Source organism: Epargyreus clarus, unplaced genomic scaffold, assembly GCF_041222505.1.
Source record: "Epargyreus clarus isolate Ecla_fem2 unplaced genomic scaffold, WU_Ecla_fem_2.2 ptg000002l, whole genome shotgun sequence".
NCBI lineage: Eukaryota > Metazoa > Arthropoda > Insecta > Lepidoptera > Hesperiidae > Epargyreus > Epargyreus clarus.
The window spans coordinates 8,755,700-8,899,878 of NW_027332210.1; the positions used below are offsets into that span (position 1 = coordinate 8,755,700).

General features: G+C 35.4%; 6 protein-coding genes across 9 annotated transcripts; 3 read left to right on the plus strand and 3 right to left on the minus strand.

The window, feature by feature from the left end:
* Nucleotides 1-503: 503 nt before the first annotated feature.
* CKIalpha (casein kinase I alpha) lies at nucleotides 504-36,962 on the minus strand. 4 transcript variants are annotated; one of them, XM_073079788.1, is made up of 9 exons: nucleotides 29,211-29,561; nucleotides 25,055-25,161; nucleotides 14,694-14,815; nucleotides 10,231-10,425; nucleotides 9,037-9,136; nucleotides 5,880-5,982; nucleotides 5,239-5,325; nucleotides 4,718-4,897; nucleotides 504-2,641 (listed from the first exon to the last, which is right to left on the minus strand). In XM_073079788.1, the coding sequence occupies exons 1-9, from the start codon at nucleotides 29,340-29,342 to the stop codon at nucleotides 2,639-2,641; spliced, it is 1,029 nt and encodes a 342-aa protein (XP_072935889.1). In that variant the 5' UTR covers nucleotides 29,343-29,561; the 3' UTR covers nucleotides 504-2,638. The 4 variants fall into 4 exon arrangements, with proteins under 4 accessions (XP_072935889.1, XP_072935880.1, XP_072935872.1 ...); XM_073079779.1 differs by lacking the exons at nucleotides 504-2,641; nucleotides 29,211-29,561 and adding exons at nucleotides 3,003-3,711; nucleotides 32,783-33,054; XM_073079771.1 differs by lacking the exons at nucleotides 504-2,641; nucleotides 29,211-29,561 and adding exons at nucleotides 3,008-3,711; nucleotides 36,617-36,962.
* Nucleotides 36,963-40,764: 3,802 nt separating this feature from the next.
* LOC140747374 (succinyl-CoA:acetate/propanoyl-CoA:succinate CoA transferase) lies at nucleotides 40,765-72,007 on the minus strand. Its single transcript, XM_073079800.1, has 10 exons — nucleotides 71,606-72,007; nucleotides 56,449-56,611; nucleotides 48,557-48,695; nucleotides 47,075-47,165; nucleotides 46,420-46,611; nucleotides 45,675-45,801; nucleotides 44,338-44,426; nucleotides 42,753-42,872; nucleotides 41,732-41,878; nucleotides 40,765-41,492 (listed from the first exon to the last, which is right to left on the minus strand). Exons 1-10 carry the CDS (start codon nucleotides 71,778-71,780, stop codon nucleotides 41,308-41,310), a joined length of 1,428 nt encoding a protein of 475 aa, XP_072935901.1. The 5' UTR covers nucleotides 71,781-72,007; the 3' UTR covers nucleotides 40,765-41,307.
* A 5,832-nt stretch (nucleotides 72,008-77,839) lies between these two features.
* LOC140745139 (cytosolic beta-glucosidase-like) lies at nucleotides 77,840-81,583 on the plus strand. The gene is made up of 5 exons (XM_073076913.1): nucleotides 77,840-77,964; nucleotides 78,255-78,925; nucleotides 79,157-79,465; nucleotides 79,872-80,116; nucleotides 81,354-81,583. Exons 1-5 carry the CDS (start codon nucleotides 77,880-77,882, stop codon nucleotides 81,568-81,570), a joined length of 1,527 nt encoding a protein of 508 aa, XP_072933014.1. The 5' UTR covers nucleotides 77,840-77,879; the 3' UTR covers nucleotides 81,571-81,583.
* Nucleotides 81,584-83,194: 1,611 nt separating this feature from the next.
* On the plus strand, nucleotides 83,195-93,575 carry Vha55 (V-type proton ATPase subunit Vha55). The gene is made up of 11 exons (XM_073079813.1): nucleotides 83,195-83,370; nucleotides 84,925-85,043; nucleotides 85,778-85,907; nucleotides 86,488-86,619; nucleotides 87,280-87,404; nucleotides 88,142-88,372; nucleotides 88,815-88,917; nucleotides 90,112-90,266; nucleotides 91,318-91,455; nucleotides 92,269-92,397; nucleotides 93,121-93,575. Exons 1-11 carry the CDS (start codon nucleotides 83,286-83,288, stop codon nucleotides 93,256-93,258), a joined length of 1,485 nt encoding a protein of 494 aa, XP_072935914.1. The 5' UTR covers nucleotides 83,195-83,285; the 3' UTR covers nucleotides 93,259-93,575.
* Nucleotides 93,576-95,124: 1,549 nt separating this feature from the next.
* Nucleotides 95,125-102,685, minus strand: LOC140747390 (serine/threonine-protein phosphatase PP2A 65 kDa regulatory subunit). The gene is made up of 6 exons (XM_073079824.1): nucleotides 102,300-102,685; nucleotides 100,117-100,351; nucleotides 98,592-98,778; nucleotides 97,508-97,662; nucleotides 96,522-96,639; nucleotides 95,125-96,172 (listed from the first exon to the last, which is right to left on the minus strand). Exons 1-6 carry the CDS (start codon nucleotides 102,523-102,525, stop codon nucleotides 95,321-95,323), a joined length of 1,773 nt encoding a protein of 590 aa, XP_072935925.1. The 5' UTR covers nucleotides 102,526-102,685; the 3' UTR covers nucleotides 95,125-95,320.
* A 360-nt stretch (nucleotides 102,686-103,045) lies between these two features.
* Nucleotides 103,046-104,837, plus strand: LOC140745147 (uncharacterized). Its single transcript, XM_073076919.1, has 2 exons — nucleotides 103,046-103,301; nucleotides 104,413-104,837. The coding sequence occupies exons 1-2, from the start codon at nucleotides 103,139-103,141 to the stop codon at nucleotides 104,805-104,807; spliced, it is 558 nt and encodes a 185-aa protein (XP_072933020.1). The 5' UTR covers nucleotides 103,046-103,138; the 3' UTR covers nucleotides 104,808-104,837.
* The last annotated feature ends 39,342 nt before the right edge of the window (nucleotides 104,838-144,179 follow it).

Below are 144,179 nucleotides of genomic sequence, written 5' to 3' on the forward strand. Positions count from 1 at the left end.
TGCAAATTGGCCATTCTGCGCCTAAACGATTTCTTAGTAGCTCTGTATGTTTCCACCTAATATTACATTTTATACAGTCTCGTTGGTAGATCTCAGTGTTACTTCACACATTACCTGTTAAATGTTAAGTCGATGTTTTTCCATGATTAGTATTAGGTGTTCATTCCTGTATGCCCGGCTCCGGGTTGTTATACACTATAATATAATTGTTAATTACTGTAAGTTATATGACGATGATGTTAAATAAAGATAAAAATGTAAAACGGTTCGTTTTTCTATCCAACCGCTACCAATAGTCACCATTTCCAGTAGAAACTAATGAGACTAAACAAACTTTTAAAGAATTAAATTTTGTAGTAAATGTAGGTTTTTTACCATTTTCGATCCAAAAATTAGACATCTTCTGACTAAAAACTCAAGCAAGACTAAAGCATAAAATATTGTTATTATGCCTTTTGAAACCTGGATTATTTATGATAACGAAAAGAAAAACAAAGTGCATCCTCGTTTATTTTTATTTATTAATTTATAGTTAAGTGCAGTACATTGAACATACTCAGTTGGAGACAAAATAACAATGGTCTATTACTCAACAACACATCACGGAAACTATACCGGATTCACATATTTCACTAATAAATTGTTTTAACATGAGGAATATTGAGATCCATATTATCACAAGACGATAAAAAAATCTTGGTCGCAAATTCCAGTCACCTAGGTGTATATTGTGAACTATGCCTTTTGTCCCCACTTGACTCAATCTCACTCGCAATCATACAAGATCTATTACATCATATTACATGTACAATTCCACTTATCATATGCTCTAAGAGTTCTGCGCCGGTGTGTGGCACTCGCCTCTGATGCTCGCACGCATCGTTTTCGTCAACTGTTCAATACGCTTTCCTTTTTTAATATAAAAATATCACCTTCCTCATTACCTCACAGAAACAGTTGGCTTGGAGGGCGGTACTCAAATTTGTGTAGATGGCGCCACTGTATATGCCAACTGCTATACCGAGCAGTTCCAAATAACGTGAATACGAACTGTGCATCAATTCATCATTACGAATTTTTATCCCTAAAACGAGATATAATAACGCAAAAATTTAAACGCATTTCTTGAATCGATGTTTATACAATTACAATAATATATTACAGTTTTCCAATAATCGCGAAATTACGCCTCAAGAACAGTTTTTTTGACTACTTACATTTAAATTAACATCTTATCAATCTTCACCAACTTTTGCCTATCCGATTGCAAAGTTCAAAATTTGATCATTACTGTCTAGAAAAATTGACAAATTTTTAACTTCGGCAGACAAAAACATATCAAGGTTGATTATTACTAACGTTCGTTAGTCGATATTAGTCCACACGACAAATCGACCACGTGGCACATACAAGTCAACGCCCTCTAGCGACTAATTAGCAACCGCCCCCTCCAATCAAACGAGTGTCACACCCCGCCACAATCCTTACAGGAAAACGAACATATTAGCGTGTTCTTAAAAAAATAACAGTTAAAATGAACACTGTCTCGTATTTACAATTATTATTCCTGTTGTATTTTAAAATATACGATACATATGTACCGATTTCCTCTGAAACGCGCCGCCCGTTATAAATTTATGTACAATTTGTGGGTCGAAAACGTCGTTAGGCGAGAAAAAAATTAAATTATTCACTAAACAGTGGAGCCTATGTCCTATGGGGGTCGGTCGGCGCGTATCAGAGGAACGGAATCAAGTTTCTCTTACAATCTAAGCGATATTTTTTTGCGATTTTTTTCTTTACATTTTTTTCATTCAATACAGAAACCTATTTATATTAGTAATCAGTAGATTTTAATGAACATTTTAGCCAATATTCGCAACGAGATTTATGTCGAAAACATTTCAGCCGGGGTACAAAGTATTTTGACATTCACATGAATCAATACGTTGTATGTATACGGTCGTATATCCCGCAGGTCCGTCAAGCAATTTATCGTACACAAAAAGCTGAAACACCCCAGACATATCACTAATCAATAAATTTAATAAACACTAGGTAATTAGGAAAAACTAACATCGAAACTAATTAAATGTGAGAGCGATCTTACTGGACTCAACTCAACGGTTAATCCCGACACGAGCGTCGCATGTTAAACATACAATGAATTACGTTTAAATTCTGAATAGAAAATGCATTTCCAACTATCCGTGGACCCTAATCAATACAATATTCATCTCATAACCCGACACGAAACGAACAGTACCAAAAAAAAATATATAATACAATTAAAAAAAAAAAACAATATAGTATCTTCTTACATCTGCGTACACAGAAAAGTTAGTCACCGAGGTTTCCGTACACTCGTTGGATGCGCACGACGCGGTCGTCGTCACGTTAATTCACTACGCCGACATTGTTAACTTAAAGGCCTCTGCACTAGAAAGAGAAAGCATGTCCATCGTCTCGCTCTGGGCGGCCGAGCGGGGCCGAGCGCGGCCGAGCCCGGCCGAGCGCCAACGCCGGCAGCGCAGTCCGCGCACACACACGCACCCACACACGCACACGCACACACGCCACGCTATCGCTGTTTCTTTACTATCGGACTGCTCGAGTCTGCCGAACGTCGTAATCTCTTTCACTGGAAAAAGAAAAAAAACATTCATTAGTTGTGAAAAAACAAAATGGTTCATTTTCTATATAGCTAAACATAATAATTGTATCATTAGTTGTGAAAAAATAAAATAGTTAATTTTCTATATAGCTTAGTTAAACATAATAATTCTAACAGATACATCTAATTAACTCTAATAAAACTTATATGGCTCTGTAAATGACAGGTGTGGATTATGTATGGATGTAAAAATCAACTCCAAAAAATATTACTAATTAATCGTTATACAGGTCAAGTTACAGACAACTACAATATAGAAAAATAATCTACCACTGATAAAATAAAATTGCAAAATTACCATTGAATAAGAGAACGGCACAATCAATGTATTAAAAAAGTAATTTATAATTCATAGGTTTTATTTATAATCAATTTTTACAAAATTCACATCTCAAACTCGACACATTACCGTGTTTTTATATCTAACCTACAACAACACAAACACATTTTATAATTTATTCAGTTTTTTGTAATTAAATATTTATCCTCGGTCGTCTTAGGTTAGTGAAGGATAGAATATTACAATAACATTAATAAAAACCTTTTAAACCTTATTATATAAAAATTTACATAAAAGATCGCTATCATATACACAACTCATATCTCTCGTATTAACCTATTAAAATAATGTATAATTCGAGTGGAAATTTTTGCTATCAAATATTCCAATATCGAAAGAAATGTATACTGATATATTTTAAATATTATTTAACATTAGTATTGTCTAATAATGAAATTTAATTGTGGTAAAATTATTTTGATTTCCAAACTTATTTTGATAATAGTTTTGACTATACCCACCCGCATATAAAAAAAAAACTAAGTAACAAAATTCTAAAATTTATCACCATTTTTCAAGTCGAAATATTATATCCCTCATAGCAATTAATATAATAGGGCATTCCCATTAAACATGTGATATAGGGAAAAGGTTAGGATATGGCGGTTAGTTTCTTTTTCAGCTGGCTACCGGACTGGTGTGCCTTGACTGTTTGCTTGTTCGCTTGCGTGTCTGCGGGCGCGTGGACAGACTTCACCTAGAAGATAAAGGGTAGTAGGGCGGGGAAAGGAAGTAGGTTTAATCTACACTAATATTATAAAGAGGAAAACTTTGTTTGTTAGTTTGGTTGTAATGAATAGGCTCAAAAACTACTAGACCGATTTTAAAAATTCTTGCACCATTCGAAAGCTACTTTATCCACGATCAACATAGGCTATATTTTATATGAAGTATATTTGATAAATAGATTTTAAGACGGTACAAAGTTGGCCGGATCAGCTAGTGGGTTATATAGATTATCTATTAAAATGGAAGGCAGATTTATTAAAATTAAAAATATTGTTAAGAAAAAGGATGCAAATATTAATGTATAAAAATATGCAAACGCATGTACGACGGCAATACCTGTAGCACGTTGTGGAGGAGAAAGTCTTCTTTAGGGACGTATTTTGCGACGGCAGTGTGAAGATGGCGTGGTGTATATACTATGTGTAGGGTCTCACTTTGTTGGGCAGCGGGTGTAGGAAAGTGTAGTCGTGTACGGTATATACAGTGTCTGTTTATACGCGTTTTTTGCGATTATTAACCGCACCAAATTTTGCCTAATAACAGCAGTGTTAAACGCTGTGTTCTGGTTTGAAGGGTGTGGTAAGGGAGACATACTTTTCTGAGGCATTCCAGCGTAGCGTATTCTCAGAGATAGCGGCGCATCTATGGCAGACCTCAGATAAGAATCTAATCTATGGCAATTATGGTAATTTTATCTATCGTTTGTTACAGATGTCCATAAGCGGCAGTAGCCATTAAAAATGTGATATGGTGTGTGTGAGAGTGCGTTTTCGGTACGTGTATATTTGTGATGTATGTGTATGAGGGTGCGTGTACGGTGTTTATAGGTGCGTCCTGTATATCTGTTGTAAAAAGGAGTTACCTCGTTATTCGGCGAATGTGGCGGGGCTGGGTGGTGAATACACTACGCGTGGGTATGTTATGTGTGGTGTGTATGGTGTGTGTATGTAGTGTGTGTGTGTGAGGTCACCCACCTCGTTGTTGGGCGGCGGCTGGGGCGGCTGCTGCGCGGCGCGGCGCTGCACGGAGGGCGAGCGGCGGTCGGGCTGGGCGCCGCCGGCCTCCATGTTGTGCTGCTTGCGCTGCCGCAGGATCGTCCAGTCGAACGTGTAGTCGTACTGGTAGTTCATCGTGCGGAACAGGATGCGGAACAGCTGACAACGAAACATATTGTTATGTTCATATTTGCACATGTAGAGCCAATTTTGGGAGGCTTATAATGTCTCGCAGCGGATCTTACAAAGGCTGATTAAGGGCTTGTTGTAAGTGAACTTGAAAGGTAGTAGAGCCAGGGATGGGGCCAAAGAACACGCTACATCTTTTTCTAGCATTCACGAGTGACAACTCATCTATAATCTGCTTTAAATAAAAATAATTCTACATGAAGCAATCCATCAAGTGGGCCGCATGTCGTTTGTAACTTCAATATTATAAGAAAATTTGACATAATTTTTGCTACTTCAATTTAAAAAACAATTCAATAAAAAAAACATACCTGTCTAAGATACATATAATCTGGTCCCTCGTCGAACGTCAGACCGCGGCAGTAATTTAAATACATCGCAAACTCAGCTGGGAATCCCTACGAAAAGAAAAAACAAAGCAAACATTAACAATTTGTCTCTGTAAACGCCATCAAATTAATGCAAAGTGTTGATTTATATATTGACCTTGTATTCAGACATCTGTGACGTCACACACGCAATCTGTGGCCGTCTCATGTGGGATGAAAAGTTACTAGTCGGATATTTCTAGCCTACAATAAATTCATTCATAGAAAACAAATATATACAAATAGTAATTAATTTCAACATAGATTCAATGGGAATATATGCCCTTTTAGGAAGTGTTTCAAATGTTTTCGTACAGTGAGCAACTACTAAAATTTTTATATCAATCTTATAAAACCGAACAATTTAAAACTTTAAACCGGAAATTTTCGAATGTGTCGCTTTTGTAAAGGTACAGAAACTGCACACGAAATATTTATTCTACGATATTTTTGTGACAATGCGCCTAACGCAAACAACTAACTAACGCAAACCCTCACCTTTTTTCCGTAACGGAATCAGCGATAAGAGTAACAGAGTGACATATAAAAGATAGTGAGGATGCGATTGTGTTCACAATACTTACCTTGCACAGCACTTCGACCGGAGTGGACATCTTCTTCTCGCTGATTCTCTCGTACTTCTGTTTCTTTGTGATCGCCTTCAATCCCTGCCAGGGCAGTGATCCTCTATAAACAATATAAAACGTATTTATTTTTATTTATTTATGCACACATAGGCATCAATACAAAAGAAAGCTTACATTTAGTATTAAGTACAAAGTACATAAGAAATTAATAAAAGCACATCACAAACAGGTATTTTAAGAATGAATTATTCGGCGAACGGATCGTTTTAAAAATCGGTCATTTGGCTAAATGGTCTTTTTATGTATGGGTTCTTCGGTCAATGAGTTTTTTAGTTTCAGTGTTTTGCAAATAGGTTGAAATGTCAACTAAGCCATCTCAAAATGGAACAGGGGCCCCTATCCTAGATTGATCACATGATAATCACATGGCAATATAAATAACTAGAAATTTAAATATGATGCATAACAGCATCTCTGCCATACTACACCACTGTTGTAAGACAGAAATAGATGGCAATGGTGTTGCAAATTACGACTTTTACAACTTAGACCAAACAAAATGTACTAATGAAGGGCTGTTGTAATGAAGAGCCCACATTCATGGACACAAACATCCAGACCCATTACACACAGCTAAACTAATAATTCCGAGAATCGAACCCGGATCCCTGCGCGGCAGACCGGCACACTATTCTTCATGACACTAATTTCTGAGTCATTGTCATTGCCGGCAACAATTGCACCGGTTTGCGCAAAAAATATGAGCGCACAGAGATAGTTCTCACATCGCACGTATATAGCTATCAACTCATTGTTTATTTCCTAACATCAGTGGCGTCAGAGCACATACTAATATAATGCGGTGATTCATAAATTTCCGTGAGTCACACATACTACTATCTACCTACAACGACCTGTTTAATTCAACTTCGCGCTATATTCATATTACTTGTATGTTCGTCGATTGAAAACTTGCGAATAGATGTCTGTAGTAATATAAATAGTATTGAACGTAGTATTGAAGTTTATAATGTTGAAACAGGTCATATTCTTAGCTGAGACAAACAGTTTAAATGATATGAGAACTGATCAAAATTTGATTTAAAAACATACATTCGTTTGTTGTACAGAATTTTAGAATAAAAATACTTTTATGGGAAATTTCATAGGAATACAGAGAACCATTCTAGAGAAAACATAACGAGTTTTAAGCTATCAAAGAGAGGAAAGCCAAAAAAGAAGTTTTTAACTAAAATAATTCTTGTAAAATGATGTATTCGACAGAAATCTGTGCCTAATCAACGAGGGTTCGAAATTATCAAGATAAAAAATGTCCCTTGATAATTATCATAGTAATTTATCAGATGTTTATCCGATAATGATGAAACAGATCAATATCCAATCCACGTGTAACTACTATTTCCTATCATTTTTTATATTTGTCGCTATTATAGGGCACAGATAAATGTTACTCAAATATCTTATAATTTGGCTTTGGGCTTTGGCTTTTGGCTTTCATACAGTTTAATCACTAAGTACCCTAAGAAAGTGATACATCAACATATTTTTCTATTACGCATGTAGGTAGCAAACACTCATATAATTAGCCTAATCTTTAGTGGACATATCAAGTCATAAATTACCGTCGTTTTGATAGTGGGCATTTCCGACAATATAACTAAATTAGCACAACCCATACAATTATCCTGTCTTTACCGAGAATATACAAATTTACGAAGATAATTAGGTGTTTAATATGAATTCGTCACACGGATTAAGTCCAATATACATATTAATGTATTAATTATCGAACAGTTGAGGGTGATCTGTTTTGAACCAGTTCCAGCCGAAATATTCTGTATCATCAGATCGGCTCAATGAATCTATAAAATTACTCTGTCACAATTTCACACGGACAGCATCGTAGCTAGAAGCGGCCATTTGAGTGCCATTGAAATAATTTGAATATTGCTAAGGACACAATTTCAAATCCTCCCAGGATTACAAAATTTTAAGTCTTGTCATAACGCCTTCGATGCCTTTTTTATAATATAGGAGTAACATGCATTCCACCTGATGGTAAGTGGCTATTACCGCCCATAGACATCTGTAATCAACCCCAGATAGGATTATATATTCCTACCTGAGGTCGGCTACAGATGCGCCGCTACCCCTGAGGACTAAGCTGGAACGCCTCGGAAAAGTATGTCCCCCTTACCACACCCTTCAAACCGGAACACAGCAGCGCTTAACATTGCTGTTATGATGCAGAAATTGGTGTGGCGGTGGTTGAAAATGTTGCCAGGGGCACTATTTCAAATCTTGACAGGGATGAAAAAATTTAAGTCTTGTCATAACCCTAGCGAGCGATTTTATTCGAAATGCTCTCCACAATTTCACTATCTCTCCAAACGTGATCGAACTGCCAAATTCTCGAACCAACTCATTAACGCACCAACCGATACGGAATCGACAAAAAAGAAACTACCACTAACCGACATTTAACGGGGTCAATGACGTGAGGTCGGGCGGTGCAAGTTCGAACATGTTATAACCAGCTGTCTTCTAATGGGTCAATATTGCATATGATACAAATAAAAATAAATGAGCATTTGCCTCTGATTTTAAAATAACCGTTTAAGTTCGTTAGGTAGCGTATTTGAACGATACCAAAACCAAAAACCTGTTTCTTAGTATTCCATATGAATTATTCACTATGTATATTTAAAATGTTTGACCGTTGATATGCATGGGTCGATCTTATATGGTTGTAGCTATTTCAAGGAAAGGTTTTGATATCTTTATCACGAACGCTCAAAACTGATCGAAAACGGTGTTTGTATGAGCTATATTCATGTTATGTTAGACGAAATGGGTAGAGGTATGATCATGGATGGTCCATCATATTAAATTGTAAAGGAGTTCCATTTAAGTAACTGACCTGCTTAACCTACTAATCTAGATAGTAGCCTATTTAACTAATCTATTAGGAGTATTGGTGAAGATACATTCTTAAGAGCTGCTTAAAGTCATGACTCCCCTACTTTCAACCCCCTTTTACACCCGAATAACAAAATTTCATAACAATAAATTCTATTGCGACTAGAACTACAGACGTTTCGTAAATCTTACTGATAATTCTTTATATACTGACCTGTTGAAATACATAAGTACGTATCCGAGAGACTCGAGGTCGTCCCGCCGCGACTGCTCGATGCCGAGGTGGGCGTTGATCGACGCGTAGCGAGCGGTGCCTGCGGACAAACATATATTTAAACACCTTTCTTATACATATCTCTTATAAAATTGCAGTGGGTAGTGAGTAAAGAGTACACCTCGAGGGGTCACTGCTGTTAATAGACATCTGTAATTAACTGCAAATAAGATTTAAGTGGTACCTGAGGTCGGTCACAGTTGTGTTAGTACTTCAGGGCTAAATTAGAAATTATTAATTAGCATTACCATACTTATTTAACCACTGCAGCGCTTAACACTGTTGTAAGGCAGTAATAGGTATAGTAATGGTATTTTAGTGGAACCATATAGGGTTCTACCACCTTCAGAAGAATAATCAGAATATTCTGAATTATGTACATTTGTACTTATAGGTCGTTTACATTTTTATCTGAAAGGGACCCAGTCCTGAACACTGTTCTCCTTTCGGAAGGACAATAATCCACCACGCTGGCCGTGTGGGCGGATCAGTGGATTCCAAATCTGAAAGGTTAAAATCAAACAAACTTCATAATAAAAAAATCAAAGCAATCAATGGAATTGTTGCTATTATCTACTTTTGATTCACTGTGCATATCTGCAATTGTATACTATTATTTTAGGGAAGGATGGGGAGGGGGGGAGTTCTTATGGTACATACACAAGACTACCCCAATCTCAGTATATCATATATCCCGCGGACTAGATTACAGTATTACACAATATGTTAAAGCTTTGCAGCAAGACAAATATGCTGGCAATATTGCTGTGGTAGTTTATAGCAACATTTTCAGCAAGATACAATGTATATAGCCTTCTTACAAGCCTCGTAATGTCCTTTACTAATAATCAATCTATCCAACGTTATGCCTACCAAAGACATTAGACGATTATTTCATACTAGAAATTATCAAATTTCAATATCTTGAAGACAACATTTGAATAGAATGAGCATTAACAATCAATCTATCCAATGTTTTGCCTACCAAAAGATCGACATTACACAATTACTTCTTACTATAATAGAAATTGTCAAAATTAGAATTTCCATAATTTGGATAAATTGAGTATTAATCAGACTTATAGCGGACAAATTGAGGCATATAGGGTTGATCATTAACAGGTGTTGTTTTACCGGTGAGGTTCTTGTCCTCGCGGTAGATGATGTGCGCTCTGGTGCGTAGATCGCGGAACTTCTTCGCGAGGCCGAAGTCGATCATGTAGAGCTTGTTGCAGTGGCGGCCGATGCCCATCAGGAAGTTGTCCGGCTTTATGTCGCGGTGGATGAAGCACTTGCAGTGGAGGAACTCCACGCGGCCCAGCATTTGATCTGTACAAACAAATTTCTATTCATATAAAAAATAAAAAAATATATATTTATTGCAGTGTACAAAATGAGTTATAGAACAGTGATCCACCCTTTAAGAGTTTTATTGCGTGAATTGGGTTCCTGCGCTCACGTAGACCTCTTTTTACCACGCTTTTATTAGCTTGGGTTGTATGTATGTATGTATGTAACTATGTAACGGAATCTTTGAACTCGATTTTTACCCACTTTGATTAATTTCAAATTTTGAACAATTATCAAGAATCGATGACAATACACGGTTTTATTAATTTTATCTCATTCTCCTCATCAGGATCGTCAGGAATCAGGATTAACGATTTTCCTTGGGCGATTTTAGCGTGGTTTTTAGTTTTTAAACTATAATTGTTATTTAAAGTTAACAATCTACCACTGCTTGAAAGATGTTTCGCTATGAAGAAGAGGAGCATTTTTTTTTTATAATATAGTAGTAGCAGACGAGCATGCAGTCCACCTATTTGTAAGTGACTACTGCCGCCAATGGATATTTGTAATCAAACCCAGATAAGATTCCTACTATTTCCTACCCAGATATAAATTTCTACCTGAACTCGTCCACAAATGCCCCGCTACCCCTGAGGACTAAACTGGAATATCTCGGAAAAGAATATCTCCATTTGTGATGATTAGATTTTTCTCCTCAAAGGGGCAAAAAAGAAAGCTGTAATCAACCCAATAAAAGTGGGGTCCTAATAAAAGTATAATTTGGCATTGGAAACTGGTGGTCTAAATTACTTTTACCACAATTTTTATTAACTTGTTTGTAAACATGTTTGCACAAATGTTGCAATGTGTCTTTGTTTACTTTAAATAAATATCATAAGTCAATAATTTAATATATAAATTACCTTGATTGTCCAAAATTAGTAGCAGGAAAAGACAACACAAAGAATGAGTAAAACATATCAAGCAGGTAGGTATAACATGATCTATAACATCCTCATAGATTTAGTGTTTGTAAACTGCAACTTTACATGCACTTTTTCAAAACAGACAGCAATGAAAAGTAACATCAAAAATCTCAAATAAAATCTTTTTTATGTTTATTTTAATTACAAATTTTAAAAGAAAAAATTTCAGTGATTTCATAATAACTTCATTTTTGTCTAAGAATTTTTAAGGATATGTACTTATTACAAATACAAAAAGTCTAGATCTAGACTAGACTCTAGATAGTCTGTATTGATTACTCATTCAGACAAAATTCTGACACTTTTGATCAACAATAGGGTTTCGTAAAGAAAATACTAAAAATATTTAAAAAAAATCAGCTGATTAGTATAATATCACATAAGTCTTCGATCACTAATAAGAACTAGATACACAATCCCATACAAAAATGAACTTAAAAAGTGGCGTCAAATTGACGCTAAAAAAAAAGAAAAAAGAAATTGACGACCGTGGTTTGTCACTTGGACAAGGAATTAGTGGAGACGAACTGTCATTACTTTTAATATTTTTATTAGGTCGAAGTAATTAATTTTAATGAACATAATAATAATTTATCAATGAAAGTAAATAATATGCAGTCACAATTTATTATAATAAAAATATAATAAGTTTAAAATTAAAATATAACCAAATACAAGTAATTTAATTAAAAAATCAACAAGCTGTTTACGCCGTTATCCAACGAAATATATTGCCCACGACTAAATAAATATGTAGTAAACCAACATTTATTTCAATTATTTTTACCTGACTGCCAAGGAAGTATGTTTGTCTTTATTTATTTGATCGGATCTAACAAACGGCTGGATGAATGTCGACAATTAAGGTGTCATTATATTCGTCTCAATGACCCGAGTGTCCTTAGATAGGTGTTAGAAAAAAAAAATCAAGATGGCGGATTTTTGGCGCGAAATAGTAATATTTCAAAAAAAGTTAACCGAACCTATCGAGTATGATATCAAATGAAAGGAAATTAAACGGAGATTATAAAAACATATAATTTGTATATATATAAAATAGCAAGGTGACTGACTGATTGACTGACTAAATGATTTTTTCATTTTTCAGAAATCAACGTACAGCCAAAACCGCTTAATTTAGAGTTCTGAAATTTTGCACATGGGTTCGCTATATAGCGTAAATAAGTACTAAGAAAGGCCTTTTGGAAATTCTACCCCTAAGAGGGTAAAACGGGGGATGATAGTTTTTTTCAAATCCTTTAATTTTGAAGCAACTACTGTAAAATTTAGTATTTGGCTTTCTGGATAGGAATAAAGACACACCTATTTATCCCTTTCCGAAAAATCAACCCCGTAGAGGGCAAAATAAGGGTTAAAAGTTAATTTGAACAACCGTCAATTTTGACGCAAACACTATGAAATTTTGTATCTGGCTTGTTGGATAAAAATAATGAAATTCTACCCCTAACGATATAAAATAATTACTAGAACTTTGAATTACTGAAGTTAGATATTCTATAAATCGTAAATGGTGGATGTTTTTCCGAAATAGTAACACGTTTTAAAAAAAGTTAACCAAAACTATGGAGTGGGGTATCAAAATAAAGGAAATTAAAAGGTGATTACACACATATTATATGATATATACATGTGTATAACACATCGAGGTGACTGTCTGACTAAATGCGTAAGTTGCTGCGCCAGACACCAACGTAAAGGGAAACCGCGGATCTTTAGCGTGCTGGAATTTTACACATAGGTTCTTTATATAGCGTAAATGAGCCCTACGAAGATAAAATAGGATAATATTGTTTGAACATCTTTTGTTTTTGAAGCAGATACGTATTATAAAACTTTTTTTTTGGCTTTCTTGCTAAAAAATGATGAAACGCCTATTTCACTGTTTTTGAAAATTCTACTTCAGCCTTTATAGTGCAGTCGGGTTTTTGATTATTTTAATTAAATTACTTGCTTACTTTGTAGTGACAGAAATCCGTTGTATATTTCTTCTTAAATTTAGAGTTTTTTCCAACACCTATCTAAGGACATTTGGATATTTGAGACGAATATAATGACACCTTAACTGTCGAAATTCACCCAGCCGTATGTTAGATCCGAGGGAATAAAATGCAGTGCAGCTAAAGTCCGCTTATAAAGATACATACAAGATACGTGCAAAAAACAACACCCTTCCTTGGCAGTCGAGTAAAAATAAAAATATGGAATCAACAAGATGCCATTAATTCCCTTGAATAAAGTGAGTTTATTGGAAAACAGTCTTTTCGATGGATTTTTATTTTTTTTCCGTATCTTTTTTGGCTATGTTAAGCAATCTTATTTTAGTGTATCTTTCGACAATAGACTTTATTATAATAATTCTATGACTATTGTCGCGGCAGTTGGATGAAAAGACATCATAAAATATATTAAATAATAATTTACTTAATAATTTAATTTCACTCATTTACTATTTACTCATTGCATATGTTTAATTATTATACAAAACAAATATTTTTATATAACAAAAAAAAAGAAAAAAAAATAATTAAATTAAAGAAAAAAATATAAAACAATAGCGTCTCCATTCAAGTTAGAACAGAGTCACCATGTAACCCGAACAAATCAAGTGGGCTTGCAATAGTAAGAATTGTACGTTTAGTAACAGACTTTACAATTTAAATGGTTTATACATTCTGTTGATTTTTGTTGATAATTTTTAAAACTTAAAAATAAATTATTTACGAACGAAATAGCAGTATTTATAATTGAGTGATAGCAATTACCTACTTATAATAATAATACTTACCGAAAATACGATATTCAATCATTTGTTAGCGTACTAGACGTGTGATTTTTGCAGTTTTGAACGAGCACTGAGGCATGTTTATTCTCCGAACGTTCAAACACTACTAACCTAAAAGCGCACCCAAATGTCTATTTGGGTGCTCTTTTCGTCGCGCCATTTTTTTGTCGCTGATTGTGTATCTAGTTCTTATTAGTGATCGAAGACATAAGTCTTAAAAATTAAAATAAAGAACGATATAAATATTGAATAAAAGTTTCTTTACACATTTTTTTTTTTTTATGGGAGGGTTTCGTAAAGAAAATACTAAAAATATTTAAAAAAAAATCAGCTGATTAGTATAATATCACATAAGTATTAAAAATTAAAATAAAGAACGATATAAATATTGAATAAAAGTTTCTTTACACAATATTTTTTTTATGGGTTTATGTTTTTCATTATGTTTATGTATTTCGCCAAATATAATTTTTCCTTCTTTCTTCCTATCTTTCATCAATAGTAAACCAGATACTGACCGGCTAACATGAGAACAGTCTTGATGGTGAACTGGCGCGAACAGAAGTTGAACAGGTCCTCGAGCGATGGACCGAGCAGGTCCATCACGAGGATGTTGTGGTCCTTCTCGTAGCCGTACCATCTGCAACAAACAAACGTACAGTTATACACTAATTCAAAATCTTATCCTATCTGGGGTTGATTAATGATGTCCATGGGCGGCAGTAGCCACTTACCATCAGGTGGACTGCATGCTCGTCTGCTACTCAAATTATAAATTATAAAAAAAGAAAAAAAAATCTCGTGTCACAATGTCAGTTACCGTACTCCTCCGAAACGGCTTTAAAATTTTCTCCAAATTTTATATGTATATTCAGTAGGTCTAAGAATAGACTACTATCTATTTTTCATACCCCTAAGTCATTAGGGTTGTTCACCCTTAACATTTTATTTATATGGCAACACAACGTTTACCGGGTCAGCTAGTAATATAATATAATAATTATTAATAATCAAAAGCGGAAAATATGATTTTTTATATATAAAATTCTGCTTCCTAATGTTTCTTTCCTTAAACCTCGATAATATTCATTTTTTTCCACAATGTTAGATTGTGATATGAGAATATCTGTTTATACATATTTCCCTAAAATCTCAAGGGAATTCAAAACTGGTTTAGACCATAGCGAAGCCAGATTCGGCTAGTATGATATTTATACATAATATACACAGCAATACAATCATGTTTGTAATAAAAGTGTTAAAAATTGGAGTGCAAATATTTTTTGGCAAGTGTAACGGAAGTGACGTCAGTTAACCAATCAGAGCGTAGCCTCCATATTGACGGGCCCATGCCGCCGAGTAAAAGTGTATGCGCCAATAAAACCATACTCATACATTTTGAATGAACCCTATTTATATTTAAAATATTTATTTATTTATGATTTGAAATCTGTTGTCGCATGAACGCTATTTTATTTTTTACCTCTGCACAGATATTAATTGTTTGTTTAAAGTAAATCATTATGAATCGATTTCAACATCTTAAATAGGCCTAAGGCAGGCCTATATACTCAGATAAGTAGAGACAGAGAGTGAAACAAATATTTGGCAAAACGTTATTTTTTTTTTTAATTAATTTAAATGTGCAAGTAAAGAGTATTATCTAAAAAAAACGGATTTTACAAAAAATGAAAATCATCACTTCAATTGGGTCTAAATTTGCATTAGTTATGGTGCTATAGAAGTAGAGAGCCTAAGACAAAAAAAACATGTAAATAATGAAGTTTCACGATCACGAATAATTACAAGAGTCGCTTATGAAATCCATCCAAGTCGGTAGAATGATGAAATCTATCCGCAGCGCTGATACGGCTTCCCGGGGTTTATGAGGTTTATTTTCAGCGAAAAATTTGCGTTGTCATACTTGTGATTCTCCGTAATGCTTGGGGAAAAATCATAATCGACATTTTCACTCGTATTTTTTTTTTTTGCGAAACTGTGTTTAAAATAATACACGAAGAAGGTTTATTTTGTCGTATTAGAACGAAGAGGATCCAACCTGTGGCATAACAAGTATATTTTTAATAGAATTTGAAATTTCTATACATATCTCATAACTAAACAATATTTGTGTAGGCTGGCTCCTTTTCATTTAACTACGTCCAATTTAGAAAGTGATTCAGAGTTTGTTAAATAGTAACATTCGTCATTCGTAGTTAGAATCTCTAATTAGTATACAATTTAAATAAATTCTTCTTTTTCTCATATAAGTATATGTAAATGTAAAGGCTATGGTTAATTATAAATAAAAATATAGTTTAAAAACTAAAAACCACGCTATAATCGCACAAGGAAAATGATTAATCCTGATTCCTGACGATCCTGGTGAGGAGAATGGGATAAAATTATTAAAATCGTGTATCGTCGTCGGTTCTTGATAATTGTTCATAATTTAAAATTAATCGGACGGTTCAAAGACGGTAAAAATCGAGTTTAAAGATTCCTTTACATACATACATAAATAAATAGTCAAGCTAATAAAAGCGTGGTAAGAAGTGAAATAAGACTCTCTGTAGCTAATCGCAATGCGATTTGCGACTCCTGAGTACTCGGACGTTCGCTTCATATGTAAGTCACCCGCTTTCCACACCCTTCCACTGAATGTCAGAACTTCACGCTAGAACCAGGTGTGGCGATGGAACCCTGATGGAACCCGATTTATACCGGTTCAACATTACAAACTTCCTTTTCGCGTACGTACATATCACACGTTGCATGTCAAACAACATTTTGCGCGGACAATCAATAAAATGATGATGGAGAGCGCATGGGGTTTCCGTGGACGTAACGTACCGTTATGTCACGTTATCATGAACACAGCTAAACACAGAAGGTACTATATTCCGTGAAGCGATGCCGCAGCTGAACTATAAAAAAAATCTCTCGTTTTTAAGCGTTACTTTTAATAGACTTAGTAAACCAGCATTAAAAGATTGTAGACCCGTTGTTATTTCGAGTCCAGAGTTCATATAACTCACTGATTTCTGCTCTATAGCGGCAAGGTAACTCTGCTGTGTTCTACATTAAATGGTCGGCATATACTTTTATTGAGCCGATAGATCAAACTTTACTAGGATCAGTTAGAAGGTGCTAGCGTCATATAATAAACAACATTAGGTTTAATTGGAGATGAAGATGATACATCGTCAGAATGTATTGGTTTATTGCCAGAAAAGAAAATTAAATTAATAAACTCCAATTCACATTTTCTTCATCTCCAATACTGATCTATAATCAACGAATCAAACTCATCAGTGCCTCCTACCAGAAAGGAATAACGACGTGCTTGTTCAAATAATACAAGTGTATCGTAAAGTGAAATAACGCTGAAGTCTGAAGTGCCTTTCGACGGAAAGTTGGCGTCGAGACAAATTGATGCTTCGCCATCCACTGATAAAATGAACAGAGCGCAAATTCTAAATACCGAAGGTTAATTACTCACTTCCCTAGCATGTATTATCGGAATTCATTAGCGACCACTCGAATAATAAACGACAATTAGTAAAAGCTCTTTCAATTAATTGATTTCAATTTATTTTTTAATTTAATTCATTTTGGCCTTAGAGCCACGTAAATTGAAGACATTTTACGGAACGATAGTTTGGTCAGGCCCTTAATCACTATGAGAATCAGCCGATATCAACACATTGTAATTTACGAAGTTACTACTTATATTCTTCATCATACTGAGTAAACAGCTGATGAAACTATCGATCAATAGAAAAAATAATAAGTCTTTAGTTTACGAGGCCCTTAAACTGATATTTAGAGTATCGAAGAGCGAGACACTCTTTGGATTTACTTTATAAAAAAAATTTAATTAGAAATTCCATAGAATTTTCCATGTTTCCTCAAAATTTGCATACACCAGCATGGAAACAGTGTTCAGATGGTGTACACGAGCTGCTTTCTATATGTCGCGTGCAATGATTTACATTTGCATGTGCGCGATGCACGCGATCCGGAAACTTGGGCTCTAGAAATTATCAAATTCTGTTACATAATGTAATATCTTAATCGCTAACTTACGGCCGATTTCCAAAGTAGCGCGAAGTATTCCGAAGTTCTGAATACGCATGCTCGCGACGCTAGCGCTATATGATCCCTTAATTAAAGTGTTATTGCGTACCAATCTTAGGCTGGCCACAAATCCCATAAACCAGCCTACTATTTTTTTTTACTAAAGTATCAAACGAACATGTAGTCCACATGACGGTAAGTGGCCAGTGCCGTCAATGTAGATCTTTAATTAACCCTACGTTGAAGCCGAACTGAGCTCAGCCGCAAATATGGTGCTACACCCAGGAATAGGTTGGGATACTTCGTTAAACGTATCTCCCTATAAATTAACTAACCCACGTCAATTTTGAATAAATTCTTGTTACTCATCAGCCTATAAGTTTTGCACCGAAGATTATAGGTTTTGCAGGAACTAGTCAGCAGTTTTTACTGCGATAGGCGGAACTAGGGCAGAGCCCTTTTCTTTAGCGGAAACCTATAGCCGGGAGCGGTATTCAAAGGGCTCATGGAAGAATATCCCTCCGACCATCAGGAGGCCGACCGTCCGCTCGGTAACGACGCATAAGTACCGAATCACCCACTCAACAGGGGGATGATATATTTTTTATATTTTTTCATTATTCTATAATGTTTTAATAACATTGTATTATTATGAATAAATATCGAAAATCCGGGGGATATTTACCACCTGAGAATCTGCCCGGGCAAAGAGGGTATCCTCGAGACCCGAAAATCCATGTCCACCGCCCTTATGTTAACACTGCCTTAGCATACGAGTCCCGGAGGGTATGACGCTTGATGATGATGGAAGAATATTCAAACGTTATAGACTTAATATGATATATCCATGAATATATCCATGTATGTTGGTACAAAATTATGAGATACAGGCACAAACGCAAGCCAACTCCGCTATTTAAGAATAAAAAATCTAGCGTTCTCCGTTGAAATTACACGCCATGTTATATTCAGTGAAGCGTTACAACGATGAGCGAAAGAAGCACCGACATCAATCCTATTGTATGTACTATAGCGTTTAGAATAACATCCGAGGTGTTTAAGATAAGCCTATAGGATGCCTAAGAATCGATACTGTAATAATTCCGTGCCGTATTTTTTTATAATAGACTGCATGCTCGTCTACGAACATGGATTCATTTTCTACCTGAGGTCGGCCGCAGATACGCTGCAACCCCTGAGGACTAAGCTGGAACGCCTCGGAAAAGTATCTTACCACACCCTTCATCAAACCATAACACAGCACCGCTTAACACTGCTACTATTAGGTACAAATAGGTGTGGCGATAGTGCCGCCGGAGTCGAACCACAAAGGGTGCTACCACTTTTGCACCTTTAAATCTAATCGTATGGATCAAGTTTCTATAGAAAAATCGGATATGGCACTTATAAGTGGTATATGTTTGATCTATATCTATTTATAATAGAAGCAGTGGTTCCAGCTGCCCACGGACATCTGTCGTTATATCGGAGAACCGGTTGTGTTTGTCGCAAATGTGTTAACCCCGCTAAATTAGAACACCTCATATATCGCGTCTTGATGTACGAGTTTCTCGTACGATGTGATTGTTTCTCGTACACTGAAACCTTGCGGTAAGGTGGTAGAGCTAGTGTGGTTTTAACGTAAAGCAGTTCTGCGGTTCGAATGCTTCGGAACGGTGTGGATGCAGACTGATTCACTTATGAGGTGATCATCTTCGTCCTCTGGGCATCGCATATGTGATCGTCTTTATGCAGAAAATGTTCTATATAGAGTTAGTTGTAATGTTAAAAAAAATCTGGTGCTCTAAGAAAGAAATAGGTTTGAGTGAGATTTAAAGATGTTTCAAAAGTTCTTTCTTTGCATATGTCCTCCTTTTTTCACATCACTATAAAACTCTTTGTAACGTGATTTTAAATATAAAACAACAAAGAAAGCTGTTCCGTTCAAACCCAACTGAAGTCTGTCCTAGAATCATCTAAAACACTATTTTTGTTAATTAATAAACAGTGTTTTTGTTAATAAAACTACCTTAGTTAGTCGTAATTTTTTTAAACGAGTCATTTTGTTCCGGTGCGAAAAGGTGTCAATGATCCTTGAGAATAAAAACGTTTATTACTGTAATATACTATAACTTCATTCAATAAGGATTGTTATCCAAAGTAGCGGCTTTTGTATACGTTTCTCGCTCCCACGTTGTATATAGTGAGTGAGAGGGACATCAAGTGCTGCAATTACGAGTTACAATCACGATGACACATTACTGTCCCACTACTGGACACGGATCTTCTCTCAAAAAGAGAAGGATTAGGCCGTTATCCACCACACTGGCCAAGTGCGAATTGGTATTCTTCAGGGGGGTTACTGCCCTCTCTCTTAAAACAATATTATTTTAATCATACTTTTACTTTTTTTGCAGGAAATTTAACTTTTTAAGCAAAATATGACAATTTCAGTTGGTTTTATACAATGGATAAGCGAAAAATCAATAAGGGTTTAAGTTTGTTCAACTGTGTATGACGGAATATTTTACTGTTTTAAGGAGGAAATAAAACTTTCCTGAAGTATGATGTTTTTTAAATGGTGGTGGTAGGCCCCCAGGACTTTACATACCTTTGAGAACTTATAAAGATCTCTCAGATATGTAAATAGTTTCCCTATGACATTTTCCATCACCTTTCAAGCGAGTGATAATTAATATCTAACAGTCACAAACTTCGAAAAATCAGCAGTGCGTACCTGGGCATCGAACCCTGGACCCCAGCATAAAAGGACGAAATTCACAATACTAGAATATCACTGCTTACAATTTTCATTTTATACAATCCTTATTGAAACAAATTATTAATTTGTATGCATTCCGGAAGTCGCCAGTATTAAACATTAATTAAAAACTATTCAACATTTAATACCCAGCTTAACCTTAAAGCCTGTATTAGTATGATAATTAAAAGGTTATTAACGAAAATTATCAAAACACATCTGCCCACTACAATAGAATGTATGCTCGTAAGTAACCTTCATTGCATTTTGTGTAGGAACAATAGTCTCTTGAGCGCTCTCAGATCATACATAGTATGTAAAATAAATAAACTTGATAAACGTCTGCCTGCGACAAGCATTTTCAAGCTCTAAAACTGATAGACAGACAGGTTAACCTGGTGGGGTTATAACAGATTCACAAAACTTGGAGGCATCTATGACAGAGGGTTCGAAATTGATCCAAACAGTATTGGAGGGGCGTCGAAGTTCTAATATACCTAATTAGATTCCGTCGACATAATTGAGTGACAGATTGTGATTGTTAAAGGATTTGCTAAGAACGTCAAAAAGTAATTTATACTTTCCGCAAAATTGTAGATTTTGAAATTTATTATTTCGACAAAATAAATTTAAGAACATTTCATCTTGAAACAAAATATTACACAGGAATTCCTTATATAACGTAGGTGAGCACTAGGAAACAATCTTTGAATATTCATGACCCAAGGGGAGGGAAGTAAGGGTGTCCCAGTGTCGTGGGAGTTAAACCGGGATTTTAGTTTTTTTTTTTTTATAATATAAGAGTAGCAGACGAGCATGCAGTCCTCCTAATGGTAAGTGGCTACTGCCGCCCATGGACATCTGTAATAAACCCCAGATAGGATTAGATATTCCTACCTGAGGTCGGCCACAGATGCGCCGCTGCCCCTGAGGACTAAGCTGGAATGCCTCGGAAAAGTCTTTCTCCCTTACCACACCCTTCAAACCGGAACACAGCAGCACCTAACACTGCAGTTATTAGGTAGAAATAGGTGTGGCGGTGGTGCCGCCGGAGTCGAACCACAAAGGGTTCTACCACCTTCGAATCCTAGTTACGACAAGCCTAGTTACGACAGGCAGAGGATACCAAAGCTGTATTATGGATCCCATATTACAGGGACACCTTATATTAGTTCCTTTTAGTTCACACATTCACACGGACGAAACCACGAGCGGAAACCGTGAACGACAAACACCAACATGCAATTTCAAACAAACCTGTGCTGACATCTACTGATGTAAATAATAATTATCGCCATTGTTAAGCCAGACGAGCAGAGAGCATGGTCACATCAAACCAAAAACCTTGTAATACTTGCTAAAAACGTATTAAGGTCGGTTTTCTATTTACATAACGCTTGTGAAAGTCCTTCGCGGTGGTGCTCGATGCTAATTAGAATGGTTTTTTATAAGATCTACGGATCCGCGTGTTTCGGCCTGTAGGCATTTTGATCAAATACCGTCTGCTATTGTATTAATTCAATGGGTCTTATGTTGGCCACACCTACGAATATTCTTGGTTTCACTATGACACGCTCAACCCAGTTAGCAGATGGAACTAATTAGTGTGCAATCTGGATCTCGTTTCATCATTTTAGCCATACATAAAGTATGCAATTTTGAACAAAAGCATCATGCTGTTCACCGAGCATATCGTGGCGAGCCCAGAAAAAGAAATACCTACTAACGTACTAAAGAGACTCCTCTGGAGCTAAATAAAATAACATTTAGGGCTGCTTTTATTTCTATAAAGCTGGTTACACAGAGTACTTTAACGCGATATTGCTTTATACAACTGAAATTAAAGATTGTTTTACAAATGATGCATGTATGTATTGTATACCTCACCTCAAGCTTCAACTTCACATACACTTCAAAATCCAGAGTAAGATAAACAAAAGCCAACTCGTGAGGTTAGAAACGTGGGTGATATCGCCAGACCCGACCAGACATGGAGGCAGACGAATATTCAGGTCAACAGCGCACCGACGTGTTTTGAAACTGGAGAACCTAACCGAATGCCAGATAATACCTAACCTACTACTAACTGAGAATGAAGTGAATGCAGTCAACCATTTTATATGTTTTCGAAAATCAATATTTTATTTTGTTTAAATATTTTCGATATTTAGGAAACGAGCTAGTAGTTCACCTCACCATCCATGGATAAATGTGACCGATCGCAGATGATTTGCGACAACTGAGGACTAAGATGATCGCTAAGATGATCATAATATGTAAGGGAGCCAGCATGTAGGCCCTACGCTACGCCAAGAAATGGGCGTGGCGGTGATACCTCCACGGCCAAAACGTAAAGGGAATAAACGTAGGTCATGTTACTCCCTGTTAAGTAAGTAGTTTTCCATCGAAAGTTACTCCTATACGAACCAGTTCTGTGACATCAAAACTATTCCAAATATAAACAGACAAAATAACTAATTTAACTCTAAATTTTATTTAGTTATAGATTGTATAGATATCGCAAAATACGTAATCATTATTATTTTGATATCTAAATACAGCAATTAAGACTTTATTATTTAGCGATAAGAAGAGGACAGTCCTAATTAAACCTTATATAGAATAACGAAAATTCAAACCTACACGGCAAAGGAAACCACTTTTTGAAAGTCAATTAAAAATAATTACATTAAGGAAACAAACAAACACTACACATAAAAAAACAACGCTTTCTACACTACTAGCACTGAACGAAAACTATATTGATCATAGATATCTGTTTGGCCGGTGATCGAACCTGGAACCCACTGGGTGTCAGATCGCTATGACTGCCCCGCCAGGTGCCGTCAAATACAACTATAATAGCGTTATATAGATTGTTTGTAATAATTTGATTCAATAATTCGATTGTCAATAAGACCTAAATACGTCTAACATCATCGATGATAAGATATCAGTGTGGTGAAAGTGGTCCAAACAATTAAAATGTAAACAAACATTTGTGCCAACTCTGTAGTTTTCTATACATATATGATAGAATATTCAACTAAATTAACATATAGATTAGCCTAAATGGTGCCAAACGTTATTAAAACGGTAGGTTTAATTACGCATAGAATATTAATAATCACGAGAATCTATTTGTGACACCAAAATTCTAGATTTGAATCTCGGAAATCATGAAATAATTGTAACTTAATCTTTCACAGAAAATAATTTTCACAAGGAACGTCATATCCTGCAAAAAATTACGTAAAAAATGCAATATTTTATTAATGTAAATGCTCTAAATTTTTGCACAGATGATCAATAGAAAGTCGTGCAAGCTAAAAGGACTTAAAATATATCACCGTTGTACAAAACGTGATTTATTACGTGATCATAGCAGATACATTTGACAGAAAAAAACCTAGTGTATAGATTCTACGATGAAACTTCATCACGTTTGCTTTGCTCTTGCCCTTGTAAGGAGACTACGCGACAGCCTCTACTATTTTGCTGTCTACATCCTCATTTTGCTACTTCTAGACATAACTATAGCCTGGCCTGACATGAGCACATCTTGGACATTATAATCTGTATAAAAATGAGTGGTCAAAAAGAGGTCGTCAAGATTTTCAAATATGATAGATTGAAATAATTCTCTAAAAAAAACATTGAGCTTGGGACTGGCGCAAAATTCAAATCTGGTCAGAAATAGTCATAAGCCTCATGTATCATGAGCCATTTGTGAAATGCATATCCACAGTAAACTTGAAAATAAGACATACGGCCAAGTCGTTTTTACGATAAAATTCCTTATTTCTAACAGAGATATATATCCAGCAGTATAACCAGTACCCTATCTGACCGCCTACAGTCATTACCACGAGGGTAAAAATATAAATGAGAGAAAATCACTATATATGTGTTAAGGAATTCTAGGTCTGCTAATTGTACCAGCCGATTGATTAATCCCATCAAAATCACTACGAAAACAATCTCCTTCTCATTTTAACTCAAGAATGGCTCAAAAAATTTATCATCAGAAACACTCACCTTATATGTGGTATGCCAATGCCCCCTTGGAGCATTTTATACACTCTGCTCTCATATAGAAGCTGCGGGTGCCGCGCCTTCGTCGATTCTACCTTCACTGCTACCTCCTGCAAACAAATTATAATGTTTATAACTCCATCATCACACCTCTCCAGGAATCACAACAATGGCCAAATGCATCAGTGATCTAGTTTTAGTTCTATAAAGTATAAATAATCTACAAATCCCAGTTCAAATCAGTAATATGTTGGTACACAATCATTTCATTAATATCTCCATAACCACACCTATATAATATGTGTCAGAGGAATTGCGGGTAACAGAATTGAGTCTAGTTTCAGCCTCTGGAAACTGGAACTGGAAATCTCAGCTCAGATATAAATCATGTGCATATCCTATAATAATAATTAATCATCATTCGCTTTGACACTGACGTAATGTATTTAGGATTTATGCAATAGGGCTGCTGCCAAAAATGATGATGGATGATGTACGGGCCAGCCAAACTAAGCTCAAAATTTGGAGCATCAGACCAGTCTGTGGTGAGCATCGCACACACAAAGAATCTTACTGATAATGTAAATGAATGGTGAATGAATACATTAGAAAACCTTAGGACTTAATCATAAGTTTTCCACAATATTATCATAGTATTGTGGAGCCTTCTTGTCTTTCTTATATTCTTAAATAAGCACCAAATTAAAGATATAGGTTTTTTATATGCCGCTGGTATTCTACTAAATATTCTGAGGGATAAGTTGTCTATTATATTTTGGTTGGTTGATATATTGCATTTACAAATCAAATCAAATCAAATACATCTTTATTTGCCAAATAAGGTACAAAACTCTGGTTAAATCTGTCCTAAGATACAAAAATCCTCTTATTTTACCATTTCGGCGTGCAAATTTGGTTATAAACTTAATTTTATGTTAACTTACTTTGTTTTGATCGTATAACACAATTAGTCACATTGGCGTAATTACACAATAATATCACATGTCAGTAAAAAATCAAAATAATAATAATACAAGTGATCATCCAAAGTAATTAATGAACATATATCTTTCATTGTCAGCAATGCTATTTTCTTTTATAACATTGTGTATTCACACACAGATATGTGTGTATGTAGTTATCAGAGAATTAGATGGAATCAGAAATTGGGGCTACAAGAGTTTTGATAATAATTATAACAGACTTTAGTATATACATTTTTGCTGTGTTCTTTCTTTCAATCAACTAAATTTGTTCGGTACATGATAAAATTACCATTCCGAAAATGAATACCATACACCCTTTGTTAATTTTACGGTTCAACTTCCCCTACATCTGACATGTGGCTATTAATAAACAAAGTATATTTAGAAACCCATCTACTGCAACCAACCCATATAGGTATTTTCAACCAGGGTAATGTAATTAAATTTACTGTTTTGTTTTTGCTCTATACAGCAAATTGCCATGATATTATACGCTTACATTGTATAATAGTTACTAGCTGACCCGACAAACGTTGTGTTGCCATATAAAAAAAAAATTTAGGGTTGTACTACCCCTAACATTTAGGGGGATGAAAAATAGATGTTGGCCGATTCTCATAGATACCGGATAAGCTCAAAAAATTTCATCAAAATCGGTCAAGCCGTTTCGGAGGAGTATGGCAACGAAAACTGTGACACGAGAATTTTATATATTAGATATAACATTATAGTGGATTGTAATGTATCTAATGTATTGTATGTATTAAGTATCAACATACAATTCTATTGATATTCAATGTAAATTATAACTATAGTCATATTGAATTCTTCTTAGTACATACATATATTAATATGTAACCCAGTACTCAAAATTTAACTGGAAAACATGAATTAGCATTTATCAAAAATCATCATAAAAACAAAGCCCATCAATAACTATCAAACAATAACTCACAAACAAAAGCAGTTGACAAAAAGAAAGGAAAAAACTAAACTATCATGTTATTGCTTATATAAACTATTTCAAGTTACATTTTATATGGTGACAAGGTTAATTTAAACCAATTATGTTATTAATTATAATTGCATCAATTATAAAGTGTTGTTATGTAAATAACTTAATTAATGTGTAACAAGCTATTATATCTGTGTCAAAGTATTTATCAATATATTTTTTATTTTATTTTCCAATTATTTTAACTGTAGTCTCCTGATATGAATTAAGAATGGGCTCCCAGAATGTCATCATACACATATTGATAATCAATTTATCATATAAATATTTACACACCAAAAATCAAAATTTGACCATTTCTGACTACTAGAAATTGACAAAATTAGATAATTGGTAGGCAAAAATTGGATAGATTGTTGTTTGTTAATAATGGACATAATTATAATAAAATTACAAAACATACATACATATGAATGTATAATACAAATATGGCAAGCATGATCATAAAATGGAAAATATGCTACATAATTTACTAATGGCTAAACTGTAAATAGTGCTTTTACTGTAATGAAAGCAGCAAATGACCATGTAGTCCACCTGATGATATATGGTCATTGCCATGTACCACAAGACATTTTGCATAACACCTCATGCACACAAGATCGTCATCATCATCAACCCATTAGTGTACCAGCTGGGCATGGGTTTGCGCACATACATAGCAATAAATCTTAGGACTTCATTGAACACAATATTGAACACTAATTTGAACTTAAAACTCAATGAGAAGTGTATAGAAAAAAAATTGTAATATACAAGAAACAAACTACCAGACTATTTTACATACTACAAAACAAAGCAGAGTATAATTCTATTGTTCTCTTATTATCAATAAACAAACAGTTAAATTTATTAATAGTATGAATGATTTACCTATATCATATAATTAATGATGTTACGCAAACATTGTTATGTAAATAAATGTATTTTTGAATCCCTTTGTTTCAGTGAGATTAATACTGATTTACATCAGCTGATACTCAATTAATTTCTTTTAAAAGCTGTCTGGTGTTATGTGTGGTGAGAGTTAGAAGAGCATTACAGTAAGAGTATAAGGTACAATCCTTAGATAATGCGACTAAATAAATGCTTTTTGTGATGTATTTGTGACTGAATTAGCAAACAAGCATTCAGTCCATCTGATGGTAAGGGATCACTGATGCTCATGGACATCTGTAACCAACATCATAAAAATCAAGCATCCTACCATAAGCTGATCACAAATGTGCCACTTAGAAGGACTTAGATGATTGGCTGATATATAAATCACTTGACATCTAAATTTCATCTGAAATGTAGGAACTACTTTGTGCCAGAAATAGGTGTGGCACTATTACCTCCAGTCAGATCATACTGGATCTACTACCACAAAAATTATAATATTTGAAACATATTATACATTTCCAATACATAAAAAAAGAAGTATTCAAAAGTATGTAGAGTCCACCAAGACGCACTTGGCCAGCACTGTGGTCTATGCCCTAATCCTTCTCATTCTGAGAGGACACCGATACCCAGCAGTGGAACAATAATGGATTGATGACATTTCCAATAGTTTTCTTGACACTAGACGTCCTGCATGTCACTTAGTTACACCAAATACAAACAAAAAGCTAATATTTATTGAAGTGTATAAAAGTATTTCGAATATTTATCATTGTGTTAATTGTTGTTTGTTATAGTCAACTGCACTAAAATTGGATATATTTTTAAAAATAGAGCGTACAACAAAAAACTTATCATGGATCAGCTGTGGGAATAGTTTACATGTTTGGTTCCTATGTTGGTTTTTTGCCACTGATAACATTTGTACACTTGTGATAAAAATAAATTCACTACGCATTTCATTTGCGCAATTACATCTAATTATTTAGAATTGAACTTCTTACGAATAAAGATTAACTTGATGAAGATTAAAAATAAAGTTTCTTTTACTGCGAAATATATTAAAAAAATATTATCGATAATTGGTATTGAGACAAAGCAATGGTATTAGGATTACACATCGATTGGAATTATTCAGTTATTTCGTGTGAATACGCCCAGACCGCCATTTTCAAGCTCAAAAAACCCGAAATACCCAGACGAGTCGACACAAGACAACGTTATTGTTACCGATGATTTCTAAATAAAAACTAATTTATCATACAGTATTTACCTCTCCATCGTTAATATTTATGGCTAAAAAGATGTCCCCGAAGCTTCCACCGCCGATTTTACGGACAATGTTGTATCTATCAGATATAATTATGTGTTTCCTGGCTATCAACATGCGTTCGAAGGTAGCCATTTTCTTTTGCCTTCATCACTCGCTGTCACTAAAATTATATAGAGACCATCGCTCCGAGTAAAACTAACACAACACGTTTACAATTTAACGTCTATAAATGTTTAAAAACACAATGTGTCGTAGAAACACTACGAAAAACCACGGAAATTCATTTTATTGCGAAGTCTGGAAAGATGTCGTCAGCTTATTTTACGTGACGTCACAGTGGCAGTGATGCCAACATCAAACTGCAAGAATATACCATATTCCGCGACGGATTTCTACCATTTGGTAGAAAATTTAAAGCAAAAAAAAAAATAGAAACTTAAAAACTGTTGTTTATTTAGTAAAATTATTTTTTCGTATTATAGACATTAATTTCATACATTCCAAAAATGGTTACGTAGTAGAGTTCACGTATGGGGGAAAAAATAAAATTATATACTTGGCTTATACCACAGTATAGTACTGCGATCTAAAATGATTACATTGGTAAACCTGTGCGAATTTATGAAGTGCACCGAGGCCTATAAGGCTTAGGGGGCCGGGCATTTTTTTTACACTGTGCTGACAAGATTTTTGTAAAATATTTTGTTTTTGCAACTTTTAGCGCACATTGTTCACGGAGTCTTTTTTACCCGACTGCAAACAGATTGCCAAAGAAGGGTTATTTACTTAACAACTGTTTTTATAAATATCTGGCTGTGTTTTTCGGAATTACGTATTAAAATATTATCGTGTTGATAAATTAAGTAATTATACATTTTTTCCGTCAAGTTTATGGAAAATCGTCGTCAAGCCACCTCTCGAGCTAGCCGAGTGCGTATTGGTAGACTACACATCCCTCTGAGATTTTTTTAAAGATTATTTTTAAGTTACAGCAAGTAATTTTTAATTTCTATTACACACGTCATTACTGAATAGAAAATCGGAGGCAGATGGCTGGGTTTCGAATATCGGACTCTTTGAACGAAAGGCTGAATTTCTACCACTTAGCCATCACAGCTGTTTCTGGGTAATCTGGCTGTAAATCACATATAAGTAAAACGGATTCATGATAATCACTCGAAAAAAAAAGTGATCTCAGTGAATGAGTAAGAATTGAATATAATTCTATTGAATCTGGGAACACCTAAGATACGCAAATCATTAATTACCTTGAATAATTTATTTTCTTAGTATTAATATAGATGACATTCTGTGTTGCCATTAACTAATTAACCCATCTCTGCATGTAAAAAATAACTATTTATGGCTAGCCCTTTATATTACAAAATGTGCTGTACCTTTACTTACTTTATATATTTATACCTTATTTTATATTATATATTTTATATTATATCTTTTATTAATTTATTTTTATTTGACCCATGTCACATGCCCTTCTTTTACATTAATAAGGGAATTACTTTATGTGAATATCCAGTTACTATTACCATATACAACTACCAGACAGAATTACATAAATAAATATGATTATAACTGATCCAGAAACAAACCAAGAGGACGAGAAGACCCTTCCGCATATTTCAAGCCTCGCCAGCAATCACAAGCGATCTTGCCTTCTATTACCAATTAAAAAAAATAAACAGCATAGTTAAATAGCTCTTATTATTTATAGTATTATGTAATTGGAAAGATAATATTTAGCTGTCTGATTTTCTATATAACAAGATTTTTTTTTTATATAATACTAAGGTGTGCCACAATCAAGCCATTCCTGGCCCCAATGCTGGGCAGGGGTCTCTTCTCAGAATGCGGGTATAAGCCCATTGTCAACCATGCTGGCCATATACGAATTGGTAGATTTTATACATCCCTTAAAATTAAATAAATGATAATTAATTTCTAATAAACACATATATCTGAAAAATCAGAGATGCTTATATAAATAACCAATCAATTTTTGATTTTTCATATTATGATACAATTATCAATTATAGGGCAATATAGGAAAATTAATCAACATTATTATTAAAGTGGGTTAGAGTTATTTCCTTATTTCTTGGAATCTCTCCATGTGCAATGTCCTGTTACTCTTATTTATGTCAATGTTCAAATTAAAAATATTATAATAAATGATATCTGTATATTCTGGGTAATTACATTATAATAAAATCATCACAATAGCTTAGTGAACTTAACATTTTTTTAAAATATACAATTACAAAACAAGCATGCACTCCACTTGATAGTAAGTGGTTACTGCCGCCTATGTACATCTAAAATCAACCCCAAATAACATTAAATTCCTGCCTGAGGTCAGTCAGATGCATGTTGCAATCTTTTGGCATTGAGTTCGAACATCTCCAATAGGTATATCTCCCATACCACACATAACTTATATTAGTTTCCTGTTTTAGTCTTGAATGGTAAGATAGACATAAATAATGCTTCTATTTAGACCTCTGAAAGCTCGAAATCTCTAATCAGCTACGAGCAGGACATCAGTTCCATTTGCAGATTGTGCATGTCAGATAGATACCAATTCAGAATATAATAATGATGACCAATAATTCCTTGAGAATACCATACCTAATGATATGAATTGACTGTTTTTTTAAAAGACTGATATAGAAAACCCTGAGGTATTGCCACTCCTGAGTGTCCTGAGGACTAACATTGTTGCATCCTATGTAAGCCAGCTGGCTTTCGCAGCCTTCCATGAATATTATTAGTTAGATGTATTTTCTGTAGACATTCATTACAATTTTTCCAGTTGTTAATTAAATTTTACACTTATTTACGTTACATTTAAAAGTAATCAAGAGTATTCCTTTAAAATGTTACTGTTTACAAGTGCAACATGGGTATTGACATTCAAAAAGTGCTCCGTAAAGAACCAATTTCGAATAAAAAAAAATGATTTGATTTGTTGCATACCATTAGGTGTCTGAATAAGTCGACCAAGTTAAACCCATCTACTCTTTTTATGCGGTTAATTTATTCACTTGTGTTCATCTTCAAATCACTTATCAAAGAATTGGTCAAAAAAGCAACAAGCAATGAACCAGAACAGTGTTTAGTAATTATAAATTATTCAATGAATAAGTATTAAACATTTAATTACTTAAAAAATGTATTGTTCACTTAATAGTACTTAATACTTAATACTCAAATGAGGAATCTCCTTCGATGATTAGAATCTTCTAAGTAACATCTGTTATAAAACCTGCTTGTGTACAAAAACTTGTGACATATTGACACATTAGCTGTAACCTACATGCCATATTATTATTTACATAAGTGAAAATAAATATTGCAATCGTGTTATCTTATTGTAGTACCACATGATTGAAGATAAAGCAGGTAAACCGACGAGGAACGAGTTACTTCGCGGAAATACGTCACAGATAACCATTCATCATGTTTTGATCTCTTCGTGAAATTTCAAGGACAACTTGTCGTGACCTCACAATATATTTACATGACCACTTGTGTATTACATACGACTAATTTACCTCTCCGGACATTATGTTGATCGCTAAATATATGTCTCCGAAGGACCCCGCACCAATTAATCTCAATATCTTGTATTTCCCCACGATTAACGTCTCCGCACCAGGCCGCAGAAACGTCGACATGATTGAGTTTTTCAACAACAAACACTACAATAAGTCAATAAGTCCCGCGCAACCCGCGAAATATCACAAGATTACGTGTTTTTTAATGAAAATTAATAAATGCACAAGTTTCACGACTACATTTTATGGACAACAACTGTCATAGCACAGGTGAGATAACAGATAATAAATATTGTCATTTGCGTTTAGTAAGACGCATGACTTCGAATCATTCATTTTGATGAATTCCATTTTAATAATGTTAATGGATATAGTAAAAATATCAAGTGGACCCAAAAATAATTAAAAACAACACATCATCGTTTAATTACTAGTTTCTAGCTATAAACTCATAGAAAATAATATGGAAGTTACGATGTAAATACCTATCTATAGTAGATTTATGTTTACTAAACGCTCGATACCTAGTGTTGCCAGGTTGCTGTTTGAATGAATTTCTACCATTTGGTAGTATTTCGTAGTAGAGTGTAAAAATGTAGTAAAACCAGTTTCACACCTGTTAAGTATTATGCTAATGCTGTAATACATTTTTTCCTGCGTATATGGGCAGTATTTATGAAATAATGATGACTTGCTTTAATGGGGACAGAAAACATAGAAAAAAGAAACCTACGTACCAGAGTTCCCCAAAACATTCTAATACTTATTTTTTTACTTTTTAATCTGACTTTGCGAGCCCAGCAATATGAGCAATAGGACAAGCTCTTGTTGATTATTATTTATGAATGAAATACGATAATCGTATTATTTGACAATACACACAACTAACTTATGCTTTAGGTAAATCATAAAATGCATAATTTGTGAATATTTTTGGTATTAATTATTTTTAAAGCACAACCATTGCACCAATTTCTAGTGTAAAGCAGTTTTTTGCTGATGGTGGAAAGATGTATACACTGAATTATACACAACAACACTATCTTAGTCCTCAGGAGTAGCATGCAAACCTTCTCCTGTGCCATCGACATCTAGTAAAAATCTGGATATTTCTTGGGCAAATACACTCAGCACTAAACATAAGTAATGCCCATTCCGCTAAAATCATTTAACCATTATTATAGTAAGCTATAAGGGTTAAGTATTATACAAATTTAATGTAAATGAAGCCAAAGCTGATAATCAGAGCTCATTAAATCTAAATATTTGGGGGATTGTACAATAAAAATGAAAAAGAAAAACAATAAATAACTAACATAACTTCTAATAAGAGAATGATTAAATGAATAAATATTTTTTTAAAACATCTTGAGAATGAAACATCCACGAATTATGTTAGGCATACATACATTAATTATATGAGGCATTTACAGGGCGGGAGATTGACTGAATTGTGAACTGACCTCTCGTGGAGGAAATAGGGGTCTCAACTTATATCACATATTTCTTCCTGCTAGAGTGTAAAATTGTGAGTAAACAAGGTAAAATATGTTTTAACACTTAATATGGTGAAATCCTACGCAATCAATTATGACTAATTTATTGTGGTTATTAGGTGAACGGTGAACATTAGGTTAGAAAGATTGCCTAAATCACCTCACATAATTAATGGACACTCCATACTGAATTTAATTTATATAGGCACAGTTATATCCATTATTTCAAATCATTCCGTCAAATGTTTTACAAACCAAAAGATCGACATTTGACAACTTCCACAGTGTTAAATTTACATCTTAGGTAGGCAAGAAAATCATAAATTGGTTATTTAATAACAGACAAGTTTATCTGAGCATAAAGAACAAAAATTGCACAAGTTGCAGTCTTGATATTATTAAGTTAAGATTAAAACTACTTCGCAACAATCTGCTACAAATATGTATGATATTTTAAAATATTGCAGTATTTAAAATAAAAAAATTCAAATTTAAAATAATATATGTACATATACCATCATACATATTTGTAGAGGATTGTTGCAAAGTAGTTTGAATCTTAACTTAATACCATGGATTTCTGCAAAGTAACGCCTGATACAATTAACTAGTCTTCATATTATTCTATTCAGGTTCCTAATATCTAAATCTAATATACATGAAAATATTGCTTTCTGTTAGCAAAATTAAACTTTATATTCAGCAAAAATATTAGCAACAATATCATATGTAGTGACTTACACTATCAACTTACATTTTTACCACATATGGTGAAACAGCGCACTTAAGGCATCTGATTACATACCAGGAACTCTTGAGTTTTATACATCGATATGTTAAAAGGTGTGTAATATAAATTTAAATGTATATGTGTGAATTACAAAATTGCAAAATGACTTACATATTCTGAACTAAATTTATATAATACCAATATTTATAAACTACTTTAAAAACAATTTTGTGTCATCCTGGAAAAGCTTAAACCAAATTTATTACAATTTTAAACCCAAATTTTAACTTTTACAGGGAATTACAGAGTATTTATATTATTATGTAAATTTAATTGGGGTAATATCATGGATATCATATCAATTACATCATATTTTTTAATAACCTGTCAAAATCATACACATCCAAAATTTTCAAGGCATTTTAATCATATACTATAATCATTGTTGACACTAATTATACATTGAACTAGCTTATAATTTCAAACCTGGTTTTACCTCAACACAAATATTACCTAACAAGCCTTATACACCTTACTCATAGTATAGATTAACACCAATAAACAATACTAGCATTCCTAGTTCAAAAGGTTATCTCATTCGTAGGGCAGTAGCACTCCTTACGAATAATCACTGATAGACTTTTTATGTGACAATATGACACAAATAAGTTATATTTTGCATCATGGGCGCACATAATATGTATTTTACACATAAAGAAGAATATTATGGGAATACCTCAGAGTCAGAATATTAGTAAGGAAAATCTAAATAGGAACATTTCAAAAATCTTTGTTAAATCTATGTTAAATTATATTCTTGACACAAGCACATGTAATAATCAAGCACTTAGCAATGTTTCAACAATATTATGAAACTAAGTTTTTGGTTTAATTTTATATACAACAATTATAGGTAAAAGTTCATGCAAAAGACAAGATAATCCTTTATGATATTCTATTCTATGATTGTCCTTTTGTAGTAGCATAACTGCTACTAGGGGTTATGGAATTAACAGATATTAAAGATAGATCACTTCAGGGATCACAGTATTAAAACGAAAAGCATGTTTTTATGTCATTAGGTCTGCATTTCTTAACAAATGAATAAATATGATTATTAAATGCTTCACAATTGTTTTTGTGATCATTGTTTTCACAAGGGAAACAGGTAGATTAGAGAGTCAGATGCTAATGCGATTATTTTAGAGTTCAAATATTTTCATTGATATATTTAAAAAAATTACATGAAATTTTTACGAACTGTACCGAAACATGATGCTGACGTGCTTTATTAATCTCCCAGATAGGTGAAGGGGAGCTATTTCTCTGAATAATAGCTTAATCATAAAAAGTGTGTGTAATCTCCCTTCTACGAATGCTATTTATAAACGAATTTATTACGCGAATATGACGCGAATCGCGCCTACAGAATAATATATGCGAAATGAACAAAGGATAAGTGATATCCTTGAGCAAATGCCTCCAAAACTATGTCGAAAAGTTTCACAATCCCATCTATGAAGCGACCTCTTTTCAAAGTCAAAATTCGTGTCAACATGACAATCCCTTGTTCCGTAGAATAACTCGTTTAGAATATCAACTTACCTCTCCATTGGCGATGTTTATCCCCAAATAAATGTCACCAAAGGAACCACCACCGATCCGCCTAATAATTCTATATTTGTCAGTAATAAGCAACTCTTTTCGATAACCGAGCATATGCTGGAACGATGACATTTTGGATTATTGTTTGTAAATTTTGATAAATGCACTAATTTGGTTACGATCGTCACAATATTAACGAACACTAAAACAAGCACTATTGACACGCTAACATTTCTATTATTTTAAAGTTGAGGTAATAACTTTTGAAACGGAAAGAAATAAAATGAAAGACTGAACTGATGGCCTAAGCTGCGTTCCAATTTGTGGCCTTTGTGGCCAGTCTGACCACAGATTCTATATAATATAGATGTTTGCTTACAAGAAACACTATAATGCCATCATCAAAAATATGTAATTAATTATAAGTATTATTTTTTGACTATGAAATTCTTGTTTAAATAATTATTCACCCAATAGTAATACGGTGACTGTTCTAATTAAGTAATGAATTTAGTTAAATCATTAGTGTCAAAACAATCCATACTACTGTAATAAATATATTGTTTTTATTGCATGTGATAATAATGTGCAATCAAGTACATATAGTAAGATATTATACAGGGTGAATCTCCATAATGTGCACATATTGAAACAGGTAAAATTAAACCGCATTTTGTCGACAAAAAAAATATAAAAAAAAATTAAAAATTTTTTTTTTGGGTTTTACGACCTTTTGAATTTTTTTTTTGGGAATTGTGCACCTGAAGTAAATAAATCGCTATAACTTTTAAACTAAGAGGGTTATCAGGTTCAAACAAAAATAACAATGATTGCCAATGATAGGCCGTACTGATCCATGAAAAAAAAATAACAAAAAAAAAATCATCTTCCCAGGAAAAAAATGTCAGATTAGTGCAAAAAAGCACTTTTTTTAGGTAAAATTTTCAGTAATCATCAATTTCCTCAAAATAATCTAGGCATTTTATTTTTATATTATTATTTAATGCAATTCTACGTCGTATTAGCTTTCAAACACTAAAAAAACCACGCCTCTTCCACGCCAGGAAATTCACGATTACTGAAATTTAACCTAAAAAAATTGCTTTCTTCACACTAATCTGACTATTTTTTTCTGGGAAGATAAACTTTTTTGGTTTTTTTTTTATGAATCAGTACGGCCTATAATTGGCATTCATTGTAATTTTTTGTTTGAACATGATAACTCTTTTAGTTCAAAAGTTATAGCGATTTATTTACTTTAGGTGCACAATTAAAAAAAAAACTTCAAAAGGTCGTAAAACCCAAAAAAAAAATTTTTTATTATTTTTTTTGTCGACAAAATGCGGTTTAATTTTACCTGTTTCAATATGTGCATTTTATGGAGATTCATCATATACAGGATATGTCAGTATTTAAACTTAATTGTAAAAAATCTCAAGTCCCTATATTTTCTTCGGTGAATCCCCTTTTCGTAAAATGTGTAAATGTGCGTACAATCGTTCGCCTTCACTTCACTCGATGATCATCCCAAGCGAACACGTTCACTCACTGTGTTCTTATTACTGGATAAATTTTAATAATGTGCGTGTGTGTACGGTGTGTGAGTGATCTGAATACTCACTGGCTCAATTGTTTGAAAAACAAAGTAAAAACGCTACACGAACTGACACGAAGAGCTAAATTCTGCACCATCTTGTCAATGTCGTTGTACACAGTACATTACATTACATTCTTGAAATGTTAGGGCATCTATTTACTGTGTGTTTTAAAAGAGACAAAAATAATATTACAAAATAAAATATGGTGGTGGTGTGTAGTAAAATTAATGTTCATTTTAGTTGTCTAAATTAAACAGCGATTGGCACATTCAAGATTCAACTAAGTGAAATATCTTTTACCTAACATGTTTTTATGTAGATTCTGCAGTCTATAAAATAAATAAAATATTTGATAGATGTAATATTAAACTGAATGAGGTAGAGAGGGAGAGAGATGTAATATTGAGGTGATGTCGATTTATTTGGCCACACAGCCTGAGTAATTGGTCCCAGCGTAGTAATTGGAATATAACTAAAACAATCGATCCGAGGTATATTGATTGGGAGCGACGAATTAAATTTCTACCCTTGACGACGCGACTGCCTACCCACGCTGCGCCACTTTTTCCTGCAGTCTTCTTTAGGCATTTTATCCAAATCAGGGCGAACATGCAATAAGTACGTGTATTATATATGTATGCTAAACATTCCTGGCCATGATGCGTTGGCAGCAGGTATATAATTTGTTAATTATAAAGACAAAATAATTAAACGAAGCTCCTGTACTCTTCTATCTAGACAATTCATTTCGCATACATACGTGTAGAAGACCTTGGTAATACAGTAATTATAGCATAATAGTTTTAATATATCATTGGTAATAGCAGTAACTTAAGTTTTATTAAAAATTAGATATACAATAAATGGTCATTAAAATTTATTTAATTCATTTAAGTAAGGAACGCTATTTCTTAAATAAGATTTTAAATTGATCGTTTTTAAGCATATTTTTTGTGGCCTTCAGTGTCCAATATGAGTTCAATCTCATGTTTAATTATAGTTTTAGTTATACTGATTGTTTTAGGACCAGCCATGTTCCAGCTTGACGACCATATTTTCGTATTATTTTATATATTTTATTTATGATCGTATTACTCTGATAGGTAATTAATTTATAAAAATGTAAAAAAACAACCCAAAATAAATACTATATTTTATTACATATTTTAAAATAAAATGTACTTACACAAAGAAAATATAACAAAGATTTTACAACGATTTCATTAAAATAAAACAAAAAAATCGAAAAGAAACACATTTATTCTTAATCTATTTATTGTTGCGTGTTTTAATAAATAATTATACATTTTAATTATTGGTAAAGTAGTTTAGTTTCATTTGATATCTATTAACAGGTTATTTGTAGATTTAACATATGATCCTAGAATCTATAGACATTTTATGTCACTGATAAAATGCAGTATGGAATCTCTTAAAACAAATAGAAATACACTAATACAAAAATCATTGATTTTATTTATTCTGTCTTCTCTATAATATGATTTAATATTATCTTTCGTTAAATATTCAACTATAAACCTACTAAAATGTGATGAAAAAGTCAAAACAGCTCGATTTGGCCAAAGGACTAGAACTTAGGCCGCGATACTGTAAAAAGGATACCTATTCCGCTATTCAACTTTATTGTTTTCGTTTAAAGGTAATATCATCATCCAGTCTTTGTCTGCTCACAATACCGTCATTTTTATATAATTGGCATTTGTAGCAATCGTGACTGTAAAGTCCGCGCCAAACAGCTAGTCCGCTCTGAAGTTATTGCGAGCAGGTGTAGCAATACAATTTGCTTTGGCGACGCGATTCATCTCTATATTCAGAGCGGACTAGCAGTTTTACGCGGACTATACCACCTGATGGTAAGTAAACATCCCCATCTACGAACATCTAGAACCATCGTCATATGAAATAGGTTCTACCTGAATCCAATCACAGATTCATTGCCAGTCCTGTGGGGGTAAATGATTGCCTCATATCTCAGCCGGCCTCCACACCTTTCCACCAAGAACCAGAACAGCTTCACGCTATAAATAGGAATGGCGGTGGTACCTTCCCGGTCGAAAAATACCGGCTCAATTACAACCATAAATAAATATTAAAATACTAACAATTACACATTTGTACTACTTGTGCACTACTTTCAATCTAATAAAACTCAAACGAGCCATCATTGCCTTCCGTTACCTAAATCCACTTTCATTATTTAAATAATTCAGTCATTGTAAACAAATACTTAGTAAACATTTGGTTCATAAAATAATTTTATAATTGACTTAAGGTTTTAGTTAAATGTGAACAGACAGAGACTAGACGACTTATCGAGAGATAAATACACGGTTTTACAACTAAGGTACCTTGGTCGGGTCGGCTGGTAGGATGTATACATTCATTGATATTACCACAATCTTAGTGGTCTAAAGAAAAGTATAAGATGGTAAGTCCAAAATCAACTTTTTGTATAGTGGTGTTCATTTGCAGTATTCCTTGGGTTTTATTAAAAGCGAAGTAATCAAATTTATTCTTAATGAGATAAATATAAGAAAAAGTAAAGCATCTCAAAATATTACATTATTGATCAAATTAATCTGTGCAAGCCTTTCAAGTCATCTTCCTTGTACTTGGAACAATGATAATCAATTGTTCTGAGTCCTTGTTTGTTTATATTATGACAGATAACTTACATTTATCTATACAGAAGTTGATTAATAACTGTTTTTATTCTTAAATCACACTATTAAAGGCTCGTTATTTGATTTGATTACATCGCCTTAAAATATATTATATTATATGCATATTCAGTAGGTTTGAGAATCGGCTACTATATATTTTTCGTACTATCTTTTTATTAAATATAAGACGCTTTATCGCCAAATGCGGCCCACCATTACCTCCTTTGGCTACACTACCATTCAACCAAAAAAGTTACCGACTACTATATTGTTTAACCAAGGTTATTGCAAAACCGTGTACTCACATCACCCGAATAATCTTACGACCGCACCAACATGGTCATACAACCACATCAACTTGGTCGTGTCCAGACCTTGGATACAGGTCTGCGTTCGCATCCAGAGTTTATTAGGGCGCCGGCATACACTTGAGGCGTTCGAAGGCTGCCTTCTCGAGGCTTTCGCGGTGGTCGGGATGAGCCACGCGGATCAGCTCGTAGGCGCGCTGCCGAAGGGTTTTCCCGAAGAGGTTCGCGATGCCCTGCTCGGTGACCACGTAGTTCACGTGGGCACGGGTGGTCACCACGCCGGCACCTGAACACGTAGCAATAAATCTATACTAATATTATAAAGAGGAACATTGTTTGCTTGTTTGATTGTAATGAATAGGCTCCAAAACTACTGGACCGATTTTAAAAATAATTTCACCATTCGAAAGCTACATTATCCACGAGTAACATAGGCTATATTTTATATGAAATAAATTTGATAAATGGATTTTGAGGCGGTACAAAGCTTGCCGGGTCAGCTAGTATAACAGTAAAATCACTAACCAGGTTTGAGTATAGGCACAATCTTGGACTCTCCCTTCTTAGTTTGCGAGACGATCGCGATGATGGGTTTCCCGCGGCCGTCCACAGACTCCGCTGCACCGCGGATGAAGTCCGTCTGACCACCGAAGCCGGAGTACATTCGTGTACCTGGACGAAAATAAGTTGTTCACTTGATCCTTAAGTTGATTACGATAATAAACTCTTTTTGTAATGTCAAATGAGTATGAATTCCACCTGATAGCAAGTAGTCACTGTCACCCACGAACATGTAACCAACACTAAACAGTACAGTAGCACTACCATGAGTTTACAAAAGTATTACTCGCTAGCGACTGCGTAAAATAAATGTATGAAAAATTGTACAGCGCCTCTGGTGGTTACTCGTAGAAGTAAAATCCATAGTGGCGTAACTCGATACGTAAAAAACCTATCGAAATCAAATCGCTAGCGAATGTCATTATGATCTATTGTCATACAAATTCGGCCCCATGAGTCATTAATTTGACAGACGTTGTCAAGAAATACCGTAACGATAGTAGTTATGTTATTCACTATCAAAATGACAATAGTTTTCTATTTACAATTTCTATTGTGGCGTTTCTATGCCAACTCATGGTAGTGCTACAGGGGTTCTACTGAAAGTCAAGTTTTCAAAATGAACTCGTTCGATTTCCGGTTAGGGAAAAAGATATTTTAAAAAACCAATGATGCAGTTTTAGTTTTTATCAAAATCGGCCTTGTAACTCCTTTCAGCATTTTTCGCTAATCCTGTTTGAATAATTCACCCTATATATATATTCGCCAAGTTCCACTTGTCAAGGCATGCAAATTCATAAGTTCCAATTACAAATAATTCATTATCATAATTATGTCATTAATTATAATTATTACCAATTGCCAGGATTTACATTCAAAATTAGTCACCATTATAATACTTGTATCTATTTTCTTCGTAATTCGTTAAGTACGAAAGTAAAGTAAGGGTAAAAGTGATTTAATTTAATATTTTAGTTATAGTTACCAATAGAGTCGGAGACAACTTGTCCAGTGAGGTCCACTTCCATGCAGGAGTTGATAGCGGTCATGCAGGGCAGCAAAGAGATGATGTGAGTGTTGTTCACGTAATCTACCTCCATCATTTCTGGAAAATAATTATTATATTTCTTTCAAATCAAAATCAAATCAAATAACTTTATTGTGGAACATAGGTTTAAAAACATGTGTACATTGGGTAATTAAACGCCATATTCCGGCCGGAATATACAATATTATAATAGAAAATTAAAACTACTATTAATATTGACATTAAACATTAACGGACTCACTCATTTCAAGTCATTTTTTTTTATTCAAAAATTCGTCAATTGTATAATAGCATTTTTCTATAAGAAACTTATAAAAGTGTATTTTTGAAAAAGTTTATACATATCAGTAATGGTACGTATCGATATGTGCAACCTATTGTATATGATTGGAGTTTTTCCGAAAGCGCTTTCTTTGTATTCTTGTGTTAACTTGTTTTTTATTGGCGGCAAAAATGGCGCTATGAGATACTGAATCGCGCTATCGAAGTTTTCTAAACATCTTATGTCCACATATCGATACCTTAATTCGCAAATCAGCCAACTTCACTTTGTCAAAATGTTCTTTTTATTTATTTATTATATAAATGGCGTTGAACGAAATCAAAAAAAATAAAAAAAAAAATACGTGTGGCACTCGAAGACTGACGCGGTAAAGCTATTGCATAGCATTTTTTATCAACTTATGCAATTACAATTATATATTTATTTTATTTATGCAGTATGCAAAAAGTCATTAACCCGTCAACTGGCATGTGCGCCCCGGGGCGCACAGATCGCTACTAAAAAGTATCACCGCTGTGCCGGTCGGAGTGGGGGGGTGTTAGGTTTTTTCGTTACGGAATTTCTGGATTCGGTCTCCACGCTCAAGGCCCGCGATAGAAGCTATGCAATAGCTTAAAAACGTTTTGACAAAAAGTGGAGTTGGCTGATTTGCGAATTAAGGTATCGATATGCAAGTTTCAAACTCAAACTAGACTAAGATAGCTCCTAAAGTATTACATAAGAATTTCGCTCGGAAGAATTTCATAGATTTGTATGTTAAAATTTACAAAATTTTATCCTAAAACCTTAATCCAATTCGCAGTGTAACAGTCAGATGAACGTATGTACAAAAAATCAAAAATGGTTACTTTTTCACAAAACGGTCCACAATATAGTCTTTTATGAAATGGCAAAACGACGTAACGCTATATTCAATATTTTTATTTCAACTACTGTATATATTATCTCTATTAATAATCTGGTAAAGTTTGAAGTGGCGAATTTTCACACTATTTTTGCTCTCCTGTAAAATTGACAAAATGCAGATATGTTCATCTGACTCTTACACCGCGAATTTATTATAACGTTTACCCGAAATTTCTTACGCAACCAAATTAAATCTATATCATAGATTTTTTAATACTAAATTTGAAAATGATACACTTCTTTAACTAAACTTTAGTATGGACACACTGGCTACTGTCATACAATGGAGATTTGTTTTAATATTCTAGTAGTTTATAACAAATGATGTCTTACCAACGAAGGGATTGTTGTCGAGGAAGTCATACAACTCCTTGTTGCCTACGACGAAACTCGCCACGATACGGCCTTTGTGAGTTTTCTTCCTGGAAACAAAATATTTTCTCATTGAATGACACTATAACGAATAATATAATACAATAATTTATTACGGTTGTAAGGAAGTGTGATAAAGGAAAAGGTGGTAGAATCTGCATAGTTCCCAGAGGAAGTACCACTGTTTTTTATATTTAACCTGATGAAAAGGCAGACGGGCTACCTGATGGAAAGCAGTCACCGTCGCCTATGGACATTTGCAACACCAGAGGAGTCGCCAATGCATCGCCGGCTTTGAAGGAGAGTTCTTTACACCCCTCTTGAAGAACCCCATGTCATAGTCCTGAGGGAATACCTCAGAAGGAAGTTCATTCCACATTTTGCACGTACGCGGCAAAAATGACCGTGCAAACCGAATCGTGGAGGACCGCCACGGGTCAAGCTGATGTGGATGGAACCTCATCGTTCGGCGAGTGGTGCGATGAAGGAAGGGTGACGTAGGCACTAGATCGAACAGTTCCTCAGAACACTCACCATTGTAAAGCCGGTAGAACACGCAGAGGGAACCTATGTCCCTCCGCAGACTTGAGGGTTCTAACCGATCAGAGATCGCTGGGTCATTGACTATTCGCACCGGGCGTTTCTGTACGGAGTCAAGTGGGTTAACCACTGTCACAACTATTTCTAGCGCTAAGTAGTTCTTGCGTTTGTTTCGCTCTAAGTTATGCTAAGTGGTAAGGTAAGGCTTTGTCATCATGACTGGCAAAACATTATGATCCGCTTCAGTTAGAACCTGCTTTATATGAACACAGACTATTGGGGAACAATGGTCACTTACCAACAAGGGAGTCCAACCACCAACAACCTACTTCACTACTATACAAAATATTTCACAAGGGAACACTGGTAGTGCCAAACTGCTTTTTTATAATATAGAAGTAGCTGACGAGCATGTAGTCCACCTGATGGTAAGTGGCTACTGCCGCCCATGGACATCTGTAATCAACCCCAGATAGGATTAGATATTCCTACCTGAGGTCGGCCACAGATGCGCCGCTACCCCTGAGGACTAAGCTGGAACGCCTCGGAAAAGTATGTCTCCCTTACCACACCCTTCAAACCGGAACACAGCAGCGCCTAACACTGCTGTTATTAGGTAGAAATAGGTGTGGCGGTGGTGCCGCCGGAGTCGAACCACAATGGATTCTACCACCTTCAATGGTTCAATGTGGCTGTGAGTATGACACAGTGGCGCCATCTACTTTAAACTCGGATCTACCTTTCATATCGTAACTTACATGTTATTAGTGACACAGCCACGTCGCACCAGATCGACAACTCCCACACTGAACATCTCCGAATGGATGCCGAGGTCCTTGTGGTTCTTCAAAGCCGACAACACCGCGTCGGGGATGCTACCAATACCTGGAAAGTAATTTGAGACATTATATTATTATTAGGAAAAATATTTTGTTTAAATTCTAACAAAATTGGATATTTTCTCTATAAATTCAAAGATATTAATGTAAAAGATGATATTTATTTGTCTTTTAAGCATAATTTTTGTAGTATTGTTTTGTAATTTTGTAACAATATAACAGATTGCATCAGTGTTACTTTATCCGTAATATTGCTTTGTAACACAATTATGATGACGTAATTTGGAATTAGATTACATAATTATCTGTTACGTAGAGTTAAATTTACAGAGTTATACCAATTTGCAGAGTAGCCCCATCCTCCACGACTTAATAGATGAACAAGTCATCCTTACCCATTTGCCTTAACAATTCAATGTGTTCCTGACCATTTGCAACATAGCGCAATCCTCAAGGACTTAACAGATGAACAATCATGTATTCCTTATCTATTTGCAAAGTAGCCCGATCCTCAACGATGTAACAGAAGAACAAAGTTGGAAGGATTTGATTCATTTGATTTGAAATTGAAAGCCTAACTCACCCATTTGCAAAGACCGCCATCCTCAATATAACGAGATAATATACCTCAATAAGACGAGGCACAATTCAGAATATTCCTTACCCATTTGCAGAGTAGCGCCGTCCTCGACCAAGTTGTCCCCGATGATCTGTCCGATCTTGGTCTCCTCCGGCGTCAAGGCCTTGCCGACTCCGTGTTCTGGCAGCGGCGTGTTGTCCTCTACCGCGTAGTCGATGTGCGACATGTGGATGATCGCATCGCCGAAGGTGCGAGGCATATGGGTGTTTACTTGAGCTGTAATGGAAATAGTAATAAAAAAATAAATAACGAGCCGTTTTTATAAGGGTAGCAGGCGAACATGCTGTCCAGCTGATGGTAAGAGGCAATAACCGCCCATGGAATCTATAGTCAACCCCAGATAAGATAGATTCCTATCTGCGTTCGCTCAAAGATGCCTCGCCTTGAGGACTAAGGTAGAATGCCTCGAAAATGTCTCTCTTTAAACCACTACACAGCAGTATTTAACACTACTGTTATTAGGCAGAAATGGGTGTGGCGGTAGTGCCGCCGGAGTCGAACCACTGAGACTTCTACTGCTTTTATTACAAGAATTTTCAGAAAAAACATATTTTTGGTACATGATACGATACGTAATATGTGTACACATATTGACATATACACTTTTGTATTTTTAATTAAATACGTCAAAGTATATCTTACGTGCGTACATAAGGACACACATACTTCTTTATCTTACCGATAATGGTCTTGCAGTTGACAATAGCTGCCCTGACGCAGTCCACTGACGTACCCAAGCTGCAGTAGCCATGCTGGTCGGGCGGGGATACCTGGAATTAATAATTACAATTATATTATTACATATTCAAGAAAAGAAAAGTTATATACAGGTTACTTATTGAAACAAATATAAATTCTGTCAACTTGTCTTTAGGTGGCGTTGATTTACGTGTCACCTTGTTTTATCTGTTCCATGCACACTTTCATATTGTTCTTTTCTTTTAACAAGAAAACATCTATTTTTACCATTTTAGTTGTATCTACGTATGTATGTAACGGAATCTTTGAACTCGATTTTTTTAATCTTAAATTAAAAGTTTGAACACTTATGAAGAACCGATGACAATACACGATTTTAATAATTTTATCCAATTCACCTCATTAGGATCGTCAGGAATGAGGATTAGGGATTTTCCTTGTGCAATTTTAGCGTGGTTTTTAGTTTTTAAACTACCATTCTTTGTTTAAAACATTGTAGTAAGCGCTTCAATGTTTTGATTCAATGGGTGTGATTACGGATTAAATTGGGAACGCGGCATTCTAACTTATTCTCAGGAGTAGCCAAGGATCTGTGAGCCAACTTCAATAAAGAGCTCAATCCTATCGTTGATTCTAAATGTTACAAGATTTCAAATGGCAGTGACCTACTAAAAGGTGGGCAGTATCTTGATTTTACTGAATGAAAACAATGTTTAGTGTATTGCATAACAAACAAATTCCTCGATATATTATTGGTATTGTACGTTTTTATTTATAGTAATCAATCCCGACCACTTAGTTATATTGACCTTAGGGTTATCATTATTTTTCTGTAGGAACTGGGTGTTTGAACTCGTTATAAATATATGTTTTAATCGCGGGTGTGGCTTCCACGATGAATTATTTATTGGTGTATTGTCTTATTCTGATTAATGTTTCTGATGTAATTTATGTATGACGTTGATAACAACTTGGAATGTACTATTAGCTAACTCTTAACTTTTTATTTTGGTATCACGTAAAGAATTTACAGGCCTTATGGTCGAATATTCGTAATAAGTATTATAGTATTGTGCGTTTGATATTTTTTCAATATTAAATGTGAAGCCAACGGTAGAACCTTTGTTGTTTGACTTTGAAGGCATTACGCCACAATTATTTTTGCAAATTAAGCAAACGATAAAACCTTTTGTGGTTTAAGACTCTAGAAGAACCACGCCCACACCAACTTCTACCTAATAACAGCAGTGTCTAGCGCTATCGTATTCTCTTTTGTCGGATGTGGCAAGAGAGACGTTTATCTAAGGCGTTTGGATTTAGTCCTACCAAAAGAGAATAAGAATTCATAGACCACAGGACAGACCTCAAGTGAGAATCAAATCTTATGGGGGGTTCCAGATATAGATGGGCGACAGTACCCACTTACCATCAGGTGGACTGCATGCTTGTTTGAATGCTATACCTGGATAACAGCAATGTCGGGCTTGATGATCTTCCTGTGGAACAGCTTGGGGATGTCCTGCAGGAAGATGGGGATGACGTCGGAGCGGCCCTCAGCCACGGACTTGCGTACGTTGGCTGCCATGAACAGCGAGCATGATCTGTAACAAACATCTTATATACAAAATTCTCGTGTCACAATGTTAGTTACCGTACTCCTCCGAAACGGTTTTGCCGATTTTCTTCAAATTTTATTTGCATATTCAGTAGGTCTGAGAATTGGCTACTATGTATTTATCTATAAAATTATATTCAATGTATATTTCTCACAGACTTCTAATTAACGTTTATAACCTCCCACTGCTTCGGAAGTCAAAAAGTGCTACTTGACACTTTTTGGGAAAGTGTTTTAACGAATTAGTATACGTATTATATATGCCTTTCATTGATCACTTTTTCGAAAAAAGGGCTATTCATTAATAAAAATCGAACTTTCTTTACGGTGAACGGAACGTCACGTTAAATCAGGCGGTCAAGTGTCATTTTGTGGCGGAACGTCATTACACTGTAAACAAACAACGCTTAGAAGAAAATTGAGAGTTATTTAGCTATTATAACTAAAATTTAAATAAATGACGAGTTATAAGACGTGTGCAGTGACGATGTGTACAAGTACGATCGTAACAAATTTGCTTATACACGTTCCTAAACCCAAATCTCATAAACGTTAAAGAACTTGCAGATTCTTATATGTTTAAATCCTCTGTTTGCAAGCAATGACATTTTATACTATCTATGTAAGAGAAGTATTATTGAAAAAAAGGAATAAATTTAGTAACTCTCGAGTGATTCGTCAATTCCAAATCATTGGAACGGGACGTAATCATATATTTAATATATTATAATACTGTAAATATAAATATAACCAATTAATAACCTTTAAACAGTTCACATAAGAATATAAGTATATTTAAAAAAAATCTTAATAATTACTTGAAGACAACCTTTCTTCTGTCTGAAGTCAGTTAAGAAATGTTTTAATTGTCCGATATGATTAAATGTAAATATAAAGAATGTTTTACTTACGTTGTTTATTTGATATTTCCATAGGTTATCTCACGGAAGTTTTTGTATCCATTTTGATTTATTGCACTGCATATATGGATCTTCTTTAAGCAGGTACACGCTATCAGCTTTAATATAGTATGGCTTCATTTCGGTTCACAACATAAATTCAACCAACTCTAACAGCAAACGATTTAATTATTATTTGTCTTGTTTGGTTTCGATGTAGTGACGTCACATGACATTTGAGGCAGCACTGTCGCCGTTTTGGGATTTAAAATCCACAGATAAAAAAATCGAAAATTTCTTTTTAAAAATTAAAATACTTAGAACGTATTAAAAAATAAACGAAATACTGCATAATTTATGTTTACTTATAAGCTATCATATCCAACATATTTCATATTTTATTGTTATGACTGTCAAGTACCCAATTTATAAAGAAGTTATATATTGCGTCGGAATGCAGCAGCCAGGATACAGAAAGACCGAATTACTTATATATACGTATTTAATCAAAACAGAATATTACATGTTTTGGATTAAATCTAACCTAAATTAAAACTAACTATCCTAAGTGGTGACTTGCTGGGGCAATGTTAGCGCCCAGAGTGAATTCCCACGTTCGGGACTATTCGATGGAAACGGAGCGGTGGTGCGGAGTCAGCGTTCCCACGGCACGGCGGCGGTGCAGGATCGGATGTCTTCTTAATAATTTTGATTAAGGCGAATGCCTTACTATGGTAGTTAAGGCCAATATATAACAAAGAAGCGAAAAAAATAAATATTTTTATTTTCGCTTCTTACAAATAAGGAAAAGAGGTTATACCTACACTTAACAAGAGTTACAAAAGCCACTTGAATTTTAACAAGGGACATTTTCCTTAAAACAAGTTTTAAGCAATTTCATATAAATGCAGGTCACTCTTCTCCATAAAACATCTACAAAGGTATACGCATCCCTTTCTCGCATACACCGATACATACATCCTTCTCTTTCTTACTGATCTGATCATACTTTAGTCTTCACATGTGCTATACACGTTCGAATAAGAATTCAGTTGGAACAGCTCCAATCTTTGACCTACGTCAACATTTAATTTGGGATTGTAAAAATACCTATACTTTGTATCTTATCCCTGGGCGTGGCACCGTAGTGGTGTGTCTCACAAAGTGTACCGGGTTCGATTCCCTGAGACAGATTTAAATGTACCTAATGTTTTTTTTGTAAGATTGGAGTAGCAAACGCGATTGCAGTAGACCTGATGGTAAGTGATCTTGCTGCCAATGGATTTGTGTGTCCAACTCTATATAGAACAGATTCTTTCTGAAGACGCACCGATGCGTTGCCTCCTAAGACTAAGCCTCCTTACTAACGGGTACCAAATTGAACTCTATATTATTCAATAAGCATGGTAAACATTGCTTTTAAACGCGAGTGAATCTGCGCCCATATCTACTATAAATATGTGTATTATTTTATATTTAAATAATAATAATTGATCCTGTTTTTTTATAACAATTTTGTACGCCAGTGATGACAAAATGCATAGTATTATATTGATAAAATATATATATGAAGCATTTTACAAAATAAATTTGATTTGATTTGATTTGTAACATGAACAAACAAAACAAAACCTAATGTCTATGTATACATGTCTTTATAGTGTGTAGGCAGACTGCTTCTGCCCTTGATGTATACATTACAGATATGTACTTTGAACTATTCATAGAGAAAATTATAAATCGAACATCGATAATATTATTTATCGACATGATCATCTAAATTACCGAAGAACTAAATATCTTATTATATTTACAGCAAAATATATTTCACTTGCTCACTTGCTAAAAGGTGAAGGAAAGCATCGTGAGGAAACCTGCATACCTGAGAGATTTATAAAAAAAAGTCTCGAAGGTATGTGAAATCTTGCAATACGCACTTGGCTAGCGCGGTGGACTATGGCCTAATCCTTCTCGTTATGAGAGGAGAGCCTTGCCCAGCAGTGGGACAGTAATGGGTTGTTGATGATGATGATGATGAATTTTATACAATGTATTTTCCGAAAACTATGTTTTAATTATTATATAGGAGTGCCAGCTGAGCATGCAGTTCATCTGATAAGTGGCTACTGCCATGGACATTTGCAATCAACCCTAGGTATGATTAGATTCCTACTTGAAGTCTGCTATGGATGAGTTGCTACCAATGAGGACTAAGTTGGAATGCCTCGGAAAATTATGTCTCCCTTACCAGACTCGTCTAACCAGAATACAACAGGCTTAAATGCTGTTATTAGGCAGAAATAATAATCCTGAAAATTCAGGCTTCAGCTTCAGCTTTATATACAACGAAGTTACAGGGGGTCACAAATGGGCCGATATGCTTCGAGAAAAGAATGGTACGGCCGTGCCGCTTTTTTTTGGCTCGACTTGGCGGAGGCACTGCCGTGCCTCCATATACGATTGCATTGCATCTACGATTGATTACGTTTACTTTGCTAAAGGATTGATTAAATTTACACAAATTAATAGTTACTCTCAACTGGTTATATTGACTTAGATCAAGAAATACCTTCAATACTACAATGTTATACCAGAAGCACATATAACAAGGTGCCGATAAGAATAATCAAGTTGTCTCTTAACATGATTGAGCGTTCCTTATCAATAATCCTATCGAAAGTTGTATGGAATGACTGTACAGATATAGATATATCTCTGGGATAATGATTAGGCAAATAAGTATTTTGGTAGTAGTTTCCGTAGCAAAAAAACGATACTGTTTATCTGTAATCTAGCTTACGATACTTTGTGTTCCCCAAAGTGTGAGGGAGGGTGTTGCGAGCAGGGGCGACCCTAGGGCGGTGCGACCGCACAGTTATACGAGGGGCGCCGAATACACCCGAGCATCACTATTTAGTAAAGAGGCTAGGCTGTTAATTAAACGGCTACTTAAGTTACTTGGCTGCAACATACATTTTCTGTGGCGTAACTATAGGGTGCCAGCTACAAAAAAAAATGCGATTTTGCGGGGCGCCACCATGAGATGGCGCACCACCTATTTTTGATCTGTTCCACTGTTGGGCATACAATCATTCAAAAACTCTGAAAAGGGTATTTGTAGATGCCGGCTGATTTATTCACATGAAACGACCATCTTAATCTTAATCGATCGGCCTTAGACAGAAGCCTTGTTCTATACGGAGTTGAATGTTATCCATGGGCGGCAGTGACCACTTACCATCATATATAAAAAGGACACCTAGACCACCACGCCATCTTTGATAATTTTTATTTTCCTGAACTATTCGGCATGTCGGTTTCATCGCGTTATGTCTAAACGTTATTAAATAGATAATTTATTGATACGTACACTTAAAAAATCTGTGTGCCTCTAATTTGAAACCCAGCCCGTTTTTAAACAACGTTTTGTGTGTAAGAAGAATTTATCACCATCTGTATGGGGAATAAATCGTCCATTCGTTTCGTATTCGTTTCCGAATGGGGTGTGGCGAACAGAGCCGTCTTTAACGCCTCTAAGACTCAAGCATGTCTCTTCACCAACAAACGGATCCCCTTTAACTTGGCCCCAAGTTTAAGAAATCAGGCTATACCGATCTCTGATCATCTCGAGATGTTAGGTATGGATTTCTCTCCCACTCTCAATTTCGGTCACTTCATTGAGTCCCGAGTCAAAACAGCTGCTCGAAAACTTAGCATCTTAAACAAAGTGAAGCACTTCCTTACACCTATGCAAATGCTTACGCTGTACCAGGCGCAAGTCCGTTCGTGTATGGAGTACTGCTGTCACCTATGGGATGGTACAGCTAAGCATCACTTAGAGGCACTGGACTCGGTTGAGGAACGGGCCAAGAGACTCATTGGGGATGAGTCGCTAATTAAAGCCAGGCTCCAAAACCTACAACACCGTCGGCGTGTGGCTCGTCTTGCGGTTTTCTACCGAATTCATTTTGGGGAGTGTGCGCAACAGGTTCACGATCTAGTTCCCCCTGCCCCATTCTATCTTCGGACGTCCAGACGCACGGCAGGCTACCACCCCTATCAAGTCGACCTTCCTTTGGTTCGTACGAAGCGTTTTGCCTCGTCTTTTCTAATACGAACCGCCAAGGAGTGGAATGCCCTGCCGGCTTCTGTGTTTCCCGACACATATAATCTAGGAGTCTTCAAGTCAAGAGTGAATAGGCTACTTCTAGGCAAGCGTGGCACATCTTAGGCCTCATCGAAGCTTACCATCAGGCGAGACCGAGGCCAAGCGCATGCCTATCAACTAATAAAAAAAAAAAAAAAAAAAAATACAAGAAATAAATGGGCAATTCGTTATCTTAACAAGAGTTAAGTAATTGTAGTTAACTCACTTTGTATTGTATGTACTGTACAATGCTAGAGTCATAAGCTAAGCTTTACTGCATGAATGATCGCCCGTAGATTTAAAAAGCAGTATGAACCGGTTTAAACCATATGTGGGACGGCGCCTTAAGTCTTTAACACTATCAGTGTGAATTGACACATGCAGAGCTCCCCTTTCACGTCGCAGCCAGTGGTCAGTGACCCTTATACCCTAAGTGGAAAATTTTATAAATAACTTCCTTGGCGGTCGGGTAAAAATAAGTCTGTCTCACACCTTTCTTAACAAGCAAGCAGCAAGAGGGGTCTGAGGATCAAAACCTAGGCACCACTGATTTTTCAAAGTAATTTACGTATTAGAAATTAATTATCATTCGCTTTAACGGTGAAAGAAAACAACATGAAGAAACCTGCATACCTGAGATTTATAAAAAAATCTCAAAAGTATGTGTAGATGGTGAAGTCTACCAATAGGTACACGTGGCCAGCGCGGTGGTCTGTGGCCTAATCCTTCTCATTCTGAGAGGAAACCCGTGCCCAGACCTGGGACAGGAATGGGTTGAGAACAGGCCCAACATTGTCTAACAGCGTTAAGGTATAAGTAAAATTGTTTAATTGCTTATAGCGGATATAGCGAAAATTTACGAATAAATAACTAATACTGCGCAATTTACATAATAAATAAATAATTATTTCAAATATTTTAGGGACATTTTAGCACGGAGACGTGGAAAACTTTTTTACGCAACTATTTCAATTCTCAAAACTGGGTACATTTTCTTGTTAGGAGTGAGTAATCTTTACTAATCTATGATTGTATAACAAAAAAGGAGAATAGGCGTGGCCGTGGTAGTCGCAAGCAAAAGGCACGCTTCCCAATCTATCCCTGGGAATTCGATAGTACCCAGATTTTTTCTATACACTAGCAACAACTATTTCGGGAGCTAGACAAACCATCGTCAAGGTGACGATGATTCGGCAGTTTTCATTGCATTCCTAAAATTGCAATGTCACGCACCTAATTTTATCAGATACCTAAATAATGCTGTAACGAAATGTCGACATGTCAAACTTATCGAGAGATATGAACACATCGATATCGGTATGTTTGATATTGGCGTGAAGAGATAAGCGATATAGGATCTGTTATATAATGTGCGTTCCCAAGGTTGCTGGGGGCCGGTCGGAACTCGCACCTGACTAAACTTAAGCAGATTACTATAGCAAACATTCGCTTATGGGTTTTTTGACTTTCGCATACGAATTTAAATATTTGCGAGGTCAAAAGTACCTTACTTTATACCTTTAGTTTGAAGTCTTTGCAAAATTCCGTCGAAATTTACTTACTTCATGCCTTAAATTTGAAGTTTGCAAAATTCCGTCGATTTTTTCAGTACCAGATTAACATAGGTACATCTACACTAATATTATAAAGAGGAAAACTTTGTTTGTTTGTATGGTTGTAATGAATAGGCTCAAAAATTACTGGACCGATTTAAAAAAAATATTTTACCATTCGAAAGCTACATTATCCACGAATAACATAGGCTATATTTTATATGAAATATATTTGATAAATAGATTGTAAGGCGGTACAAAGTTTGCCGGGTCAGCTAGTAGACAATACATTTAAAACCTGTGTTATATTTGGGTGTGTTCCAAATATGCTAAACGTTACAAATAATGTAATCGTGTCCGGACAGACTTGTTTTTATTATTGTTAATTGATTAGAATATACCAAATCTATTCCGGCATTCGGTAATGGAAAAACCAAAGAAAATTAAATAAAATATAACATAATGAAAATTATTATTATTAATGATCTCTTCCCATGACATGAAGAATGGTTCTAGGATGACACTACACAATAAGATCTAGTAAATTATCTAATATCACTGATTTAAAGCAAGGCCGACGCTGTGAGAATTTAGAGGGGAGACGTCCTAAATAGCTACTGACTCCTATTCATGTCGATATAGATTATTAAATGCTAAGGGGTCCATGTAAGCGAAAAGAAAAAAAAAAAAAAAAAGAAAATTTCGTTGACAGCGTACCCAAAATAGCAAAAATTTACAAATGTTTGGCGAGACTAAAAAGACTGAACTTTATTTAGAGAAATCCAAAAGTAAGTTGATCAATAATAAATTAAACACAAATCTCCTAGAATGTAAAAACCTTTCATTATCGTAAATATTGTAGATAATTTTATGGAAAATATGTGTATAGGAACCCATTTGGATTTTGCCCCTTCTTCTCTATAAATAAGACAAGTTACGAAGCAGTTCGAATGACATTCTGAAAATAATCTAATCTACAAAAAGGGTTATTTAGAGTTATACCGGCACTAGTGTAAGAATGAAATTGCAGGCTAATTTGGTCATAAAACATTACACAATGATGTAATTTCATTGTGTTGTGTGCCTAAAATTATTTGTCAACGTATCCTATATTCTCTTATTAACAGAATCTCTACGAACCTGAAGATGTCCTTGCATTCAGGTGCGCAATAGGCGGCCTCCTTTTCCGTGTGCATGTGGACAACCTTGATGTCCTTCATGGAGCCAGCCTTGCCGACCTCCGTCATCGCATCGAGGAGGGGCACAGGCGTCGCCGCCGCACCCTGCGCGTATACCGTTTGACCTGGAACCATGAAGATACTTTAGTTTATGTAGAAAGTGGTTGAAGTTTGGTTTTAAAGCAGCAGTGGAGCGCTGCGGAATTCTGGCTGCCAGGATATAATGAAGTTCTTGAATTTTGTTATAAAGTACTTCCTGAATTATGAATGGTATGGTAACATTATAATAAGTGTTGTGGGTGGGGTATTGTAAGGGGTAATAGACATAGATTTTCGAGGCGTTCCAGCTAAGTACTCAGAGGAAGCGGCGCTTCTGTTCCGACCTCAGGTAGGAATATAGGGCGGCAGTAGACACCGTATGCTCGTCTGCTACTTATAATATTATATCAAAAGAAAACTGTCTACGTCTTACAGCAGTGGTCTAACTCCGCTAAATTCTGTTTGAAATGCTGAATATTTTGAAGGTAGGACCAGACAAATTGATTATTAACCCCTAAACTAAATATGTACCTAAACTCGTACTAATTTGATGAAGCTGAAGAAGATTTGTGTTTATTTTAACGCTTATCTCCGGAAGTATTAGTCAGATTTATTTAAATCTTTTGGAATTTGATGGGTATTTATCGACGATGGTTTTAGGCTATCAATAATATGAGATATAAATACAATCTTATATTGCACGCTGATAAGTTGAGACACATATGCAGTTTTGACAAGTTAAACTTATATTAGCAACATGTAGGAACTTTCCAGAATTCTTAAAGAAATGTTGCTGAATCACGTAATCAAAATTTACTAAACTTGTCACGAAAATCGGAAACTGATATTATACATACAGCTTATGACTTGAAATTTAAGCGTGATGGCGTCACGGTGGAATGTATGTAAAATGCTTCGATCACTAATAAGAACTAGTGATCGAAGGAGTAAAATGTGAAGAAAATACTAGCTCGACTTGGCGGCGGCACTGCCGTGCCTCCAGATTATCATATGGTTAATAGACACAAAGAAATATTTAAATAAAACCTAGCAATTTTACCATTATAGACACAAAACCTGACTGCCTAAAATATAGCCTAAGTTACTCCCACGATTTCGATTTAGACCTCATATGTTAAAATTCATTGGACTGCAGTGGATGCCAATGTATGAGACATACGAGCCTATATTACTTGTGGATAATGTAGCTTTCGAATGGTTAAAGAATTTTTAAAATAGGTCCAGTAGTTTTTGAGCCTATTCATTACAATCAAACAAACAAACAAAGTTTTCCTCTTCATAATATTAGTATAGATAATAATAGTACGGTTAATCGTAATGTTTATAAACAAGACCATTTACAGTTACATAAGATAAAATAAGACCACCAGAAGAATAAATAAGTAACTTAAATATGTTTTTGAATTGAACGAATAGTTAGATTTTAACGAGATAAAATCTGATCCAAAATAAGTAATATTTTGATGATATCGCTCTAACCATTATTATAATCGTACTCAAGTTAGGACATAAGCACTAACATCAGAATCGTTAATGACACGTTATCACAATTTGTCTATGTACTGTGATAACAAAATTCTACACGGGATTTTGACCAGATAAGAATACAATCATTACACATTATTAATGGATCTACATGTCGATTAAGGATTTCATAGAGTGAGTGACTTTTAGAGGTAGAATACCACATTTATTGTTGCCTATGTTAGGTTTGTAGTGGTAAGATCTATTATCTTTTATATGTATAATAATAAACAGAAGATCTTATTCGTCGTAGGAATAACTACGAATTTGCATTCTGCAACCAACCACAGGTGGAATAGCAGTGTTATTTGGTGTCGATTTTATATATGTCCTCGTTTTGTTCCTATTAGGTATTTGCTCAATACCTTCAAACTTAGTTCTTAAAAGAAACAATCCTGTACTACTTCAGGTTTAATACTATTCTTACAGAATTGATTACATATGTCCATGTATAGTAAGAATTAACATCAGATTGTTAGCAATATATTCAAATTAATAAAATAAAATAAAATAAAAATAAAAATAAAATAAAATAAATTATAAGTTATACACTAAACGGCTCAAAAATATACTTCAGCTTACTCAGAAATCACAAAATAATTATTACATAAAAATGGCTGCAAATAAGTCTAAAGCATCTTGGCATATAATAAATAATAACAAATACAATGAACCGAAAGTTTCAATATCCACAATAAATATTGACGGGAAAACGCTGACGAATCCAAAAGATATAGCAATAAAATTTAACGATTACTTTATAGATATTATAAAAGAAAACAATTGCAATTCAAACTTCAAAAACATGTCAAATCTTATCAAACCTACCTTAAATTCAATGTTTATTCCTCCAACAATCCCACAAGATATAAATAATATAATTAGTACTCTGAAGAACACGCAAAGTGTAGGCTTCGATGATGTCTCTACAAAAGTTGTTAAAGAAAGTGCAAAAGTCATTTCACCCATCTTATGTTATATTTTAAACAAATGTATAGAACACGGAGTTTTTCCCAGTAAACTAAAAACTTCAATCATAAGACCAATATTTAAAAAAGGAGACAAATTGGATGTAAATAACTATAGACCAGTTGCATTGTTGTCCATTTTTTCTAAAATAATTGAAAAAGTTATCTATAAAGCTTTGTATGAATATGTAGAGCGAAACAATATTTTAGTTTCAGAGCAATTTGGATTTAGAAAAAATCGGTCTGTAAATGATGCACTATACTCTACATTATTGACGATTATGGAAAATATGGATAAAAAATTGCCAGTAGTAGCTTTATACATGGATATTACCAAAGCATTTGACTGTGTTAATCAAAAGTTACTATTAAACAAAATCTACGATTATGGCGTTCGTGGAAACGTACAAAATCTCATAAAATCTTATTTAAGTGATAGAGTTCAAATAACAACAATAAGCAAAATTTGTGGAAAAACAAACACAGAAAAACATTTCTCGTCAAAGCCTAGAAAACTAAAATATGGAGTTCCCCAAGGCAGTATACTGGGCCCTTTGTTATTTTTACTATATATTAATGACCTGACGAAAGTTACAAAACATAAGATGACATTATTTGCTAATGACAGCACCGTACTGTTCACTGGTAACAATTTTAAGAATTTGGAAAATGACATTAATGATACGTTGACATCTATTATACATTGGTTTAATCATCATAATTTGAAAATTAATTTAAATAAAACTAAAATAATGAATTTTAATCAAGGACGTGACATAAGCTCTAAAATTAATATAAGTTATCTAGGTAAGACTATTGAACACATTGATAAAATTAAATTTTTGGGTCTACACATTGACAAACAAATGAACTGGAAAGCGCATACAGATTATATCTGCCAGACTCTAAGTAAATTTTCATTTGTATTACGCAAATTACAAAAAATTGTGTCTCGCGAAGTGGTATTAACCGCTTACCATGGTCATGTAGTAGCTATTCTCAGATATGGCATTATGTTCTGGGGAAACTGTACAGATAAAGAAAAAGTGTTAAAGGCTCAAAAAAAGTGCATTAGAGCTATTTGCAATCTAAACCAGAGAGAGTCGTGCAGACCTTATTTTAAAAAACTAAAGTTATTAACTGTACCTTGTATGTATATTTTTGAATGCGCTTTATTTGTAAAACGTAATCCAGAATTATTTAAATTTCATTCTAGAGCCCGTCTTAAAGATAAGGTACAAACTGTGAAATGTAACACACATATATTTAAACAAAGCTTATTTTCCAAAGCACCAGTGATATACAATAAAATACCAAAAACAATACGGCATATAAGCGACAATCAAAACTTTAAAAATAAATTACACGAATATCTCATTGACAAGTCCTACTACCATATTAATGATTTTTATAATGACATTAACTGAAACAATTATTTTTCTATTATATCTTGTCTGTTTTAAGTATGAGCCATTATTTTATAATAAAATATTTTTACTTGTACTGACATGCTATTTTGTTGTTTAATTATTAATTTAATATGATGATTTCTATTAATTTTATTATTGTATCCTTTTCTAATTCAATATTATTATTTTAATTTAATTTTAATTAGAATAGATTAATAATTTTAATTAATTAGAACCTATGACATATTTGCATACCCTTTGGGTTAGGATAGGAGCACAAAACTAATGTATTCCATATATAATGTACTTCACCTTATCCTGCAATAAATAAATGAATTGAATTGAATGAATTGAATTGAATTGAAATTATTTAATTACGTATAACTAGTATTATTTTGTACTATTTTCATGGTGTGTTATTTTTGTAATAATAAGTGCCCATTTAAATAGTCACTGGCTGTATGGGTTATACGATTGTGTGCATTAGCATAAAACAAGAAACAGAACGGGCTTCGCGCGAGACTTGTATTTTACGCGGGAATAATAAAAGTTGTAAATTGGATCAAGAAAATAGTTTGTGTTATTATGGAGATCAAGTTCGATGACTATTTCCCCGACATTACAACATATGTTAATGTATAAATGAGAGGATTCGTATACACATAACATACCCAGTTTAGTTCAATATTTGGTTTACACTCGTTTATCACGATCAAGGCTTGAGAAATACAGCATTGCAATGATAACGCAAATAAGTCATGAATATATTTAAATACCGATAGTATGAGGTTATTAATAGATAATTATTATAGTGTCTAGCTAGGATTTCTTTTTCGCTCCGGCAACAACGGAGATGACACATGCGAGACCAATGATCACATGAGGTCTTTGTATTACATCCACATAATGCTCCAAGATCAAAAAATATGTTTTTCTGTGCCGGAAGACATCTTAGCTGTTTAGTTGTTTGGCGATCGTTGTGATGATGTGTGATCGCAGTCCATAAGTTCGCACGGGGTCGCGGGAACCCAATACCTAAATTGAAGTCCATGGTCCCCTTAAAGTCATATAATGTTTGCTTTTATTGATTTTGCCTGTGCCTTGTCTGTTAGAACGTCACTTTACAACTAATTTTACAAAACTTTCCCATTGAGCTTGACATTAAATTTCTACCATTTCTGATTCCAATGTACCTAATATCGAAATATGAAAAAATGTTTACACCCTCAAGTCAAAAGAGCACAATTAAATTTTTGAATAATTTTTATACCACAGAAACGCACTAACTTCATGACCGATTTCATACACGACAAAACAGACTTATATAACGCCAGGGTAGGCCTAACTGCGCAATGAAATAATCATTCTAAATGAATTGATTGGCTTGGAACCATTAGATTGTCTTGGATTGCTGCCATTGAGCGATGCCAATGGCAGGTCAACTAATTGATTGTTTACAGTTCAACCAATTTAATAAACAAATAAACATTTTTGTCACTACGATCAATTTTGATGTGAGCTTACAGATACACGCGAAGAGAAGTGGGAGAACCCTTCGTGGTTAGTCTCCTGAGGTACCATCACCGCACCAATTTCCATCTTATAACAGTGTCAACCACTACTATGTAATGGTAAGGTAATGAAAGAGAGATATTATTTGAAGGTGGTAGAACCCTTTGTGGTTCGACTCCGGCGGCACCACCGCCACACCTATTTCTACCTAATAACAGCAGTGTTAGGCGCTGCTGTGTTCCGGTTTGAACCGGGTCTGGTAAGGGAGACAGACTTTTCCGAGGCGTTCCAGCTTAGTTCTCAGGGGTAGCAGCGCATCTGTGGCTGACCTTAGGTGGGAATATCTAATCCTATCTGGGGTTGATTACAGATGTCCATGGGCGGCAGTAGCCACTTACCATCAGGTGGAATGTATGCTCGTCTGCTACTCCTATATTATAAAAAAAAACATGGCATTCAAATTTAATTCTCAGAGGTTCAGCTTTCAACCTCTTCAACTTTTCAATTATCTCTTCCTATAACGGTGAAGAAAATCTTCGCGACGAGACCATCGCTTCATCGATCGTTTGCAATCAACAAGTGTGGCTGATGATGACCTACACTCCTCTCAATCTAAGACCTCTGGCCAGCAATGGGTCAGTAATAGACAATCATCGAACCGGGAACATTTATCTTGGCAAACAGGTATGAAGAACACTACGGCATATTGGCCTTTTAGTCACATGCAAATGGTCCATGAAGCGACCGCAAAATGTTTCCAGCTTTACAATTATTATCCAGCTATTGTCACATAATGTCCCATAATCGTTGCAAATAGCCGTAAATTTTGTAGTCAGGTAATTCAAAAACCACAATTTATTAATAGCTATAACAATTCTATTAGACTTTTAACTACTACAGTATTGGTAAATATAAATCAGTTTCTAATACTCCAAGTTCATGAGTACACTTCATTTTGAGTTTGTCAGGACACAGTGAAACATTCTGGTAGAATTTGAAAAATTGTTGACCAACAAATACAAATTACAGTAAATGTTATCAAGTCATTCCCGAAGATATGGACATCAGAATAATACTGTAAGTTCTTTTTTTATTTTGAAACAAAATATTCGGGATTTTGAATTCAGCCTAGACCACGCAATTTTCATCACGTCACCCTTTATTTACGATAAAAAATAATGTGATGAAATCCTATCAAGTATTCAATAGTAAAAAGTCATATTTAGACCAAAAGTATTACCTACTTACATACGAACTATCCAATTTGTCCCTGTAGTTCCGGTACAAGAATAGGGCTACGGTATCCCCTGCCTGTCGGCGACTAAAAGGGGGCTTCCGGGGTTGCGGGCGGCAAGAGTGGGAGCGAACCGTCCAGTATGCTACCCCGGGAAGGACGGCGGTATGTGTGGTCGCATACCGTCGTAATCACCAGATGTTTTGGGAGGAGCGTACGCTCCCCCAGGGCAGAGCCCGATCCGGGCATCGCGCTTGGAGGACTCAGGTTGTGTTCCGTCGGAGATCCCGGTGTTCTCCAACAAGCGTTGAGGAAGGCCGCCTGGGGGGCTTTAGTGCGGTAAAAATCCCACATAAACCGGCGTCGCTCCCACGTCGTCGGGTACCTTTTGAAGGTTTCCCCCTCGAAAAGAAAAAAAAAAGAACTATCCAATTACGGACTGCCGCAAAGTATATTTTTCGCCAAAAAAAAAATAAAGCCGAAAGCCGCCGAAGTAAAAACTTCAGAGTAATAACACATTTATTTTGTGGTAATAATTGATCGAAGTTACGTGTACATTAGATATATGAAATGTGGATATTATTCACGGTACGCACAGCGAAGAAATCTACATGCCTGAGAGTTCTCCGTAAAGTTTTCAAGTGTTTGAAGTTTGCTCCACACTTGGAATTTCAAACTATGACCTAAATCCATCTCTTTCAAGAGACCTGAGTCCAAAACGAATATTGGTGTCACTAATAATAAAACAGTAAAAATATGTTATAGGATCCGTAAGGCTCAAGATTCCAGATAAACTTTAGCACAAAACCTTGCAGATTTATCTCTCTGCAGTATTGCGTAACTGAACACAATACTGGTTATATAAGAGTCTGTAGGCCTTTTTAATTGTACTGATTACTCTTTGGAATAAACATTACTTTTTAATAAGTAGGTAACTATGTCACAGGGTTTGGTATATTATAGGTCTGTGGGTATATTATTTTAAATCATCAACTTATCATTATCCCATTACAGGGGTACGGTACATTACTCTTTTCAAGGATTACCTATGCTAAAGCGGACCACGTTGGCCAAGTACGGATTGATTAACTTTACTTAATTATAAGCACTATCTACTTTTTTTTTTTTTACGAGGGGGAAACCTTCAAAAGGTACCCAGTGTCGTGGGAGCGACGTAGGGTTATGTGGGATTCTTACCGCACTAAAACCCCCCCGGTGGCCGTCCTCGGCGCTGCGTAGAGGGCTCCGGGCTCTCCAAAGGAACGCAACCGGAGCCCTCTTAGCGCGTTGCCCCGTCGGGCTCCGCCCAGGTGAGCTTGGCTTGGCTCGCCACACCGTCTGGGACGGTATGCGACCACACATACCGCCGTCCTTCCCGGGGCCGCTGGCTGGGCGGTTTGAGCTCCCACTCTCGCCACCCGCAACCCCGGAAGCCCCCTTTTAGTCGCCTCTTACGACAGGCAGGGGATACCGTAGCCCTATTCTGGTCCCGAAACTACAGGGACACAGCGCCGGGGGCCTTTACCCACGATAAGCACTATCTACTAGACGGATTTTAACATGAGCTGTCATTGGATTCTCTAAATTGTGAGTGACATAGGATGGACATAGGCTACATTAAACTTGTATTCAGTTATTCTTAAACAGTCTGGTATTTGTTTTATTAATAATTAATACTATTTTACTTTGAAAAATTGTATGTCGGGCGTTCAAGTACTAGTTAAATTAAACAAAACTTTAGTTAATAAGAGAACAATTGAGCAATTAAAGATAAGATTAAATTTACTCTTAACGTAAGATGAACTTGACCTGTTTGCGTATTTATTATCGAACTAGAACAACGATATTAAATATGTATGAATACGCGTAATGTTATACAATAGTTTTTGTTAACAAAGTTAGGCGTAATAGTATTGAAATGCATGTGTTTTATTGATAAGGGCGTATGTTGTCATGCCCTTTGTATGTTGTTCGTTTTACAACAGTTTTACAACGAAACGGTTTACATGTTAACATTTAAGGGTTAACATGTCTACATAAAAACGAACATGGTAAAAAAACATAAAAGTACAAATTTAGGTGGAGCATCTATTATTAGTTTTTTTTTTGTAGTCAACTTTTGTTCTAAAAATATTTTAGGGTCTCTACGTAAAGTGTTTATCATTTATCTGTAGACATTGAACATGACAGGTATGAACCTTGGAGAGGACATAATATTTTTATATCATATTATTGACAGCCACTACCCGTATCCACGCGGCCGTGTTACGATAGATATAAATATATTTATATTTTTTTATAATACAGACGAGTATGCAGTCCATCTGATGGTAAGTGGATGCCGCCCATGGACATCTGTAATCAACCCCAAATAAGATTAGATTCCTACCTGAGGTTGGGCACAGCTGAGCCCCTACCCCTGAGGACTAAGCTGTGAAAAAGTATAACTCCCTTACCACACCTACAATATACACAATTGTATAGGAAAATATTGTCTGCCACGGCCCATGCCTGGCACGTTCAATGTCTGTAGACATAAACGGGGCCTTATTACCGCTAACAAATCATTCCAAAAACAAATATTTGAACAGTCTGCATGCACTTAGAAATTCTATTAAATCATGACTTAATTTTTGTAATTAAATACAGACATTGTAATACAATTACAAGCTAATTCGTGCAGACTCGGACGACAGCAAAATGCTAATTTAATCCTCTTTACGTGTCGCTGCTAGCCTTCTATTAGCACGTCTACAGGTAAGTTTTCCTTTATACCTAACCTTGTAATGTTTGTCTTACTTTTACAAATCCGCATAAATTACGTTTTACACTCTGAACATTTTAAAGATAGAAGAAGGTAAGAACCATAATAAAATAAGACGTAGAACGCTCTGGTGGACTACGGCACCATCACTGCCATACCAATTTCTCCTAATACTGCTTAATAACGGCAGTGTTAAGTGCTACAATGTTCTGGTTTGAAGGACATACATTCCCGAGGCATTTCAGCTTAGTCCTCAGTTGAGGACGTGTCAAAAATATGAGCGGAACACATGTTGGAGGTAATATGTATGGTGATTCGTGTATATTTATATTTTGTTACATATGCACGACTGCACATATCCTATGTACGGGGAATGGGGCAAATTGCATGGGTTGAACTATATACCATCATACATTGTTAGTGGAGTGTTGCAAACTAGTTTTATTCCTAACTTCAGAGTATTGATTTCCGCACAGTAATGCATGATACTATTATACTACCTATCGTCTATTGTTACTACGTTATTTACTCGGCCAACGATAATGACATGGGTATTATGCGGGTATATAGGTACGTTTGTATAATACATATGTAAAGGAAAACTTTACAAATTGAGTCATAAGAACCAGTTTTGAATATCGCATTGACCTCTTCGCATACTTGTGTTTTGGCACATACTGTACGTAATCTTCAACCTGTGATAATACGGAATAAAAAGGAAAAAATATCCTTTTTATTTCGTTCAATGACAATATTGCATATTACATAAAGTAATATGCAGATTTTATGAAATAATTTCATGACATACCTACGTGTTATGTAAGTCTCGTTCCCAAAAAAGTATACATTTATAAAAAAATATTACAGAAGAATGGATAAGGTCTCCTTTATGGACTCTACATGTAAAGCCTGTGTGTGTTGTCTTTCAATGTATTCATAATAATAGGTACTTAGTTTATTGCGTAAACGTAACCATTTTTTTCCGTAATTTAAAAAAAAAATACTATTGTATTATATATTAAACGCAGTTCTTAAGCAGTAGAAGGAAAAGACAAAAAATAACGTTTTTAATCGTCAAAAATACTTTCAAGAGAATAACTATAAACAAGTTTTTGTTATTTTTGTGACCTCATACCCGTTTTATCCAAAGTTCAACAGTTATAGATTTTTTCGATTATCTTATATATACAATTCTCTTGTCACAATGTTAGTCACCGTACTCCTCCGAAACGGCTTTACCGATTTTCACCAAATTTTATACGCATATTCAGTAGGTCTGAGAATAGGCTACTATCTATTTTTCATACCCCTGAGTCATAAGGGCTTTTTCCCCTAACATTTTTTCATTTATATGGCAACACAACGTTTCCCGGGTAAGCTAGTATAAATATAAATATTATAAACTGCAACGTAATGCCAATTGATAGCAATCGTTACTTTGTATTTTGTTAGTGACCACAATAAATGCCTAAATTCCTGAGGTATTCCCGGAGTGCTGACATGGGGCTCTTCAAAAGAGGTGCAAAAAGAGCTCTCATACAAAGCCGGCGATGCATTCGACTACTCTGGTGTTGCAAATGTCCATAGGTGGCGTTGACTACTTTCCATCAGGTAGTACGTCTGCCTAATCGTTAGGTTAAACAATAAAAAATAGACACACCCATCTTCTACATTTAGTCAAATAGATGCTCCTATCTTACGGGAAAAGGGGGAATAGTGGTGTTCTTATTAGTGATCGAAGATAGTGGTATTATAATTTGGTGGAAATGCACTCTTTCGTCGTTTGTTTCAAAAACTACTTCAGAGCCATAGATGTATTTTGCAGAGCGAACTAGATATTTCCCGCTAATTTTAATGTATGTATATTATTTTAAAGCTATGCCGGCGCCAGGCAGCTAAAAACGTGCGAATTTAAATAAAGCAACACACTAAGGATGTTTATCACATGTGTTCGAATATTTACATGTAGTTATTACATTTGGCGCAGGCCTTAAAATCTCTGAACAAGATGGCACTTGAAACTTATGCAACAAAATCCATAGAGTATGTTTACTTATATAAATATTTGTACTTATATGACGTCAGAATGGTCCGAAATTGCTTCGTAATTGCTGCATTTTCATTTATCATGTATTAACATAATTATCCTGTGATAAAATAAAGAGATTCATTGTACACAAATATAGATAATATGTGGCATGTTTAAGGAAATTTTATATTGCTATGCAACTTGCATATACTTTTTTGTCAAGGGATGGATATTTTTTCCTAAGTTTGATTGTAAAATCTCGTAATAGAACTAGTAAGAAGAACCTTCGAATTATTGGTAAAATGTGCAGAATGGTAGAACCCCTGTGGACAAATTATAAAAAAATAAAATTACGAAAAATTGATTTTTTTAACTTACCTATATATTTTCATTAATATAATTTCATCAGACATAATGTTATGTTACCTATAATTTTATAAAGTATGAGTCTTGTCTAAGTTCATGTATTATCATTTATAAATACTTCTATAAATAAAATACAAATATTTTATGACAACATATCTGATTAATGCTGATTTAGAGATAAATACCTACTTATAACATAACCGGTGATAACCGGTTTATCTGGTTAAAAGTACCTAAGCCAAAATGATGACTTTTAATATTGCGGAAAACTGCTGATTGATCTTTATTTCTGTTCCATTAAAAGTGAATTCCATTAAAGCAGGTGTCGCGATAATAGTGCTATGATAAGAAATATTTTAATCAAAGCAAGAGGAATTACGTAATTTAATTATTTATTTAATTTGACAATGAAAATAATAGGAAAAAATTTAATACTTATTTTGATTTATAAAACCATTTATAAATACAAATTACGACAGAAAGCGAAAAAAATTACAGCATTTTGCAATTTGTTTCGTTTCAGCCATAGATTAGTAAAGATACTTCGCCGCCTTGAAATTGAATAAAGCCACAAACGGTTTATTTTAGTAAGTTATTTTTTTGAATTCTTGACAAATAAAAACATTTTTAGAGAAAATTTACGAATAAATAACTAATACTGCGTAATTTACGTAATAAATAAATAATTATTTCAAATATTTTAGGGACATTTTAGCACGGAGACGTGGCAAAACTTTTTACGCAACTATTTCATTTCTAAAAACTGGGTACGTTTTCTTGTTAGGAGTGAGTAATCTTTACTAATCTATGGTTTCTGCCCACTGTGAGAATGTTTTTTTTCTTTTTAAAACTGAAATAGCATACCAGCATTGCATTTAATGAGGTATATCTGTTATCAACTAAATTCCTTGAATAATAAATTATAGTTTAAAATCTAAAAACCATGCTAAAACCGTAATCCTGACGATCCAGATGAGGAGAATGGGACAAAATCATTAAAATCGTGTATTGTCATCGGTTCTTGATAAGTGTTCGATATTTTAAATTATTTGGTTCGAAGGGGGTAAAAATCGAGTTCAAAGATTCCTTTACATACATACAGGTCAAGCTAATTTGTAAAGCCTTCTGAATACATGTAGAACAGGAGGTAAGTTAGATTAAAATAAGAAAAAAATATCCTTCATCCCTTAAACATCTTCAAACTAACCCTTCTCTATGTCTTTTACCACCACCTTTTAGTTCTCAGAGCCCAAAAGGGTGTTGTTGCCTACTTTCAGAATCACAGATTTAAAGGCAATACTTTAACTTTAACCAACCAACCCACGTATTGTGACCAGTTTGTTACGACAATTATAAATATTAATTACAGTTTATAATAAGTAATGATAAAAACTTCGTAGATAAAATATGTACAAAAAATATAGTTTATTATTTAGTATAAATATAATGAGGAAAACATCAAATGGAATGTTTTTGAACTTTGACCGGTTTGAAAAGTACAATTAAAAAATACATATTTCAACTTTAGAGCAATAATTAACTTCTTTTTTAATGAATGTTTGGACATTTGGTGAATCCACTAAACATTAAAATAATGAATTGTTTTGTTTGATGTACTTGACCACACAAACTCTTATATACTTGCTATTGTTAGAAATATATTCAAATTATTTTACTATAGTATTATTTTAATTATTTCCTTATTTTTTTTGTGCTATTTTCATGATGTTAAATTGATTGATTTTTATTATAATAAGTTCGCATTTATAAAGTCACTGGCTGGATTGTATAGTTAGCATGAAAAAAGAAAAACAATGGTCATTATGTTTGAGTTGTATTTTAAATCGGCATAATAAAAGTTGTGCATTAGTTCAAAAAATAGTTTTAATCTTTCAAATTTTTTTTTTTTATAATATAAGGGTAGCAGATGAGCATGCAGTCCACCTGGTAAGTGGCTATTGTCGCCCATGGACATCTTTAATCAACCCCAGATAGGATTAGGTATTCCTACCTGAGGTCGGCCACAGATGCGCCGCTACTCCCTGAGGACTAAGCTGGAACGCCTCGGAAAAGTCTGTCTCCCTTACCACACCCTTCAAACTGGAACACAGCAGCGCCTAACACTGCTGTTATTAGGTAGAAATAGGTGTGGCGGTGCCGCCGCCGGAGTCGAACCACAAAGGGTTCTACCACCTTCAAAATCAAAATTCAGAAGTGGGTAGATGTCACATCTCCAACTATAAACCAGCAACACCCATAAATGTATGCATGCAAATGTTTTTCATAAAACCTAACATTAAGTACATGTTAAGGTGGTAGAACCCTTCTTGATTCAAATCTGTAGACACCATTCCCACACATATTTCAGCCTCATAATAAACAGTATTTAGAGCTACATACAAGTTTGATGGGCTGTGGTGAGGTATGTCAACTTAATCCACAATAATTGTATGGTATCCATGGTTGCCCTCATATTACTGTCTTCCAATTTGAGGCTGATTATAGGTGTGGTAGAAGTGACCACTTTCCACCAGTTGGACAGTACATTTACTATTCCAATTTTGGTATAAAAATGAATAGAGATGGTGGTAATGATAATGTGAGGTATTTTAATTTATCCACAAATATAGTATAGCATCTTTGGTCACCCTCAAGAACTACTGTCATCCTATTTTGGATTGATTACAGATATCTAGGGTTGGAAGTGACATTTACCATCAGTTGGATTGTCAGCTCATTTGTTATTCCAATTAAAAAAAAAACTGTGTAACAGACAATTATGTGAATACCCAAAATCAGACATAGCATAGTAATTACTGCCATAATAGACCTTCATAACGTAAGAAAATTATCTATTAACAGTATTAAATATTCATTTAACTTGTACTTTGGACCAAACCAGTCTGAAGGGTCAACTAGCAGTAGGTCGGTTATTGATTGCCTGACCTACATAGAACTCCCTTTAATAGGTGAATGAATAACAACGAAAGGGATTCAAAGGGAAAAATATAGATTTAAAAATAGTTACGTTCTTTTCTTTTGTTTATCAAGTGATTTTCTTTTCTTTTTGTGGTTTTGTAGCTATTGCTAAGCTCAGTGTTATCAATAAAAAACAGTATCTAAAATTGTTTAGGTTTTTTTGGTCAAATCTCGACCACTAGGGTATAATAACACTTGTATCAAATCGTTACCGCCCAAAAATATTCACGATAAAAATGAGTACCTACTCGATACGTAAATAGATCCAACTTACCGGATTTTAGGGTTCTTTCGAATGCATCCTTAGCAGTCACGAACTCAGGTTTCCTGTCCAAAGGCTGTGATAACGATTGTGTGTACGTAAAATAGGTATTCGACTTAATAGTCTGCAACGCGGCGCCTAGTTTACCGATGTTCCGGTTGGGAATTATCTTGCCTATTACCGACATGGCTGTTATTTTTGGAATATTGGATTTTTAAAATCAATAATATATACCTATTTAACAATTAAGTAGTACAAGTTTAGTACTATAACTTTAAATACGTATTATTAAACCCAATTGTTTACACTAACTACAACTCCGCGCCTAACGCACTGACCCGCCCGCGCTCAATTGAATCAAGCCGATAGTGCACGAACGTTCTACGAGCGCGCCACTGGCAAGCAGACAAAAAATAAGTCAAGGCGTTCATTCAATGACGAACTGACAGCTGGCGCCTGGCACAATCATGAAGTTATAGGTAAATATGGAGAACACACTTCGAATACCTACTTGAAGCAAAACCTATGTATCACCATCTCGCTCTCTGTGGGCAGACCCTCTCTGTCTAAGTAGGGTAACCTTTATTTATTTTGGCACATAGGGCCAATGTTGCCACTAGAGTTGCGCAAAATGTATCACTAAAGTGAAAAGAGTGATATATATCTTTTGAACTCAGTGATATATATCACTCTTTTAGCTCAATATCTCACTTTAGCTCAGTAGCTCTGTAAAGATACGCGACATTTTATATCAGTATATCAGAGAATCAGATCAAAATGTTTTGACAACATTTTTGATTCCTATAATTAATACAAAACTGGCAAGAAATTATATATGAATTATCAGAGCCAACGCTATTTGTATATCCCGGTTTCCATGTTCTTAGCAATAAAATATTTTAATTTAGTGTTTAATACGTAACCGTAACTGTTATATATCTCAATCAACGCATTTGACTCGAATCAGGCTCACTACTCACTCTCAGTCAGTCGCTCATTTGACTCATCGCTCACTCGCGAGCTAGTATAACACTGTTGAGTTGAAGATCTTATATCCGGAATCGTTTGAATCTATGAACTAAACCATGTGATGCGGATATAAAGATATAATTCAAATCCGTCGGAGTTGATGAGTGATTAGCTCTTTGGTGAAGATATATATCTTTTATATCACTCACTCGCGAGCTACACAATTCTAGTTGCCACATTACCGAATCCTTAAGAAATGGGATTATAATTCGTTGAATTGCCAACCCAGATATGCATACGTGACCTACGATTTTGGGATTTTCAATTGAACTAATCATAGTTCAAGTATTTATTTAAAGGTAAATTATTTGACAGTGTTTAACTTCTGGTTAGGCTAGTGTGGTTACTAATTCTAAGAATTTTCTAGGAGATTTAAAGAAGAAGATAGCAATACTATAGTCCACACTAGAAAGAGAGGTCGGCCCACAGAAAGCGGGATGGAGATACGTAGGTATTTGCCTCAAGATTTTGTTCTAAGTCTGGCCTCCATATTTACCTATAACTTCATGGGCACAATAGAAATCGAAAACAAAACCGTCATTGACAGTGACGTAAAATACAAAGTGACAGTGACATCCCTACGTTCCATTATTTAATTTAGATTTATTTCATCCATATTAACAATATCATTTTCATTACTCTCTTGTTTTAATTACAGAATTAGTATTAACAAATTTTAATAATCGTCTAGTAAGAAAATAGAGAACAATACTAAATCGACAACATTTTTAGACATACATAAATAGTTAGATACCAGTGTTGTCACCTTCTTTTTTTGAAGTTTCCGCTCACAATGACTGAAAAGGTTACTATTCTCTAATTTATACCACACGGTTTCTTTTTAAAAACATGAAAATTCTATAGCCTTATGTGTCAATACCAGTATAAGTTACTATATTCTCTGATCAATACTATTCAGATACGGAGATTTTCTTTGTAAACGTTTCATAACTATTTACAGGTTTGTTTTAACATTTGATCAGTAAATTACTCCAGTACTCCACATAATAATGAGGATTGATTAAACTTTAAGTAATAGGGAATATGCATGTGATTTAGGGTTTGTACACAAAACTGCGATGCGACGTCGCATCGCAAAAATCTGCGAGCTCCCTCGACGCATCGCAAGAACTTGCGAATTGATTCGCATCGCACAGTGGTTGTTGTTGTTGGTCACCCTGAGAGACGCTACGCCGCAAGATATCGCATCGCAGCAATTCGCATCGCAATTTTCTGCGTTGCGAATTCGCATCGCGTCGCATCGCAGTTTTGTGTTCGAGCCCTTAGATTTTCTTGGTATTTTTTTCGTCGGTACTTTATGGTCCTGAAATTACATGTAAACAATTATTTATTATTTATTTCATATTAAAATGATTAAAACTTTGGTCAAAAATCGTAAATTATGCGAGTGAAATTCAAATTTGCAAAACGCGAATATTGGTCGAATCGAAACATGACGTCACGCTGCGTGATACGATGTTAATCGGCGTCGATATTCATACTGTTTCAGAGAAAATTGTTTTTATTTATATTCCTGTAGTGTTTTTTATTACCTAGTGCGATTTTACTATATATTTTATTATACTATATTATAAGGAAAAATCAAGAAGTTGAAAGTAGTTTTGTCAAAGCACAATCGGACTATTTAATAAAAATATGCAAAAATGGATAAAGAGGTTTTTATGCATAGTTAATTCAGAAATAATTAAATGATCATAACTTAAATGTTTTTAACATTCACTTATCTTAATAATATTATAATAAATTTTGTATGTTTTAAATGATAGTTTTTGATGCACAAGTCGATTGGTACTTACCAAACGAAGTAGATGATCAGTGTAATATTTTAAAATTATTTACCTTAAATTATTGTTTGTTACAGTAAATGCAAATGTTAATGCGATTTTGGAAATACTTTATCTGTTTCTTATAATCTTCCACCACTTTTTTCGTATTTTCGCATCATTTGCAACAGAAATAAACACAATATAATGTGTTTATAGTAGTGTTTTTGCACAATAACTCTATGAAATATATTATCTAAAGTGGTTATTTAACCTTTCCCATGACGTAAATAGCGATGAAACCTGAAAACCTTAAATAATTACTTTGTGTGCATACAGTTACCAACACACAACACGCTCCGTGACGTCATTCAAAGAGCGCGAAAATGTCAAATTTTATCGATACTTTAAATAATTAAAAAAAATATATATGTATAAATATATATATGTTAAAACGAAGTGATAAATGATTTAAAATAAAAATGTGCATATTTCCTATTAATTTGGAACATGTTATAACGATCTTGTCTTTATCTTTTCTTATCCGTTTGATTATTTCGCAAGAACTTTATTGTTCTTTATAGGTCATAAGAGTAAAAATTAAAGTTTATTTGTAAAAAAATACCTTTAGTATTGTATTTTTTTGTAATTAATACCCATGTAGATAAATTTACACATTTTGTGTATATGTAAAAGGGATGTGTGCATAGAAAATGACTCTTATTTAATGGGACACAAATAAGCAAAATTCTGTTACATTATTTATTTCCTGTCTGTGTTATTTGCATGAAATGTTTAAAGAAAAAACAACGAATTGTACCCTGAAGCCGGAGTGCCGGCAGAAGTGAAAACTTGAATATTAACGTTGTGTATTTTTGATATTTTGGAATGGTTAGGGAATAATTTCGCAAGAATTGCTTTAATTATAAGTACAAAAGTAATATAATTTATATGGTAAAATACAATATTCATTTATGGCCCTATCGTACATAAACATGACAGTCTTATGAATTTTCGATCAGGTAACGTGTCCAGACAGGAGTTTAACATTTTTACCCATCACAAAAAGTACACAACGCCGTTAAAGAAGTTTCACTTGAAAAAATGTGTAAATATATATGTATATGTAAGTCAGTCCAATATTTTTATTAAATTTGATAAATTATTTGATGAATAATATTAGACTCTGAAGGATTTTGTAGGTCACAGGTATTTTTTGCAAATGGCTGGCATGGAGTTTTTACTGAGTGGTAAGGCATGTGTTCGCCAATCGATAAATACAAGATTACGGTAATCTTCCAACAATAATAGGTAAGTTAATACATAATTCTGATAATTTTTAGTCCTCTTGACCGTCAACTTATGATAGGGTTGTCGATATTGATTATTATTAATAGATATTCGTTGTCAACCCATTACTGTCTCACTGTTGGGCACAAGGCTCCTCTGAGAATGAGAAGGATTAGGCCATAGTCCGCCACCGGCCAAGGGCTTGTTGGTAAACTTCGCATGCCCTTGAGAACTTTTCTTTTTAGATCTCTCAGTTATACAGGATTCCTGATGATATTTTCCTTCACCGTTAAAGCAAATGATAAATTATTTCTAATAGGGATATAAATCAGAGGTGCCTGGGATTTGAACCTTGGACAAATCGATCGAGAGGCTACAAGCTATCTTTGCTTATAATAGACATGATTATCCATTTTATGAATTTAATTTCGTGCTACGTATTTTTATTCGATTTTTTTCTAAAATGACAACATATAAAATTTTCACAGAATGTGGTAAACTGATAACAAAATTAGGATAAAAACTACTTTGTAATAATTTGGTATACATTTTAACCATACAGTACGCATCACTCTCGCTCCCACCTAGGATAGGATGCTCATGCAAAAAGAAATATATACACTACCATACATAGTACATACCACCACCAACATGTATTTCGCTACAAAATAAAGCATCAAGATAAGTTGACTCTACGACGGTTTGAAGGTAGTAGAACTCTCTCATGTTTTATTCCGGCTCTTGAGCTTTGAACTGTGTACCCATTTGCTTCTTAAAATTATAAAAAAATATAAAATTTTGACTTCAATTTCAAAAGCCGTCTTCAATTTCAAATCTGATCGTAGGATGAAATATAGCGCAAACATTCTTTACTCGTATGCGTAAAGGACAATGCACTTTTAACATTGTAAGTAATTATGCACCAATAAACTACAACTTTATCATATTAATATAAGATAAGCTACAGTCTAGCAGCCCTATTGTTTGCATGAGCTCAAGATAATCGACAAAATGATAACATAAAGCTCTTATATTTATATAAAATAGTACGCAGATGAAAGGACTTCCAATAATTAGAAGTCAGTTATAAGATGTCGACGTTTTACAAAGTAATTTTGATAGTTTCGTATTTGCGGTATGTACTTATATATTTATATATGTAATATTTTGAGAGTGAAAGTGAAGTGAGTTGATTTTAAAACTTTCGGCTTCAACCCTTTTCATGTCCCTGACAGAAAGCATTCCTCGCAACTAGACAAGGCCTGGGGCACATTTAATTACGTTGCTCAAGTAGTGCAAATTAGTAGATGGTTTTATGCATCAGTTTTAGTGGCCGGTGTGGAATGAATTTAAACTGTTTAATAGACTTCCGATGTTATTTTATTAAATTACTTAAATACATTTATTTTCAAGAACACAGTTATTACATGGTTGGTAAATACAAAGTGCGTGTATCTTACCGTCCCAGTGATGAAGAGGTATGCAAATTAGGTACAATAATACTGGTGATTGGAATGCTAAATTCAATTACAACGACTGGATTTTTATGATTAGTTAATGCACTCTTCGAATCATAGAAGCAAACATGAAATTTACTCATCAACTCTTAACTGCACTCTGAAGGTAGAACCCTTTATGGTTCGACACCGGCGGCACCATCGCCACAGCTATTTCTGCCTAATAACACCAGTGCTAGGCGCTGCTGTGTTCCGGTTTGAACCGGGTCTGGTAAGGGAGACAGACTTTTCCGAGGCGTTCCAGTTTAGTTCTCAGGGGTAGCGGCGCATCTATGGCTGACCTTAGGTGGGAATATCTAATCCTATCTGGGGTTGATTACAGATGTCCATGGGCGGCAGTAGCCACTTACCATCAGGTGGAATGTATGCTCGTCTGCTACTCCTATATTATATAAAAAAAAACTTAATTCTTATAGACCGGTATAGGTGAGACAAGTAGAGCTTCAATTCATCAAATTCATAAAAATTAGCACCATGCAGAAATGCCGAAAAATTACTCACATACGTATAAGCGATTTTAATGCGATGTGTGGTAAGCCTTTGTCCACTCTTTTTGATTAGCTGGTGCAGTATACAATTATACATATTTTTTGTGCTTCAAAATTTAATTAGGGGTATTTTTTGTGTAGATTATTATCGGCTTCAGTGATAGGACACAATAAATCTATGACTGGCAAGAGGTTTCCGGATGATTTTCAATTTGGCGTCGCGACGTCTGCTTACCAAATTGAAGGGGCATGGAATGCTGATGGTAAAATGTTTTTCACTTTATTTATTAACTTAACATACACAGATAATATAATATGGGACGATGGATTGTGGGAAACACAGTTCACACATTTATATAAAAAATGCGGAACCCTAAAAATAACAAACATTCAATCTTCCTTTTGTTACCACTTGTACTACATTTCAGTAATATTGTTAATTGCAATTAATAATATTTTCAAACATACTTTCCAGCATTGCTTTATGCAAAAATAGTTGTAGTAGTAGAGCATTCGCAAATTTGCAATTGAAATTGCTCGTCTTTTTTTGCAGGGAAGGGACTATCAATGTGGGATTATTATATGCGAACAGCCCCTGACATGATCGTGGATCACAGCAATGGAGACGTTGCTTGCAACTCCTATTACCTTTACAAAAGGGATATTGAAATGCTTAAAGAACTAGGCGTCGACGTCTATCGTTTTTCCATAGCCTGGACGAGAATTTTGCCTTTCGGCACCGCGAATTATATAAACCCGAAAGGAATCGCTTACTACAATAATCTAATAGATGAACTATTAGCGAACGGTATTCAGCCATTCGTTACAATGTACCACTGGGATTTGCCACAAACTTTTAACGAAAAAGGGGGGTGGCTAACTGAGAAAACTGTTGACTGGTTCGGTGATTACGCAAGGGTTCTGTATAAGAAGTTTGGTGATCGAGTGAAACATTGGGTAACGATAAACGAGCCACACGTTCACTGCTTCTTCAGCTATGGACTCGGCTGGCACCCACCAGGGATCCATTCTCCGGGAATAGGTTTCTACGAATGTGTTAGGAATTTACTCTTAGCTCATGCAAGAGCTTATCATATTTATAACGATGACTTTAGAGCAACGCAAGGTGGTAAAATTGGGATAAGCCTGGATATGGAATGGCCTGTCACTAATAGCAATCTAGACGAAGATGCTGAAGCTGTGCAAGACTTTATGGCGTTTAATGTAAGTTTTCAATATTTAAAAAAGTAGATTCTATAGTTACAAAATCAATAGTAGCATAAGTATCATAACTATCGGAGTGCATGCAAAACTTACATAGGTATCTGTACGTAATTGCTGCAACATTTTTTTTATTACTTTAGGTATTCATAATAAATCTCAATAGTAATAAATTCAGTTTTAAGACGTCGAGTAGGAGGTCATTAACGTTGATTTTGCGCAATATTTTTTCAGATCGATTATTATCTTCAACCGATATTTTCTAAAGAAGGAAACTACCCTGAACGTTTTATCAAACGAATAGCTGATGCCAGTAAGAGACAAGGGTACAATGTATCTCGACTTAGACCGTTCACGAAAGAAGAGATTGTCTATTTAAGAGGATCTGCAGATTTCCTCGGATTGAATCATTATACTAGTAAAGTTGTTTATAGAAACGAGTCTCTTCGTGGTGCCTATGAAGTTCCATCACAGAATGATGATCTGTGGGTTGGGTCGTACGGTGATCCGTCTTGGCCTCATCTCTTTAAACTATGGTTGTATGTGAGTATCATAAAAGTTAATAATGCTAGGAGTTTGTTCGCAGATCCGGCTATCGGATTTAAAGTGTATCAAATATATTACTGCCCTCAAAACTGCGTATCTGATTATTTTAAACTGACCATAAGGTATCGAGGTTTATGTATCGCCATTCAATCGTTAACTTCGGTAAAAATTAAAAATATACACAAAAGTATTTCTCTATCGAACTTCCCTCGAACAGCGCTATCGAAATGCTCTCATATCATTTCTCTGTACGATAACTACAAAAAGTTATAAAAGAAAACTTGTTCCCAAATATTGATTTATTTTCATTATTAAGATTTATTGTGTATAGGATCTACATTAATTGTGTTTGAGTTCCAATTCTATATATACAAATTCCAAAAAATTCGACGTTTTCTTACAGGAGTATCCACCAGGCTTCTACGGTTTATTAATGCACATAAAAAACACGTACGGCAATCCAGAAGTGTATGTCACGGAGAATGGCATGTATACCGAACATGCTACTTCCTTAATTGATAATGAAAGGGTGCAATACTACAGGAACTATCTGAGTGCCTTGCTGGACGCCTTATACGACGGTGCCAATGTCAAGGGGTATTTTGCTTGGAGCTTAATGGACAATTTTGAATGGTCAAATGGATATATGTAAGAAAATATCAATAATGAAATAGTTATCATAAACTATTTAGTATCATCAATAAGATGGTTGGAACTTCTGTGACATACTTCTTCGAAACACTCCAGCTTAGTCCTCAGGGGTAGCGGCACATATGCCGCCGACCTCAAGTAGGAAGCTAATATTATCTGAGGTCGCTAATACTATATGGGGACAGATGTTCATGTGCGGCAGTAGCCACTTACCATCAGTACATGCTACTTACATGCTAGTCTACTTCTTTAATATTAAAAAAGTACGTATCGTTATAGTTTTAATGCTTAATGCATCACTTCTTTCCATTTATATGTATTTATTATTTTAAGAGGATTTATTCCTTACTAGTTTTTGCCCGCGGCTTCGCCCGCGTTAATAAATATAACATACATAAAACTGAAAATTCGTACCTTCAACTTTGCTAAAGATTATCACTTGATCAAATGCATAGTTTACGATTCAATCCTTACTAATATCGATTAAAATAATCGATTTTTTTGGTCCAAAAGATCGATTCTCCGATTAATCGATCTTAGATCGCCATCCCTAGTTCCCGTGGGATTTCCGGGATAAAAACTATCCTATGTCCTTTCTCGGGTCTCAGACTATCTTTGTACAATATTACATTAAAATCGGTTCAGTGGTTTAGGCGTGAAGAAGAGACAACGAGACAGACAGACAGAGTTACTTTCGGTTTTATAATATTGTTAAGGATTAAGGATTAAGCATATTAAGGATAAGGATTTTACGAGTTCTCTTGTTTACATTAATGATGTCCTTGCTTTGTGCACTTTGAGGATAAAATTGTATAGAATGTTTATTGATCAATAATGAAATAAATTTAAGCGATAGCGCGATTATCTGCATTTTATGATGGATTACTATCGATTCCCTGTTATTAACGTCGTAATATTATAATCCGTATCATTTAGGTTAACATATTACTGTCCCATTGCTGGATAAAGGTATCATAGTGAGGTTGTAGGTCATAGTTCCCCGCGCTGGGTATGTGCGAATTGGTAGACTTCTTTGAGGGTTTTTATTTAATAATCCACAGGTGCGTAGGTTCTTCACAGTGTTTTCCTTCACTGTTACAGCAAGTGATAATTGATTTCGCAAATAATTGAAAAATGAGAAATGATGCGTGAGTGGAATGTGATCGAGCGGCCAAGTTTCAACCATTTGGCTATGACTGCAACTAGTACAGTAGTTTAACATATTTCTTTTCAGTTTTCAGTTTGGCCTGTACGCTGTGAACAATAAGGATCCGAATAGGACAAGAACAGCGCGAAAATCAGCTTTGGTGTACAAAGAAGTCATTAGGAGTAGAATCATCGATTATACATATGATGTCAATCCATATGAAGAGCGAAATGGAGGAAGTATACATAGAGTACATGCATTCTTTATATTTTGTTTAAGTGTATACTTAACTTATGTATATTAAAATAGTTTTATAGTTAAATTCTTAGATATAGTAGATTAAATTTTAAATTAAATTGTGTTTAATTAAAGGAAATATTGTGCTTTAAGTATGTCTAGAATCGCTAAGCTAGCTAAGATCAAATATGTTTAAGTGGGATTAAAATAAAAAAAGAGTTAAATTTTGTATACATTTTTTAATTTTGTGTGAGCACATTGTAAACGCCGATGTTGTATTACTTAAACATTGCCCTTTTAATGTATGCAATTTAGTGTATGTAACTCTACACATCGTATGCGCGTTAATCAAATTCAATTAAAATACATTTATATGCGTGTTTTGTGTTTAGAACAAGCATATTTTATAGAAAATTAAGATATGTAATATTTAAGTTTTAAATACCATACAGAATATTCTATTTAATAAATTATTATATTTTTAAAATTTCCTATTCTTTTAATATATTTATTAACTTGATACTCAAGTGTTTAGTTCTTTTATATTTTTACGTACTTATATTAACGGCGCTTGTATGAGGACAGATATGAATTTACTTTTACATTTTACATTTTGAATCACACTAAAAATAACGCGTAAATTACTACTTACTACATAATAAATGGTTATGAAGTAATTGGCGTTTTTTGTAACGAAAGATCTATCTAATAATCTGTAACTAGAATAATAGTACAAAAACATATAAATACGCTCGAATTGAGAAACCTCCTCTTTTTTGTTGTCGGTTAACAAAGTAACAAATAAACATAAGAGCGTATTTATTTGGTTTCAATTTTGCCCAATAAATACACATAGTCAAATACATGGCAACACTTTATCTTGGCAGAATTTTCTTTTTTATATAGTGCCACAGATTCAGTAAGATCAAGTTAGCAAAAGCAAAATTGATATGGTATAAAATGCCATTTCTAAAGAATTACAATTTAATATTAAAAGTTAATGAGTCCTTCTTAAATTAAATATTAGCACGAAACTTCGAATAAAATCACAAATTAAAACATTATCGTTCCAAAAGCAAAATATGACATAGTTTATTGTTATTTTAATTTAATTTGGAGTTGCCATGATTACTTTTTACCCGAATAATGGCTCTACTTGAGTACTTTTTATATATTTTCCATTGGACTAGGGATACAAAATTTAATGCTGAGTTTATTTAATTTAATGGGTTTTAATCGTTCTACCAATCTTAAAATTAACTATATAATCACTTTTGATTAACATATATAATATTTTAATAAAAAAATAAACAAAATAGTACCTACTTTTAATTCTTAATCTAGATTTTATTGAGGGGTACAATTTGAAATACTTAATTTATGTAACCTTGTTAATTTAATGTCATTTTCAATTTAATTAATTAACATGGTTCAAGTATGTACATAAAGTTATTATTTGTGCCGTACAGGATATTATACTGGTCGATCATAGTTAATTTCATGCTTGTAAATGACATTCAGGAGTTACAATAATAACCATATTTTGTCATATTTTTTTAAATGATAGATTTCATGAAGATTTTGTAGGCTGCGCTGTATACTTAGTATTATAATTTTAATAATATGGGAAAATTTCAAACAGACTGGCAACTTTCGCCTTGTGATAGGTCACGTGACGGCACGTGAAATGGCATAGACAATTCATCCATTCGTCAGTTTTCGGGCGAGGAGGCAGCGTACATTGGTGTTATAGCGAGCGGCCTGCCAAAAGAAAACTGAAACATGGCAAAATCTCTGTCGGCTACCCAGGCCAGCAAGGAACATGTCCTTGCTGTGTCCCGAGACTTCATATCCCAGCCCCGTCTCAGTAAGTACATGATCTTTTACGCCATACTCTACATATTTGGTCTAATCCCGTAATGTCAAGTTATCGATTTTGCTGTTTCCTCCTGTATTTTGTTTTGGCCTTCCTGCCAACTCCAGTTCGCTATAGCTCATTATCATGTAGTATAAAAGTAATGATCTAAAATTATCTATCTGTGTGCTGTAATATGACGGCTTAAATTAATCGTCTCTGGGACGTATTGCGTTCTGGATCTTATTTGTGCGATAACGCCTCTATTATCCTAGAATTACGTAAACTGTTGAGTCTTGATCATTTTTGAATAAGATTAATTAATAATTTAATAATTGATATAATCGCGAAAATTCCAATAAGAATTGTTATTCCATAGTCAAGTGGCTAACTTTTTTTGTATAACCAAAAGGTCATATTCATATTCAGCCTTCGTTCTACAGGATATTAGGATACTATGCGTTTCTAGGTCAATCAATACTAGTGAAATCATCCCATTGTTACAATTCCCTGGGTTATGGACAGTAGCTATTGGACTGATGGGTCTCTGAAATTGAGTACTTGATGTTTTTAAGAGTAAGGGTTTAGAATCAAATGAAATATATACATAATATCATCATATATAATCAGTATATATAATATAATCAGTAGCCTTTGGATTTCACTTTTTTTCAAAAACAAGAATGAAAAATTTATAGGTTCACATAGTATTACAACATAAAAATGTTTCTTTCGTCAAAACTAATATGTAAAAAATGTGAAATAAAATTCAAATAACTCAAATTGAAAAATTAAAGATATTTGTTTGTTGAAAGTCATGTGATTTTAGTGTGACTTGATCAGCTGATCAAATAACCTACAAGTCCTATAACTGTGTTTCATCACTATTGTATATAACTTAAGTGAATAACAATCAATCCAGTATATCACAGATAATATCACATCTATACAATTTTTGCGTACCCAACAGTAGGCAGGAATTGTCAAATTCAATCTTTGGTATGAAAAACATTGGACTCACATGATTATGACAGATTGTCCTATCTTAAATGTAGATTAACCATTCTGTTGTAATCTTAAATCTACAATATATTGTGCAAATTTGTTGTCATTTCTGTGAACTTTAATTTTATAGATTTATACAAACATGAATGAGGACTTTATAAATAAATAAAAATGAACTAGATTTCTTCCTTGACCTAGTGACTTGTTCTCTTCTGAGTAATCTTAGTTATATATCTTTTTACCTGTTACTAAACCTTCCAAGGTCCATAAATCGGTATTTCTTTATTTTGTAGGCCACATACAACAGAAAAAATAACTTCAAGCTTGAAAAAATTACATTATGGTCCATTCAATTTAATACACAGCCCGAATTAACATAAAATATATTAACTTGCTATCATTGTTTCTATCATAACTCTTACTTTGCCTTGTAATAAATAATGATTTTTAGGGAGACTCATGAGCTGTTCTATTATAAAGTCGGTAAAGCTATTTCGGAGGAGTACGGTAACTAACATAGTGACACGAGAATTTAATATATAAGACTGTTAATCTTTGTAGCATACAAGACGGTGTCTGGTGTGAACGGGCCGCTGGTAATCCTCGATGAGGTGAAGTTCCCCAAGTTCTCTGAGATCGTGCAGCTGAAGCTCGCAGATGGCACCCTCCGTTCAGGACAGGTATGTAACTTATACAGTATTTTGCGGTGTAAGTGTCAGTTGAACGTATCTACATTTTGTCAACTTTACAGAAGAGAAAAAATAGTGTGAAAATCGAAATGGTTCATAATTATGATATTGTGAACAAACAATATTCTATGATTAAAAACATATTTTTTGCAAAAAGTTCTCATAGGGCTAACAGATTACATGATAATTAAAACTAATTTAACGGTACTCATTAACATATTAACATTATTCTGGTTCAATGGAAAGTGATTCTTATGTTATTTAATTTTTTTGGAACATGTGAAATGTTTATATAGTGTTATGTTGTTTTGCAATTTCGTTAAAGAATTACATTGTGAACCGTTTTATAAAAAAAAACTAATTTTTTTTGTAGATACGTTCATCTGATTCTTACACTGCGATTTACTCTGGTACAGATTGATTGATTTTTTCGCCCTTATGTTATTTATGCTCCTTCGTCCCTTACACTTCATATTGGTATATAGTTAAGAATTAAAGTGGCCCATTTTTTTCTTATTCAACACTAATTCACTTTACTAACAATTGTAAAATTAAGTTTTACATGTTTACTCAATTGAACAGTACATACGAAGTGGGGTTGTAATTGATTTGTCGTAAAAATCGGTTTCTTTGGTCATCACATGCTTAGTGCCTAGCAATGGCATGTGTCAAAATGGGCCTATTAAATTGTAACGACTATAAGTTGTACTCATTCCTCCCACCAGGTGTTGGAGGTCAGCGGCTCCAAGGCCGTGGTGCAGGTGTTCGAGGGCACCTCCGGCATCGACGCCAAGAACACCCTCTGCGAGTTCACCGGAGACATTCTGCGCACACCGGTGTCTGAGGACATGTTGGGTGAGGGATAGAGATTTATATAAGTTATGAATATATATTGGGTTTGTGGTGCAAATAGGGAGGCAAGTTGAGGTAACACACAGGGCATGAAATTAACGATATGCTAATCAATATTCATATGGATGGCCTGAAATGGTTGATTATCGATAATATCGAAAGCTTCATAGCGATGACAATATAGCGATATTGTCGATATTCTGATTATTGTAAACTAACGAAATTTTCAATTTCCAGAGACTTATTCTTGGCGATCTTTTTTTCGCGCACTTATTCATGTGAATTCATTCACAATGAAGAATGGCAAATTTAACCTATTTCGATATCGATATTTAATTTTACATAATATTGTGTCGCCAATTCATTAATAACGATATCTTAGTTGTATTATGGATACTATCTAACTTTCGATATATTTCTTTGCATTTCTTTCGTTGCATCCCTACCTGCAACTAAGCAGTAGGGTTACTGCTTAGTTTCTTTGTCTGTCTTATGTAATTTTCACTATGGAACCCTTGATATTTTGAGGTAATATTTAGTACTTTGGTTGTTACTAAAATTATTTTTATTATTACGTACGCAGGTCGTGTATTCAACGGCTCCGGCAAGCCCATCGACAAGGGCCCCCCGATTCTCGCCGAGGACTTCCTGGACATCCAGGGCCAGCCCATCAACCCCTGGTCTCGTATCTACCCCGAGGAAATGATCCAGACTGGTTAGTTTGACTGCTTTCGTATTTTACTTTGGGTTGAAATTAAATGTGCAGGTGTAGAGGTATTGACATGTTTTTAAGATTTTAAGATTTAATGTTGTACTTTGGTGTGGTTCATTCTGATATTTCAGGATAAAAAATAAACAAAAATCAGCCTGTATAGAAATGTTAAGGTGTATAAAAATTTCAAAACCAATCCTTTAACTAAGCTTTAAGTTTTGTGAATACAAACACAAAACTGTTATTTTTTCATACATCAATATTATTAGCTATAGAGTAGTAGAATAGCTAGCTAGAAATAGTTTTTCATCTGTATGAGTGTTATATTGAAATTTATTGTTGCATGTAAAATATTTTGTATTTGTTACTATTAATTTGGTGTACAATAAAGAGTTTTGTATTGTATTGTATTGTATGTTAACACAAAATGCAATTATTAAAATGTTTGTTAAAATTCACGCACATTTACACAAATTAATAAATGAATTTTGATTGTATTGTATTGTATTGTATTGTATTGTATGTTAACACAAAATACAATTATTAAAATGTTTGTTGAAATTCACGCACATTTACACAAATTAATAAACGTCTTGGAGCTTGTCAGATCCGTTTAAAAATAATCACATAAATTATACTGATAAAAGATGACTTTCACTAAAGGTATCTCCGCTATCGACGTGATGAACTCCATCGCCCGTGGGCAGAAGATCCCCATCTTTTCGGCCGCCGGTCTGCCTCACAACGAAATTGCCGCCCAGATCTGTAGGCAAGCCGGTCTTGTCAAGGTATGTATCTATCTATAGGTACCTCTAAACCCACGTTTCTTAAAATTTCATTAATGCCCCATATGAAAATGGACGTAGTTTTGTAGGGTTGGGAAATGAAATCAAAATATACCTACATTACTACATAGATTATATCGTCCCTCTTTTACCCTGTTCGATTGAATTTCATTAGCTTAGTTGATCGTTAAATTTTCTTTAAAATATTTTGGTGACACTAGAAAATAGTTTATTCTTGATATTTCAGAATCTTTGCTATAATTCTGTAGTTGCTGGTTGAAAAGGTTTAACTTTTTATGTCACAAAGTAGCATGCTATATGCCCACAATGCTTCATGTTAACATCATAACGTGCTAAGTAGTGCGCTAGAAATATCATTTCATAGTCACTAACTCTACGTAAAACATAACTATATAACTAGGTTATTATATAACGCTTTTTATAACTATATTAGGCTTGTTATAATTATGTCCTAATAACCTCAAAGTAAATGCTACCAAATCTATACAAGTAACTTTTTTTTTTATAATATAGGAGTAGCAGACGAAAATGCAGGTCACCTGATGGTAAGTGGCTACTGCCGCCCATAGACATCTGTAATCAACCCCAGATAGGATTAGATATTCCTACCTGAGGTCGGCCACAGGTGCGCCGCTACCCCTGAGGACTAAGCTGGAACGCCTCGGAAAAGTCTTGTCTCCCTTACCACACAACTGTTAATTCTAAGCATAATTTCCCAGCTCCCCGGCAAGTCAGTGCTCGACGACCACGAGGACAACTTCGCTATCGTGTTCGCGGCTATGGGTGTGAACATGGAGACTGCTAGATTCTTCAAGCAGGACTTCGAGGAGAATGGCTCTATGGAGAACGTGTGCCTGTTCTTGAACCTCGCCAACGATCCTACCATCGAGAGGATCATTACACCCCGTCTGGCGTTGACTGCTGCGGAGTTCTTGGCTTACCAGTGCGAGGTAACTTTGTTGTTAATGTTTTTTTATTAAGCAACTTTTTTTACAGATTTGTCTGTATTAATAAAGAAAATAATTTCTGGAACCTCTTGATATAATGGTATCATTATTTTCACGTGTAATTAGAATACATATGTGAATTTACATACCAAATTATATACCTGCAGGTGTGTATATCACCGCAGTGTAGTATTTTATTATTTGGTTTTGGTTTGGTGAGTTCTTGAGCTAAATAAAATAATATGTGAAACATGATTTGATTTATTAAAGGTTCTTGTAATGAGCATTGCTGTCGACATAAGGTTACGTCACGCAGCCGTGTAGGCAGTTATAACCAATACAATCTAACTTTGACGCATATTTAGCGAATAATTGTCGAATAATTATCACTCTATTTTACTGGTGAAACACAAATACTTACGCATCCTCCTGTTTGTCTGTTCAGAAACACGTGTTGGTAATCTTGACCGACATGTCCTCGTACGCCGAGGCGTTGCGTGAGGTGTCCGCCGCCCGTGAGGAGGTGCCCGGACGTCGTGGTTTCCCAGGTATACAATCTTCCTTATAATTCTTTATTTTTATTTGTGGTTCCACTGTGGCACCACAACCACAAGACCGCGCTTTTGAAAATGGTCCAAACCTTTTTGGTTAGGTTCCAGAGGTGCCACAGCCACACCTTCTTCTTTTTTATAATATAGTTGTAGCAGACGAGCATGCAGTCCACCGTTGGTATGAGGCTACTGCCGCGAATGGACATCTGTAATCAACGCCATATATGGTTCGATATTCTTACCTGAGATCTGTCACAGATGCACATGCATGCAGACACGTTACGCCTGAGAACTAAGCTAGAATGCTTCGGAAAAGTATGTCTCGCTTACCACACTCATAAAACCTGACCACAGCAGTTTATTAGGTAGAAATAGGTGTGGCGGTGGTGCCGCCGTAGTCGATCCGCAAAAAGTTCTAACTTTAAACTTTTATACTTTTTTATTAACGCACCAGCACGTTCGCTCGCGCCGACGGTCGCATACAGACTGACTCAACACCCACCTTATGACAGTGGTGACGTATGTGCGCAAGACAAATGCCCACCTACCCACATACACTATAGTGACATAAGATACAAAAATGTACATGAGATGGTACATAAGTCAGTGCAACTGATTGCAAAACATCAGGAGTGCTTCATGCTCAATTCCACTTAACAATCTGGTGCGCCGTCTTAATCTATATTATTTTATTAGCAATTCTATTTCAAGTATTTGTCTACATACCAATAGTGTATATCTCTTTATCTCAAATGGTTCCATCCTTTGTGTTTATCTGAAAGAATGTATTAGCTTCACTTGTATGTTTGTCAGTGACTGTTTTTCAGTAGAAAGAGATCAACATACATCCTTATCTTACCCTGCATGTATGAAAGAATGAAATAGAATACCGAAAGCTTTTTAGTTGATTTTATCATAAAAGCGTGTTTTTTAGTTTTTTGAACTATATTTATTATCTAAACAAATGTTTTCGGAATTTAATTTATAATAACCTATTACATTACATTATTAAAATTCTCTTGAAATATTAAGAAATTCTTTGAATTTTGGGTCTGTCATAGGTCTTGTTATGCTTCAAGATACGCTAATAACAAGTGACCTCAGATAGCGAAGTCTTAGTAATAGGGTTCCGTTTTTACCCAAAGGGTACAGAACATTAAAAACATTTTTTGAATATTTTTCGTCTCCCAGGTTACATGTACACCGATTTGGCCACGATCTACGAGCGTGCCGGGCGAGTGGAGGGTCGCAACGGCTCCATCACGCAGATCCCCATCTTGACGATGCCCAACGACGACATCACTCACCCCATTCCAGATTTGACCGGTTATATTACTGAGGGACAGGTAATTTTAGTTGTTGTACTGTATAATTATTAGTGAAGGGTCTCTAAGGGATCTAGTATGTGCAGCAAATAAATAAAGTCTTGGAAGTAACTTTCAAGATATGCCAATCGACCTTATAACTGGTGTAAGTAAAATTAAAAGCTTTCAGGTAACATAACATATATTTTTATTATGTTTTGTTGTGGAATTGATTTATTCTATAGGATACATCATTTATGTCCACTGTTCACTCTACTTATAATAGTATTTAGTAGGGTATTAAGATAAAATTAGACGAGTGGTATAATGCAAGCAATAATATGTACAGTGGAGCACATAGACCACGGCAACATCTCTTTTTCAAGGGAGGCATATAACAGACGAACTTTTGCCCGCGGCTTCGCTTGCGTTACGAAGTAATATTTTTATCCCCTTGGGGATAGAATTGATCAAAATCCTTTCTTAGCGGATGCCTACGTCATAACATCTACCTGCATGCCAAATTTCAGCCCAATCCGTCCAGTGGTTTGGGCTTTGCGTTGGTAGATCACTACGTCAGTCACCTTTGAGTTATATATATTTAGATTACAGCACTTCTTTCCCTATTTTTAATGCAGAATGTAAGAAGGGGCGGTCTTAGGCCGGTGTGAGCGGTGCGACAGCATCGGGCGCCGTCATACTAGGGGCGAAAACATCAGTGTCATTGTTTAGTGAATAGGCTAGGCTGTTAATTGAACGGTTACTTAAGCTACTTGGCTGCAACATACATATTACAGTTTTGTTTGAATATTCCAGTTTAGAAATAGATTAAAATTAATCTCCAAAACTTGATTACTTTGCGACTCCATAGATATAGTATATTTTTGTGTGTTTGGGGAGTATAGTCCGCGTCAAACTGCTAGTCCGCTCTGAAGTTGTTGCGAGCAGGTGTAGTCATGCTATTGCGACGCGATTCATTTCTATATTAAGAGCGGACTAGGAGTTTAACGCGAACTTTATCATCGAAAAATTGTTTTTAGGACCGCCACTGATGTAAGTTTTAAGTGTAAAACAACAATATTCTCGTACCCAGATCTACGTGGACCGTCAGCTGCACAACAGACAGATCTACCCGCCGGTGAACGTGCTGCCGTCGCTGTCGCGTCTGATGAAGTCCGCCATCGGCGAGGGCATGACCCGCAAGGACCACTCCGACGTCTCCAACCAGCTGGTCAGTACACTTGGAACTTTAGCATGTTTATTCTTAAAGGATATTGGAGCAATGTGATGGAGTATGGGCCGAGGGAATATGTATGGTAGTACCCTCACTGTCAGTATCACAAGGTCTTTCTGAAGTTATAGTACATAAGACTAATTATCATCATCAACCCATTACTGTCCCACTGCTGGGCACGGGTCTCCTCTCAGAATGAGAAGGATTAGGCCATAGTCCACCGCGCTGGCCAAGTGCGTATTGGTAGACTTCACATACCTTTAAGATTTTTTATAAATCTCTCAGGTATGCAGGTTTCCTCACGATGTTTTCCTTCACCGTTTAAGCAAGTGATAATTAATTTCTAATACGCACATAAATTTGAAAATCAGAGGTGCGTGCCTGGGATTTGAACCTCGGACCCCTCGATCGAGAGGCCGCGTTTCTTAACCACTAGGCTATCACTGCTTAAGACTAATTAACATTGAGCAATATGATGACAATCCTAGTGTAGGGGTTTATGAGTGTACACAACGTTAACATTGTTTGAAGTGCTAAGATTCATAAGATTGATAAACATTGATATAGTCTGCGTCAAACTGCTAGTCCGCTCTGAAGTTGTTGCGAGCAGGTGTGGTCATACAATTTGCTATGGCGACGCGATTCAGTTCTATATTCAGAGCGCACTAGCAGTTTTACGCAGACTATACACATGTACTTATTACATCTGAATGATGAATATTACATTTTATTACAATCCATGTATGTAGAGGTAGGTCTGTTCTTTTGCTAATCACCGTCAATATACTAATCATATTGTTTCGTTAACAGTACGCGTGCTACGCTATCGGCAAGGACGTGCAAGCCATGAAGGCCGTCGTGGGTGAGGAGGCTCTCACGCCCGATGACTTGCTCTACCTCGAGTTCTTGACGAAGTTCGAGAAGAACTTCATCACCCAGGTATGTTTCCAGTACTAGATCTTAATCAGAGTAGATCAAGATTCCCTTTTAGAATCCATTGTTTGTTGCTCTCAAAGCACGTAAATTCTATTTCCGCATTGTGTTACATAAATCAATAATAACATAAAAAAATATGTAAGTTAAGTAAATTAAGTACTTCTAATTTTCGTTTTGGTTAAAAGTCGTTTTTTGCAAATGGTCTTTATGGTCGTTCACACCATTTAATGTCTGGATGGACCACAAAATATCATGTATTTAATGTGATATTATAAACCCTTTTGAACATATTTATGGCACAGTATCTTTCTTGTGATTTTCATTATTCTTCTTTTAAATAAATAGTACATTACAATACGAGGACGAAAATTTTTTTTCTGACAAGTGTGAGTTTGCAGGCCGAGCCGCAGGCGAGGACTGCAATCACACGAGTCAGAAAAACATTTTTCGTCCTCGTATTGTAATGTACTATTATATTACGGGGTCGGAAATGGGGGTTTTGCGCACGCGAAGCGTGCGTAAAACGTCAATTTACGCACGCCGTGATATAAAAATATTTATGTAACATTAATATTACTTGAACTCCTCAAATTTTTAATGATTTTTCTTTATCCACTATCTATTTAACCTTATCTATTGAAACTAAGAAGCAACAGGTGTGGCGGCTATGCCGTTTTCGAGTCATAAGGCGTTGTGCTCATAATAAAAACTATATCTTTCCACCAGGGTAACTACGAGAACCGCACAGTGTTCGAGTCGCTCGATATCGGCTGGCAGTTGCTCCGTATCTTCCCCAAGGAGATGTTGAAGCGTATCCCGGCGTCCACTCTCGCTGAGTTCTACCCGAGGGACTCCCGCCACTAAACAACCACACACCGTATTCGACGTTCTAGCGTGAAGATCACTGCACTTGTAACTGTTGCTATGTCTTGATGAGATTGCAAAGATAAGACTTCGTTACATATGAGGCGAGGCGATCTGAGTCCTCTGTGGCATCTGATCGGCTGTAAATAGAAACTTTTATATAGAGTTGGTCGCAGATGTCCATGAGCAGCAGTGGCTACTAACCATCCAGTGGACTGCATGCTTAATGCTACAAGTCTTATATAAAAAAATATTTTGTGATGAAATCAAATATAGACTATTTTTATGTTGTAGCAACGATATAGAAAGGAAGCATTATTATAATTATAACTTTTATTAAGATTTTTCATCCTTACCTTAAAAATGCTTCGAAGTGCATTTATCAGTATTTCATTTTATGGCAGAAGAGTATTTTATTTTTATTTTACATCGAATTCCATTATTTAAAACTTTTGCCATGAAAAGTAATTAAGCGGGAATCTTTAGTAATCTTTAATATTGGCAGAGATTATTAAATATAGCGATTTTTATTCCTAAACTCTAGCCGTCGTTAGAATGTCGGATTGCGGATAACATGTAAGATATTATACTGTTTATTAGTAAGTTGTTAATAGTTTATTATTATGAATTACGATCAAGTTACAAAATTACTACAATCGTGTTGCTAATAATTTAAAGATGTCTATCCTAAGGTACATACGCCTTGAGTAAAATTGTAGCTACTATATAAAGAAATGTCGCCGTCAATGTATATATTCCTGTCATATAAAGTAGAGTGTGGTGATAAATTATTTAACTGTATTTAATTAAATAGATGCCATTTTTTTGGTGCTTGTGACACTATGAAATTATACAGACAATATATTGTTATATTATTTTTGTGCACAAATAGTTGATATGTGTTCAAATGTTACGAAATTTCAATAAATTGTATCGGTAAATTATTCTGACGTTCAATAATATCGTCGCGTGATATTTAGCTTGTTCACTCTATAAATGTTTGTAAAATACAATGTATTATTTTCATAACCCCGTAACTAGTGTTACATTCCAAATAGATTTTCCTGTTCACTTCGTGCGAAACACTAAAAGTTCAATGTTTAAAGTGAATTAGGATAATGTTGTTTGAATGGAAATAAAAAGTATAAAGTTTATTGTTATTTTTATTTTTGGAACCACTTATGAATAAGCGTCCTTCTAATATGAACGAGTCATGAAATAAGATGTGCATACTCAATATTTTTTTTGTAAATAATAAGCGTATTACTTCTGGAGTTTTCCATTTGATTTTTGAGCAGAGCACATTACAAATTTTAAAGATTATTTTACAATCTCCTTGGTTTTTCCATTGTTGCTGTGAAAGATCTTTTTATCTGATTACTTTTTCTGATCTCAGATAAAAGGTATGACCTCGTTTAAAATGAGGCTCCTCAAGATTGCTTATTTGTCGTCAATTCTTTTTTTTTGTACGAATTTTATTCTTTTATGGTGGTGACCTCATTTTGAAATTTCGTAATTTCCTGATGATATGAATTAAATTATTATTACACTTATTAAACTGCAGCAAATGCAGTATCTCTGTAAAATTAACATGCCTGTTATTTCTGGCTAGATAGATAGGTTTTTGGTTTATAAAAGTATCATAGATCTAGTGAAACAGTTGTAACCCAAAATTAGCATTAAAAATGCCTCAAAAATATAATTAATTAGACCTGTCATACCATCAGGTCAATCAAATACAAACATATTCGCTACACTATATACTAAAGTAATAACGAATAAATATGTTAAAATATAAGAAATAATAATAAAGAAAATAATGGTGTAGTTAAGGTTAGTTTAAATATTTATAAATAAAACAACTAATTGATTTTATTAACTATATTAAATTTAAGATTATTACAATTTCAAAAGTGCAAATTAAATGCCCTCCAAAATGATGTCTGCGGATGTTAACACTGGAATGAAAGTTACCTTTTGTTAGGTAAAAATGGGTATTTTCTTTGAGTTTACGAATAAATATATACTAGAAAATACATATTGCATTGTGACTAAATACAGCTTAACCGGCTATGCCGGCGATGGCTTCGGAGGCGAAGTATTTCACATCTACGTCCGGATCTACGTTTAGTTTCTCCAGGACGGGTTTCACTTGTGGCTGAATGACCGCGGGGTCGAGATAGGGCGCCATCTTTTGTAGAGTTTTGGCGACGTTGAATCGAACGTTCGCGACGTTGTCGTCGGCCATCGAAAGCACTGTTGGCAGGAGGACTCTAGTAGTGATGTCCTTACCGCAGACCTCTGATAGGACGTTGATGCAGAATAAGTAAGTCATGCGGTGGAGGTAGTTCTGTTCGCGGGACATGGCAAGTACTTTCGGGATGACGTTAGTCTCCGCCCAGGGCGCTCCATACTGCTCCACGAGTTTCTTAAGGTTCAGAGTCGCAGCCTCGCGGATTGCGTACACGTGATCTATGAGCCAGGACATGCAAAGTCCCGTGAGTTTCTCGTCGAAGAACTCTTGTCCAAGCTGACCAGCTAACAACGGCATGTGTTCGATAATAGCAAGCCTTACACGCCATTTCGTATCTTCAGCTAGTTCCACGATCGCTGGCAGGAGGGATTGTACCAGCTGTTGTATTCCAATGACTTCGTTCACACACTCCAAATTGGAGATAATATTCAGCCTGACTTCTGGGCACTCATCCTTCAACTGCGTGAGGAACAGCGGCAACAGGTGTTCGATCGTGTTCTGTCTACCCACGATGGGACTCAAGCCCATGATGACGGAGGCGAGAGCCGACTTAACGTGCTGATTCGGATCGCACACCAAATCCTTGATCTGCGGCAGGATCATGTTCATTATGATGTGTTCCTGGTGAGCCTTGTCCAAATTCATGCAGAAATCTTTCACCTGGAATTGCAATTAATAAGTTTTTATTTGAATTTCAAATGGTTACTACATAAGAAAATAATAAAAAGATTATGTTATAAGTTATAATGTAAGTAGATTATTTTATAAGAGTATCTCCATGGGTGTTCATAATTTTACTACTGCATTTTGGTTTGATGAATAGTAGTATTAAATCAGACATATAGTAATTTATGTGTACATTCTTAAACTCTTTATCTGTACATAACATTTTTTATACCTTGGAATATTGCAAAGTGTATAGTAAAAAAATATTTTAAAGGCACAGAGGAGCACCTCGTTATTATAAACAGAAATAGCACTATATAAAAAGAACCAAGGCAAAACTTACTTTCCCAGCAGCAGCAGCCCTTACTTCAGCCTCGGTGTCCTTGAGCAGCGCCTGGAAGATCTGCGCGAGGTCCGAGCGCGCCAGGTCCGGACCCACGGCCTGCTGCAGCTCCACGAACCTTAAAATGGGAATATCATTTTATAATAGACAAAGGAATTTGATATATTTTCCGTATGGACATTCAGCAATATTTCGGGCCATGTGTGAGTTAATACGAGGCATAGGTCTTGTGACATGCCCTCTAAGTTCTCATCAGAGTAAGTCATGGACAACTCTTCTTTTAAGTCTTCGCATGCTGGGAAATATATCGTCCATAAGTTGGGATACTAATCTCTTTGGGTAATTTTGTATCTTAAGTTTGTATGTTAAAGTTTTGTCCCTTATTTCTTCCTTAATGGTTCTAATGCCCAGTTCCTTGTGGAGTCTTGCATTTGTTATATACCACAGAATTTGATGAGAATAGAATATAATAAGCCTGCGGTGGAAATTTTATGAGATCTAATAGCTTATGCCTGGTAAGTGTAGAAAAGATGATGAAGATGTACGAGCAAAAAAACAATTCTTGTAAAGTATTTCATAGGGTTTAAGTATAAAATTTCTATAAGACATGGTTATTATATTTCCTTCTATTAAAGCAGAACTTCAAATTATAGTACAGTAATAAAAGCGATACTGTGCACAGTACTGTAACTTAATTGATTAGGCATAAATAAGTGCAGCTACGATAACCAGTGAGCCTTTGACCTTACAATTCACTACCACCATTTTCTAAATATTATAGCTCTTTCGATATCTAGTTTTTCTTCGTAATTAATTGTACATAGCTCCTAATAACTATTAAATTGTTTGCCATTGAACTAGTCAGCTGCCAATGTTTTGGACAGCGGCGCCATCTCGATACAAGCTGAATAAGGTGTTTCTTTGAACTACATATGCATTAAAACATCTGAAAATAGTTCAGTGAAAGAAACATGGTCTATACTAACTTGTCAACCACCATGTATCGCACACGCCACGAGGTGTCGCCGGCGCGACCGCGGACAGTCGGCATCACCAGTTGCTCCATATCTTCAGGCGGCAACAGCGCCGCTACTGCCGCACAAGCCTCGGCTGCGAGGAGGCGGACTGAGTCTTGCTCGTCCTGCGGAGATAGGTTTTATTAGCGTCTTCTGGATATAATCTACAATCATAATGTATATATTTACGAAATAGCTTACTTTGCATATATAATTATAAATATTCAGAATGTATGTACATATGAAATAAGAAAATTAATCTGTATTGAACATATCATTACTGTGTTACCCGGTATGGGCGTAAACACCTGCGACACAGTTTTCTACTATTGCAGATGTTTACGAATTACTGTATTTTCTGTAACGTGTTTTTGTTCAATAAATCTTTAAAATCTTTAAATAATATTGGAGTTGTTTCAATGCCATCAAATAGGTAATTCTTTTATATACAAGTAGAACAGTTCCTATATAGAGTTTGGAGGATGTGGTAAAATAAATAGTTGACATGTTTTGTTGCTTCTACTTTATATAAAACTTGTTCATACTCTATACACATACCACACACATTGAAACTGATGGAAAGAGAGGAAATTATGTTTCTTTGTATACTTAAGTAATGTAATGTAAGTAAGTTACATAATGTTAATGTAAAATTATATGTTCTATTTCTGTAAAAATCACAAAGCTTAAACAGTTGTGGTTCGTCTCTAGAGGCACCATTCCTACACTTTTTCTTTCTAACAATATCAGTGTATTTCTGTTTGAAGGGTGTGGTAAGGGACATACTTACCCAAAGTATTCAAATTTAGTCCTCAGGAGTAGCATCTATGACTGACGTCAGACAGGACGCTTATCTCGGGTTGATTACAGATGTCCATAGGAGACAGTACACACTTTCCATATAGGACTATGAGCATCTGCTACTTCAATATTACAAAAATCAAATCAACATAGTCATGCTTATCATGCACTCAAACCATTTAAACTCACAATCAATAGTATGATACTCAACTCACGCTCATAAAATCAAACTATAATATAGTATAGTTCTCACCTGTGCCAAATTAATGAACATCGGTATCAGATCACTCTTGACATACTCCACTTCGACGACTCTCGCGAACTCGCCCAGTTTGTATGCAGCGGCGCGGCGCACCATCGGGGTGTCGTCCTGGCACAGCGAGCGGAAGTGTTGCCGGAGTTCCGCCTTCACCGCCGCCGAGACGCGAGTGTAGCACACGCTGGGGGACAGGGGCTCGTTGTTAGAGGGTTACTAACATATTGGCATCATAAGGCAATGATAGCCTAGTGGTTGAGAAACCCGGCCTCTCGATCGAGGGGTCCGAGGTTCAAATCCCAGGCACGCACAGCTGATTTTTGCAAAATTATGTGCGTATTAGAAATTAATTGTCACTTGCTTAAACGGTGAAGGAAAACATCGCGAGGAAACCTGCATACCTGAGATTTATAAAAAAAAAATCTCAAAGGTATGAGAAGTCTACCAATACGCACTTGGCCAGCACAGTGGACTATAGCCTAATCCTTCTCATTCTGAGAGACCAGTGCCTAGCAGTGGGACAATAATGGGTTGATGATGAGTATAATGATGATAGATAAGGCATGATAATGTTTATCAAGGGAGAAATGCGCTTGTAGCATAGTAGGATGTTAGGATAACAGTGTCGTTACATAGTAACATTTACTTTAAATATATTTATTTGTTTATTTTATTAGTTCGAAAAGATCTCTGAGGGTCAGTGGTCACTGTATAGTGATATTAATTTGACATTGCCATCATGTGATACTGGCACAGCAAGTGTCAATGCAATTCTGCCTTCATTGCCGACATTGTTACAGCGTCACTATTATATTTTGATATACATATAGGACAGGAATGTTTGTTTTAAGATTTCTCCTTAACAATGGGAGTGTATGAGCGTCAGGGTCAGGTGGACAGGAAGATGCAGTGTATGTGTATTGTAGGTAGTCCCCCAGTTACGTATATATGACATTTAGTTATAGTAGAAAATATATTGTATTTCCATTCAGTTCCATTTGAGAACACTAACTCAAAAAATAATAATTATATTTAAATTTCAAAGTCAAATAATTAATGTGAGAATTTTGCATCACGATAATTACTTAAAAAAAGTCAACAATAAACATTGGCCTTGCATTAATCATAAGTAGTTCTCATCAAGGTTGGTTCAGCAAATATTAATAGAACAATAAAATTGATTCCATCTAATTTTAAAACTGTGTTCACAATGCTCTGCCGTTAAAATAGTTTTGCCACCTATACCGACAGTCAATAATGTTTTAGAATATCTTCAGTCTTTTATAGCTAACATTAAATGTTTTCTACACTAACAACCTCACACAAGGATTCCCTGTATTATGGATGCTATGGACACACACAGTGACAAATACACAAACACCCAGACCCAGAAACAGAAACCTAATTCATAACTTACAAATCTGTCTGACCAGAGATCGAACCTAGGAACTTCTGCGCGTCAGACCGGTATAGTGACGGCTCCGCCACGCGGGTCATTACGACATGACATAAAGACACTAACCTCAACAGTCCACAAGCAGACGCCCTCGATGTGAACCAATCACCTCCAGCCAAGCGTTGGACAAGTGGCACGAAGTGTTGTTCCAACGCTTGCGGCGTGTGATGAGCCGCCACCGCGCGGAGAGACGCCACCGCCTTGTCCCTCACCACGGTCTCCTCCACGGTGGCGAGTGACTCCAGCGGTGGCAGCAGGCAGTGTGCGTACTCGCCACCTCCCACCAGGTTGATGAAGTTGCCTGTAATGTTTGAATGTATTCTTAGTATTTTAGTATAACTTATGTTCATTTAAAGGTGGTAGAACCCTACAGAGGTTCGACTCAGGCGGCACCACTGCCACACCTATTTCTACCTTATAACAGCAGTGTTCCGTTTTGAAGGGTGTGGTAAGGGAGACAAACTTTTACGAGGCGTTCCAGTTTAGTCCTCAGGGGGTAGCGGTGCATCTGTGGCCGACCTCAGATAGACAGGAATATTTAATCCTATCTGGGGTTGATTACAGATGTCCATGGGCGGCAGTAGCCACTTATCATCAGGTGGACTGCATGCTCGTCTGCTACTCCTATATTATAAAAAAAAAAGATGTGGATGGTCCCTGTATCATTGTTGTTGTTAACCCATTACTGTCCTACCAATGGATACCAGTCTCTTTTCAAGGTTTAGACTATAGTCCACCACATAACTTTGAAAAATCAGAGCATGAGATTGCAGAGTTTGTATCCACTAGGCTATCATTGCTATATAATTGTACTTCTTAAACATAATGTAGAAAAAATTACACCTTTCTTGGAAGTAACCAACTTTCAACTATTGACAAAGAGATATCTTTTTACCTTATCTATAAACAGTTCGAAACAATTCCAATGATAAACATAAATTAAATCTATGTATATGTCTACCCTAGACTATTGGATATGTCAGGACAGACCAGACTAGTCTTGTAATATATACAATGAAAGCGGACTACAACAGCATCTATAACACTCTAAATATAACAAAGTAAGATATGGCTACTAAATAGATAAACACGTGTGAAGTGTTTACATCAAAAATAGCCGAGCTGGGAGGCACAATTATAGATTTGTTTGTTTTACAATACTGAGAATTAAAAAAATATGTTTATACATGCTTTCATTGTTAATATACTACATAGCATGCTTTATGTGAGCTTGGGTGTAATATTTTTAGCTTAATATAGGGTTTAGAATAGGAGAACATAGGTTAAGACCAATCTACCGACTCCAAGGAGACTTGATGTTTTTCTTAATATACAGGGTGAATTTTTCAAAAAGGCCTTCAGGGCCAACTCCGAAATTATAAGGACTCGTAACTCCTTTCAGCATTTTTCGCTACGTATATATAGTTTCGCTATATGTATATAGTTACGGATTTAGCCTTGAAGGCCTATTTGAAAAATTCACCCTGCATATTAAGAAATATTAAGAATTTTAGATACTCATTCTAATACCTAAGAACCTATATATGTAAGTTTATGAAGAAAATGTAGTAGTAGTATAAAATATGCTGTTGGAAAAAAAAATCTAAAGCTGATTGTCTTAGTAGAAACCCCATGTAAATTTTCTTTCGTAGAGGTGGGATGTAAAAAAAACACATGTGTATTCTTTACATATATAGAAGAAATGGCGATAATAATAGATATAATGTTTACATTGTAAAATGACATCTGTTTGCAGTCAAATTCTTAGAATCCAATTTTTCCCTTAGTGTTACTAAAATTGACAAAATATTAAATAAATATTGCTTATAACATAGCTTAATCACTATGAGAACCAAAAGGGGTTCAAGCTGAACTCAATGTCATCTACACATGGCAAAATGAGGTTTTGAATGCAAAGGAAACAACATAAAATTACATTATAAATTTCCTTATTTGATTATAATGGGATTAGTAGCGATTAAAGTGTAATTATAATTGACACACATCAATTGTTCAATAATTACCCTAAAGAGACAGAGTTATTAACGGAACATTCATTTAGTTATAACATATAGGCAAAAGGTTTGTTAGTTTTACCACTTGAACTGACACGAATCCCTCGTATCTATAAATAGTTAATTAGCGCAGAGACTAACAAACCCATGTAATGGCTAATTAATGAGAAATGTAGGTAGTATTATGGTTATAACTTTTATACTACAATCATATCATCGAACGTAAGAACTTACCAAGTTGTTCAGCGAGAGCAAGCAGTACTTCATCTTCATCGTATATGGTTTCCGTCAAGAATGGTATCAACTCAGATCTGGTCCTCTCCACACCGAGCGCTAGAGCGATGGTCGACAGTTTCTTGATCGAATTCAACCTGAGTTGGACATCTTCATTTTTCAACTCGTCAATCAAAACCGCAATAGGGTAGAGTGATTCATCCGTCCCGGAATCACTGGCCGCCATTATCGTGTATTCACTGTAACGTCTTGATTATCGACGCGAAATGGATGTTAGCACACAAAAAGATTTTAGACGTTATTTTTTATAATATCTTACGCATTTATTAGCAAAATGGAAGCTGGCCTGCTCTGCCTGGTTTGATTTTGATTTGTCTATGATTGTTGTCACTTTTTAATTCGACCTTTTCATGGTAGACAAACGAAAGCGATATTGTGCAGCTTAGTATTTATTTAAAATAATTTATCATAATTATTTATCAAAAATACATGAAAAAGATGTACTACACTTTGATATGTATTTTTAGTTTTTTAATTTCAATAATTGTTCGTTTGTTATTTTTGCATCTGTAGTAAGTACCCATAGGTTCAACATGTATTTTTTTAGTTTGTCCAACTTAATAAGTTCAAAGGAAATAACATTATACAGCCATAAAATCTGTTATTACTATTTTATTTATTATTTTTTCGTATGTTATTATGACTACGATTATATATACTGTTTTCTCTACGACGTACACCATAGAGTATCTTTTGAATGGCTATAATAAGAATATAATCGAAGATTTTTTTGACATCGTCAAAAGTAATGATTTTTTAACAATATTTTTTAACGTGATATGGGTCAAGATGAAGATAACATTAACGCCGCTATCGCACATATTGTGCTGTGTTGCGTGGCCGGGAGGGGGATTAGCCGAATGCATAGCCGGAGTTTCACACATCCGGGGATGCATGGCAACTTCTTCGTACACGGAGTACTGGGATTCCTCCACTATCAGAGTTAGAACTTTTGTCAGTTAAATCATTTTAGAAGCTGTTAATATTAGTGTGGGCAGGGATAGCGGTATGACCGGATACCGGGTACCGGATATCCGACCTACATTTTGGCCGGATAACCGGTTACCCGGCGGAACTTTACCAAAATTAGAGAAGAGCAATACAGCTGTATCTCACAAAGCTTTTAACTAATCCTAAAAACCCAGTATGAAATACTAAATTCTGATGTAAATCCTAAGATTTACCAAATGAATGGTATGAAAGTCCGAAATAAACGATGGTCTCAGATCACTTCGGGCTTTTACCTCTGTGAGTTAGTAAATGTTAAGATTTGCCAGCAAATTTCAAGATTGACCGGACTTCTACTGTAAAAGTCCTAAATTTTTTCAAGTAGGCATATAATCCGAAGCTGTAAAGATTACCCAAAAAATTCTGAATGGAGTACGAGGGCGATTTTGTGAAAATTAAAAGTGCCACACTAAATTAAAAAATAATCTATTTCCTTATCCGGGAATCGAACTAGTTCTTTTTGAAAAAAAAAACAGCCTGTATTATTCCACCATTGAATAGGGTCGCTTGTAAGGATTAAATTCGGGGAAATAATTATGGATGACAAACTAAAGGAAAAGGCTTATTTACAAATTAAACTCGTTCCATTCCATGGTGAGGAATAGGTGCTACTATCTGGTATATAGCCAGATAATGTTTAGGTCGCCGGATAGGCGGGATATCGCATAGTTGCCAGATGTCCGTCGCATCTCTAGTTGATATATTTTTTAACACAATTATCAATTCAACATAATTTTCAATACATACAATTTATTTCTTTTAAAAATCATATGGTCCAGCACCACATCACCAGTGAAAACGTTGTCCATTGGTAGTTGGTGTGGTAAGGGAGACAGTTTTCCGAGGCGTTCCAGCTTAGTCCTCAGGGGTAGCGGCGCATTTGTGGCCGACCTCAGGTAGGAATCCTATCTGGGGTTGATTACAGATGTCCATGGGCGGCAGTAGCCACTTACCATCAAGTGGACTGCATGCTCGTCTGCTACTTCTATATTATATAAAAAAATTAAATTAGCATTCGTTATTTATTATGAATTTTATATTCTAGGTGGACGCTTCAACAACGATTTCAAGCCAGCCTACGACGTGAGTTACACGGCCAGTAGGTACCTCGCCTTGCCGTGTTTAAACGCGGATTTATATAGAGGGGATTCGGCTCTAAGCACACTCCATCTTGTCTCTGGTTTGATACCGTTTGCTATGGCGTTGGCGGGAAATGATAATGTCCAATTGGGGAATTTGGTTATCGCGTGCAATATTTTATCTCTCGCCCATTATTCGTTGCAACATAACAGGGAATGGGGGTGGTATACGGCGGGTGCAGGTCTTTTTGCGTATTTCTTAACCCCGCAAATGGGACCTAAGGTCTTGTACCCCTTAGGTTTGGCATTGATGGAGTTCTGCGCCTACAGATTGTTTAATATACATATTGACTCTCCGTGAATTGTTGTGATTATATTTTTGATGTTTGTATTAATTGTTTCATTTTATCCTCTAATTTTAGTCTGAGCTAAAACCGACATTCTTACTTTTCCACCAAAATGCAAGAATTTCTTGAACTGCTTAAAAGTAGAAATATGTAGAAGAACCCTTTATGGTGAACTTCGGCGGCACCACTGCCACACCTATTTCTGCCTATTATCAGCAGTGTTAAGCGTTGCTGCGTTCTGGTTTAAAGGGTGTGGTAAGGTAGACATACATTTCCGAGCGTTCCATCGAAGTCGTCAGGGGTAGCGGCGCATCGGTAGCCGACCTCCGGTAGGAATGTAATCTTAACTGAGGTTAATTACAGACGTCCATGGGCGGCAGGAGCCACTTACGAGTACCATCAGATGGACTGTATGCTATTCCTATATTATAAAAAAATAGTTATGGCAGAAGTATCTGCCCTTTACTGACAGCGATACAGTAGGTACTTGTAGACATAGAATACTAACATAATTCTTTTCCATTAAAATCGGGACTACTAGGTATGAGAACCTAAGCGGATAGTGTTCACTCCTGCGTAACGACATATTCTGGATAATCCAAGATAATCCCATGAAACCAATTAGTACGCTTTGTGGAGTTTTGACTTTCACCGATTTGCTAATAGATGGCGCTACACGTCGCTGTTGAATCTGTATAGTTGAGTTTTCTAAAGCACGATGTGATTAAAAACGTATAAATTATAGCTTATCGTTATCAGAGTTATAGTATAAAATTACCAAATGAATCATGAATTTTTTACAGCGTTTTTAGTTATTAGTTTTTTTAGTTTTGATTGTGTTATGGTTAGTTATGGATAGTTATTATGTTGCTGTTTGCTTGCTAATTTACCTTCTTATATTTTTATGTAGATTTTTTCCATGGACACGAATTTTTAACGGTTAAAACTGTAAAAAGTAGCAAGTATATTGTTATTATTTTCAGTAATAGGCTGAAAATTTATCTGAAATTGGTTCAAACGTTTCTATAATGAGCTTGCATCAACAAACTAGTGTTTTAAAAATGATATTTATTTATTCGTTTATTCAAAGATTTATATTTATTTTTATAATATAGTAGTAGCAGACGAACATGCAGTCCACCTGATGGTCAGCCCCAGATAGGATTAGATATTCCTACCTGAGGTCGGCCACAGATGCGCCGCTAGGCCTGAGGACTAAGCTGGAACGCCTCGGAAAAGTATGTCTCCCTTACCACACCCTTCAAAACGGAACACAGCAGCGCCTAACACTGCTGTTATTAGGTAGAAAAAGGTGTGGCGGTGATGCCGCCGGAGTCGAACCACAAAGAATTCTACCACCTAAGTAGTTATGTAGAGCCACGCACAGTAAACATAGATCAAAAATGGTATTTCTGTTGTACGTTATATACAAGCATACCATATTAAATTAGGCTGTTTGTTTCGAAAATTGTTTCCAAGTCAAATAAAAACACAAAGTAACTTTTTGACTACCTTTTTCGTGTTATAAATCAATAAGAACTCGTCAAGTGCGGTCACGACCCTTTATTAATTTATCTTTACGTACAGAGAAATATTTCTTTGTTAACGAAAATACAGAAATGGTAACCAACCGTTTCAAAAGAGAGTGAATGAGAGAATGAGTTAATGCACACAACGGGGTTGCCACTTTAGGTACCCCGCAGGGCAATTGCATTAGCTAACGAATGAATGAGTAAAAAATATTCAATTCGGGAATACGGATTCGTAGACTTAGGTTTTGTTTCAACGAATGTCGAATATTATTACTGATTAAATTCGAATGATATGAAAGGATTGTTAAGTATAGTCCGCGTAAAACTACTAGTCCGCTCTGAATATAGAAATGAATCGCGTCGCCGTAGCAAATTGTATGACTACACCTACAACAATTTCAGAGCGGACTAGCAGTTTGGCGCGGATTATATCAAATCAATTAGGTCTAGCTCTGACGGCATATTGGATGTTAGTTATAACTTTGGTGTAGTAAAAGATCATGAAGTCCGTCAGACGATAAGTAGGTATAAGTCGCCTATGGACATAAATAATTAACCCCAGATAAGTTTAGATTTCTACCTATGGTTGACCACAGATGCGCCGTTGCCCCTGAGGACTAAGCTGGAATGCCACGGAAAAGTATGTATCCCTTACCACACCCTTCAAAGTAGAATACAGCAGCGCTCAACACTGCTGTTATTAGGCAGAAAAAGGTGTAGTGCTGGTGCCGTCGGAGTCGAATCACGGAGGGTTCTACCAACTTCGAGTTTATATTTATTTTTCATTTTCAGCTTCAGTTAGCTTTTAGGTTTTTCTTAACACCTATTTTTAACTCTGACTTATGTTCGTAATTTCATCGGCTGCCAACCACAAAGCGCAAAGAGAACACAGTAATAGAAAAAGTCCATGCAAAAAGTGAGAGTTATGACAAAAATATCAGTTACTAGTTAATGGGTCGGTTGGGAGCGCGCCATGTGGCCTGGGTAGGGTGACCATACCATTTACCTATTAAGGATACAATACAAATTGTCCTAAACAAGTTTTGAACGTGGTAGAATTCTCTGTGGTTCGATTCTGGCGGCACTATAGCGACATCTATTTCTGCCCAATAACAGAAGTGTCAAGTGTTACAGTGTTCTGGTTTGAAGGGTGTGGTCAGGGAGGCATACTTTTCCGAGGTATTGTCTGTGGTGATGTCGCAGGCAGGTTCTTAGTAAAAGGCGTTTTGATGGAATTAATGCTTTATTATTACTAACATAATATTACTCTAACACTAACTTATATTAAGGTGCCTTAGCCCCACACTATACTAGCTCAGTAAGTTAGCGGCGCTTCTGTGTCCAGCCGTTGGTAGGTAGGAATCTGATTTGATCTGGAGTTGATTACAGATGTCCATGAGCGGCAGTAGCCACTTACCATCAGGTGGACTACCCGCTAAATTGCTACTATATTGTGAAAAAAATACAAAGCCTACAATGGGACTTTCTCATACTTTACAATCAAATGGTCACCTTACGTAACCGACACCATCCTACGGAGTTATTGTCCTTTGTTTTAATGTGTGGAGACCGTTCGCTAAGTTCGGTTTCAGCTTCAAATACATTTGGACTAATTGCTGAGTTCTGATTAAAAGCAAAGTTGGTAAATGCTCGAAATGTTAGGGGTTGAAGTGGCGACTGGTTGGGAAAAAGTTTTAAACAACTGGACATTTATCTGTGTTGTTCGAGATAAATATCTATGATACATATAAATCTTATATATAAAATTCTCGTGTCACAATGTTAGTTACCGTACTCCTCTGAAACGGCTTTACTGATTTTCACCAATTTTTATATGCATATTTAGTAGGTCTGAGAATCGGCTACTATTTATTTCATACCCCTAAGTGATAAGGGTTTTTCACCCTTAACATTTTTTATTTATATGGTAACAATGTTTGCCGGGTCAGCTAGTATATTTATATATGAATATGATGTGTGGGAAGCAGTGATACCTTAGTGGTTTCAACTCGGGCTCTTGATTGAGGGGTCTGAAGTGTGAATACTAAGCAAGCACCTAATTTTCAAAGTTATGTGTGTGTTACTATTAATTATCCCTGGTTTTAACGATGAAGGAAAACATCGTGAGGTAACCTACATACCTTAGAGATCGTAAAAAAAACCCTTAAAGGTATGTGAAGTCTACGAATACGCACTTGGCTAGCACGGTAGACCATGGCCTAATCCTTCTCATTGTGAGAGGAGACCCGTGCCCAGTAGTGGGACAGTAATGGGTTGATGATGACACTGCTTAACACTGCCTTTATGAGGTAGATATATATGTGATAAAAGCAATTCGAGTCGAAGAAATTGCTTAATCTAGATACGTTGGGTCTGTAAAGCATTACGTGTAAAAGGAATGCCGCTATTGCCTTCGCAGTCGACTCATGAATGATTCTACCTTTAAGTTTTAATTATGAACAATAAATACAATAAAAATAAAATAAAAACTAAAAAAGCCGTTTATTTCTTGCATTATATAATAGTACATTACAATACGAGGACGAAAAATTTTTTTCTGACAAGTGTGAGTTTGCAGGCCGAGCCGCAGGCGAGGACTGCAATCACACGAGTGAATGAATATTAATTCAAATTATCTTCTATTAATTAATTAAGGATATTAATTCTAATATTATTTTAATTATTTTTTTAATTTATATTCATAATACAATTGCAAGAAACCCCTCTTAGGTGAAGGCCTCCTCCAGAGATAGCCACTTCGACCTGTCGTTGCCTTTTTGTAACCAACAATTTTGAACAATAGCTATAAATTATTATGTAAAAAAGTCGTAAAGGTTTCTTTGTTTGTCCAATCCTTGGCAATGAACTTGTGAGGGTTACTATACCCACTTGTACACTCATCCGCATATTTTACGACAGGCCTCAATATAAACAGAAATTTGCCTATTAACCCCCATAACGCTATCATAACGCATAATTCTACGTTCTAGAACAACTTGGAGTAAACATGTCCCTAAAATTCACGCCCCAAAACCGCGATGAAGGGTTAATAGATGTCTAAACAGGGTTAATATCTTAATGGGAGATAAAATAACTAGTACAACACTAAAACATATATTTGGAGGTAATTGGGTAGAAATTGGAATAATGACGGATGTATTCAGATGGGACATACGATATGATAATTTGATGGATTTTATGTAGGACACACTATTTCATTTAATCTACTCCTTTATATTTACTTTTTCCCGTAACCGTAATTTTGTCAGAGATATTAGTTTAGATTTTATGGCCGCTATAACAACAAACACTAAAAATAAAAATAGAGCTTAAAATAAACACGGGGTTCCCATACAACACACAGATTTTTCATACAGAGGCAGAGCTTTTGATTTTCATAACGCGCTGACTGCAGTAGTGAAAAAATGTTTGTACGAAACCCGCCGTTTCTGAGTTTGAATCATACTTGGCCAATTATCAATTTTCATCAAAAAAAAAAATGGTAGTAAGAAAGCCGCCGTTTCTGAGTTTGAATCGTATTTGGCCAATTACCCATTTTCATTTTCCTAAAATAAAAAAATGGTAGTACGGAACCCGCCGTTTCTGAGTTTCAGTCGTACTTGGCCAAATATCCATTTTCATTTTCCTAAAACAAAAAAAAATGGTAGTAAGGAAGCCGCCGTTTCTGAGTCTGAATTACTGAATTACTGAAGTACTTAGCCAATTAATTATCATTTTCCTATTAAAGAATCTATCAAAACAGAATATTATCACTTAAGCGATGTTATAATGCAACGATTTATCTCCATTACTTTGGAATGTACGAATTTAGATAATGGTTTCTATTTCGACGCTAGATTAATATGAGCGGAAAGGCTAATCACGCACCTCTGATTTTTCAAAAATTATGTGCGTATTAGAAATTAATTATCACTTGCTTAAACGGTGAAGGAAAACAACGTGAGGAAACCTGCATACCTGAGAAATGTTTACCAAAACGCACTTGGCCAGCGCGGTGGGCTATGGCCTAATCCTTCTCATATGAGAGGAGCAGTGGGACGATAATGGGTTGATGATGATGAAAAGGGATAAAAAGTCCCCATCACTGTTTAAACTTGTTAAAAAAATCTGTGCAAAGTAGCAGGATAGCAATGGGTTCAAGACGGTAACATCTGAGAAAGTTAAATGAAATACTTTGTATTAGAAGACTGCGACTTACGACTCACAGCTAAAAGTGGCTACAATTGATCTTTAATCAAATCCTTGTCTAGTCGCGTGCCGTTTCAAATCTATTTTAACTTGAATAAATCACTTGAGGACTTATTCTACTAACATTTGTTTAGATAATATTTCAACAGATTCAATAAAATAACTTAAAAATATAAAAAGTAGAAGAAATAAAGAAAGTAACTCTTTGAAATTAAAACAATTGCTATGATGTGGACTTTTTTAGGTACTCTTATAGCATATTAACTATACTAATTGCAAATACGACAGAAAATCTATTTGGACAGAGGATTTATATGAAAGTCTATTTGTCGATTATTACCGATGCTTGTAACCTTGTAGGACTAAGTTAGAATGCCTTGTGTAATAGCTGTTTTATCACATGTTTAAGCTAGCCCTAAATCGCTTCTATAATGTATAGACATTGTTTAATAGTGTGTTATTGTGTGTTGTATTAATAAGTGTAAGTGATTAATGTATTTTTAATGAACTATATAGATGGGTAGATTTAACATTTGGGATCTCTTTTAAAGGACTTAATCTTAATCTTAATCATTATGTTTTTCCTTTGAGCTTTCCTTCAGTCTTAATTTAATAATAAAATTCTTATAGGCACATAACTTAGAACTTTATAAAACTGTGCATTAATCCAGGAGTGCTAGACAAAAGGCAAATTTCAAAATGTAGTAGAATAAGTCTCTATAAGTATTGTACTACTAGTAGCTCGACTTTGTGCTTTTAATTTGTTCTGATTAGCATGATCGACAGTGTAAATTGGAGATCTTGGATACATTTGTAAAATCTACTTTAAGTTGAAGATATAAGGTTTGTATTGCCGCTTCGGACTAGTTGAAGATCTTAAATCTGACAGTGTTGGCTAAGCTTGGGTAAAAGTAACCAATGTTATGTTAATTATAGTAATATGTTTCTTAGGAGTGCAGACAAGATGTTATCTGAAATTAAGATTTAATCATTTAGTTATTATTATTTTGGTTTATTTTTTTTTGTTTTTCACACTTGCATACTAATTTTGCCTTTCGTATGCACATTCCTGTCCCAGGGTTGCTGGAAGAAATTCCATTTTGGAATAAGCAATCCTTTGTACTCCATTTCTCCATGTATTGTTATCTTTTTTTTTTGTGTACAAAAACTTATTAAATAAGTAAGATTACGATTTCAAGGGAAGAATAAAAAAACCTGCGGTCTGCGGTGCGTTTGAAGCAAATACTCGGGAGATTTTATGTTTTAATTTATTTTTGCGGAACTCTAATTCTTTTTCCATAATAAATGTAGCCAAGTCACTTCTTACAACATCAGCTAACTGCTAGAAAAACTCCTGTCAAATCCGTCCAGAGGTTTCGGGTATTAGCCGGCACAAACAAACAGAAAGACAGACAGGCAAAAATAATACAAAATAATACTTGCATTTCGTGTATTATGTATCGTATACATTTTTGTATGAATTTAGTACGTTACATATTACAAACAGACGCTTAAAGATTTTGTTTTATAATATAGGAGTACCAGACGAGCATGCAGTCCAACTGATGGTAAGTGGCTACTGCCGCCCATGGACATCTGTAATCAATCCCAGATAGGATTAGATATTTCTGCCTGAGGTCGGCCACAGAACCGGCGCTACCCCTGAGGACTAAGCTGGCACGCCTCGGAAAAGTCTGTCTCCCTTACCACACCCTTCAAACCGGAACACAGCAGCGCCTAACACTGCTGTTTATTTGTTTAGATATTGTTTTATGCCAAGGTTTTATATTTTAGTTAAATATTATCTATAAAGAAGATTTTTTGTATAAACTGCGTATTATGGTAAAAAAAATCAGCAACGCGTTTCGGATATTTATGTAGCTTGCTAGTGACGTGTCCGAAATAATTCTGCCAAAAGTGAAAAATGGCGGCGTTGAAGAGTTATCTAGAAATACAGTAAACCTATATTACTGAACTACATATGTGTATTTATGGAAAAAACCGAATTAAAGTGCTTTTGCATAAATGCGCAAATATCATCTACATTTTTGATTCTTATCGTTAATAACTGTACTAAAATGCTATAGTGGATTTGATCTCAGATGTTTTTAGGTTCACTTTTGGTAGAGATAGTATAAAACATGCAGTTGTTTTTCTTTTCTTTATATCTTTCATTCTAACCCTTTTTCACTTTAATTAATATAACAATCCGTCAATTAACATACATATAAAGCAGCAATATAAGTCAAGTGTGTCGGTACTATTCAGGTTATTGTTTACGAAGCTTGCTAGTGACGTGTCCGCCATAACTCCGCCAAAAGTGATAAATGGCGGTCTTGTCGCGACAAGCGTGTAATAGGCTCGTGGAGTCGATCATGTAGAAATACTGTTAATCTTTATTATTGAAATAAAACGATGGATTTTATGGAATATTTTGCTTAGTGGTATTAGAAGACATGTTGATATGACAAGAGAGATGCAAAAAAAGCTTTCCTTGAAAGCCTGCGATGCATTGGCGACGGCGACTTCCTTGGTGTTGCAAATGTCCATAGGTGACGTAGAATGCTTTCCATCAGGTAGCCCGCCTGCTTTATAGCTAGGTATAAGTATAAAAAAATAAAAATATATTCTACTTATTATTAGTTATTTTGGTATAAGTATTCAGTTATTGTTTACGAAGCTTACTAGTGACGTGTCCGCTATAACTCCGCCAAAAGTGATAAATGGCGGCGTTGTCGCGACAAGCGTGTAATAGTCTCGTGGTGGAGTCGATCATCTAGAAATACTGTTAATCTTTATTATTGAAACAAAATGGTGAATTTTATAGAATATTTTAGTTAGTGGCTTTATAAGGCATGTTAATCTATTCTAGTAATTACTAGTTATTTTGGTATAAGTATTCAGTTATTGTTTACGAAGCTTACTAGTGACGTGTCCGCTATAACTCCGCCAAAAGTGATAAATGGCGGCGTTGTCGCGACAAGCGTGTAATAGTCTCGTGGTGGAGTCGATCATCTAGAAATACTGTTAATCTTTATTATTGAAACAAAATGGTGAATTTTATAGAATATTTTAGTTAGTGGCTTTATAAGGCATGTTAATCTATTCTAGTAATTACTAGTTATTTTGGTATAAGTATTCAGTTATTGTTTACGAAGCTTGCTACTGACGTGTCCGCCTAACTCCGCCAAAAGTGATAAATGGCGCCGTTGTCGCGACAAGCGTGTAATAGGCTCGTGGTGGAGTCGATCATCTAGAAATACTGTTAATCTTTATTACTGAACCAATTTGGTGGATTTTGTAGAATATTATAATTTTATACAATGTACCTAATTGGTTTATAAGGCACGTTGATAGATAATGATAAGTTGGCAATGTACATACATAGTTACTAGTTATTTTTAGTTGTAGTTTTTTAACGAAGTTCTTTTCATGATATAAAAATTAACATAAATAGTTAGTCCTAAATTCGTAATAAGGTCATGGTGAATCCACCATTGCATTTCAATGCAGTGGTGGATTCACCATGGCCTTACAAGCTTTGTTAGTTCGTATGTACGTGGGGGCTAAATCTTGCAAATATTTTTTTATTTTTGTAAATGTTTGGTTTCAATGACAATGCTTGATTAGCTAGCTGGCTGGACATTTTAAATTCAATATGGACTATATCTCAAGATGGCTGACCAATTATTTTTTATGCATCCCCATGATATCGGTTATCGAATGAAAAAAAATACCTCCTTCAGAGCCTTCAGAACCAAATGATTATAGTTTCGGATTTGGCTCTGAAGGCCTATTTAAAAAAATCACCGTGTATATCTAATTAGCCCTACATGTGTGATGTTTTTTTTTATTGAATTTTTTATTCTATTTTGAAATATTTTTGTAAAATAAAGATTGACTTAAATTAATTGGGTGGTAATACAAGCATCTTAGGTTATTGTTTATGAAGCTTGCTATTGACGTGTCCGCCATAACTCCGCCAAACGTGATTAATGTGTCGCGTCGATCGTCTAGAAATACGATAAACCTGTTGTTAAACGAAATAATGGAAAATATTTTTATTAACAATATTTTTTTTACAATATAGAAGTAGCAGACGAGCATACAGTTCATCTGGTGGTAAGTGGCTTCTGTCGCCTATATGTATTTATAATCAACTCCAGATAGGATTACATATTCCTACCTGAGGTTGGCCACAGATACCCGTTACCCCTTAGGACTAAGGTGGAACGCCTCGGATAAGTATGTCTCCCTTACCACACCCTTCAAACGAGAACACAGCAGCGTTTAACGGTGTTGTTATTAGGCAGAAATAGGTGAGGCGGTGGTGCGGTCTGTGTTGGACTGTGGCCTACACCTCACGCTATTAGAAATCGTGCCCAGCAGTGGGATAGATAGGGCTTGACGACATCATGTTTATACAGCAATCGTATAAGTCTTCGGAATTAATAGCGCGAACTAACGCCCGACCCAATTGTGCGCAGACGGCCACTAAACGAGCAATCTTTAGTGCCGTCCACATGACAAGATAATAGGGTTTATGTTTGTATAAACATAACAAGTTACTGAACCTTGTAGGTACATATGTAGACTTATATGAAGAGGAACAGATCCCTGCTACGTGAACGTGAAGTTTGTCTGGCTGGCTTATATATGAGGCTTAGATATGCCATGTTAGTCCTCTTAGACTTTAGATAGAAAAGTTGTAAGACTGTCATCGTCATCTCGGTTACTTTGTCGAAAAGATCATACAAATATCGAATGGTGTGCATTGGACCAGTGTGATGGAGTAAACTAGGCCTTTCTCAAATTTTACGGAGACATTTATGCCCCATAAGGGTCGCAGTTAAGGGAATATTTCGCTCAATCTGTGCATGACATAGGTCTTATGTTGTGTTGTGATGGCCGCCCAAGGACATGGAATCCTAAACATACCCTCAAGCCAGAACACATCGGCGCTTAATACGGTCCTTATAAGGTAGAAATATGGCTATAAGGTAGAAAGCAAGTCGAATATTATAAGAGTTCATCGGCTTTAAAATACTCTTAAATCGAGGTACTTATTGCATTTATTTCTATAAGTATGATCAAACCATTTAATGAAAATTTCATACTTTCTTTAACAAAGCAAATTCTTAGTGTCATAATAGGGTATGGAATAGTTCGCTTCGCTGATAAAGCCACTTATACACAGGCTTTTTTACTGTTACTTATTCTATGCCTAAATGTGCAACGAAGTTTACGATAATATTGGTAATTATTATAGGACATTTTATAATGATTTTGGTAGTTTAAAGTTAAAAATATCAAGAGCTACTTTTTATAAACCCTGGCTTGCTTACTTACTTACCTGGCTTCAATAGTTTTTATATTTGAGACAATTAGACTACGCGTCAAACTTCTAGTCCGCTCTGAATATAGGAACGAGTGGCGTCGCAACAGCACATTGTAGGTATTAGCGGGTCGAAGACAGCACAGGACTCCCCCGGCACCCGCCCGCTGCCACGAGCACATACGAGTAGCTGCGTTAGTGTGCCCTGTTGCTACGAAGTATATGCTTGTAGTTGTGTTCGACTCCATTTGCTCTCTGCGCAACAATTTCATAGCGGACTAGAAGTTTGGCGCGGACTCGTAAAAATCCCAGATCGACATCATGGCATGATATTCTTATTATATTTATTAAATGAATTATTTTTTTGTAGACAATTACGTAACTCTAGATTGATCCGAATTATTAGTTATAATATTTTTGTAAAGCATTTATGCAATACATTCACATTTTCAAGCTTAGGGTTGGACGTTGCATATACTCCTTAATTCACAGTTTATGAAATATCACTGAAGTAGAAATGACAATAGAGCAAAATAATGAAAATAGTGTATTTCCGATATCTGTGGAACTTTAATATGGAGCCTAAAGAAAAGGCGGGTATTAATAAATTTTATTGTAAAATATTGTTATTCTTAGCAAAATTACGATCAAATAGTTGGTGACTTAGCTGGAGTGCGTTAAAAATTCACAACACACAACTGACACAACTAATAAATTTGCTTGGTTGAGATCATGGCCTATACTTGATTCTATATGATATTTAAGTAAATAGTTAATTGTGTCGGGCCTTACTTTGCGCAAATCCTTGCTATTAAGTTAAGATTAGAGAGTCGTCGTAGAGTCAACTTACCGTGATGATGCTCCTTTTTGGAGCGAAACACGTGTTGGTAGTGGTATGTATGGTCACAGTATAAGGATATAGTATGGTGGTGTATATTTTTATTTTTTTGCATCTGCACGCATCCTTTGAGGGAGGGAGGGTGGTACATGGTTTAAAATATATAGCATCATACATATTTGTAGCGGATTGTTGCGAAGTAGGTTTAATTTTAACTTAATAGCATGAATTTCCACAAAGTAACGCCTGATACAATTAAATTCTATATTATAAAAGGTACATAATAAGGCCTTTAGTCGCCTCTATTATAGTTTATAGTTCATCTACTTAAGTTAAATGAAGAAAACGTAATACTATAAAGTGTGTCTAATCGAGTTTCCGTTCGTGTCAGTAGCTTTAAGCTAGGGGAGTATATTATGTCGACGGGGTGACATAAAGTAGAAGTATTATAAATTGGATGCGGCAAATTGATACAATTTTCGAAATCTATATATTTATTATGAACAAGAAAAGTTAAGTTGAAAATACCCCGTTCTTAACTAGAAAAGGGTTAAGTAGTGATTCGTTGAGACAGTTGAAATAAATTTTCCTTTAATATCGTTCTTAGGACGAGACTCTTATTTTACTTTAAGCTTCACTTTTAAGACTAAATACACTAAATAAAAACACCAATACACTAAATAAAGATTGGATGGAGATTGATTGGAATATAATACTTTTAACTAGGAGCGAGAAAGTCATACTCTACGGTAAATTATGCTTTCATGATTGCTTAATCATCAACATACAAATCAAACCGCACCAGAACCGTTGCAACGCTCTCTAATTATCTTTGGGCTCTTCACACGCTTATCGCTTACTCTTACTTTGAGAAACACTGGTATCGTTTATACAGATTAATGCCGTATCCAAAACCATTAGTCAACAGTGCTTGGACGTCAATAGCCACTGGCCGGTCCAACACAAATCGTTCATAGCATATCGAGAGACGAGATCTTCTATTACATTGTTCCCATTATAAAACACGCTAAAATAAAAATACCCTTTAATATTTAGTTTTAAATAGTTTACCCTTCAATGAATATTAAATAGTTTAGCCTTTAAATGGCTTAATGCATTTGCGGCGGTTCGTTTAGACCGTCACTCTACTGTTAACTTTATTATATTATTTTACTGATGCTTATAAATGTTTATTGTACAACTAATTATTTAATTTGGAATATTGCTGTTTTATTATTTGTATTATCTAGTTTATATATTTAATTATAAGATTCGTTTATATTGTCTGTCTATGGTAAGTATCCTTTTCTTTGCGACTGTCTATGGTAACACAGAGACGTCCATGTTCTTCACACTTCGCACAAAACAGGGTTTTGTGCGAAGTGTGAAGAACATGGACTGAGGAACATGGATGAAGAGAGTTGAGATTTAAAAGCGACTTTTATTTGCGTAACCCGAAGTTTAATACGCCCGCAATTTATACACCAAACATTCATATTACTTGGGTTTACAATTTATAAATTTTTACACTTACAATGAAATTCTTCATTGGCGTTTATGGACACAAATGCAAATCATTACTATCATCAACCCATTGCTGTCCCACTGCTGGGCATTTTCTTTTTAGATATACTCGATTTGATAGATCGCACACACCGATAATAACCTTTTAAGATTTCTCAGGGTTGCAGGTTTCTTCGCGATTTTTTCCTTCATCGTTAAAGCAAATGGCAATATTTTACGTTTTGGGATTATTAGATAAAATAGACATGCGTGTCTTTTTTTTGTTCACGAGGAGGAAACCTTCAAAAGGTATCCGATGTCGTGGGAGCGACACAGGGTTATGTGGGACTCTTACCGCACTAAAACCCCCCCCGGTGGCCGTCCTCAGCGCTGCGTAGAGGACTAGACTTGCGTGTCTGGGATTCAAACCACTGACTCCTTGATTATAGCTGAGTTTCCTCTCTACTTCCTATTAGTAAATCCTTCCTATTAGGGGCTCTTCAAGAGGGGTGCAAAAAGAGTTCTCCTCCAAACCGGCGATGCATTGGCGACTCCTCTGGTGTTGCAAATGTCCATAGGCGGTGACTGCTTTCCACCAGGTAGCCCGTCTGCCTTATAGTCAGGTATAAATATAAAAAAAATAGTAGGTACACACATCTGTATTTAATTTCATCTAGGCATCTGAAAAAGCAATCATGACATTTTATCGTTTACAAACATGATCCCCGTTCGATCTTCAATCCCTTGAAGTCATTTACATAATATAGTTTGGATATTTCCTTTTTACAGGATAGAACAACTTTAGTTCATAGACAGGCTTGTGGATTGGTTTTATATTTCATAAACCTAGGATAACACGTTTATCCTGAATATATTCAGTATATAAAGAAAAATAAACAGTTGTGTGGTTGATTCCCGTGTGACAGAAATCCCTACTCTCTTATTTTTCTCTTTTTTATCTATAGATTAGTAAAGATTACTCGCTCCTAACAAGTAAATGTAACCTTTTGACAATTGTCACTGTCAATTATTTTCGTGTTTGAAAAATATTAAAAAATGTAGTTTTTAGATCGTTTACGAATGAAACGATATTTCTTCGCACTTTTTCTTCGATATCGTGTCTTAACTACGCATGTCGGCATTATTCCGCGTAATTACGCCATGACAGCCATTAAACGGCTGACTTTTAAGTCATTTAATTCCTTCAATTACAAGGCGGTGAGATATGTATACTTATCTATGTTTTCATCCATCTGCGAAGTGTAATGTGTTGTGAGCGTATGTATGTATACAGAACACAGTAGCGATTTTTTATAGTATAGAAGTAGGAGACCGGCATGCAGTCCACCTAATGTTAGGCCGCTCATGGACAACTGTAATCAACTCCAGATAAGATTAGATTCCTAATTGGTGTCGGCTACAGGTGTAAGTCACACGGAAATAGGTATGTTTGGTGGCGGTATGTCCGGAGAACTACGAAGTTATGTTTATTTCCTAGTCAAATAGTTAAATACTTCATTTATTTTACTTTTATTATATTTTTGTTCAAGCTTAGGGTATTTTTATATTCATAACACACACGACATGTCATTATGCAATAATGATATGATAGAGCATTATTAAAAATAAAAATAAATGGTATTTGGTAAAGGGAGATGTTCCGCCGAGCTAGGTAATCATGCTCAGATCGGACCTTGTATATATACTAGATGTCGAGAAAACTTCGAAAGCGTGATTCAGAATACTCGTGGCGCCATCCCTTAAGTAGCGGGAAGTCGCCACAGGTCATATCACCTTCAAATAAGTGCGTAAATAGAATTAAATATTTCTTGTAAGATGTCCTAGGGGATGAAAGTTTTATTTCCGGGAAAGAAATAACATCAGTTCATTAGATGATTTGTTTCCCGTGGGAAATGAACTGGAATACGGTTCCTTGAACATATTTGGAGTACGCATTCTTCCACATTTTATTTTTATTTACGATGGTATGTTTTACCTATTTCCAAATAAGTCAAATGTACGAGTGGGTCGAAGCGGAATATCAGATGTTGGCTTTTACTTTTGCGTGCATTTGCAAGATCACAAACGAAATTACATGAACTTATCACGACATTTAAGTAGTGACTGTATCCGTAGACAATATAAGTTAACAAAGTCACCAAAAGAGTCATAATAAGTATATTAGTAAAGAAAGAGGAATAATAGTTAATTTGTCAAATAGTTTTTTGTTATTTCAAATATAAAAATCCTTGAGCAAGTTTTCTCTATGTGCCTATGGACTTATTTGTTACAGCTAATCTTGGAAGCATATGAGCGATTGATGGGACTTTACTTAGTTCGTAGGACAGATAACCGATGGGGGAGGAAGGTCCTCGATTGGAGACCATGTCTAGGCAAAAGGAGTACAGGACGCCCCCCGACCAGGTGGACTGATGACCTGAAGCGGACAGCGGGTAACCGCTGGATCCAGACTGCTCAAGACCGGTCGGAGCGGCGCAGATTAGGGGAGGCCTATGTCCAGCAGTGGACTAATAAAGGCTGATAGATTGGACTGCTTAACTTATTACTGGAACTTTGTACAAACACTAAAATATATGTCACTGGCACTGAATAAAGTTTATCCCTCCTGAGATAACAAAACTCATCTCCCGAAGAGATCAAACTTTGATTTCCGGGCAGAATCACTTCATTAGACGACCAACTCCCGCCACTCGTAAACTGGAATGTGGATTCGTCCTAAATCGCCGGATCGTGAGTGGCTGTATCTTTTTTGACGTGACAACGTCTTATAATTCGATGGAGCCGGCTGCACGCACCAACAAACATGACTAATGCGGCGTTACCTCGCTCTAAGGCGTTCCACTTAAGGCTTGAAGTGCAAGCGAGAGCGTGGAACGAGCGACAAAGAGGCACAATCGCCTCCGCGTATTTACCTCCTTCTCTATATCAATAAAAAATATGTATCAAACAAATAAAATTAAAATTATCTTTTGAAAAATGCAACCATTCCATCAGTATTTTCTTATGATGTTGTCACGTTCAACTATCGTAAGTAAACCGACTTTACAGACAACCGATTTTTGTCATTTCATATATAAAAATCCTTTTTCAAGTTTTCTCTAGGTTTCAATTGACTTATTTGTAACAGCTAATCTTGGAAGTATATGAGTGATTGATGGGACTTTACTTTATATTAATTCACTGAGTTTAGTATTAATTACTGCTTAACTTATTACTTAAAGTTTGTATAAATACCAACATATATGTCACTGAATAAAGTTTATCCCTCCTGAGATAACAAAACTCAGCTCCCGAAGAGATCAAACTTTGATTTCCGGGCAGAATCACTTCATTAGACGACCAATTCCCGCCACTCGTAAACCGAAATGTGGATTCGCCCCAAATCGCCGGATGGTGAGTGGCTGTATCTTTTGATTAAACTCTCTTAACTTGCCGGGCGTAAAAGTGCTGGGTTTGTGATGTGTTCCACTGAGAAGTAGAAAGCGATAAACGATTAAAGGGCATTCTCCACACTAACTTATCATTTACGAAGTTGAAAGAAACGACCAAGCGGTCGACGCGTCGAGCGAGTTTTTTAGCAATACCTAAGATTCGAATTAATTATGGAAAAAGAAATATCACCTTTGAAGGAGCACAGTTATACAATAAACTTCCAAAAACTATAAAGAAAACTGACTCATTAAATGCATTCAAAGTTAAACTAAAGGAATATATTACAAATAATTACCTAAGCATAACAAGTTAGTAATAAAATGCATTAAATGAGGGTAGCAGTCGATTCATTAAACGAACGACTAATATATTTAGCTAATAATTGTTCTCATGTAAGTGACTGTAAGTCTTTATGAGAAATAAATTTTTCTTTAAACCCGATTAAGTCATTTATGTCTAACAATAAACGTGAATGTTGATGCGATGATACTCGTAATAAGTAGTGATAGCCTATTTTTTGTTTTCGAGGGGGAACTGGCATACGACGGCATGCGACCACACATACCGCCGTCCTTCCCGGGGTTGCTTGCCGGACGGTTCAAGCTCCCACTCTTGCCGCCCGGAACCCCGGAAGCCCCCTTTTAGTCGCCTCTTACGACAGGCAGGGGATACCGTAGCCCTATTCTAGTCCTGGAACTACAGGGACAAAGTAGTGATAGCCTAGTAGTTGAACGCGGCTTTTAATACGGGGTCCGAGGTGGAAATTTTAGGCACATACCTCTGCTTTTTCAAAATTAAGGTAAGCATCGTGTGGAAATTTACACATTTGAGAGTTTAAAAACAGAAAAAGGTGTTTACAAAGGTGTGCGATGTCTACCAATTCGCACTTAGCCAGCGTGGTGCCAATATTGCCACAAATATCCGTGATCTACACTAATATTATAAAGAGGAAAACTTTGTTTGTTTGGTTGTAATGAATAGGCTCAAAAACTACTGGACCGATTTTAAAAATTCTTTCACCATCACGAAAGCTACATTATCCACGAGTAACATAGGCTATATTTTATATGAAATATATTTGATAAATAGGTTTTGGGGCGGTACGAAGTTTGCCGGGTCAGCTAGTATGAAATATATTTGATAAATAGATTTTGAGGGGGTACAAAGTTTGCCGGCTCAGCTAGTAATAAATAAAATGGATACTTTTTGTATGGTGTAGGCACTAATTGATGAGTTACTTTTTTATGCTCTCCGACTTAATACTGTTAGTATGAAGATCGTTTACGTCTATCGTTCATATCTAGAGGTGTCTTCTAGTAGCACAATACCAGACAGATGTGTACATGTTTGTAGATTTCATATACGTAATTCAATTATTGCTATAGGGGAGGTTTCAATAGAATAGGCCATTGAACTTTGTCATATGGTCTATTTATTTAGTTCGGGGCTAACATTGAAGCTAATATGAAATATGCTTAGAAAATTTCTATAGTGTGATTCAGATAAATGAGATAGGTTTTGAAGATGGTAGAACCCTTTGGTTCGACTCCGGCGGCACCACCGCTACACCTATTTCTGCCTCATAACAGCAGTGTTAGGCGCTGCTGTGTTCCGTTTTGAAGGGTGTGGTAAGGGAGACAGAAGTAGTATGCGAGAATGCAGTCCAGGTTCAAATCCCAGGCACGCACCTCTGATTTTTCAAAGTTATGTGCGTATGAGAAATTAATTATCACTTGCTATACGGTGAAGGAAAACATCGTGAGGAAACCTGCATACCTGAGAGATTTTATAAAAAAAATCTCAAAGGTGTGTGAAGTCTACTAATACGCACTTGGCTAGCGCGGTGGACTATGGCCTAATCCTTCTCATTCTGAGAGGAGACCCGTGCCCAGCAAAAGGACAGTAATGGGTTGATGATGATGACACTTTGTCAACTTAGTCTTTATTAAGTTTTGAGAACAAAAGGGTAAAACTGGGACCCTATTCGGTAGATACCCATACCAAGCGTCCGCTGTCGATTGTCAGAGGGCTATGTCTCTTGAATTTCTTTTGTCAGTATGTGTTGTAATTGATATTTCTCTGTTTTTTAGAAACGAAAATGTACCCTTATTTCGTTTCAAAAGGCTTGAGTAGGCGAAATAAGAATCAAATGAAATCTTGAAGGTAACGGATATTGCTTCCTGTTCCATTTCCATACAAAAGATACTTATATCTTGTAGACTGGAAGTGGCTTGATTGTAAATTACGAAAAACTCACTTAAAACGTCGTAGGTTTGATACTACTCGATTTATTAAAATTTTTAACAAAAAAATACAACCGACTTCTATGTCATACAAAGTAAAAAATAATTGAAATAAATGTTGGTTTAGTACATATTTCTGAAGTCGGCGCTCAATATATTTCGTTGGATAACGATGTAAACAGCGTGTCTAATATGGTATCACTTGCTAAACGGTGAAAGAAAACATCGTGAAGAAACCTGCATCCCTGAGAGATATAAAAAAATAAAAAAATCTCAAAGGTATGTGAAGTCTACCAATACGCACTTGGCCAGCGCGGTGAACTATGGCCTAATCCTTCTCATTCTGAGAGGAGACCCGTGCCCAGCAGTGGGACAGTGCTAAGTAATGCCCAGTAATGCCAGCCCAGTAATGGGTTGCCAGCCCAGTAATGGGTTGTTGATGATGATGATGATAGCGTTTTTATAATATACTACGGTTTACGTTTTTAAATTATAATCTTGTAAGTACGAAGAATATCTCGTTATAAGTCTTGAACGCGAGTATAATTTTTTACGATATCAATAAATTATTTTCACATTTTTAGCGTTTCCAGATTTTGGAGGTCCAAGATAAAAGCAAATACCTTCGATACAGAGTTTGTATTAAGTACAGACCCATCGTAAGTGTTGCGATAATTTCACTTAACTCGGACGTCGACCCTGCGATCGCCTATTGTTTTAGCTTATTGGATTATTTTAGTAACTTCGTGTTAGTTCTTTTGTCGAAATATTCTATACTTTTTCTTTGGATGTAACGAAGATATTGTATATGGTTGTCTGCCTATTGGCTTTTTATGCTTAAGTTAAGTAATAGCATAAACCCGCTGTCTCTTAGGCGTTCAATTTGTTTTTAGAGCGACCCATGAGCAGCACATGTTTGATTTGATTCGGAAAATGTTTTAAAAGTCTATTGTTTAAACTTTTTTACAAATGCCTAATTTACGTTTGTTATTTGCATTAATTACTTCTTTACCACTACTACAATTTGCTCAATAGTAATGCAACATCATTATTATGATTATCAACAAGTTTGTATTTCCCACCGCTGGGCACGAAGCTTCTCTTAGAATGAAAAGGATCTCAGTGTAGAATACAACCCGTATTACTCACGCTGTGTAGATTTTACAAAATCTGTTATTTCCGCGGTGAAATCATAGTTCAACCTTCAACTACGAGTACAAGAATAAAAACTACTTCTAGCGACATGACATATGACACACTTACGTCTTACACGTCTAAGCTCCAATGGGAATTCAACTGAGATGAGCCCGACATGTTTCTTCGAGTCACGTTTTGATGGACCTTTGGTTCCGGGGGATATAATATTAGAAACTTTATACACGAACTTTGTCAAGATAAAACTTCGCTCAATGATTCTCGTTTTGACCTCGGTATTGATGCGGGAAAATCGTGCCAAGTTTGATCGGAGGCTCACAAACTTTGGTTTGGAAACACAGTTTGTAAGTTAAAAACAACAGTTCCACTTCATTTGATTGGAAATTTTAGACCAAAGCGATGAACGGTAATGAAGGAATAACAAACTTGTTATAAGTAAATCGGGAATAGCCTTAGAACTAAAACCCTTGAAATTTGGATATTTAGTAGAAAGTAAGCTAGTGGTTCATTTGAAAACTAAAAAGATTTCTATATTATTATTCAGTTGTATAAGTACTTATGTGGCACATAAGATATATGTAGTGCGTAAATTATTGCAAAATGGCCATCCTATTAAGCAAAATGGAAAATTTTAAGTCGAAAACTTAGCATTTTCCTAATAGCATACTGTATAGTGAGAACTAGGTGATATATTTCCTCAAGATTTAGGTCCAATGGAGATGCAACTTACATTTTTCTCAATGTCTTTACCCTGAAAGTGGACAACACGTTTTGATGAGCCACTGGTTCCGGGACAAACAAGATTACAAACTTGATACACGAACTTTGTCACGATAAAGAAACTTTGGTCGCAATGACCCCAAAATTGGCGACCTCGATATAGATTCGAGAAAATCGTGTGAACTTTGATCGGCGGCTTAAGTTTGGGGTTTCGACCACAGTTTGTAAGTTTAAGACAACAGCTGTTTTAAGTTAAAAACAACAGATTGTGTCACGTAATTTTTGGTTAGTGTTTTAAGATTTTATTAAAATATGATGAATCGAACAAAAATACCTAATTTACAATTATACACAAACAAAACTATGATAGAGCAATATAAAAATAACGAAAATGGTATTGTATGGGGACACGTCTGCATGTTTTTGTTCTTTTTTGTTTATTTTTAAAGATATCCGCTGTAATGATACACTTTCGTTAAAATTTCAGCTCTTCGACTGCTTTACGGTGTATTACGATTTAAAATATAATCTGTTAAAGTAAGAGTTTTTGGTACAGAATCCGATTTATTTTTTCACGTAAAACATGAATTAATATCTACCATTTAAAGTGACCTACCTCTACGAAATACTCGTGATTTTTCGAATATCATTTACACAATTTATAGTCTACCTTACAATTTACTTAAATTTAAAACTTTAACAAATTCAAGACGGTATCATTTTGAATTTGTAAAGTTTGAGAGTTTAAATTTTGAACGGCATTTTGTATAAATTTGAATAAAGTAAAGAAAGAAAATTAATTATGTTTAATTTATGAGAGAAACCAAAGCAAATAATAATAAAAGTTTGAAGGTGATAATAATATTTGTGGTGAAACACCACCTCCGCCACTTTTATATTTGTATCATAACAGCAGTGTTAAGCGCTGCTGTATTCTGGTTTGAAGGGTGTGGGAAGGGTTATATACTGGTGCCGTTCCAACTTCGTCCTTAGGGGCAGCAGCGCATCTGTGGTCGACCTTAGGAATCTAATCTCACCTGGAGTTGATTACCCCAGGGGCTACAGTAAGAGTACAGTAAGAGCTTGTCAGGTGGACTGCTGGTTCGCTACTTCTATTATTATAAAACATGCTGACATACATACATACATTAAAAGTCGGCGATGCATTGGCGACTCCTCTGGTGTTGCAAATGTTCATAGGCGACGATGACCGTTTTCCACCTGTAGTCAGTCGGTAGCCAGTCTGCCTTACGGTTAGGTTAAATATTAAAAAAAAAAAACATAATAACATACGTAGCGATCGAATGCAGAACCTCCTTTAAGTAGTCGGTAAATAGTAAAACTAAAAAACGTAACCTCAGCTATCGGGTAAAAACTTAACCGATGACAACATAGTATTACATAGATTGTATTCAAGAAGAGATTCATATTAAAGTCGAAAAGAAATAAACCTGACAGAATAAACTTATCCGATTCCATTCCGGTGCAAGATCCGATATGTTCAGTGTTCGGTAACTCAGATTCGATAACACGGACTCATATATATTCCTGCATCTGCATCTTCAAACAGCTCGGGATCTATGCAATTTCCTTTCAACTCTCGTGTGGAGTTACTTTGTTTAACGGAATGCGAGCGAGCCACTGAACTTTTAACTTTCGATCAGTTTTCATCTTGAAAAGTCAAATATTGAATTTATGCATAGGAAAACTCGTGACGTGTGTCCATTTTCTGTTATGATTCTATTTGTTCCTGTTGAGAAAGTTTCTCTTTAGAGAAGGAGGCATGGAGTGTTCACCACATTGACCAAATACACCATCAGATCAATTTTATAAAAATAAAAAAAATGGTTTTGTATCGTAAAGAATGTTAAACGTGGAATCAATATAATTTGACCGGGAGGTGCTACTAGTACAATTATTTAGTGTAAAGCAGATCTTGCATTTAAGTGGAAGAGTTGATGCCGGCAGACTTATGTATGAGAATATGGTCGATCTTAGGTGGCATCTGTGATCGGCTTCTATATCAACGCATGTTCAGTATAGAGTTATTTATTTATACATGTTTATGGGCAGTAGTGACCGCCTACCATCAGGTGGCATACTCAATTCTCATTTAGTACTTCTGTACTGAAGCGAAGACAAAGTATATCATTTTATTTTTTACAAGAAGAATTTCGGTTCCGTATTTTTATACACCTAAAACCCGCGTGAAAGAGTGGAGAGTGGTTATACCGGTCTTACAGAGGGTCCCAGGTTCGATACTCGTGTAGACAATTAGACAGTTACCTAAATTATGAATTTAGATATATTTCCTGGGTATGGGTGTTTGTATATTCATCTTTGTGAGTGTCCATGGCACCCACGATACAGGGAATTCTATGGGGCTGTAAGTGTAGAAAGCATATTTTTATTAACCTAAAAGTTATTACATCATCAAATTTTGTTCAGTCACGATTTCGTTCTAATTTAGGTGAATGGTGATTGACTTTATCAGGGAAACGTCGGTCTGAGTTCAGACACTGAGCTTCCCGAGTTAGCTGAGTTACGAGTAGTTCAACAGTTTAATAAGATAACGTTCATTTGATTTTGCAAAACAATTTTGGTATTACAGTCTTCGTTGATAATAATATCGATAATATAGTAAAATGTGAAGGTGGTAGAACCCTTTGTGGTTCGACTCCGGTGGCGCCACCGCCACACCTATTTCTACCTAATAACAGCAATGTGTTAGGCACTGCTGTGTTCCGGTTTGAAGGGTGTGGTAAGGGAGACAGGCTTTTCCGAGGCGTTCCAGCTTAGTCCTCAGGGGGAGCGGCGCATCTGTGGCCGACCTCAGGTAGGAATATCTAATCCTATCTGGGGTTGATTACAGATGTACATGGGCGGCAGTAGCCACTTACCATCAGGTGGACTGCATGCTCGTCTGCTACTTCTATATGATAAAAAAAGTGAAATTAAAGTGTAATATTGTAGGTGTAATACTAACGGTAAATACTGTTTATAATTGGCTAAGTGCGAGTCGAACTCGCATGGGGATGGTTCCGTACCACCAATAATTCCTTTTTTAGGGTTCCGTACCCAAAAGGTAAAAACGGAACCGTATTACTAAGATTTCGCTGTCTGTCCGTCTGTCACAGGGCTATATCTCCAGAACCGTAATAAATAGACACATGAAATTTTTACAGAAGATGCATTACGGTGGCTACTATAACAACAAATATAAAAAACTATAACACTATATTACTTACTACACGTATTTGCCCATACATTTCTAATCAGCGCCCCTAGTGGACTGTATCAGAACAGATTGGAAATGTACGTAAACAAATACAAAAACAATCATATTGTAAAAATATAAAACATACTAAGGGTACATGAATCAGTGTGATATGACTAACACACCCACTAGACAAGAATGTAGAATGTGTTCTTATCTTATCGGTTAAGCAACCACGTTTCTAAGCGTATTAGTAACCAAGAAACGCTTCACGTTCCGAATATCAACGGTACTTAGCGAACCTTTTAGCAGTTTTAGCGTTTTAGTAATGTGAGCTGATATGGATAGCAAATGAGGTGAAGTTAGCCAGAATAGGTAAAAAACATTTAAAAGTACAGTAGGTCATTAGGTATTCTGGGAGAAAATGCTGTTTAGCATTAAGTCCGCCTTTTGTACCACAACTTTGTTTTGGTCAATAAAGTACAAATAAATGAATAAATTCTGACAAAGTTTTTTTATACGGATATTTTGTTATACTATAGGAATAGCAGATAAGCGTACAATTTGCCTAATGGTAACTGGTTTCTGCTGCCCATGGACATCTGTTATCAACCCCAGATTAGATACCAGCTACCCCTAAAGATTAAGTTGGGACGCGTCTCCCTCACCACACTCTTCAAATCAGAACACAGCAGCGCTTAACACTGCTGTTGCTAGGCAGAAACAGGTGTGGCGTTGGTGCCACCGGAGTCAAACCACAAAGAGTTCTTCCACCTTCCTACTGTGGAGCGGTGGTTAAAGAAATCGTTTTTTTTAAACATCTCTTGCATAATTTGCGACTAAAGAAGTTTATCGTTACAAAGCTAGTCAATAAATCTTCAATTTCTTACCTATTCATAGCGCAGTAATGGCTAGTGATACATCACAGTCACAACTTTCAAGTTAGTAGTTCTAGGTAATTGTTTAAAAATGCATTACCGTAGACGGACTGTACACAAGAAGTTTGTACAAAACTTTTAAATGGAAACTGAGTAGTCATTAACGTTGGGAATACCTATTTTGTTGTGAAACGTTTAGGTGTTATGAAATCGCTTTATTGTTTAAAACCTCATTTTATTATATCTTCAATGTTATATTTTTGTTTTCAAATATATAAAAAAGATTATATATTTTTATAATTACTAGCAACATACATATATAATGAGTAAATGCGCATGCAGTCCACCTGATGGTAAGTGTTTCTGCCGCCCATAGACATCTGTAATCAACCCCAGATAGGATTAGGTATTCCTACCTGAGATCGAACTCACCTGCTACCGCTTGGGAATAAGCTGGAAATCCTCGGAAAAGTATGTCTTCTTTATCACACCCTTCAAACCAGAACACAGTAGCGCTTAACACTGCTGTTATTAGGCAGAAATAGGTGTGATGGTGGTGCTGCAGGAGTCAACCACAAAGGGCTCTACCACCTTCAAATGCTAACAGATACATGTTGCTTCTCGACTACATGTACTTTTTCCTAAATCATTTCTTATGAAAGGCATAAAATAAAAGGAAAATAAATTCCGGTAAAAGGAAATTGGTTTACAAAATCGTAAAGTTAATACGCAAACTTTCGAATGTATGATGCCAAGGGAAATAATTTGGCTGGATGAAATTTATTTATTACACGTAGAGGTTATAATTAACAGCGTGGGTTGACTCCACTTAGACATTGGTTATTTTAGTCCTGAAGACCTATTATTAGACGTGAAGACGCTATAAATAAATATTGATGAACTAAATCGTTTATTGTTGCTAAAAATAGAGCTTTATTTAAAGCATAGATTAGTAAAGATACTTCGCCGAAATAGAATGAAGCCACAAACGGTTTATTAGTAAGTTCTTTTTTTGAATTCTTGACAAATTAAAAAATTAAAAAATTAGAGAAAATTTATGAATAAATAACGAATACTGCGTAATTTACATAATAATTAAATAATTATTTCAAATATTTTAGGGACATTTTAGCACGGAGACGTGGCAAAACTTTTTTACGCAACTATTTCAATTCTCAAATCTGGGTACATTTTATTGTTAGGAGTGAGTAATCTTTACTAATCTATGATTTAAAGACGGGAAATGATTTAGTATTTATTTTGTTTATAGCTGTTTTAATTTAAATAATACGACGAGATGGCAAACTGCAGTTTAAAATTAAGAGACATGTTGATTTAATGATATTTTAAGATGAGGGATTAATTAAACCTAACATATATTTACATAATATGAGGTAACCATTTTAGTCCTAAAGTGGCAACGCCCATCCTTAAGGTAGAACTTGAACACATGTCCATGGGTGGCAGTGATCACGTATCATTAGATGGATCGCAAGCTTCACTGCAACTCTAATCTTATAAAAAATTATATGAAATTGCACTGAGCATATATTTTTTGAGTCCTTTAACACTAGAAAGACGGGAGCAGTCATTTGACCGGATTTTCAATTTAAAAGTTTGTTTATTCCAAAACTTTTTGACTAAGTTTACTGATAATTTGTGACTTTTATTATTATGAAAATAATCCTAAAAATTCATGACCAAAAGATTCTCAGGGTCTTTATTTACCTTTTAAAGTGCTGATATACCGACAAAGACGGCGACAGTCATTTGACTGCTGTAACTTAAGTATTGATTATAATTGTAATATGAGGGTGTTTTTGTAAACATGTGAATGGTTATGTTTTATTAGTCAGTCGCTAGAGTAACTGCCTTCATATAGTACGTATTATTTAGAATATTGTGAATAAATTAGTGTAAAAATGTCTCGAAGACTAGATAATAACGAAATACTTCATTTATTGCAAAACCTACCAAATGATCAGTCGGAATGTGAATCTGAAATTGCAGTACTTGACAGCGATGATGACATTGTGTTACCTGCTGTTAGTTCGAACTCTGATAGTGCAGACTCTGACCCAGAAGATCAGGTACCCCTTTCGAATTTACGTTACGTTAATAACAATAAACGTGTTCGTGGCAGGGGTAGGGGTCCCCGTTTGCTTGCCTGTACTGCTCACGAGCAGGATCGCCATTACACGGCTACAGACGGGACCACATGGGCACTTCAGACGGTATCAACTCCAACTGGTCGTCGGGCTCGACAGAATATTATTACTGAGCAAGCAGGACCTACATCATTTGCAAGAACGAATTTCAAATGAAATGTAGCCGATGCATGGAGGGCTGTACAACAATTTTTTAACATTTTAGATCTAGTAGGAATCAATTCTTACATTATATATAAGAAATTTACAGGAATAAAAATAAAACGGAGAAAATTTATTTTGGATTTGGCGAGTGCACTTAGTGGAAATAATGAAATTGAAACAGTACTTTCCGGTTCTAATCCTTTATATGTAGAACCTATGCCTTCAACTTCTCAATCTTCGTTACCGATTATCCAAGAGATCCGAAAAGGGCGAGAATGTTATATTAGTAAATGTAAAAATAAAACTAATAAAGTATGTTATTCTTGTAAAAAGCCACTTTGTGGTTCTTGTAATGAAATTAAAACTTTTTAATGTAAAAATTGCAATTAGATATGTTAAATAGTATAAATTATGAGCATTATATTAGAATCATTAAATTTCATAGTAGCATTTTTATACAAATAAAGCATTTTCTGAATATGAGTACTTGCAGTCATTTGACCGCCCGCCGTCTTAGTAGGTAGTTAAATTTTGCCGTCTTTCTAGTGTTAAAAAGTATTCTTCAGTTAGCATAGGTGTTTTACAACTTAACAATGATCCAGATTTGGCAAATACTACTAAGACCAGAAAGACTAAATGGTTTAGGATATGAATTGAAGAGTTAGAGACACTATATAGTAAAATGGAACATTCAGCTTTCCTATAACAAACTTATAGACAAAGTAAAGCCAGCTTTTCATAAAATATTTTGGTCGGAGTCTGTCGATATTTTATAACTTATCTTAAGATCCGAAAACGATATCTTGAGATGTTTTAGATGAAATCCCAATAAAATCGTGCCTAGCACTTACCCAGCGATGAATTATTCATAGCCACAAGTCGACAAACCGACAAACAGTAATATTAATACTGTATTTTATTGCTTTTGAAATGAAACTGATGATGTCGGTTATACTTAGATAGATGTCCTGTAACCATTATCAGAAATATGTCAGATATTTTCATAATATTCGATCGTCTTATGTTGGAACTATGTATGTTGAACTAAAAAGTCTGTACTTTTTTTTTTATAATATAAGAGTAGCAGACGAGCATGCAGTCCACCTGATGGTAAGTGGCTACTGCCGCCCATGGACATCTGTAATCAACCCCAGATAGGATTAAGTATTCCTACCTGAGGTCGGCCACAGATGCGCCGCTACCCCTGAAGACTAAACTGGAACGCCTCGGAAGTCTGTCTCCCTTACCACACCCTTCAAACCGGAACACAGCAGCGCCTAACACTGCTGTTATTAGGTGAAATAGAAATAGGTGTGGCGGTGGTGCCGCCGGAGTCGAACCACAAAGGGTTCTACCACCTTCAGAACTGTACTGAAAGTATACTGACTTTTAAAGTGACTTGAAAGACAGTATTGTAGTTTTTGTAGTAAAATTAGCCATTAGAAAGCAAGCAACAAGGTGATATTTGTTTGTTGTGTAGCCGCTGTAGTATATTTTTTTTATTATTTTGCTTATATTATTACTTTCTGAAGTATGTACTTCATTTACTTATGTGGGAGATCTTGAGAGATTTTTTTTCTTTGTTTTCTTCATTTCTTCAATACTTACGTTATTACATTCACCAATCATCACGTTCTGAAAAAGAAACTCAATTTAATTTCAATGCAACAAATTCGTAAATATATTTATAGCTGCAAATAAAATTTGATATTTAATCATTTAGATATTTTGAAGGTGGTAGAACCCTTTGTGGTTCGACTCCGGCAGCACCACCGCCACACCTATTTCTACCTAATAACAGCAGTGTTAGGCGCTGCTGTGTTCCGGTTTGAAGGGTGTGGTAAGGGAGACAGACTTCCGAGGCGTTCCAGTTTAGTCTTCAGGGGTAGCGGCGCATCTGTGGCCGACCTCAGGTAGGAATACTTAATCCTATCTGGAGTTGATTACAGATGTCCATGGGCGGCAGTAGCCACTTACCATCAGGTGGACTGCATTCTCGTCTGCTACTCTTATATTATAAAAAAAGGATAGTTCATAATAGTCATTCTCTAATTCAGTGAAACTTGCGGACAGAACCTAGTTTAGTAGCATTGAGGTAATAGACTTGCTAGTATTATGTTTTAAGTACTAAGCCTTGGAAAATCTAAATTCCATCGTGACTTTGCCTTTTTTATACCACCATTAGTGTTGCTATCATAACCCGTTAATCGACATCTCAGTTGCAAATCAGCATTGTACTCTATGATTTATATCTTTGCGAATTTTGGCTCGAGTCCACGTTTTGGATTAGTTGCTAAGTGGTTTGGTAATGGAGCTGTTAGTTTTACAATTACTATGATCCTTGTAGCTGTGGCCAGTAAATTCTGTTATATGGAGATGAGATTTATTACTAAAGAAAGGTGTACTGGATTCTAGACTGAAGAAGGTATGTTAGATTAATGTTAGATAGTAAATGTGTATGTATTTAGCTTGGTGTGTACCTATGTCTTCGGCATCAAACAAGAATTTTGCTTGAGCCTACGAATGTGGAAGGTGACGTGAAAGGTGAGGTGACGTTTGAAGATGGTGGAAAACTCTGGTTCGACTACGGCATCACCGTCACACCTATTTTTGCCTAAAACAACTGTGTCAACCGCTGCTATATTATGATTTAAAGGAAATTAAAAGGCAGATATATTTTTTTGAATCATTCCAGCGAGGACTAACCTCGGAGGTAGCGGCGCATCTGTGGTCGACCTCAAGTAGGAATCTAATCTTATCTGAGGATGATTACAGACGTCTATGGGCGGCGATAACCATTTACTATCAGGTGGACTCCATGCTCGTCCGCTACTACTATAAAATATAAGAAATAATATAAATACGTAACAATGTATTTTAAACAAGATTGTTGCAAATAGTAATTCATGTGTGTTTGTGTTTATCCAACACAGCCACAGATATACAAAGATATATGAAGTCAGTCAAGATTTTTAACATCATCTGTTTTGACAGAGTAAAATAACGAATAAGATGGTTTCGTTGGCGAGCGTTCGGGAATATTGGATATCCTTGCACTTGGCACGTACGCAATATGTGTGGCTTATGCGCCTGAAACTGATTCCGGGATATTGGAGCGGAGAATAAAAAATGGCCAAGTGCAAGTCGATCGCACAAGGAGGGTTCCGCACCACAATTTTCATGTTTTATTTTTATTTTAGTATTTGTTATTATATCAGCCATTGAAGTAAATGCATTGTGAAAATTTCATGTGTACCTATTAATAAGTAAAGCGAAAAAACATCGAAAAATAGCGGTTTCTTGAATGGCGACGCCAATAAATAATTTTTAGCTTTTTTATTGTTAGTAATTTTTGTGCTAGCGGCTGCTATTCTACATAATTCGTTTAGCATTCAAGTGTTCAAGTTTCAAATCCAAGTATTACGGTTCAGGAGATAGAATCGTGTGACGGACAGAAAGACGGAGGCTTAGTAGTTAGGCAAGGCTTTGGGGATTTGGGTACGGAACCCTAAAAATAACTGTTAGCAGTATGTAGGTATGCAGTTCACCTAATATAGTCACTAGCTTATGGATGTCTGTAATCAACTCCAGATAGAGTACTATCCAGATAGAGTCTTAACCGACGTTGATATTGCTTTTTCAAGAAACCGTTGTAACTGAAATATTTTTTAGATCAAAACATAGCGATTTCTTTACCTTTAGTTTAAAGACTAGAAAAACACTAGTTTTTTAGAGCAAATGTAAACTAAGGAAGTTATACTAAATCATTATTTCCGTAGACTCTATAAAGGCATTTTGGAGCTCTATCAAACTGACCTAATACCTAATGTTTGACAAAGGAGAGAAAGGACTCTTATGGGGTCAAAATCTAATACCTTTAAACGAGCAATTCTTGTATTTCAGGGTTTTCGGGGGCGATAAATCGATCTAGCTAGATTAAATTTTTAGAAAACCATATCCAGTTACTAATAATATAAGTCTCTACAAATAAATCCAAGGAAAGGAAATTTCCGTTTTATCTTACACTACCTGACCCGGCAAACTTTGTACCGCCTCAAAACCTATTTATCAAATATATTCATATAAAATATAGCCTATGTTACTCGTGGATAATGTAGCTTTCGAATGGTGAAAGAGTTTTTAAAATCCGTCCAGTAGTTTTTGAGCCTATTCATTACAATCAAACAAACAAACAAAGAGGAAACTCTTTATAATATTAGTATAGATAACCATCTCGTTGGATGAAATATTTTTTAGAAAACTTCGTGTGACAAGTAAAGCAATTGATTCAAGGTCATTTGCAATCAAATCATAACTTAAACCACTTCCTTGATAGACGGTTAGAAACTTATTAAGCCTTAGTGGCTTCAGAATTCGACATTTGACGACGTAAGCATTTTGTAAGTTTCTATAAGCTTAGATAGTGCTTTGACTTCCTGCTTACAACTTTCATAATATTAGTAAATAAGTTAGACAAGTTGAAGGCGAGAATTTTGTTAATTAACTTTGAATATTAATAACTTACAAGGAAGGAAGAATTCAGTTCAGACAGATTCTTATACATGTGCATGTTTTTGACATGTTTTTGAATATCAGTATTTATAAATTACGAGTTAACCCGGCAAACGTTGTGTTGCCATATAAATAAAAAAAATGTTAAGGGTGAACAACTCTTATCACTTAGGGGTATGCAAAATAGATAGTAGCCGATTCTCAGATCTACTAAATATGCACATAAACTTGGTGAAAATCGGTATAGCCATTTCGGAGGAGTACGGTAACTAACATTGTGACACGAAAATTTTATATATAAGATTTCAACCCCACATAAAATTCCTACCTGAGGTTAGCCACAGATGCTTAACCCCTGAGGAATAATTTGAAACGCCCCATATGAGTATCACTCCCATAGCACACCCTTTTTTTTTTTGTTGACGAGGGGGAAACCTTCAAAAAGTAACCCGACGCCATGGGAGCGACGCCGGGTTATGTGGGATTTTTACCGCACTGAAACCCCCCCGGTGGCCGTCCTCAGCGTTTGGTGGAGAACTCTGGGATCTCCAACGGAACACAACCGGAGTCCTCCTATCGCGATGCCCTTCTATCGGGCTCTGCCCTGGGGGAGCAATTTACGCTCCTCTCACATCCCCTGGTGATTACAGCGATATGCGACCACACAAACCGCTGTCCTTCCCGGGGTCGCTTGCTGGACGGTTTGAGCTCCCACTCTTGCCGCCCGCAACCCGGAAAGCCCCTTTTAGTCGCCTCTTACGACAGGTAGGGGATACCGTAGCCCTATTCTGGTCCCGGTACTACAGGGACACACACCCTACAAACCAGAATTTCTCACATGCACATAACTTCAAGAAATCCGAGGCATGCCTAAGATTACAACCTCGGACCCCTGAATGAGAGGCCTAGTCTCTACCCATTAGGCTGTCACAACTTCTTTTATTTGCTGTATTATTTATTGTTGACTAGAAATATGTAATTCTTTTACTTTGTCCCAATTAAAAAAGTCACGCACGTGTGAAAATAGTTATATTCCACGCTCGTTGTTGGCGACAGGTTTACGCGGGAATTATGTCCGTTTTATTGTTTTCCCGCTATTTCTCCTACTTTAATGTCGTTAACGCAGATTTGGGAAATTATTTTTGGAGCTCGGTAGTTTGAACCCTTACCATGAGTTTTTACGTTTTGGCAAATATGACTGTTTTGGTATATGTTTACGTATTTGCTCATACAATTTCCAATCAGCGCCCCTAGCGGATTGTATCAGAATTATAGTATCAGTAACGTAACATTAAATGTCTAAATTGACAAAATGGCGCATTACGTTTTGTATTTCTCTTTTGCGAACATGTGAGGTAGACAAAAATACTTGAGCACTTATTGTTACGTTTACTCAGTCTACTGAGGCAAACGGAACAGAATAATGGATTGGATAAACGTAAAATTGAGATGTTTTGAAAACTCATGGTAAGGGTACAGAGCTCTTGTTATTATTTTATGCGCCCAGAAGCTCTTTTTATAATATAGGAGTAGCAGACGAGCATTCAGTCCACCTACGGTAAGAGGGTACTGCCGCCCATGGATCTGTTATCAACCCCAGATAAGATTAGATTGGATTCCTATACAGATAAGATAAGATATCTGCTAAAGATATAATAGAAGCTTAATTAATTCTAAGCATGTTTTCGTATACCTCATTGTTAGGCACGGGTCTTTGCCCACATTAGGAGAAGAGGAGGAGGATTGATAAATTTAATATAACCAATATATTTTGTCAGTAATTTCAAATCAAGTTCAATTTTTACAAAACGTAATAAAATATAGATATTTGTTATTATTTTTCAGTTCGCAAAAAATGTTTTCATATATGTTACTTTTAGGATAATTACGAGCTTACAGTAAATCGGAATCACAGAATGTATTGGAACGAAAAAAATGATTTGATTTTAATATTTATGCACCCTTTTCTCTTTTCTTGTCATGGCTATCTGTAATTCATCAAGAAATACATTCGAACCAAAAAGTAGCGCTAAACATAGCTGTAGAAATAGGAAAACAGGATACTGATTGCCCTTTTATCTAAAGGTATGGTATCTAAAGTAACTTACGATATAGTCGGCAAACTTCTGATTACTATTTCATAAGATAAGTTTTACTATTATACAATATTCGTTTATTTTCATTTTTGATTTTGTTCAATACAACAATAGTAATAAAATACTACTATTACTATTTCCAAAGTACATATATATATTTTTTTCAAACTTAATAATTAAAATCTCAACCCAGCGCAGTGTACGTCAGTCCTTACGAAGATATTTTAAAAACAATATTTCGAAATGACCCGTAATAAGCATTCGTCATAATCCAACACGGGCAATGTGTTATTCACATCAAAGGGATTTATTAAGGCGCTAAAATATGTCGCTGACGTTAAATGGATTGCGTACATGGATTTATGGATTCAAATACCAGACACCCACCTTTACTAGACTTAAGGATGTTATCGCTTGTCCCTGTAGTCCCGGGACCAGAATACGGCTATGGTATCCCCTGCCTGTCGTAATACGCGCCTAAAAGGGGCTTCTGGGGTTGCGGGCGGCAAGAATGAGAGCTCAAATCGTCCAGCGACCCCGGGAAGGACAGCGGTTTGTGTGGTCGCATATCGCTGTAATCACCAGGGGATGTGAGAGGAGCGTATATTGCTTCCTCCAGGGCAGAGCCCGATAGAAGGGCATCGCGTTAGGAGGACTCCGGTCGTGTTCCGTTGGAGTTCCGGTATTTCTCCACCAAACGCCGAGGATGGTTTTAGTGCGGTAAAAGTCCCACATAACCTGGCGTCGCTCCCACGGCGTCGGGTACCTTTTGAAGGTGTCCACCTCGTCAACAAAAACAAAGGATGAAATTGAAGGAATCGTTTGATTCGACTCCGGAGTCACCACCACCACACCTGTTTCTGCGTAATGACAGCAGTGTTAAGAGTGCTGTGTTCGGTTTGAAGAGAAGACCATGCAGTCCACCTGATGGTAAGTGGCTTCTGCCACCCATGTAAATCTGTAATCAACTCTGGATAAGATAAGAGTCCTACCTGAGGTCGGCCACGATAGTAGTAAGAACGCCTCAGGTAAGTATGTCTCCCTTAACACACCCTTCAAACCAGAACACAGTAGCACTGAACACTGCTCTATAAAGAAAGGTGTGGTGGTGGTGGTTCTGCCGAAGTCTAACCACAAAACGTTCTACCACTATCATCCTCAGGAGTGACAACTATTTATTTTATTTTTTGTTTAACGATAAGAAGAACGGTTATGCACCACCTACACAATGCATCTATTATATTACCCGCTTTTTGGTCAATTCCCTGTTCTATATGGATTTAGTTAGAAAGGCCATAGACGGTTAGAGGTCAATGACCGCTAACCATCAGATGAAGTTCAATTTTATAAAAAAATGAAGTACATCTATGTATAACCCCTTAATGACTCTCAAAATACATCAACTTGTACCCAGTCAAGGTCGCAGGACTGAGATCCGATGTCGTCCATCATTCCGTGACAGAAGCTAAAAGGTCCCCTGTCAAAAGATATCTCGATTGTGGGCGTTTGGGTACTAGCTTGACGTTTGACTTTACGTGAGATTACCGAAAATGTTTGAGATTTTTTCGTCTTCGAAGTATTATTGGTAATAAGGTGGTAGATCTCCTAGTTGTTCGGCTCCGGCGGCACCATTGCCGCATCTATTTTTGTCTGATAATAGTAGTGTTAAGTGCTGCTGTGTTCTGGTTTGAAGGGTGAGGCACGAGAAACATATTTATACGATGCGATCCAATTTAGTTTTAAGGGGTAGTGACATCTTATTCGGTTATAAAATTCTCCGGCTCATTATTATTGGCAAAATCGCAAAGGCGAGCAGGGAGAAGAAAGAAATATTGGCAGCGAAACATTTGAGAGTGGACCGTAAAAGCAAATGCAGCCGAACTGTTTCGCCTCTCACAGAACCATGAGGGATTTAGAAAGCTGATAGCCGACCTTCACTAGTTGAAGAGGCACCGCAAGAAGAAAATACATAATTTTAGCTAACCCCAGGTAGCGCTTCCTTATTTGGGATTGAAAGGAAGGTGAAAGATTTAAAAAATGAAGGAAAAATAGTAATATTAAGTTGTATTGAGTTATTGATGTCTGGCCAACTAGTAGGGCTCGTACACAAAACTGCGATGCGACGCGACTTCGCAACGCAGAAAATTGCGACACGAATTGCTGCGATGCGATATCGTGCGGCATAGCGTCTCCCAGGGTGACCAACAACAACAACCACTGCGCGATGCGAATCAATTCGCAAGTTTTTGCAATGCGTTGAGGGAGCTCGCAAATTTTGACGATGCGACGACGCATCGCAGTTTTGTGTACAATCTTTATCGTTAAAGTAGAGTCAAACGTTTGTTAAATAAAAAATAAAATATGTCGAAATAATTATATCTTATGCTACCGTTATACTATGACAAATAGTCACATAAAATTCTTGTGTAAAAGATATAGTCAGCAGAAAGATTTTTTTACTTCAACAAACGAAATGTTATTTATTATTTTAATAGCCTTTGAATTCATAATTAATTTTCATAATAAATTATCCAGCTTTTGTATTATCTTACAACAAGATCATAAAAACACACACGCAAACAACTAAAAAAATATAACAATAAGAATAATATATATTTTTAACACGAGTATTAAAAAAACACTATGAAATTATTATTTAAAGGTGGTAAGACTCTCAGTGGTTCGACTCCGGCAACACCAGTGCCGCATCTATTTCTACCTAATAACAGCAGTGTTAAACGCTGCTGTGTTGTCGTTTCAAGGGTGTGGTAAGGGTCACTTTCTGATCCACACTTCACATACTTTTCTGAGGTGTTCCAGCTTAGCCCTCTGGTGTTGTGGCGCATCTGTGGTTGACCTCGGGTACGAATCTAATCTTATCTGGGGTAGATCAGTAGTCACTTACAATCAGTTGAACTGATTGTAAGTGACTACTGAATAATATGAAAAAGTAAATAAATAATTACTTCGAAAACTATTTGATAAAAGAACTAAAGATACAATATAACTACGACAAACCCCGACAAATATTGTCGCAGTCAAACATTTGTGTTTGTCGGAAATGGAAACCTAAATCACCGGCGTCGTAGCAGATGTGTCGTTACTGAGTAACGTCTGAAAGTATCTTGATAAAAAAGGTTTTTCTTAGCTATATAAACGGTACTCTGGGATTTTTCTTTTATTTTGCGTCGCTAGTTTCAAATGCAGCTCATTTGTATTTGCTAACTGAATGTCAATAGTAATTTCGCTGCCCACTCTATATTATTTTTTTATTCAAATATACCATATTTATTAAACGATTATTTTTAAATAACGCACATTTAAAGGCTAATCTCTTATTTCATTTTTCTTCATTTATCAGTGAAAACATATATGGGTGACTATATCGATAACTTTCGATTTTCTCATATTCTTAAATATATATAAAATACAAAGATTCAAGAACATATATTCGATTTCTTTGCTAAAATCTAGCAACTTGCCTTCAACCAGTGTGACGACTATAGCTTAAACTGCTTTAATTTTGATAATAAACTTGTACCAAGCAGTGGGACAACAACGAAATAACCTTAATATAACATAATGTATAACATAAGAAATAAAAATACCGTTCTTGTAAAAAACATTTTACCAAGAAATGCCGCTAATTCAAATAATCCGTTTAGCCCCTTATTATGTGTGAACAAGTCAGAATTTTTCGCTCCAAACGATGCGGCATCTATCATATTAATGGCATGACTCCGCAGCACACAAATCACACATTCATTCACGTACGGGCCTCATTAAATTATATGTGTTATCGTCGTTAATAAGAAGCTTGGATATTAACGATATCACATTTTTATAACGTTACATTAAAGTAATAAGTGACGCATTTGATACTACAGTTTAAAAACAGATGCGGGTAGGTGAAGTGGGGACGACACCTTAAAGGCGCTCGAATTAACAGAGAGCGACATTCTGGTCGGAGACTTCAGCAAGAACAGTCGAATAACGGAGATACTTGTGTAGTTATATTATTTCTAATCACTAGTGTGAACTTACTTACGTATAGTTATTATATCGTTACTCTGTACCTTTTATGTGACTATAAGATTACACGCCTTCAAGACCTTCAAAATGACTATTATTTAATATCAGAAGTGCTCGTGAAGAATCCAGCTCGCAATCATGAACGGCGATTCGTAAGTACGAACATCCTTGACACAGGACTAAAAACCGTGAGTTAAAACATTATTTTGTCATATGTGAGTTCAATCTCGGTAATAAGTAAAAATGAAGGTAGATAAATGTCTTTGATGTAAGGGCAAAGTATTTGAATGGATAGATTGAGACTAGTATGTTGAAAACAAAATTGATTAATATAATTATTGTTGCTATTATAATTGGAGGCTCAATTTAAAAATATATATATAGTACAATTGTGCATACCGATAATTCTTAATACTGGAACGAATTGTCCTAATTGTTACATAAATTAACTAATAATTAAATGATATGTTAATACCCTCTGAAAACAATATTCTTAAATTTTGTGAACAAACTTTACTCTTCTCAAATTACTTGTTAACATTATAAACTGAAGAGTTTACTTCAAAATAAGTTCATTTTCTGTGAAAGTGTCTAAAAAAAAATTTTGCAAAGCAGTTCTTGTGGTAACTCTGATCATTTGGCTATAGTCTGTGGTGTGAAAAGTAAATCCTAATTGGTCTAAAGGTACACCTACTTATGAAATATATATAAATATACCAACTTATGAACATATTTTAAGGGTCTTTATTCTTAAATGTCAGGCTGTATAGATATAGAGAGGCATATATGGGAACCTAATGGTTGTTAATATAGGCTAATGTACGCCATAAATTGCATACAGATTAGATTTGTATTTATTTTTGATAACTTTTAATGTTGAATCAACTGGATTTACGTATATGCGTTTGTTATTATTGTATGGAAGGGACTATGCGGTAACAACAAAAGCAGTTACAGAGTACAGTAATACCTACTTGATATAACTGACACGTTTATTAGGTTGCAAAAATTTTGATTATTCATAATTGTACAGAAATGTATAATATCTACGTGGTAAATATTTAACTGGCTGCAAATAAGTATCACGACCACCGTATTGAGTGGCTGATTGTACCCACGAGGGAAATGATCAATGAGTTTAAGGTTTTATGTTTATATGGATATAAATTGGCTTTATTTAAAAATAAACTGGCATTCACATCTACATTGTTCACATTTTCATTTTATAGATCAATGAAAGTTTCCTTTTGATTTCATATACTTGATACGTATTTGTTATGAAAGAAGCAAGGAGTACGTCGCCAAATTTGAGCTTTCCATCAATTCTAGGCGATCTCGCGCAGTACTGTGT

Coding starts and splice junctions, on each gene's coding strand:
- LOC140747374 (XM_073079800.1), bottom strand. CDS start 71,780: ATGTCGGTAATAGGCAAGATAATTCCCAACCGGAACATCGGTAAACTA. Junction 47,166..48,556: donor CCGACATTGCTGTTATCCAG/GTATAGCATTCA, acceptor TATTAATTCCAG/GTATCCCCGCCCGACCAGCA. Junction 44,427..45,674: donor GGCTGTGTCACTAATAACAT/GTAAGTTACGAT, acceptor TTTTGTTTCCAG/GAAGAAAACTCACAAAGGCC.
- LOC140745147 (XM_073076919.1), top strand. CDS start 103,139: ATGGGTCAAGATGAAGATAACATTAACGCCGCTATCGCACATATTGTG. Junction 103,302..104,412: donor GGGATTCCTCCACTATCAGA/GTTAGAACTTTT, acceptor TTTATATTCTAG/GTGGACGCTTCAACAACGAT.
- LOC140745139 (XM_073076913.1), top strand. CDS start 77,880: ATGACTGGCAAGAGGTTTCCGGATGATTTTCAATTTGGCGTCGCGACG. Junction 78,926..79,156: donor AAGACTTTATGGCGTTTAAT/GTAAGTTTTCAA, acceptor ATATTTTTTCAG/ATCGATTATTATCTTCAACC. Junction 80,117..81,353: donor GAATGGTCAAATGGATATAT/GTAAGAAAATAT, acceptor ATTTCTTTTCAG/TTTTCAGTTTGGCCTGTACG.
- Vha55 (XM_073079813.1), top strand. CDS start 83,286: ATGGCAAAATCTCTGTCGGCTACCCAGGCCAGCAAGGAACATGTCCTT. Junction 83,371..84,924: donor CATATCCCAGCCCCGTCTCA/GTAAGTACATGA, acceptor TAATCTTTGTAG/CATACAAGACGGTGTCTGGT. Junction 88,373..88,814: donor TCTTGGCTTACCAGTGCGAG/GTAACTTTGTTG, acceptor TTGTCTGTTCAG/AAACACGTGTTGGTAATCTT.
- CKIalpha (XM_073079771.1), bottom strand. CDS start 36,748: ATGTCATCGTTCCAGCATATGCTCGGTTATCGAAAAGAGTTGCTTATT. Junction 9,137..10,230: donor CGAGGACAAGAACCTCACCG/GTAAAACAACAC, acceptor GTTTGTCCGCAG/GCACCGCTCGCTACGCGTCG. Junction 5,983..9,036: donor GTACTTATGTATTTCAACAG/GTCAGTATATAA, acceptor TATTGTTTATAG/AGGATCACTGCCCTGGCAGG.
- LOC140747390 (XM_073079824.1), bottom strand. CDS start 102,525: ATGGCGGCCAGTGATTCCGGGACGGATGAATCACTCTACCCTATTGCG. Junction 98,779..100,116: donor TCTGCTTGTGGACTGTTGAG/GTTAGTGTCTTT, acceptor CCTGTCCCCCAG/CGTGTGCTACACTCGCGTCT. Junction 96,173..96,521: donor GGGCTGCTGCTGCTGGGAAA/GTAAGTTTTGCC, acceptor TTGCAATTCCAG/GTGAAAGATTTCTGCATGAA.